Source organism: Phalacrocorax aristotelis, chromosome 9, assembly GCF_949628215.1.
Source record: "Phalacrocorax aristotelis chromosome 9, bGulAri2.1, whole genome shotgun sequence".
Lineage (NCBI taxonomy): Eukaryota > Metazoa > Chordata > Aves > Suliformes > Phalacrocoracidae > Phalacrocorax > Phalacrocorax aristotelis.
The window spans coordinates 3,461,509-3,605,687 of NC_134284.1; the positions used below are offsets into that span (position 1 = coordinate 3,461,509).

At 39.4% G+C, this 144,179-nt stretch overlaps 3 protein-coding genes across 5 annotated transcripts in view; 1 reads left to right on the forward strand and 2 right to left on the reverse strand.

The window, feature by feature from the left end:
• The first annotated feature begins 10,294 nt into the window (after positions 1 to 10,294).
• RASGRP1 (RAS guanyl releasing protein 1) lies at positions 10,295 to 52,651 on the forward strand. 2 transcript variants are annotated; one of them, XM_075103221.1, is made up of 17 exons: positions 10,295 to 10,486; positions 12,868 to 13,037; positions 28,088 to 28,193; positions 29,934 to 29,996; positions 31,883 to 32,014; positions 33,099 to 33,252; positions 36,444 to 36,617; positions 37,274 to 37,390; positions 39,150 to 39,425; positions 41,666 to 41,746; positions 42,367 to 42,471; positions 43,518 to 43,627; positions 44,289 to 44,433; positions 45,153 to 45,189; positions 45,780 to 45,926; positions 47,708 to 48,081; positions 49,457 to 52,651. In XM_075103221.1, exons 1-17 carry the CDS (start codon positions 10,455 to 10,457, stop codon positions 49,589 to 49,591), a joined length of 2,358 nt encoding a protein of 785 aa, XP_074959322.1. In that variant the 5' UTR covers positions 10,295 to 10,454; the 3' UTR covers positions 49,592 to 52,651. The 2 variants fall into 2 exon arrangements, with proteins under 2 accessions (XP_074959322.1, XP_074959321.1); XM_075103220.1 differs by lacking the exon at positions 37,274 to 37,390 and having other exon boundaries at positions 10,345 to 10,486.
• A 957-nt stretch (positions 52,652 to 53,608) lies between these two features.
• On the reverse strand, positions 53,609 to 70,471 carry FAM98B (family with sequence similarity 98 member B). Its single transcript, XM_075103224.1, has 8 exons — positions 70,143 to 70,471; positions 69,189 to 69,334; positions 68,209 to 68,343; positions 67,328 to 67,506; positions 61,446 to 61,526; positions 60,934 to 61,050; positions 58,391 to 58,558; positions 53,609 to 56,915 (listed from the first exon to the last, which is right to left on the reverse strand). The coding sequence occupies exons 1-8, from the start codon at positions 70,205 to 70,207 to the stop codon at positions 56,562 to 56,564; spliced, it is 1,245 nt and encodes a 414-aa protein (XP_074959325.1). The 5' UTR covers positions 70,208 to 70,471; the 3' UTR covers positions 53,609 to 56,561.
• Positions 70,472 to 95,122: 24,651 nt separating this feature from the next.
• SPRED1 (sprouty related EVH1 domain containing 1) overlaps positions 95,123 to 144,179 on the reverse strand; it is a 62,990-nt gene continuing 13,933 nt past the window's right edge. The window contains exons 1-6 of one of the 2 annotated variants that reach the window (XM_075103226.1): positions 123,393 to 123,474; positions 121,515 to 121,611; positions 115,089 to 115,257; positions 113,750 to 113,799; positions 105,156 to 105,314; positions 95,123 to 100,263 (exon numbers count right to left, since the gene is read on the reverse strand). In XM_075103226.1, the coding sequence (XP_074959327.1) occupies positions 99,604 to 100,263; positions 105,156 to 105,314; positions 113,750 to 113,799; positions 115,089 to 115,257; positions 121,515 to 121,529 (1,053 nt within the window). In that variant the 5' untranslated portion in view covers positions 121,530 to 121,611; positions 123,393 to 123,474 and the 3' untranslated portion in view covers positions 95,123 to 99,603. Of the gene's footprint in view, positions 100,264 to 105,155; positions 105,315 to 113,749; positions 113,800 to 115,088; positions 115,258 to 121,514; positions 121,612 to 123,392; positions 123,568 to 144,179 lie in introns of those variants that run through there. The other variant, XM_075103225.1, reaches the window with a different exon arrangement.

Genomic DNA, 144,179 nt, shown 5'->3' on the forward strand with positions numbered 1-144,179 from the left:
AGGTTTATTCCCCGATTTCGGTGACAATAGGACACAAATTTTTTTTAACCTGTGAGTCATCCTGAACAAACATTAACTACTCTTCCTTTCAAAATTCAAAAGAAGTGATAAAATAGGACAAATAGCTAGAAAGATGGAAAACACACCCAAACAACCACTTTTCAGACAGAAAGAGAATCACTAACTTTTATTACCATATTATTTTCAGGTTGTCATAAGACTTCACTGTTCATGTTGATACCACAGGATTTTATAAGTTTTCAAAAGTGTTAAAGAAGGGTACTGCTAAATCTTTTTTACAGATGATCAAAGGGGCAAAATAAAAAAGCTGCAAACTAACAGTTTTGGAAAAAAAACCAAACCCTTCTAGCTGAGGCTACAAAATGTTTTAAATGCTTTACCTAACCCTCTTGTAGCCTGACTACCAGAAATCTTAGCACTAAAGGTGCTCAGCATATCTTGACAATTGTGCATTGCTTTGCAAGTTAGATGTTAACAGACACCACTAAAATTGGAGACTAAGCTCCTCAACCTAACAAAGTACTTCAGCTAGGGCTTTACAAGAACCCCTTAATATTGCCCCTCAAGGAGCTCCTAACAAATAAGAATTTCCTTTAAACCAGATTAATTTTCAGCATATGAATTTTCAAGCTGTCCCTGTTTGGCATTTAAAATAAGAGTAGGTTTAAATATGTTTGCTGAATTGGCGCCTAAATACCTTCAAACAATGTGATTATTGATATGGCACTGAACATTGATTTTGGTATTATTCACAATTACATTCTGTTCAGTACTGCTATAGCTACTCTCCCTGATTAAAACTGAAGCCAGCAATAGATAATGCTTCTGACCCAGAAAAGTGACAGTAATGCTTGACAATGTTGCTATTCCGAGCAGTCCTTTAAAACAGGAAGCAGTACACATTGCGTTAAAGCTGGGAAGGCAAGGAGGTATAAAGCTGGCAGAAGGAAAAGATCCTAGGAGTTCAGGAAAACTTGCATCATTTTAGGTCTAAGTAATTGACATTTCTCTGTATTCATTTTAAATCTAGCCACAACAGACCACAAATGAAGGTGGTCCATTATCTCTCTGCTTACTCAAAATTTTCTTTATTCCATTTATCTGCCTGATCCTGTCCCCAGTATAATTTATTCCAAAATGTCTATTAAATCCAGCAAACTGAGAACAGGTTTTACATTCCTTTCGTGTAAGTAGAAGTCTGATGGTATCAACATAGGAGTGTTAAATATTCTCCTGTAAAGAGTATGAGCACTGTTCTACTGGTATTTCGGTCACCTACCTCTTCAAGGTGTTTTCTCCATTCATTCTTAATAAGCCTAAGAACTATAGAGACTGATGAGTGCATTGACCTATCCTGATGATATTCTTCAGGGACAAAGTAGAAATTCAACAAAGTACTGTTGTGTGTAGCAATTTTTGTAAACAGCTTTGAAAAATACAGGCTAGTTCTTCTAACTAGCTCCAAATATGTTATGGAATATCAGTTCTGCTCAAATGAAAACGTGTCAAATAAATTAGTCGGTCAACCGCCCTTCCTTCTGCAGTTCATGTGGAGCAAATATCCTCCAGGTCAGGCCACAAGTATACAGACTAACTGAGAACAAGAGAGCCAAATGGAGCCCTAGAAAGATGAATCTTTTCGGCCCACAACTAAGACTCTTTTTTTTTTTCCTTTTAAATAATGGTCACCTTACTGTTAATTCTTGTATCAATAACAAGAGAAGACAGAAAGCCCTTGGCAGCCACTGCTGTTATCTGCAGCCAGACTGCCTTTGTCCTTAGCCCTGTTCTGCTTCTTCTGATCCCCAGCACCAAGGGCTCGAGTGAGTCGCTGGAATGGGTTTGAGGGAAGATGCTCTTCCTCCCCTCTCCTCTCACTTCCTCTCTTCCCCAGCTGACTCACGTACTGAGCCTAGGAAGAGAAACAGCAAGAGAGGCAAGCAAAACCTGGTGAGAAGGGAAAAGAGCATTTCCCTTAAGGCGATGCAAAACAAGAGTCCCTCAGCAGAGGAGGAGTATGGGTCTTGTCTATGTGATGTATCACGTCCACTTAGATTTTCAGCACTCAGTCCAGTGTTCAGTTCAAATCAGTGCAACCTTGCACTTCAGGGTGAAATCCCCTTGGAAAAGGTTCCTGCCCTGCAGACGAGATCAGGCAGGGCAGAGGAACACCAGTTCCTGCACACCCGCATCTTGTGAAACCCCTGTGATTACTCCTCGTTTCTCCTCACCTCAACTGTCACTCCTGCTTCTTCACAAAATCCTGACCGCTGACTTTGCCACTGCAAATAACAAGGGCAAAATCATTAATACAGGCCTTGAACCCTGCAGCAGCAAAACTAAATTTTGCCCACTCAGTTTGGAAATTCTGAAGCAGCTCTGTTAGAAACAAACCACATGGAAATCATGTCTACATTTCTTTCCAACTCGAAGGAGCACTGTAATTTTAGCTGCTATTTGATAAACAGAAAATTTTAAAGTAAATATTAAACAAACAAAAAAAACACTCCTGTGAGCCCAACTTTCACTCTGCGACACTTTCAAATGGACTGTTATATCTGCAACAACTTATCTGTGAAACCACTTTAAAAAGGTTAAACCGATACACGTAATAAATTTCTAGTGAGTGGTGTCTTGCCTCTTGCTGCTGACCAAGAGATATCCAGTAAAGGAAGTAGCTAATCACTGTCTCCTTGGAAAATGTTTACAAAAGGACGTTTGGGATGATGTTATCTACATCCTGTCTAAGTAGCTGTTTTGTTCTTTTAAATCAGACAGTGAACCAAAAAGAAGCATTCTTGGTAGTATTGTTAGCTTTTCCTCTCTGTATCTTGAGTCTCACTGTTTCTGTATAGTCGTTATTTCAAGGGTACCGGCTGTTTTTCCCCTTATCTATCCATACTTTATACACATGCGTTTTATGAAAGAAGGTGTTGCGGCATGGTTGGGGTTTTGGGGGGAAAGGGAGGAGGAAGGGAAGGAGATTCGCTTCTGTGCAGTTTTTACCAAATCAGTTGGCAAATAGTATGTACACATAAGCATCCTGATGACCTGAATCAAAACTGATTAAGTACATGAACTCTGAAAGACCATAAAGGAAAGAAAACTATTTTGCTATGGACTACAGTAGGGAAATAGAAGCTCTGATGACAATGCCTTTGGCCTCAGTTGTAGTAAATCAAAGCTTTTAACCTTCCCTGATGCCAGAATGAAATGTGATTTTAGTTATAGTGATACAGAACGCAGATTTCAGTTAGCAATACCATTACCTTTCATTCCATACTGCAGTATTGTAATAGCCCCACTGTGTGCTACTTCTGAAACAACTGGACATTAATGCAAGGTAGGCAGATGACCCTTCTAGGCAGGTGATCAGTGCTTACTGTATGTCAGCATTCTCTGAAATAGGAAAACATCAAAATCTTTAATCAATAGAAAGGTTGAGGTATTACTTGTAGGACTGAGCCTCAAAGCCACAAAAATCAAAATGTGCTTCTACTCAGAAGAATGCCACCAGGTAATAACATTTTCTGACCTACCAGACTTGATGTTTTTATATATTATCAACATATATGTTTGTTGCTTTTCTGACTGGAACAATTAATTTTAGTCTACTGTTATTTCAAGTCTCCCAGATTAAAAACATCAACAAAAAACCCCTAACAGTTTCAGTTACACATAGCTGACAGTGCAAGACTGTTGCCAATAAGCAGCTTGCAAATTATCTGTACAAACAACTAATGATAAACTTAGGCACAGTTCTTAAAGTAAATTTTAGACTCTTCGATGACTTTTAAGTCCTTTGGGGAGTCCAGGGTGAAAATAGAAGGATAAATTAAGTTATTAAAAATTATGAAATTGGTAAATTTTCCTGGACTGGCTCACTTCATCTTGTAAAATTTGTCTGAAAAGAAGAAAAAGGGAAGAGGAATTTGGCCATTTTGGGGGGGGGGGTTTAATCTCTGCTCAGAATCCCAGTCAGGGTACTGATGAAACTCAGGTACTGGTGAACTGTACGCACTGCCTGATGCACATATCCTTCTATCAGTGTCAAATTTCCTGCACTGAAGGCAGAACCTCTAATCTGGGTTGCAAAACCATGCAGTCATGTATACCGTGTATCACTGGAATATATGAGCACTTTCACAAGCAAGAATGCAATTATTTTCAGAGTATTACTAAGTGGTTGGATAAATTCTCACCAACACAGCTGTTAGTCAGGAAAAGACTTTATCAATCATCTTTGTGAAGTACAGCAAGATTGTTTTCCCCATTTAAAAAACAGGGACCAGAGGCACAAGGGAAAGGCCACAGAAGTTGTGGTACTCAAAATGACACAACGAGGACTTTTTTCCCAAAAAACTAAGTAGTAGTACTTAGTACTTTGCATGAACAAAGCACATGTTTTTATTTAATTCTCGTTAGTGAATGCTCAGATTTCTGCAATTTCTCAAACCTGAGGAAAACAGTCAATAGGTACGTAGAAAGCTCTTTTCAGCATCATTACTTGAAGGGCAAGGTATTCTAGGAGAGTCCATAGAAGATGCACAAGCAGTTTTCAATTATCTCAGCCATCAGACCACAATTTTACTTCTACAATCCTCTTTCCCTAGTGACTACAAGCCATCTACCTTCTGTAACCAAAGCAGTTGAAAACGACAACTCCCATCAGTATGCCTCCTCATCTGCTCCAACTACACATCCGTACTACGATCTGAACGGAAGCAGAGGTGCTATGAAAGAAATTGTATCTTGTTTTATAGTTAAAGGCAATATTGACATCCAATGAGACATGAATCTCCTAATTTTGTTTTACACAATTCTTCAGGGGGCATCTTTATATGGTAACATTGTCATCACTGCCATGGCTTAAAGACACAGCCAAGACAAGATCTACAGGTAGAGATAGATCAACTAGTATATTAGATCAACTAGTATATTTATTAGATCAACTAGTATAATACAGGAAGAAGTAGACAGATTTCCAGATGTTGCTGGTTTTTAAGTCTAGCAAAGCTTTCAACATAATTTCCTACAATATTCTTGCATTCAGTTTGAGACATTGAGGTCTGGATGGGTGGACAACTAGATATCTGTCTAGTAAAAGGCTGTTTGAATGGTTAGACTCAGAGGGTATACATTGCACTGTAACTGGAGGCTGGCACTGAGTAGCATAAGGGTCTATCCTGGGACCTGTCCATTTTAACACTGTTTTCAACAGTCTGGGGGAGGTCACGCAGTCCACTCTCCTCAAGTTTGCAGGCAGCAGCATGTTGGGACAGCAATTCAGTACACTTGAGGGCAGGGTTGCCATCCAGAGAGACCCAGACAGGCTGGAGGAATGGACCGACAGGAACTTCTGTGAAATTCAGCAAGGACAAATGCATAGTCCTGCACCTGGGAAGGAAGAGACCTTTGCACCAATGTAGGCAGGGGGCTAACTGGCTGGGGAGCAGCACTGCTGAAGAGGAGGTGGAGGTCTTGCCAGGCAGCAAGCAGCACACGAGCCAGCAGTGTGCCCTGACAGCAGAGAAGGCCAACAGCACCCTGGGCTGTATTCACAGGAGCAGAGCCAGCAGATCGAGGGAAGCGATCACACCACCTCCACCCAGCACTCTGGACTGAGTCCAGTTCTGGGCTCCCCAGTGCAATAAGGACATTGACAAACTGGACTGAGTTCACCGGAGGGCCACCGAGATTGTGAGAGGCTGGATCACTTGCCCTGTGAGGAGGTGCTAAGGAAACTGGGCCTTTTCAGCCTGGAGAAGAGATGGCCTCAGGTGTGGGATGCAATAGCAGACTGACTGTACTCCTGAGAAGGTTATTGAGAAGGAGCCAGGGTCTTCACAGCAGTGCATGGCAGGAATTCGAGAGACAACAAATACACTGAAACAAGTGAAGGTATTGATCGGATATAAGAAAAATTATTTTTTTAAAAAAACACGAGAGCAGTCAAGCATTGCAACAGGCTGCTCAGAGAAGCTGCGCAGTCTTCAGACTTGGAGGCTTTCAAGATCCGACCGGAAAAAGCCTGAGGAAAGAGGTCTAGTTCCACAGCTGGCCATGCTTTGAGCAGGAGGCCGGACCTGCAGTCCCTTCCAAACTCAGTCATTTTGTGATTCTGTGATCCTCTGCAGAAACGCTCTTCAAGTCCACTCAAAACATTGTCTTTTTCTCACTGTGCCAGTTTGTCTTATGAAAGATGTTGCCTTAACCTACAAACTATGTCTTACCTGTAATTTCCAAGACTAAAAACCACAGATGCTCCATCAAGTGGCAGCATGTTTACACCTACATGGCCTCATTCAATCCACACCACAGACCTTTGGCATTTGAACTGACAAAATGACTCACAGTAGCTGTAATGATCAGCCTGAGGGTTCAGTGAGAGTGGTGGGGAACCCATGGCTGGCAAATAACCTAAGAAATGGTCTGGTAAAATCCAAAACCAGTGAGACCTGGGTACTCCATGCTCTACTCTAGGGTCTGACAATTTTCCTAAGCTTTTCCTTTTCCTCTTTTTTGAATTCTAATCTTGTCTCTTTTCCACCTTGTTCAGCTCAAGGCTGCCTGCTGGACATTAAAAGGTTTAACAGAAGCAGCCTCCACAGAAGAAATGTCAGTATAGAGGTAGATTGGATAGGTAGATCTGTTAGTAGCATAGCTATTAACTTTGTAAGATGCCTTGCACATAACGTACACAAACCTATGGTCCTTAAACATAAGGGGGCAGTGGCTACTGTCTGCTATCGATTCCTTCTCTTCTTGCAGAAAAGCTGGAACCTCAGAGGTACCTTACTGACAACCCAAAGCACTCAAATAAGATTAGTCCATCTTCTTCAACCTGACTTAAAATGTTTAAAATGAGGATTCACATTCTTATTTTACTATCCACTCTCTCAATCCTACAGTCTTACACTTCCAGGTCCCATTCTACAATCTTTTATTAAAAGATTATTAAAGATTAAAAGATTATAAAAGATTATTAAAAGCATGGCTTTTATTGCCTCTCACTTATAAATGAAAGCTGTAGTAGTCCAAAAAGTCACCCTAGAACATGCACCATTGAAGGGAGATACTTGTGATGAAGTCACAAAAACTAACACCGTTATAGGTCACACTGATTCACAAAGTGGAACATACCATCCCTGGCCATTGCGGCGAAGGTGAGTCAAGAGAGAAATGGCAAGAAAATTACTGTGGTCTGATAACTTCAATAGGGTTATCAGTCCAAAACCTTCACTAACGCTACAACTTTCTAAAAAGAGAAATGTTTGATAAGTTAGTGAAAGCACCCAAAGCCTAGATAGTCCTGATCAAAAGTTATGACCCAAGCTTGGAACAAGACACTAGAAATGCTCTACTAGCTGAAACAGAAATCGACACTTACACCAACAAAAACTGTTCTAACAGCTACAATCTTTAATTATAATGGGGAAGTACATTCAGACAATGCCTTAAATAGGGCTGCTATTCCTATCAGCTGATCACACAGGATACCCACACCTTTGGTGTATCAAAGCTCAGACGAAATGTGATTTTTCATGTGCAATTGCTAGCAGGCCCTCACTGGCAACAACTTGTTAAACCCAAGGATTCTGATTACTACTTAGTTTGCATAACATACATTGACTTTTCATAGAGTGACTCTTCAGAGCTTGACATTTGCTGTCCTTCTTTCCAGTTATGTCAGCGTTTCTCCTCTTCTAGAATTGCTTCCTGCACTAGATCGTCTGGCTTGCCTTCTAATGTTGTCTGCTGACCCCGCCACCTAGCAGATGTTCTATCAGCGCCGAGGAACCTTCTCATTCATGATCCCACAAGGACACCAAAAAGCTTTCAGAATCAGGCTGTGATTTTACAATGATGGATGTAAAACAGATCTAAGTGAATGCTACTGGAAAAAATGTGTGGTCTTGCTCTCTGACCATTGCTTGGTTGTGGCATCAGTTGAGCTAATTAAAGTGGGTGATTAAATGAATTAAATACTTGATACTGTATGGCAGAACATAGATAATTTTTGGTTGGGTTGGGTTTTTTGCCTTGATTAATTCGTGTATGTAACTCACCTTGTGGTTGTGCAAACATTTACACGTTTACAGTTGGCCCACTGTAAAGAGGAGGAATATGGACCCAGGACAGATGGCAGATTGAATGAGCTTAAAGTAGATATGAAAGAACAGCTTAAGAAAATTATTTTCACTCCGCTCCAAGGCCAAACTAGGTTTGTGGACTTGCACTGACTTGGAGGGAGAAAGGCATATCTTGAAGTACAACAGAACTTCAAAGATCCGCCTTGTGCTGAGGCAGTAAATTGGTGCCTTCACTTTGTTCCAATGGTAAAATCCAATTTAAAAGTTGCTGTTGGTGCAAGATCTTCCAGGAATCTGAGCACAACAGTATAAAAACACCTGGCTGGTCGTGTTCTAGGATGATGGCCCATCCTAGCCATCGTCATCTTGCAACTGTGTTAGCATGGCTCCTTTGGATCATAAGTTACGTTTTAAAGTAATCATCTACTGATTGAAGCTCTGAGAAGAGAAGAAATATCCTGCCTTTCCACGGAGCAAATCTCTGACCCTCTGAGGACACAAAACAGGCATGAATCTACTTTACAGTAGGAGACCATTTCATCTGAAGAACATCACATTCAAGGATCAGTATGTCAGACTGCTGTGTGGGCACGTAAGTTACCGTTGAATTTTTGTATGAGATTGTGTACCGTAAGATTTAAATGTGGATTACCTTCTGACCACAAAGCTAGAGAGCATTCTTTCTGTCAAACCTTCATTTGTGTGTGCATGCCGGCACATGAACTTCTCAAGGAAAGCGTGTTAAAGAAAAAGCAAAGATAGCTGGGATGTACTTCTCTGAAGCAGAATTCAGCCAGGAGATTGGCTTAACAACGTAATTGCTACAGATAATATCACAGAGCATGTGACCTGTGGTCTTGGATATATATTAATGTATTTGTGTTTCTTAAACCACGGTGACCTTCAAGCTCTATACTAGGAATGAGCTTAAATCTTACTTAGAAGACTGTCACCTACTAAATCAGTTATGTGATTTCCGAGAGCATGTAGGGTTTTTCCTTTTACCTGGAGGTCTTCAGCAAAGCAAAAGTCAGGTTTGCAAAGCTCGTGTTGTGATAATGGTAGTTGCCACCGCCTCTGAGAAAATGCTGGTGAGCTGCGTCCTTTGCAAAATTTATCGTTTTGGAGACCTAAGTTCCTAAAGAGGAATTTGCCTTTATTGTTGGCAGAGAATTACTTTCCAATACCTGAACCTTACCAGTTAGCCTTAAATAAAGTTTATGAGAACTGTCTGGATCTCAGTGTGAGGCACGATGGCATTACGGTGCCTAAGGAATTTTTAAGAATGTAAACTGAGCTCTCAAAATAAGCCATTGGCAACGCTGCAGGCGAAGCGCCCTGCAACCCTGTGCTCCTGTACTGCTCCGCTGAGCGCATTTCTCAACAACAGACCATTTGGTCGGACTGTATGTTGCGGGACACGGTGAGTTTGCCCTTTCAGATTTTCTGCCGGTTAATTTCTCCTCGGGAGTGATGAGGGCGTCAACGTGGGGTTGGAAGAGTTCTCAGAAACTCGCAACCACGATACAAGGACCGGGAACACTACCGGGCCCCTCCTTCCTTGCTCTGTGATTAAACTGGCGGGACAGCGTAAGGCGCCACATGAGCACCCAGCCTTCAACATAATAATGGTCCGCGTGGCTCTCCCCGGTGCGGGCCCCTGCCCCGCCGCGCGCAGACGCTCCCGCCCACCCGCGCGTACCGAGGCGCGGCGGAACCACCCGGGCGCCCTCCCGCCGGCCCGGGGAGCGGCGGGGGCTTGGCCCGGCGCTCGGCTGCGCCCGTCCCGCCCCGGCACAGCCTTCCCCGCTGCCCCGGCAGCGCCTGTCCGCGGCGACGTGCCGGCTGCTGCCTGGCACGCGTGGGCGCCGCCGTAGGGAGGGGGCTCGCCCGGAGGGAGGGGAAGGGAGGGGAGGGGAGGGGAAGGGAGGGGAGGGGAGGGGAGGGGAGGGGCAGCCTTGCTCTTGCCCTGCCCGGCCCGGCCAAAGTTCTGCCGTGGGAAAGAGCTGCAGCCGCCTCGGCGCCCGGCGGTGCGAGCAGGAGCGGGTGTCTCGGTACCTGGTAAATCCGGCGGCTTCAGAGAAGAGCAGCCCAGTAGCTCAGTACTTCCTTCTGCCGATAAGATCTTCGCCTGCGCTCGTCACGGGTGGCGGCCGCCGCCGCTGCCCCACTTGAATTGGTTTCAGGCTCCTGCCGAGGCGAGACGGGGAGAGCGGCGAGGCGGGAGGGGGCGATGCGCGGGGCCGCGCCGCGCCCCCCGGCCTCCCCCGCCCCGCTCTGCCCCGCTCCCGGCGCTGCCGGCGGAGCCGCCCGGGCGGCCGAGCCGCGGCTGGCGCCGGCATGGGAACGCTAGGCAAAAGGAGAGAGAACCAGTGAGTCCGCCGTTGGTGTTTTCCCCTCCCGCTGCCGTCCGGCGGGTCTCGGGGGGCGGGCGGTGGGGGGGGTGTGTGTGTGTGTCACACGCCGCCGCGCCCGGGAGCGTGGGGTCCCCACCCGGGGCGGCGGGGCCGGGGTGCGATGTGCTGCCGCTGTGCCGCGCCGCCCCCGCGGAGGGGCTGGCGTGGGCTTCCGTGGTGGGGCGCGGTGGTGGCGGTCGGGGCTCCGCGGGCGCCGGCCGAGGCCCTCCCGGGTGGGAAGGAGAGGGGAAAAGGAGCCTGCGGGGGCAAGTTGTTTCACCCTTTTGCGTGCAAGGGCGCGCCGGGCAGCGGGGGCTGGGGGGAGCCCCACGGTGCCGTCCGAGGGGGGCGGCTCGCCCGGCCCGGCCCTCGCCCGGGCTCCGGTCACCCGCCGCGCCGCCGGGGTCTGCCGCGGGGCGCCGGACCGGGCAGCAAGGCCGGCCCCTCCTCGCCGGGCAAGCGGCACCTGCCCCGGGGCCAGTGCAGGAGCCGAGGGTCCTTTGGTTGTGGTTCCTTTCCCCACCGCCAAACAGCGTGCAGCGGAGGCGCGGGGTGCGCGTCCCGCCGCCCCGCAGCGCAGCTTCCATGTGTTTCATGTCAACTGCTGCAAGGGGATCTCTTCTAAAGGCTGGTTACAGGCGGAGTTTTGCCTGTCCGATGTTGCCAAGTCGGCCACAGTGTTACTGTAAACTTTTTTGGGGGACGTCGATGCTTTCCCCCCCCCCCCCAACTTTGATGCCAAAACCTAAAATCTCTTCTGCCTGACTCCTACTTTATTACTACTGCATTGCTAGGATCCTCTGCCCTGCGTTGAAGAGGCACTGGAATAACATTAGGAGAGAGAGTTAAGCGTGTAAAAAAGAACCCTGAAAGCTGATCAGGCCCTTGCTCTTTTTATATGAGAACAGGAAGTCAGGTCACAAAGCTAAGAGGGAAATTTAGAGAAAGGGGGAAGGGAAGAGAACATTCTTCGCATAGCCGCTGTCAGCTTAGCTACGGAGGGGCAGCGTGAGGGTCCCTGCCTCTGCAGCATCAGGCCTGTATTTTCCTGACTTTGAAACTATGGAGGCCCAGGGCCAGTGTCGGGTTGTAAGTGACATCATGTGCAGTTTTGCGGTCTTCCCTGCATTCAGGTGAGACAGAAACTAAAGATAAGGCTTGAAATTCACGGGGATGAGGTAGGGTCTGGTCTGTCTTCATAAGGCGTGCGTATTTCCAACTTCATCCAGCAGTGCCTATAAGGGGATGTTTGTGCCTTTACCTTCCCTATCTGTGCGTAATACGGATGCATAAATTTCCAAGCCTCTCCTTCCAAAGACTCTCAGTTTTTTAATATAGTCTTGCATAGTGTTCCAAGAAAAGTTTTACGAAAGCTTAACGTGGCATCTTAAAGATGCTGGAGTTACTTGTTTAGGAAGCCTGTGGAGCATCAGTTGTCCCTGAAATAAACCCAAGTTTTGTTGAAACAGCAGTGGTCGTTGCCCTTTTGTGAACTGTATGGTTATCGTCTCAAGTTGGATTTTGAAGTGGTTCCTGTTATCTGCAGGCAAAAATGTTTCAGCACTCGTCATCGACATAATAACGCTCCTATTTACTATTTCATACAGAATTATGAACTTGTATGCAATGAACAACGATGAACAGCTTTAGTATTATCTGTAAACATACACATTCTTGAAATCTAAGATATTACGTGATCAAAATACAAGCCTAAAACTAGATACAAGCTTGATTTTGGTCTCTTACCTTTAATAATAAAGACATTAGTTTAGGCATGTATGCAATGTAAAAATAACTTCGTGGCAAATAATAGTATAGAACAGGTGCAAATTAATTTTTTTAAATTGTGAAATACTCTGCTGTAAAGTTGCACTGATACTTTGTTTATTTCGTAGTGATTTTCCAAATGAAATTAATAAAGCTAGTCTGGCATTTTCCATCGTGTGTAATACTTGATTATAGTTCTAATTTTTTTTCTCCTTTATTTTTGGTGGTCACACAAATACATGATGGTAAATTACTGCATAACAATATTCCTGTTACATAGTCTGAGGGGTTTTAATGCTTGTGCTGAAATCATAATGTAAATATAACTCCCCAGACTTCTGGAAATCTTGACAGATCATTCAAGGAGCTCTATAACCATGTCCTCTACAATCCACATTTAGCAGGGGAAAAAAAAAAAGTCATCACTTACTGAGCAGTGTCTTTGGCGTACCTATTAAGTGGGAGGGTTACGTCTTTCAACACCCTAGCTACAGGGAGTTAATTATCCTTTAAATCTCTCCTCCTTTCCCTTGCAGTGTAAAATTTACCACTTGACCTTGTATTTACTTCACTACTGTGCTTTCTTTTAGGCAACCTGCCCAAGCATGCAGCACCACCCCTGAAACAGCACTTGAGCTGAAGCAGATCAGTCATTGTCCCAGCCTCTCAAATCTTACCCAGGTCACGATGGTGCCGCTGGGGCACTTAGCCAAAGGGGCCACTTTGGAAGATCTTCTTGAAACCTGCATTCAGTCTTTTGGTGAGTGTCTGGAGGTTTTTAGAATGGCGTTAATTTCTTTCTGTCCTGGCTATGTTTAGGTCACTTACTAGTGAATTACAGTGATTTATTAGTGGAGTAGAAAGGTGTAACTGAGAATTTTCTGTACTGTAGGTGACTGCATATTTATTTAGGTTTGTGGATCTGTTTATGCATACGTGTGTAATATATGAAAAGAGATTAGTGTAACTACTACTATGTCCTGAGGGAATAAGACAAACGCCAGTCATCTGTACTTCAGTGTGTTTTTCTGTTGTTCCTTCACGTACCAATATTGGTAAACCTTAGCAAGTAATCATTACATTTTGCATGTTGCCATGATAGTCTCATGATGTGTGTTAAACAATGTGTTTCTATTAAACATTTTGAAATGAGCGGGTCTATTTTGAAACTAGGGTGAAATAACATTGGACTGCTTCTTGCATTATCAGTATAGATTTAAAGTTGCTTCTCTACAGAAGAGAAAGAATCCAAGCAAGAATCACAACTGTATATCTTTTTGAGCCTCTCAGTTACCCATTGGTCTTTTTACAAGAAGAACTGTAATATATGGATAAGCGTGACTGTTGCCTGAGCCCTTTATCCCTAGTTTCCTTTTCCAACTTTTTCATTAGCAACAGTGTTTGTTTTTTACGTTATTGAAATATCTTTGTACTGAAGGCACTCAAAATGATCCTGAATAATTTGCTTGTAAGTAGTGCATCTGTTCGTTAATGCTGCGTCTCTCAGTGCTGTGAGCTATTCCCAAAGCGCGTGGCAGTCTTAGTTGCAGAGTAGTCCTTAGAAAATAAATGTTCTTGAAACCCACTAAGCTCTAAAATAATTAATCTATATAGTTAAATAGTAACACATAGTGCTGATCTAGTGATACAGCACATTAATACTGTATAAACAATGACTAATCTTTCACATTCATTGGAAATGCTTTTTTTTTTTTTTTTTTTTTTAACTGTAAAGCCACGTAATCAGCCTGTACGGAGAAATGTGTGTGTGAGAAAGGTTGATGAAACATGTAATTGTCAGTAATGTTTTGTTTCTTTTTTGGCTTCTTTTCTCCTCCATTTAATTGTTGTAAAGAACATATCCACTGAACTGCTATAAAGCCCTAGTTCGTAAACAAATGTCAATTCATATTTTTATAAGTTTTGATTCACTGGGAGTGAGATAAGACATCTAAAGCCTGTGTAATAACTTCATACAGTTTTAATATTGTGACTACTTGACCGATGTTAATCTGCCCACATCTTTATGAGAAAGGATATTATAAATATAACATTATAAAAATCTAGTAAAATTATTACAGTGATTGATTTCAAGTAGCGTAGGTGAAACCCTGAAGGGGAGGTTACTGGTGGCTTAATTATTTTAATACTTTTTTAATACTCTGTGTATATCAGCATACACATGCTAGCGTTCTCAGATTCCTGGGCATCCGTATGTTATAAGGACTAAGGTGACAAGGAAAAGCAAGTGTACCTGTCCAGTTCAGCCATATACGCATGTGAATCTTCCTAAAGGGTCTCATACTTCCCTTAGAAAATTTACCATAGTCCACTAAATAGGGTTTTCTTGAACTGAGACAAGTGGTACATAGGTCTAACAAAGTGAATTGTAGTGCGTCTACAAACATAATCTTAAACTCACTAAGGACTGCTGGAATTATGGTGTGTGCTGCAGAAATGTAGACTCTTTGTTGGGCAAATTTACAACTTTGTTGCCACAGTGTTGTAAATGGATTCCCGGATGTTTTGCAGAAAGACAAGTTTTGTCCAGAGAGCCAAGTTAATCCAAAGCCTATGCTAAGGAAGTTAGTTAGTAGAGAGTTAGTGGGGGTTTTTTGGGTGTTTTTTTTTTTTTTTTTTTAAAAGACAAAAAGCTTATTTGGTGTAATTAACTTAAACATCTACTTTGGGATGATTAGTGTGTGCTCTTTGACATCTGAAATTTCGTCGTCTTTAGCTTTAACTGATGAATGATAGGCATGTGCTTTAGAGACAGAAAAAATGAGGGTCATATGAGGTAGTGTGAAGTCATGTGAATGATCACTACATCTGAGAGATCAGCAGTACAGTGTTTATTCAATAGCATGAAGAGAAGGACATGCTGAAAGTAGAGGTTTCTTCGAGTCCCATGAAAGGTTGCATCAGGATGAGTAAGGTGAATCATCCTGCAAATGAATTTCCAAAGGGACAGGCAACAGAATAGCCAGGATGTATAGCATGATGGGAGACAGAAGGCAGGAAGTGTTTTAGGAATATTGGTCCTTAGAATAGAAGACTTGTAGAGACTTGAAAATGCTCTCATCAGTTTAAAGAGAAGATATTTGGTTATATACGACAGTGGTTCAAAATGTGTTGTACATGACTTGGAAGATACCTCAACATTCATTATAAGTAGCTACAGGATGCTGTTACTGCTATGATCTGTATTGACAAGAGCTGCAGAGCACGGGTAAAGGCATCACTTGTGATTGCCCTAGAAAAGAGAGAAGTGTAGCATGTAAGTGGAGCTGACAATAACTTTTTAAAGATGAAAAAGTGATTGTGTGGAAAGGAAGCCATAATAAGGAAGTGGAAGAAAAGAGAAATCAAAGAAGGGAGGAAATTGCATAGAGAGAGAAAGATTAGGAGGTAGGGTAAAACAACTGAAAAGACTAGAGAATACAGAGGCTGCAGATAGGTTAGATTCAGTGAACCTCTCCGTCAGAGAGATTAATTCTGAACAGAAAGGTCATAAAGAGCAAATTAAAGGTAGGCGTTCAGTTGGCAACAAGATGGCTGAAGTTGAGAGTTCAGGGAAGAAAAGTAATTAGTCAGTCTTGGCTTGGAATATGACAGCTTCAGGAGGGAGGTGATTTATTCTGGAGGAAATTGTCATCAGTGACTGTGATTCTAGAGTGGAATTGTAAGTAGAACAGTGACTTTAACCATCTTGCATCCCTGTTTTTCCATTATGTAGTATATAAAATTCCTGGAAAAGAATGTACTTTTGGCTGGCAGGCAGTTCTCTGAAAGTCAATATGGCGTTGGCTCCTTCTTTGTTGTTAGCTGTAAAGAAGCTTATTCTATCAGCTTTGTTGTTGAAACCAAGAGTAGGGTCTAGTTTGCTGGTCCACGGCCATATTGACTATTTAATGCTGACAGTCGGTCGAACACAGGAAGCATGTGCTTAGTAGCACAGACCTCCTTTTTGCTAGTTCTTGCTATAGTAATCTTTGTCAGGCTGCATAAATGCATGTTACGTATATTTAGTTACAGAGCCCAGAAAGTGTTACGCATCGGAGACAAAATACATCAGCACTGTTCACTGGATGTCTTAGTTTGTTAACTGCATATCTGCTAGCTATAGAAACAAAATAATTATTGTTCATAACACTTTTCACCCTAGGCTATCCTCATGGTACTGTGAGCTTGATGTTCTGACTATGTATTAGCAAGTCAGTTCCTATTCTAGCAGGTATTTTTTTTTCTATTTGTACCTTCACTATATGTTTGTGCATGGTAAGATGTCCCTGTTTCTTTCCTTTGGCTGTAAGCATCTATTTTTATCTTACAAATGTACCTTTTTTTCCTATCTTGAGTAAGGTTTAAGTATGCTTATTTTTAAAAATAAATACACCTTTCAAAGATTCGATGAACTATTTTAATGTGCGTTCAAGCTTATAGACCATGTAGGGTCAGAGGGCCTTTTCCTTGCCCACACAAAACATTTGTTTAAAATGTTGTTATGAGTGTTTAAAAACTCTGTTGCAATTGGGACAAAATGTATCTTCAGCATAGCCTCAATTTGCTATCTCCCTGCTTTGTCTGCAGTGAAGTCTTGAAACATTGCTTAGAACTAGCTAACAAACAATTCCAAAAGTGCACTTGAAAGTCATCATTTATACAAACACCTGTGTCTTCCTAAAAATCTGAGGGTCATTTCAGAGTGGAGAAAACCCCAAGAGCTCAGAATTTTAATATTATGAAGGTATTTCTGTCCTTAACCTTTGAGGGCAGGATCTTACTCATTCACCTCTTACATTTGAGTACCGTCGGCACGTTTGCTGTTTCCAGCTTCTATGTGCTTCCAGCACACAGAGGACCTATGCTTATCTTATAATTCAGGCTCTTCAGTTACTGCTAGACAAGATGGGAGTGCTCAGTGGAAAAAAGAAATCATGAAACATCATCTTTAAATGCATGTCAGCCATGCAGTGTCCCCATGTCTGTTTATTTTTTTTAAGACAGATGTAAGTAAAGGGCTTCAGGAAAGCAACCAAAATATTTCCCGGAGCATGTAGCATAATTCTGTGTGGAAGCTCAGCCACGATAACTGTTTGCAGTGGAGTTAGTTTATACTGCAATGTCAATCTTCAATATGAAACAAAATTTAAAATAAGATTTAAACACATGGCTACTACTTTTCAAAGTTAAAAATCATCACCTCAAAGATAACAGAATGTATGTGAACCTAGTGCAATTTATAATTTCTAATGGTCATAATACTCTTAGACAGGTAGGTCTAAGAGTAGTTTGTGATATAAGTTGTTCTGCAGTGTCTGATCTGTGCTAAACTCAACGTGTGATGAAGTGAGGTGTTTGTAAACAAACCTTAGAAATTCTGGAAACCACTTCCAGACTGATCTGGATGAAAGATGTCATGGAACTGTTTTGATAGAAATCAGAAATCTGGTAAAGGCGCTGGTTGCCCGTTAGGTGCTAGCTGCCTAAAACTGTACAAGTTAATCATAGTTAACATTTTCTAGAATAAAAATTAACTACATTAGCAGAGTTGTGTAATTCTGTGAACAGAGAATATTTTTATAGCTCACTTTTGTATCAATATCACGCAAAAATATATTGAGTCTTGGGAGTTCTTTGAGAGCCATGTAAGTATTACATCATTTTTACAAAGAATGAAACAGGCAAGTTAGAGTTCACTCATTAGGAGAACTGTAGCCTTCTTCTCTAAAATACAGAACATTTGAAAGTTTTATCCAGTTTTTCCTCTTTCAGTTCATCTAGAAAAACCCACTCTACTCTTAACATAAGTACATTCTTCTGGTCTAGTTAAAGCATGCAATAACTGGTAAAACAATCACAGTTCAAGTACCAAGTTTATCCTTTTACCAAATTTACCATATACCAAATTCTGACGTAGAATTCTGACTGAAAAGCACTTGCATCTTTCAAGGCATATGGACACCCACAGAGGGCAACTTAGGTCATTTACTTTTTTCTGTTAGGTTTGCCTGAACAGTCATTCGGTTTTTATCTCATGCTTCACGAACTTGCAGGGTTCCACCTGCCTCTGAAGCCTAATGTTGGCTAAAATTTAGCTGAAGGCTAAATGTTGAGGTCTCCAGTCCTCCCCAAAGTAGTTAAAGTTTGTCCATGGTAATGATCTGTATTAAAATGTTGTTGATCATTCTGTGTTAAGTAATCTGGCTGTGATTTGGTCAAATACAGTGCAGAAACATTAGTATTGCTTGGCAACAGAAACTATGTTACTGATCAGTTAATGACATTGTGGGAACAGGAGAGTCATTAGTGCTCTGTAGACTGCATGACATTGTGGGAACAGGAGTTACTGCTCTGGGGAATACTAGGTGCTCTTTAGCTAACTATTAAAGTTAATTGTGATTGTACCGAAATGAAAATAGATTTCTTTTTTAACCTGATGTCTGTGGAAAAAATCTTCCCAAAGAAAAGAAACTTTAGACTTCATATGTATTTTAAAGTTTTATTTAGCTAATTGGACTCCAGTCATTTCAATATAATTTTCCAAAGGGAAGAAATATGTAATAAAAGAAAAATGAAGAAAAATTAGACTTCTTGCTGTATAAAGCAGTCTCCCAACTACTTACCTTTACCACAGGGATATGACAGAGAATTCTGTCTTCATACCTCTAAATATGACTTCAGAAAAAAACCAATACAACTTCCATTTAGCAATGCAAAACAGCGTAGATAGCAATAGAAAATATTCTCCTGAGAATGTTGTATGAATTTAATTCTTTCTTCTCCTCAATTTATGTATGAAGTTGAAGGAAGAAATGAGTCACTTGTTTTTTAGGCTTCCCCCTGCATTTTACTTTCTATGTGATTTGGTTTGGTTTGTGTGTGCTTTAGTGTGAAGTCTTTCAGTGTTTTGCTGTATATCCCCAAGTGTGAAGACACATCTTTGCATTGCCTTTTTAGAAGTCTGAAAAAGAAGGGGCTTCCCTTGGATTGTTAGATAGTTCAGTAGGTCCTTCTGTTACACAGGACAGGCTGGAGATGGAAAACTACGATAACTTTCTAAAGACAATACCACTTTTTTCCCCCATTACTGAAGTAAGAAGGTGCGAGTGCAGCAGCTGGCAAAAGGCAAAGATAAGAGAGTACCTGTTGGGAGCTATTAAGATTACACTTGCACTGGAGATGGCTTTAGGAACCCACAAGTAGTGCAGTTTTAATACTCAGATGAGTACAGAGGTCATGTTAAAAAAAAATTCAGTGCCTCGTGCCGCCTATATTGTGATGAAAGATCGTTTGGAGATATGCCATAATACCTTTCTCTCAAAATATGGAACTCCTCTGGCAGAGGACAATAGTGTGAGATGTCAAGATCTTCTTTTCTGTTTCAACCTTTGCATTTTTTTGGAAAAAGATTCACCTTCAAAATGTTCACTTTGGGTGTGGGTGAGATTGTCTTGTCCCCTCCTCCAGGAGAACCAGTCGCGCTTAATGTTGATCTCCAGTACGTGGTATTACTCTTTTTTAAAAGTATACATTAAAAATGTACCTGTTTAGGTTGAATAGCATAGAAAATTATCGGAAACCTTTATTAATAATATAAAGAAATGCCCTGCAACAGTACTTTGCTAGACCAACTGATAAAATGGGGCCAATAAAGCTTTCAGTTGAGCATGTGGGAATGTTTCTCTGATGAAAATTTGGCATACTGCAGCTAGCTTGAATCAGCAATTGGGGAGCCTCTTCTGTATGCAGATATTTGAGCGTGCTACCTGGTGATTAGGTATGTTTTAAGTTTGGAGTGAAGCTGCAGGTTATTTTTTAAAATTTGGTTCTTTTGGTCCGTGGGGAACAAGAGAAGCTTCAGTCTAAGAATGAACTGTTGTGGTTTGACCCCAGCCATCAGGCAAGCACCACACAGCTGCTCAGTGGGATGGGGGAGAGAATTGGAAGGGTAAAAGTGAGAAAACTCATAGGTTGAGATAAAGACAGTTTAAGTTGGGTTTGGTTTTTTTTTTTTAAATCCCCCCCCCAAACCCCCAACAATCAGAAACCCCCCCAAAAAACCCAAGAAAAAACATGTGATATGAAAAACCCTAATTGCTCATTACCAGATGACTGTGCCCAGCCAATGGCCGAGGAACGGCAGCCCTGGCAAACTTCCACCCAGTTTTTATTGCTAAGCATGACATGATACGGTATGGAGCATCCCTTTCGTCAGATGGGGTCCGCGCTCCCGGCTGTGCCCCCTCCCGGCTTCTTGCCCACCCCCAGCCTCCTCGCTGGTGGATTGGTGTAAGAAGGCATACCCCAAATGCTGGTTTAGAAGCTAGTTTGCCAGAGAGTCTGTAAACACTAATAACAGAAATATATCTAGAAGTCAGAGCAAAGACTAGGAAGCTGAGGTGTGTAAGGGAGGCAAACCTGAAACAGCGAGTCAGAAATATTAGATAGGAGCAGAGCTGGAGCATGCCCCGCAGTTAGAGAGAAGCTTTTGTGGGATGAGTAAGTGCTAAGTGTGCAGCTGGGATCAGTGGTCAGATAGTGGTACCAGCCTCAGAAGTTTCTGATTCTGTTCTGGGAGTCTCATTTGTCTTATCCATCAGTGCTTATGCCAGCACAGCTGTGTTGCCAGGCGTTACACTTGAATTATTCAAGAGTTGCCTGCAGCTAAAAAGCTGCACGTGGCTCCACTATCATGATTTAAAGCTTTGAAAAAATCTTGAATGCTGAAATTATGTTTTGTAGGCTTTGGAGAAAAAGACTATTTGATTAAAAAGTTCTCATCTAAATTTGCTAAAATCAATATTTTAAACATGCTGTAGAACAATGTATGGGGGGGAGTGTTAACTTTTTATCTTGTTCTGTGTACTTGATCTGAATTTCCAAGGCTAATGGAATGCTTTCCACCCACATTTCATTCGGTTTCTCCGAAGTACATTTTAATTTCTCAAAATTGTCCTATTTCTCCTTGACAAGAGCTTTTATCTTCTTGTTTTCATTTCAAAGAATTACCCACCCAAAGCTCTTTCTGTAAGATGTAGCTTTCCAAAAGCTGTTTCTGAGAGAGGGTAATGGCTTTCCCTTGAGGTTTTTCTCCCCTAATGTTCCCTACCCTCACACAGAACAGTCTTCTTACCCTTTTTGGATGCATATTAGACTCACTTGTGTCTTGGATATATCTGCATTGTTAATGAGTATTTGGAGGAACAGCAGCGGGTTCCCCCCGGCCCCATTCTGTAGGGAGTTTGAAGGAAGAAGTAGACTTGGACAAACGTCAAGTGTGTAGGGTTTCTTCCAACATCTGTGTTTACATGTCTTGTTTAGGGTTCTGTTGGTACAGGATTGACCGCAAAGTAGTATGATTCTTTCCTCTCTGGAAAATACTGATTTGTCCTCGTTTCAGTTTTGGAGTTTTTCCTCCTAAGACCAATTACTTGTGTAAATAAATTTATATATGACTCACTTAACAGTTACAAGCATGTATGGGCAATAAGCAAACTAAAAAAAAAAAAGCTTTAGAGCAATTCCCTGAGTATTTTGGTACTGTCTGCTAAACATTATAGCATTATTGCTGCATGAGGGGAGCACCACCACCTGTATAGAATTGAATGTAAACTGGAGGGCTCAAGACTCCGCCTCCTTTCTGCTGCAGCTAAAACTAAAACAATAATTCTTTTACCTAATTACTGGGCCATCTTTCTGAGGACCTTGTAATTAAGTTATTTCTGAAAGATATTAAGCACTTAAAAGAACGATCTGAAAGAAAGAAAAAGTCACTAAGGGCAAGTACAAAGTTCTATACTTTGGGTAATAGGTTGTAGAAACAGTATGGTAAAGTCTTTGATATAAAGCATTTCTGCAGAAAAGGATCTGAATGTGAAGAAGGATTTTAGAATTGAAAATGGTTTCATGATATTGTACCACTACAGAAACCCTAAGAAGATAAATGCATGCATAGAGGATGTGTGTGCTTATTTTTGTTTTTTATATGTATACACTTACATATTAAAATGTATATGTATATAAAGGTATTATGCACAGGATATTAAAAATAATATTCTAACTCTGATGCTAGGACCCCCTCTGGAGTACTATATTCAGGTTTGCTTCATAAAGGTGCAAGCTGCAAAGGGTTCAGAAAAGGACATGAAAGTTGTCCAGAGATCTAGAAAACCCAGCATCTGAGGAAAAAAATTGACAAATTTGGTGTTTCCTAGCTCAGAAAAGAGATGAGGGAAGCAATCGTTAAATAGAGAAAATATATTGATAAAGGAAAGAGAATTTTTTTTTTTTCCCTCAGGCATAATGGGCTTCAGCTGCCCAAGTTGCACGAAGTCTTTGATTAGACAGTAACGAGAACTCTTAAGGACGGAGATGCTCAAGTCCTGGAACAAGTCACCTACAGAGGCTGTGAAATCCTCATCACTGTAGAATTTTAACAACAAATTAAACTGTTTCTGGAGCATACTGGCTTTGAGAAAGCTGATTCTGCACTGGAGCAGGGGAATAGAGTGCACTAGCTCCTAGCCCTGATTTCTGCCGTCAATTGAGCTTTCAGCTGTCATTAAAAAGTAAAGGCTATTTCCAACTCAAAAAGTAAACACCCTAGTTTAAATTGGATCTTTTTACTGACCCTCAATGATGGTGCCATAAGTGATGAGCAGAATGGTGGCTTTTTATAAATCTGATTCTGACAAAGTGTGATCAATTTAATGAAGAGAGTTAAATGACTCTCTTACAGGCTACCAGATTCCAACACGTCAATAATAAGTAAGAAAACTACTATGTGTTGCATAAGTTTTAAGCTGAAGGGGAACAAGAGTGCTTCGTATTTGTGACGGGAAGTTTCAGGAAGTATCCATTTAATAGTCGTGAAATGTTTCATGCGATTTTGGTTGCTTCTAGCCATTCTAAGGTTATAGTACTGCACCTTGTATGTGAGGCAGAGACATTATGGCTGTTTCAGTTCAGCCACCCAACCCTGGCATGTACTCCCACATGTACCTCCATATTTCATACACGTCTGTGTGTTTCATCAAGGTCTTTGAGACCTTAAGACCTTAAGAACAGCAGTTCCCCCAGTTTTCAAATCACATGCTGCTTTAATAATCTTTGCAGACATTTATAACACCGTTCCCACACCATCTTCTTTAAGCCACCAGAAAAAAACCAACAAAACACTTTGCAGAGGTCTTAAAGAATTCTGTGTGGCACATCAGTATAGCAACCCACAGCTTTCAGCTTTGCACTTGATAAGACTGCCTGGCAGTTGCTTGGTGCTTTCTTGCATTGCATGGGTTTTGCTGCTGCTTTTTGATAACCAGTGGTAGACTTCAGGGAGTTTACAAGAAGTTATTCATGTTCTTAGTAGCTTAGTCACTGATCATGTGATGTCAGTGCTCTGTGATTCATTTCTGATGCATTTCACATTGTACATTAGGTGATAGAGTTGGAACCTGCTTATGAAATAAAGGCCTCTTAGACCTAGAAAAACTAACTTTTCTTTCTTGCAAAATTCCGTTCAGTTAAGACATCCTTGGCATTCTTCCTGTTGCCCTATCATTGCAGTCATGGGTGGGAAGGTCTCAGTACAATGATCTTGTCTATGGAACATACTCTTTCTGTTAAGTATATTTACCACAGGCTTGGTGAGCATTGGGACCTGGTGAAGAGCAGGCAGTTTCCCCTTAAAGCATATTGGCTTTTGAGTACTTTGATTCTTTCAACTATTCTAGGAACGCGTGATACTTCAGTTATTTCCAGGCCCTGGATTACAGGGAGCCGCCAGCTGGATCTTCCAATAGAGTGGCTGTTCTTACCCGTGTGTGTTCGGAGTCTCACGTATGCAATGGAACTTTTGTGATCGTAGTTTCTAGTGGCATTGTGTTACTACACTGATAATAAGATATTTAGCCCTAAATGTCTCTGTGCTTTCACTCATGCAGTTAAATACTCGAAAAGTATATTAAACTACTGCTTCCTTGTTTGTTTCAGAGAATATTTATTAAAACATCTTAGTACAATAGGGGCATTTACAGGAGGAAAAGCATGTAACCGGTGGGTTATTTGTATTTTGCTGCAGTGAAAAAAAGCTGAGGCTTATGCAGTATTTTGCAGCTTTCTTTAAGGTAAATTGACTAACTGAAACACACCCATTCCACTTTATTTAGTATTCACTTGGTGGTTTTTGCTCAGCAGGGTATGTGGTTAGAAACAGGTATACAAACGGAAATGAAAATGAGTCTCAAAGTTTTAAAACAAACTGCGTGGAGGCTCAGAATACTGCAGAGGCATTCAGAGGCACTCTTGCAACACAGTCAGGAAAGCCCTCTTATTGGCTTTCCCATTTGCACCAAGATAATTTACCATAACTTTTGTTATTTCGTTGCACACAGCAATGTTTAGTAGGTTAGCTCTACAAAAAGAAGTGACTTAGTGGTCAGAAATGCAAAAGACCCAATGACAGTTCTGAAACTGAAACTGAGCTGGAGTCTCTTCTCGCCTCACGCCCTTTTTTTACCAGTTTAACTCCATGAATTTTTTTTGAATTACAAATTTGTGAAATACAAATGGAAGAGGAATCAGACTGAATATTTTTCTTTTTAGTAACACTTGCCGTATCACAGTGTATGCACATAAAAAGTGCTTCCTTTTAAAATTCCTTAAAAAGGAAGGTGACGTTAAATATTTGGTACTGTATGTGTTCATAACATTGTGTGCTGTTACAATTCCATGCAGGCTTGCTGCTCAGTGCTGAACTGTACTGGGAACCTTAGGATTTTTTGCTGCAGACTGCTTATTTTGGTTTTTAGACCTTTGAGGAGGGTGAGGGACTGAAGGAAATGGATAGCGTAAAACTAAGTACTGCTTTAATGTGTGCAAAATAATTACGTGTCATCGTAATGAAGTCTGCCTCTGTTGTGAGATAGTTAGGTCTGGATGTTGTGGAGCGTAAATGTAATTGGTATTATGCAAGGAAATACCATAAATGTGTTGACCTAATCACTAATAGTAGGCAGAAAATATTGGGGTTTTTCTGCATCTTTGTAAAATGGAAAGCAGACCTTCTAGAGGACAGACGTTCAATCTGGCATGTGATGCCAAATGGTACGTGTGTTATGTCATAGCAGAGGATTTTTGGAATATACCCAGAGGAGAAACTGCTCTGAGAGTGAGTTATTTGCTGTCTTTGTCAGCTGGAGATGAGCTATATCGAGAGCTTCTGAAAAGCTGGTGATTTAATTACAGTTGTATATACTTGATAGTATGTGTGCACATAACCGTTTGGCTTCCAAGTTAAGCTATATTGTACTGCTTTTCTGATTAAACAAGAGTTGTTGGGTGGAGGCTATGGCAGAACACCAAGTTTTGTAAGATGGATAAAAATTGATACAGGCCTCCTGTATGCATGGCCTAAAATAATTTTACTCTTCCTGAAGACACTGGAAGAGTACAAAATGCCAAACGATGAAGGCCTGAATAAGTACTGATTCCTGATATCCCAGCCTTCCTCTGCAAATTTCCCACTTCTCTGGTAGAATACTTTGCTGTTTTGCCCTCAGCGCACTTGCTGTAATATCTAGGCAGTTTGTGCCCCAGAAAGGTTCTCTAGGTAGGGACAGAAATTATGTGAGAACACAAACAAGGAATGCATAAACCTCAGGTCATGCTATAAAACTGAGAACTTGTGGTGTAAGTCAAAAGGCAGGTCAAGAACTCTCAGTTTCTGGGGTCTGTAGGACGCACAGACTTTTCCCATGTCTGTATTGCTGTAGGTAGAATTGCTCCTTATAGTTGAGGTGTAACTACAGAACGTAGATTCAGAAAATGGTTTCTTATGTGCAGTGTTGAAGATCACCTGATGCATAAAGTTCTCGTTCTGGGCTTGATAGTGCTGAGTGTGTTGCTGCATGTTCACATATGCTCTGACAGAATTTACTGGTCAGGTTTGTTCTGCTTGTCTTGTCTGAGAGGCTGGCTGTAGTAAGATATTTCAAGACTGTTGTATTGAGTTCCCTCCAAACTGAGCATGCTTTTGCTAGAAGAATGAAGTTGCCCACACCAGGTATATGATACCCAGCATGTCGCCTGTTTTCAGGGCTTCAGACCGTCAGCTAAACCAATAACTTCGCTTCTAAACTACAGATCTAGGCCATTCTGCGTCACCTTCCTACGGAACTACATCTACTCGGCATGAAATACTCAGCCTGTCTGCCAGCTTAAACTAAATTTTGATGGAAAGATAGAAGTCTCAAAAGAACTGCTTGTGTAGGAGAGAGGCGGACGGATCGGTGCCCATATCGGTGTAGGGGATTCAGCACTGGATTGATTTGATTTGCCGTCTGGCCAGTCAGCCTGGATTCAGCCCGTATTGCTTTTGTGTAGCTGGTAGCTTTAAACATGACTGAGGAGTTACGGCATGGCTGTGGGGAAGAGAAACAAAAGACTTTCAGGGGACAGTATAGTGATAAAGGGCACGAATGGGATTATTGCGGAGTGACGAATAGAGCTGGACCTAGAGGAAATCAAGGTTTATTAGTTCTACCAAAGATCCAATGTATTGTTCAAAAGGAAAGGCCTGGGCTCTGGGGTTCTCTCTTCACATTTGGTACCTTCCTCTAGAAGGGCATGGAAACTCTTGCTCAGTGACTGACATGGATTATATTGTTTTGCAAGTGGGCTAAGTTTAATGTTCGGGTTTGGTCTTGTGCAATTTGAAAATGGGGAATTTCCTCCCCCCCCCCCCTTTAGTAATAGATGCCAATTCATATGCTGCAAATCTGCTGTTTCACCTACTTATTCCATTTTGCCTTATTGTGCTTTGCTTCTGTATATTTTTCCTGTTATTGTTATTTTAAGTTATAGCTATGTGTATCCCATAGAGGACGATTTAAAATCATTTAAAAAGGTAAATTTTCTTTTGTGTTTGAAAGGGTGTCTAATTCCAATTCAAGCTACTTAGGTTCTCTCATGGCAGGCTGTAGAAAAAAAACATAATCTGTTAATATTTACAAACACTTTCACTAATGTGTTTGTTACAGAAATGGAAACTTTTTAAAACGTTCTGCTACATTTGATGTCCTTGATCTTTTCTGAATTTGGAAAAAAAAAAACCCACAAGACCCAGACGATAGATGTAGTCTAAAAACCTTCTTGAAGTGACCTCCTTGTAAAGCATACTTCAAGGAGATGTGTTAGGACATTTAGGCCCACCAACAGGAGTACGCCTAGATTAACCTCTGGGCTTCACATGCGTTTTATCTCGTTCCATGCGGATCTAGGTATAGATCTTAACCTGTGCATGGACTTTACTGTTGTGTATGTCAGCTGTACCAAAAAAAAGCCTCACAAACACTTAAGAATATTGCCATTCTGTTTAATAAGGTCAGTGATGGCACTGACTGACTGGTATGTATCAGTAACTGGATTCTTCTGCCCCGCAATTTATTAATTTGTTTCAAAGGTTATACTCATCTCCCTAAAGCTAATCATTTAAGTGCATTGCTGGACTGAGACAGATATGTACAATTAGCTGGGTATTTTGAGTGCTTTTGAGATAAAGCTGCTTTTTTTGCTTGGCTTTTTTTTTTTTTTTTTTGTAAAGGTCTTCAAATCATGGTAATGAAATGCAGTTGTTGTTATGTAGCTCTCATCAGAAAAATGATGCGTTTCCTAAGTTGGTAAGTTATTGCTGTCTTTGAAATAGCATATGTGAACAGGCGTGATTACATTTAGTATTATGAAAAAGCCTCTTGCAAGTTGTTTAGCAAGGTATTCCAAGATTTCAATATGAATACTCCTTTTTTTCAGATTTAGAAGGAAATGCATATCAAAACAACCAGCTGCTAAAGATAATTCTGGCCATGCATCAGTTCATCATCTCCTCTGCAGACATGCTCCAGAAACTCATTGATCTATATCCTTTGTAATATTCACCTGCTGTTAAGGTAATATTAGATAACTTGACAACTTTGAAATGGGTAAGTAGAGGATATTTAATCTATGGGTGTACTACTGTTCCACTAATTAAACAACTTTGCAGTATTTTGTTATATAGCGTGGTTTTGTTTGGTTTAGGTTTGGGGTTTTAGCTTATCCAGAGAGAAAAAGATGAAACTTCCGTTCAGATTTTAAGTAGGATAAATCATCTTCCATTGGCTGTGGAGGGAATATCTAGCAGGTGTTTGATTAATGTAGGCACCTCAGTTAGCTACTGTGAACCTGGGCCTAAGTTTCAGATCGCTTTCTGTCTTCGATACAAGTAGAAGAGGAGCAAAGAGCAAAAGTGTTAATTTTGAAGATATTCTGATTGAAAAATTTTCATCTACGGGTGATACAACAAATATTATTTCTCACTCACACAACTCAAAATTACAGCGCACCGAAATAAATCACAAGCTTTTCCGTCCTATTTGTTCTCATTTTGAGGTGACTGCCTCGACTCATACATGACTGTTTCTGGCTCATTAGATTTCTCACAACAAAGCCACTAGTTCATATTGGCAATACCAGCCTTTCTTAGGAATTTTTAGTTGTGGAATGCATTACCTGACTTCTTATCTTTACTAGCGTTTGCTCCTAATTAGATGAGCACAATACAGGAAGCAGGCCTGACATGCTAAGAATCTCCAGCCAATCTTGGCATGATTTAATTTCAATAAACTTTTCTTCCCCCGAACTCTGTATCTCACTGGCTTTTAAAAGCAGCGTCATTTACAGCAGAGCTTTACTGTAGTGCTAGATTCTGACTGTCCTGCTGCTTCTCTAACCACAAGTGCTAGATCAAGTGTACCAAGCTACAACGCTTAATATGCACTTAATATGAGTGCTTAAATTGTGGATTGTATGTCCCCTCAGTTACGGTGGATTTAGGCTGCAGTTAATTTCAGTCAGATTGTGGGAGGATCCACCAGGCATTCCAATTAAATTATGTTTTGTAGAACTGAAAATATGTGTGTAATCTACAGCAGAAGAGTCGAGATATGCACGATACATTCTCCAAATGGATTTTCCATGTCTTCAAAAGGCATTGGCTACAATATCAAAACATGTTTTATAGAGCTCCTAGACTAATAATACGGGCGTTTCTTTCCAGTTACCACAGTAAGTCAAATGAAATCTGTTGCATGGTTAGAAAGGGGAGGGTAGCAAGGACAGGCGTTTCACGTTTTTCTCTACCATTGTATACAACTGGTTACATTTAAAAGAAAACAGCATCCCTTTTTTTTTTTTTTTTTCTTTTTTTCTTTTTTGGAAAAGCTCCAGTGAATCTTAATTAAATGAAAAGCATTTCTTCATAAAAACATTAATTGATAGGTCTGTATTACCGTTTCACATTTTAGTGAGATGTGCAAGTGCATGTGGTTTATTAGAAGCTGTGAGGCATGTTGCAAATAAACGCACGCAGGATCATTTCACTGCCTAGCACTGCTCCGTGCTTGGGCGGCTACATCAGTATTACTCAGAGTAGTCATATTTACAATAAACTTTTGCTAACAGTCTTGGGATATACTTTTATACACTTGTGTAAGATCCTAATCTGATATTCTATGCCATCAGTAGAATGGTTCCAATAGCTAACGTGTAGGGGGGTATCAGGCGTGTTACATTTCGTATCGTAAGTGAATGGATGTGGTTTTCCTTAACAGTTTTCTACGTATCTTAATGCTTTAGAAAATAAATCTTCCATGCTGGCTGTAAAGATATGCTATTTTGTGAGGTAAGAATATTCTTGCTTGGTAGCTATTAGTCTGCAGCTATCAGTGTGCCATATATAGAGAATGCTTTTGCATATCTTAAGCTGGCATTAAAATGAGAAACAGCTATACTGCCTCAGCTTTTCTAGGTTCAGTTTAGCAGCTTTACACAAAAAGGCCCGAGTGGCTTTGTGCAGATCCATTGAAACCAGCGCATGAATTATTGGGTCACGGTTTTGAACTGAGTCGTTGTGTATCTGTGTCTTAAACATCAGTGAAAATTGGCAGTGCTCGGGAATTGGTAGCGTTGTGCCTAACGTTATATAGATCTGTGAAAAAATGAAGGGGGATATTGCAGCTATTTTTATATTAAGCAAAAGTCTATTGTATTTGGTAGGTAATTCTCCCTAGTAATACCACTCAGTCAGTTGCAGTGATCTTGGATCGCTTTTTTTTTTTTTTTTTTAATTAAGTGTGATATTTCAGTTTAGAGAAAACAAAAGAGAGGAAAAAAAGATGCAACTGTTAATTAGCATATGATATTTCTTTTTTTGCACAAAACGGGAAATAAGTAGTAACAGGAAAGTAAAATTTGTTTTAAATGGCGATGTTCTTATTGTCTCAAAGCAGATTATTGGATGGGTCAGAATGCTTTGGGACTGCATGTGATTCCGGAGCGTTTTTGCTTCTAGGCGAGTTCATACACACATGCATCCATAACAACACGCATTTCCGTTTCTCCCGCAAGCGCAGGTTTCACATGCATGGGGGTACCGAGTCTGGCCGGGGTGGAGTTAGCTTTCTTCATAGCAGCCCGTATGATGCTGGGCTTCGCGTTTGTGACTAAACCAGACCAATGCTGTGGCTGTTGCCGTACGGCGATTGCACGGCGTCGTGACTTTCTGTGCCTCACTCTCCCGCCCAGAGAGTGGGCTGGGGGGGATCGGGAGGCTGGGAGGGGACACAGCTGGGACAGCTGGCCTGAATTGACCAAAAGGGTGTCCCACGCCGTACAGCATCGGGCTGGGCAATAAAAGCCTGGGGAGTAGTCACTCCAAGGTGGCTGTTGCTTGGACGCTGGCTGGGCGTCTTGTGGGAGACGGTGAGCGATTGCCTCTGCATCTGCCTCTGCAAACATGCCTCTGCATCGTTTGTTTGGCGGGTTGGTTGGCTTTTTTTCCTTCATTCAGTTATTAAACTGTCTTTCTTTTGACCCGCACATTTTTCTCACTTTTGCCCTTCCTGTTCTCTTCACTGTCCTGCTGCGGGGCAGGGGGAAGGGAGCGAGTACCTGGGTGGGCACTTGGTTGCTGTCCGGGGTCAACCCACCGCAACGGGAGACAAGTCACGTATAGGAATCAAAATATATGACAGAAAAAATGTGAATGCCCAACGTTGAAAACTGTGATTTTCTGAAAATATTTTGTGCGTGTGAGACCGAATCACCTGAAACTGTTAAATATATTTAATTAGTAATTTTTTCTTCAGTTAGTAATTAAATTCTGGTTGTTTTTTTTTTTTTATGTCCGGACCGAATGATTTTAAGTTTGAAAGGAATATATAAAGTTATCTAGAAGTTCATGAAGAAAAAATCATCATGCATATTATCTAGATTCAATGTGAAAATAGAAATTTTAATATTGAATTTATTGCAAACATATGTGTAGTATAGTTTTATACAGCATTAAGCCAGGCAGTTTCTAATTCATTTTTAGTATTGAAATTTTGATTTTTTTAAAAAATTTTTTTGATAAATTCAAGGTAGCCCAGCAAAAGCATCTAAAAGCAACATTTATCCCCTGAAGTTGGTCAAGAGGAAATACAACTACAATACAATACAAATTTCAGCCTTACTGCTGTTAGAGCAACACCTTTGTTTCTGTGTTTTTGTATTTTCAATGTGCAATAGGTATTGGATTACGGAGTTCTGGGTTATGTTCAAGATGGACTCTAAACTATCTGCAACTATGGAGGAATTTCAAGAACTGGTTAAAGCTAATGGTGAGGAGTTACACTGTCGCCTAATTGACACAACTCAAATGTGAGTGCCGAAGTTTCAATGTGCTCGGGAAACAAATTCAAATATAATGTCTCTCCAGCATAGCAAGATAATGGTTTTATAGTGGGTTTGTTTTAATAAGTCATATGTTATCTATCCTAAAAGAGTTTATATGTCATTATAGATGAAATCTATATTACGTAGAGGAACAAAATGCTTTTCAAGAATGGCTTAGGTTGAATTTAACTGCTCTGTAGACTTTGTGCTGATTCTATATGCTAGATAAATTTTAGTCTATACAGGGAACTTAAAAAATTTGTAGAGACCTAATGATATTGCAAGATCACGTGAAATCAATGAGAAAGGAGAATACGTTTTGATTGGGTAACAGATGAGGTTAAAAACGTGTGTTTGTACTTTTGACATTAAGGGTAAGTGAGAAGACACAGTTTATTACGCTGTCAAACTCTTGATGCTATTTTATGTGATTTTAGTTATAAAATTACTTGTCCTGTCAAGAATAAATCCTACATCTATACATTACATAGCTCTTTCTTGGGAAGAGAACCTTCCTGTTACAGGAGAGTAAGATAGTTCTGTGGATCTGTATAACAGTGTCAATTCATACTTTGGTTGGAAATGCACATGCAAAAGCAGAGCAGAATCTGGCATACATTTTATATCTGGTTATGAAAGAGGTTGTTTAGTTTTTCAGATCCAATTAAATGTCATTACTCCGTGGGTGAGTAGCATGGGGGGACGGTTCATTCTTGGAGGCTGGTCAAGGAAATCTGTAAGAATTATTAAATGGAGCAGCACTGGATGTGTTCAATGAAGGCAAAGTTAGGGCAGCAATTCTGGAAGTGCAGTATATAATCTCATGCTGTTCAGTGATATAGTTGTACTGTATTTACATGCTACATTAATATAACACTTAAAGACTAACAATAATGCTTTGTCATATAATCTCTAATGCATGAAAGGAGCTTGCTGTTTAGAAACTCAGATAGTTCACGTTTTATTGCAGCAAGGCATGAAATCAATGTTACTTTTGTATTAGGGAGAGGAAAAGTTTGCCCTTCAGAAAACAACTCAGGGTAATTCTGTTTTAAAATTTGTCTTAAAGAAATTCTCGGGATTGGTCTAGGAAGCTGACACAGCGCGTAAAGGCCAACACCAGTAAGAAACGGAAAGTCTCACTTCTTTTTGATCACCTTGAGCCAGAGGAGCTGTCAGACCACCTTACCTATCTTGAATTTAAGTCTTTTAGAAGAATATCAGTAAGTGATACTTGTTTGTTTGTTTTAAACAAAGATGGGAAGGATGTAGAAAAGATGGGAGAGGGGAAGAGCTACTTGTTTAACCCTGCATTGCAAGCTGTTGGACAACAGTCTGTGTCCAGACTGTTGGGGTTTTTATTTTCCCCCTAGTGTTGAAGGTGGCCAGTGGTACTTATTTGGAGTACATATATACATCTATTTGCTGCAGTCATTTGAGAGTGGGAGAGCGAGCATTTTAAACAACTGTGGAACAGTTCGGGGAAGGTCAGTTGGAAGGAAGAGGAGTAAACCATTTGATTTTTTTTCCAAATAATCTTGTTGTTAGACCAAGTGGTGTCATTGGGCACGGGAACAAGCAGCCTCCTTTGACTCAAATCAGTAATCAGGCTGAGATGGGATGAAGGAAACTTGGAATATTCTCCTAGAATGCTAACGTGCTGCGGCTGTAGGAAACAGTGCAACATCCTTGTACAGTCACTAATGGACTGTCTGTATAGATGTCCACTGGACTCTGCTTTCCTTTTTGATTGTGTATAACAAAATAAAGACGAGGGATAAGAAAGCACGTGAGAAAGTGCCATGTTTTAATGTACGGGGAGTTCTAAAATATTTTATTATGCAAGTTTTCAAGTACACAAACAATTCTTAAAGATTTCTCTCATTTATGTTTTCTTAGCTACGTTGGTAGCTGATAAGATGCTAACTTCGCTTGCATCCTTGTATGCTACAACATCACTTCTATTCAAACCTGATACAGTTCATGAATGGAAAAGTGAACATTAGAGATGAAAGCCTAAGATGGTTGCTAAGTCGGTGTGATGATAACAGTGAAAGCAAAGTGGGTTTTTGTTTCTTTTGGTTATTTAGTGTTTTTATTTTGGTTTGGAATTTATTTTTTTTTTTAAATACTACAATTTGAAGATGAAGTCTTGCAAGGAAAGGGGCTCGCAATAGATTGTGGAAGCTTTCACAGTTGTGTCTTAGTGTACTTTATTTTGAGCTGATGACATGGCTCGTCATGTTTTGTGTTAAATTCAAAAAGCCACAGAACCGAAGTCATGCACAGATTGCTGCCTGTAGGCAGTAATAATATGCAAAGCATATATAACTCTTAACATTTTCAAGTTCTGTGCAGATATAAAGTAATCAATGATTAATGAGTATAACGAGTATGATTGCAGTCAGAGTGTCAGATATGTCGTAGAGTTCCAACAATTACTACTTGTATGCATTTAATATGCCTGGTGCTTGCATACGTTTTGGTATAAATTGAGTTTACGGAAACCTCAGGTCAGAAAATAACGTGTGGTTAATAAATAGCTATATTCATTAACTCTGCAGAATGTGTTCACGATATGCTGAGCCACAGAATCCTTTTGTTATTCTGACATGCAGCATATACTGGGAGAAAGGCTGCAAATGACCTGCTGTGTTATCAGTCACTGGAATAACTATTCATAGGTTCGGTCGTTTGAAAGTCAGAAAGGAATACTTGATCCCCTGAACATATGCAGCACACAGCAAAATCTTCCGTGAGACACCATGTATCTTGCAGCAAAGAAAAATGCAGGGAGTGGTGTTCACAGAGTAATGACTGCAGGTATGCTGGTGTTTAGAAACCATTTTAATTTATAGTTATACAAGACAAGGAGGCTTCACTCTTTTGTAAGAATCTGGATTCTGCTTCCCTATTGAGGCTCGTAAGTTAGTCATTGCAATACCAGACTCTTGCATTATTTAAGTGCATGGACTTCTTTACCGTACCTGCCACTAACAGTCTTGTTACAGCTGACCTCATTAATAAATTCGTGAACGGAAATTATTTTGAAACTTTAAATAGTATCTTGGATATAAAGTTGTTCAGCATCTTAAAAAAAATTCTTTTCTGAAGGACAGAGCTGCTGAGAACAAAATATAAACTAATCAAACTGATTCATAATTGTACTGAAATTGTTATGAAGTCCGTAATTATGTAGTCAGAAATTGAAAAATTATCTATCTGTATAAAGCAGTTGCTTAAATTTCAAGCCAGATCTGGCTGGGATTCAAAATTCAAACAATAATTGTAAGTAAGTACTCTGTAATCTCAGAGACAGCTCTACTTATTACTTTTAATGTTTTTTCAATTTTTAATTTAATAAGAGGACAAATCCAGAGATGTCGTCTGTCATATCTGCTTTTTAAAGTGTTAATAGTTCTTATTAAATAGGTGGAAAAAAGTTTAAAAGTCGAGAGGAAGTGAGAGAGGGAGAGCAGCAGCCCGACAATTTATGACCTTTTCTTAAGGATCAATGCCATTCAGCATGTTCTTGTGGCCTTAGGAAAGGAATATGTGTCTATTACTGCTATGAATGTTTTTGGTAAGATGTTAGTATTAGTGGTTGTAGTAAAGAATGGATGTAGAAATCCAGTGTCACATTTTCTGATTATTCAAATCCTTATGTACTCTTGTTAATGGATAAATCAAGAGAATGGCTAATCATTGCATTAGAAAACCCCAAATTATTGCTTCTCTTTGATCTTAATGGGAAAATGCTTAAAAATGTCTATTTGTCACATGCAGGTGTCTACTGAACATTTTTAGATTACTTTGGTTAAATAAGAGAATCGCACAATCTGTATTAAAAGTATTAAGGCATCTGTAGCCCTGACTCTCAATGGTCTTATCTCAGTTTTATATTATTCTCATTGAACTTGCTTTTTGTATTAGTATAGCTTGACTCAGGAGTGTGCCCTAGCTAAACGAATGGAACACTTAACTTCCTTAAATTTCCTTAAACTATCACCGAGTTACTAGATTACACTCTAAATTCAGTTTAACCTTCTCTGTAGAGGCCTACATGCAATGAATCTATGGAGCCGCTGAGGCTGGGAGGGAAGCCCCAGTACCATCCATCCTAGGCTTTATAAGAGCCAAGGCTCCTGAGATATACGTGACGCAAATGATGCGATACAAATTATAGCGAAAAGACACTTTCAGCTAATTAAATTAGTTCAAGCCTTCTGCTTTGAACTGAACAGAGCTTTGACAAAGGAGGGATGTCAGTCTTACGGATATTTAAGGTGTAAAATATATCTTGTATTGAAAAGCAGTCCTGTATCTGCACACAGATCATGAGGTATATGAAACTGTAGATGAATTTTCATTTACATCCCCTCCATCCCCCTTGTTGTGTTTTTTTTTTTCTAAGTTCTTGGATTATCAGAACTACATTGTGAATAGTTGTGTGAAGGAGAATCCAACAATGGAAAGATCAATTGCTCTTTGCAATGGTATCTCTCAGTGGGTGCAGCTAATGGTTCTTAGCAGACCAACACCACAGCTTCGGGCCGAAGTGTTCATCAAGTTCATTCATGTTGCACAGGTGAGTTAAATTTTGGCACGTGTGGTCTTTCTCTGATACAGCCCTTTAGTTGCTCTTCCCATGCCACTGCTGCAGGGTCAGCTGGGGTGTTGGCACTGCTCTCCTGATTCGTACGTACAGCATGGGTATTTGTGTGTGCTGTAGTTTCCTACCCAGTATTCCGATATGACAGTGCCACGACACCGTGACTTTCTCATATCCACTCTGAAGAATTTGTTTTCACTGAAGAACTAGACCGACTGCCTTTCCAAAGCACGAACTGCTGTCATGCCTTTGGCCGTAAATAGAAGCATTTTTACCAGATACGCCTTACTGTATAGAAGCAGAGCTATGGTTCTGCTGGTATTCTTTGCATACTAATTCAACTGCAGTCATACCCAAGGTAACAGGCAGAAGAGGGAGAAGTACTGAGGAAGTACTTGGAAGAATACTGTATCTGCAGAATTAATATTTGATTTAATAACAGTAGAATAAGTACACGTTACACCCAGTAAAATCACAACTCATCACCAAAAAGAATGAAGTCAAATGGATAGTGACACAAAACTTGTAAGACCTTAGAGGAAGACAATAGAGGAAATGTAGAATTTGGATGTGTATATTGAATAACTTGAACCTTTAAATAATAAATACTGATTGTTTGTATGTCAACACAGAAGCTCCACCAGCTGCAGAATTTTAATACATTAATGGCAGTGATAGGAGGCCTCTGTCACAGTTCCATTTCGAGACTCAAGGAAACAAGCTCCTGTGTTCCTCATGATGTCACTAAGGTTGGTATTGCTCCTCTAAGTTTTACAAATAAGATAACTTTTAACATTTTTGTCATTGCACACACGAAGCCCAGCCTTACGTCATTAGATAAGAAGGAGAGAAAGACAGAAAAAAAGACAATGACTTCCTTTGGTTTTGGAGAGTTTTTCTTTGTCACTTCATCTCTACAGCACCAGTTACTCCTACGCTTCCAAACCCACCTTTCCTGAGGATTTGCGTAGCATCTCTAAAGTTTCTTTTTTAATACTCGTATGTGACAAGCTCCATTTTCATTTCAGTGCAGTAGTGCAGAATTGCATTCAAACGTGAAAGCAGAGAACTGGATCCTAGAACATTTGAGAACAAAACTATTGTCATCCATAGCAACATGGACCATCCTGAGTCTATGAAATGCTAGCACAGACCTCTGTACTTTGAGTTTAAAACTGAAAGGAACGGTTTTGTTCATCTGATCTTTCCTTATGATGGATTTTATCTAGTTCAGACTTGAACAAACTTAGCCCTAATACACGCACATTATAGTACAGTGGAATGTCAGGAATCAATTGTAAATTCCAATCAAATTTTTGTAAAAAACGGAGATATATATTGCTGAGATTCCAGCTACTAAAACTGTGCAGTAAAGCCTATTTTTTAACAATGAAAAGGTTTCTTAAATGACTTCATCTTAAGAGACTTACATACTTTATTATTTTATCTTGTTTGGGGCCTGAAGGATTTCATATAGATATCTAATGAACCTGTTTTGATCACAGTATATTTAAACAGCTTGAATGAACAGTGCATATGTGGAGTATAGACCAGAAGTATGACCTCCCACTGATAATGGTTGCAGCTCTCGGGATCTATAAAACCAGTTAGCAAGCTTATTTTAGAAGCATGTTGTTATACAAATTTTGTCATTATGAGGCGTGGACTGCCTAGGTGTCCATCACTTTAATCACTTTTGCATCAAGAAATTGTATACAAGCACGAATAAAGCAGGTAAAGGCTGGTAATTAGTGACTTGAGAACATAATTTAATGTTTAACTATAACGAGCACTTTGTGAAGGTTAAAAATCAAGGGGTTAGACAGGAACTTGCACAAGAAAACATTGGCCCACTAATTTTATAACATTAAGACTCAGCTTTGTACCTGTAGAGTTTTAAACAAGGGAAATATTTATACTGCTAGACTTAAGGTTCGTTTGGCCTTTACAATTCCACTGTATTGTTTCTGCTTCACTTCTATGGAAAAAACAGTTTTCTTGAAAGCACAGATGTGCCACGTTGAACTGTAGTATGACTTTTGGTCACGCTGTGAAGGGCCCATAGCACAGCGTAGGGTTTCTTTGCCAGGGCTTTCCAATTCCAGCTGGTGACCTGGAAGCCAGAGAAGCGCACTCCACATTTTAAGGTGAAGATGGTTGCTTTTATGAATGTCAGAGGACTTGTGCTGTGCTTACGTATTAACTGCATACACATCCTCTTGATTTGAGAAAATCCTATTTCTTTTCATTGACTAAATAAGGAATGTAGGATGACTGGCATTATATTTTAGGCTATAGATTAACTGTTAATAATCACACATTCTAGGTAGTTAAATTGGGTCATGAGATGAATACCTAGATATCACTTGAAGCCTAAAGTTTTAAAATCTGTTTCAAGAGTCATTGTGAGTAAACCCCTTAACAATAACGTAGGAAGTTCTTGTGCGGTATGACCAGAACAAAAGCAGTAACCAATTTTGATTTTTTTTGTTTTCTTTTTATTTTTAGGTGTTTAATGAAATGACGGAACTCCTGTCATCCTACAGAAATTATGATAGTTACCGACGTGCCTATAACGAGTGCAGTAACTTTAAGATACCAATCCTTGGGGTCCACCTGAAAGACTTGATATCGCTTTATGAGGGCATGCCAGACTACTTAGAAGACAAAAAAATTAACGTATACAAACTATACTCTCTGTATAACCACATAAATGAGCTGATACTACTCCAGGAAATGCCACTTCCCCTGGAGGCTAATATGGACCTCGTTCATTTGCTTACAGTAAGTCTGTTAGATGAGATAAATACCTCAATTTTAAAAATAATTTCATAAACAACTAAGTAGAGAATTCCATAAATTATAAATTCATACTATTGAAAGATATTATTTTTTTTTCCTTAAGGAAATGTACAACAATCGAAGAAGATATAAAGTTAGCGATACTGATTTATCTGGCAGCAAGGGTAGAGGTGCCAGTTCAGTAAAATGCTTCCAGTTATTTCTGTAAGGGGAGGAAATGCTTATTTCTGCGTCACTATAGTAGTGTGCATTCCCTCTGTACTTTTGCTAAGGAAGCGCTCTGAATCCTCTGCTGATTAAGCCTTAGTAGGGAGAAATGCAGAAAGCTTCCTTAGATGCACCTGGGAAGAAGAATATTGCATACAAAACTTCCTTGTGTTGAACACACAAACTTTCACCTAAAAGTTCAGTTCCTCAAGATGCGTAGGGTTAAGCATACCACATTTCTAGCCAAGTTTCTTCTGGTACTAAAAAAACTGGCATAAACATTAGCCAAATACAGTTGTATTACTCTCCAGTTGTATCTAGTCAGTGTCGTCTTACTAACAAAATTGATACTACCTAAGGCCTACGTCACAACAATAGATTTAGCTTCTCCTAGGAAGTTAAAATACTACCTTTTATTTAAAAGAGTAAGTATACCTTCTTGTTTCTCAGTTTTGTTTGGCCTTAACAAGTATCTCAGCTTGGAAAAACTAGATAGGCTGCTTCCACTTTCTGGTTGCAAGCCCTGTTTCGGCAAAAAGTTAATAGATAAAAATGCTTATGTGCTTGAGGTTATTTGTTCTCTCTGGGAGCACTTGCGTGTGAAATCAAGCACATATGCTCAGGGCCTGAAATAGACCTACATGAAGTGGTGAATTTCTTCCTGCTAAATGTTTTAAATGTTTCGTCTCAAATTATTGTTAAGTCCGTCCCCCCCCTTTTTTTTTTTTTTAAATAATGTTTTATAAAAATGGCTATTACAGATATGTAGTACTTTGGCCACAATTTCATGCAGCTATATATGACAAGGTATAAAATAAAAGAAATACTTCATTTCAGAGCAGGAGCTTCTACTCTGCTAATATTCCAGGGCACATAATTTTCCTGATTGTTCCCTGATTTTTCCGACAGTCTTTCTCCTGCTGTTTCCTTCAGTCATGCTTTGCCATTAGCAGGCAAAGCAGCGTGAAGATGTGTTAGTAATTGCATACAGAAGTTAATAGTTCATAAAGTATTGTAACTTTTGGACTTTTGTTTTTTCAGTGTCAGAAACTACCTCAAGATTACTCCAAGAATCTAGAATTAGTCCCTATTACGAGTACAACAGTAATTCTTGCAGTTGTTCACAGGAAAGTTATTGCGTATCTGCAACTTGAGTAAGGTTATTCATTGGATAAGATAGCATGTTTTGGTTCTTGGTTTATATACAGCTGACTGCTGCGATCTTGACTGTAACAAGCTTTTCTTTGGACTTGCCATAGACTGAGGCTTGTAACACATTTACGTGTGGCTTTTCCTTTCAATCACATGTCTAGTGTGAATAGTGTCATACAAATATTCAAAAAGTGTCATGTTACCCGTCTTCAGTCTTAGCTTGAAATTTGTTTCCAGTCAATAAAATATTGGATACGCTATTTTCCAGGACACATGCAAAAGCAAAGGTACAAATTTTATTATTTTTTGAAATTCCTTTATTTACCCAGGTGTAATGTTTCTTGCCTTACATAACTGTTGTTGGCAGCTAAAGGTTCTCTCTATGCAAGTCCATCTTCTATCCTCATCATATACTTCTTAGCTCAACGTGGTCACAGCTGGATTGGATAAATATAACATGTTTTAACAAGAGTTTTCTGAGAATTTGAGTTGATGGACAGTTTCAGTGGAATGGCGCTTTTGGGCTTAGCGGCACGATAGACTACTTGATTATGATGGGAGTGACAGTTTTTTTCAGGCTACTTATTAACTGACTGCTACTTACGAGTACAGTCACTTGCTGTGCTAATGACTGTAGCTGTGTAATGTTACAGATTTCCAGATAATGGCAATAACAGCCTGGAATTTCAAAATGTACCCATTTCAAATCACTGTGAACACCTGTGCAGCTCAAACGCATTTTTTTCTAGGCGCAACCTAAATTAAAAATTAATCCACCAAAAAAATACTAATGCTTGCTGGGAACAAGTATATCGACTTGTAGTGACTGGTTTGGAATTAACTAACGTTATGTTTGTTTTCAGCTGTCCCTTGATCTTTACTACACAGAAGATGAAATTTATGAGCTGTCATATGCACGAGAGCCACGAAGCCACCGAGCTGCTGTAAGGGCCTTTCCACATTCTTAACAAAAAGATTTTTTTCTAAGTTATGTAACTTTTACCCCTTGCATTCATTTCACTTTAATTTTTTTTTTTATGCTAAATTGAAAACATTCTAGCTTCATAGACTGAGCAAAATCCGTTTAAAGCATAAATTGTTTGTTTGATGATGAAGCCTAAGCTAGAATATATGGGAGGGTTGACACCATATCAGGTTTTATAATATGAAAGCAAACACAAATGAAATGACTTGTGTAGAGACATGACATAAGGCTCAATCTTGGCAATTGATACCGATTCTTTTAAATGAAGAATTCTTACGTGATTCAGATGGTGAAACCCATGAGCGTTATATTGTAGTTTTGTTCCTGTTTTATAAATGTGGAGAAGATGATGAATTTAGAGGTCTGTCAGTGAGCTGCGACAGCTTAAGGAATGTCCGCTGTTTTGGACAGTTCAGGAAAGAGCTTCCTCTGAAGTACCACGTAACTATCAAAAGCGTGACGCTGGGTCCAACAGGCCATTTCTGCAGTCCTTTATCACATAGCCCATTGTCACAAATGAAAGAATGTAATACTGGCAGTCTTTCCATGCGGTGCTGATGAAGTTCCATTCAATTCTAGCCTTTGACGCCTTCCAGACCGCCAGTAGTTGCAGACTGGGCCTCAGGAGTAGCCCCGAAACCTGATCCAAAAACCATCAGCAAACATGTTCAGAGGATGGTAGATGTAAGTATGGTTGGCCCTTTTACCTTACTTACCAGTTGTAGCCTTAATCTCTAGGTTTGAGAAGACACAAAGAAGGGAAGAAATACTGGATACACTCAAACTGTGCTGAGTTTGGAAGCACTTCTCTCCTCACAAGTAGGTATTTCTGCCTAGCTGTAAATAGCAGCAGCCGCCAATGAGGCGTGGAAGGAAATTCTTTAAACGGCTAAGGAGCCTGTGGGGAGGGTGAATGCTGGTTTGTATACTTCCAGAGTCATCCTTCTGAGGAGCCGGGGAGCCCATTTGTACCAGGGACTCTAGCATCATGTTATTGGCAGAGTCTGAAAGTGGGCCCCTCAACGGCTTTGTTACTAGCAGCCATTGCTTTTCCTTTCTCTTTTGGGTGACACACTTTACTGTAAACCATCAAGTAAGCTCAGGTGATTGATTCCAAAACTGTTGGGGGGGGGAGAGAGAGGTAAAGAGCTTATCTTTGCATCCCTGCTTCACCTCCGTTCCTTCTAAACGCTGCTAATATTGCGAGGTGTCCTTTGATACACACTGTTTTGGAACGTATTTCTAAATTTGGCCTAGGTGTGCTCCTTGCCTTAGGGCCAGAAACAGTAATGTCGTTCCACAAGTGGAAATAAGTGTCTACATGACAATTCTGTGTTATAACTATTTTTCACACAATATGGACCTGATGAAATAAGCTAGGCCGCTACATCTATTTGGCTACAGAGATCACTGAGAGCACTAAGAGCGTTAGGACGTGTTGTATAGGTAAGCCTGGACATACTGATCTTAAAGCAAAACTAAGAGAGAGCTGTCATTGTGTAGTGAAGCATTTAGTCAAGCCTATGTTGACTTAACTGCATTTTGCTCCAAATCAAGAAATCATGATGCTTCTTTAGTCTCAAGCAAAAAAAAAAAAGCAGTTAACTGTTGCCCTGTTTAATAGGTACTGGGAGAAAATGGGAGAGGAAATCCATAAATGTTGTGGAGACTTTCTGAAGTGGTAATTCAGCCCATTCTCGTTATAAATACTCTGCTATTATCTTGCACAGTCTGTCTTCAAGAATTATGATCATGATCAGGATGGATACATTTCCCAGGAAGAATTTGAAAAGATAGCTGCCAGTTTTCCATTCTCATTTTGTGTAATGGCCAAGGACTGGTGAGTACATACAAATCTCTTTTAACCTAGTTCTGCTTATCAACTCTGTAGCATGTTTTGGGAGGATTTTTTTTGGTTTTTGTCTTTAAACTTTATTTCTATCATTAGGGTGGTAAAATCATCCTCTTCACCCACAAATAGAAGTGAAAACATAACTGACAAAAGCATCTTGTGAATGACATCTTCATGAGCTTACAGCAGGGGTAACCAGGCTGATGTAGGAGGAAGAAAAGATAATTTAAAAAAAAAAACTTTTTTGAATGATATTCAGTATATACTATTAAAGAACTTTCCTAAGATGAGCCTGTCACTCAGAAATAGAGAATTGACAAATATATATTTTGGTTAAATTAAGAACATTTTTCTTAACAGATTAAAGCATGGAAAAATACAATAGTGGTTAGTCAGAGGCTTTCTGTGAAGTAGTTTTGAGGTTGCATTGCATCTGCAGATAATTTGTTTATCCTTACAGGCTGCATTTTAAATGTGTAGATAAGCTTCTGTAGACTTTGGGAGCAGTTGACAAGGTTACTGAGGTTGCTGTAGTTTTTCACCCATGAAACTATTGCCATTAGAAATTGTGAAGAAAGAGAATTTTAATTCTGCTTATGCTTTTAATAAAATGTATGCCTCACAAACAAATTTTCTTGCTTATTTTCAGGGAAGGTCTGATTAGCAGGGATGAAATAACAGCTTACTTTATGAGGGCTAGCTCAATTTATTCCAAGTTAGGACTTGGCTTTGCTCACAACTTCCAAGAGACCACTTACTTGAGACCTACTTTCTGCGACAACTGTGCTGGATTTGTAAGCTTACTTTTTAGTAAATTATGTTAACGTTGTTTGGAATAGTGCCTTTTTTAATCTCATAACCACCCTGTGTCATATACAGACATGAATCTATATAAAACACCAGTGAAGCTATATAGAACACCAGGCTTCTGCCTATGTAGCTATTTAGGGTACCCTTTACACCCCTCTTGGCAGTACTCTTACCTGTTTAAACACACCTCCTACCTTGTGGTGGTCAGTTGTGTCACCAAACCCAGTCTCAGGCAAGACTTCCAAATCCAGACCCTTTCACTCCATGGGGCTGTTAGAACTCATAGCCTGCTATAGACCTGGCATGTCCCCTGCCTATAGCACAGAAGGATTTAGTAAAACTGACTGTCCTCCCAATCCCCAGGTCAGCTAGGATCAAACAAGGGTGCCAAGATGGAATTCTCCATCTACTCCAGCTCCACAATTTCCCTGGGGGCCTGTCACAGCTGCTGATGTATTCATTAGAGACTAACTCAAGCTATTTTGTTTGTGATTGAGGAATGCACATAAAATACTCTGTTCACCTTATGCTAAAGAGGTAAATAGTTCATATTTGACCTTACCGTTAAATGGTAGAAAAACAAGATATTCTGCAGGTGCTCAGATCTTAGAAGTAAGTGGAGCTTTTAGGGGATTTTTATATCTGGAGGTATTAAATGTGCAGAGAAGTATATTAATACATAGTCTTTCTGTTTGAATTTCAGCTATGGGGAGTCATTAAACAAGGATACAGATGTAAAGGTAAGATACTTTAGACTTTGTTAATTTTAATCTATAATACATGGTGAATGACAATAAAACCTGATCATCCTGAGATCCATTGCTATGTCTGTGGAGCTATTTAAGCTGACCTCTCAGAGAGGAGAAGGCTGGTTCAAAACCAGCATGACAGACAGATGGTCCAGAAGAAAAGCAAAGATGAGGGAACTCATAACTGATAGCTCTAACCTTTTGCGAACATCATGGAACCCAGAGGGTCTGGAACTAGACCCATCTGTTCCGGCACTCTGTGAAAACTGTGCAGTGCATTCACAACGTGTATTTTGCAGTCGTCTTCCTCCTACAGGTATCTGCTTTCTCTGCATCTCCTGCAGTCAGAACGCTGTTGTGACTGAATGTTGCTGTTTTTGTATCTTCACAGTGAAAAGGTGTTTTAGGTGTCTATAGCAAAGGGATGTTGGTCTGCTTACCAGATGTATGTTTTACAGACAATGCATCTAGAGAACACCAAAGAAGCTTTCTTGCTTACTGGGGAGGCGACACAGTGTGAAAGCTGATCTTAGATGCTACAACGGAGCCACCAAATCACGTAGACTTTGTTTTGTTTACAGACTGCGGAATGAACTGTCACAAGCAATGCAAAGACCTGGTTGTGATAGAGTGCAAGAGAAGACCCAAAACGTCAGTTGCAGACAGCAGCCCAACGTCTGCTCTTGCTTCAAGCCTCTGCCCAGTAGGAGTCAAAGAGCAATTCCATGGTGAGAAAAGATCACATTAAAACGATCAAAAGATCTAGATAATCTTTCCTTTGCTCTTTTTTCTTTTAAAGCTGAGTTGTACAGCATCGTTTTAGGTTTTGTTGGTTAACTGCAGTGTTTTATCAACATATAAACTAGAGCCAGGTGTAAATGAGACTGTACCAAGTAACACCAATCCAGTTGTCCGAGTAAGTAAGGATGCCCTTTCTGGGAGATCTCTCGTCACGCTACACAATGCGTGGTGCAAAAATTCTACAGAAACTCAGTAAATCTTCTGCCAGATTCTAATGAGAACTAGATGCCATGAACTGAACAGCTGACAGGTTCCCTTAACTCTCTCACCTTATGACAAGCAGGTCTTGGTACGCTCCAGTTTTTACCACTGTTGTCCCATTAAATGACTACTGCACTGTTACAGTTCTGAGTCAATGCAGAGTTTGTAGTCTGTTTACTTACCTATCTGTGTGCTAGGAAAACCAAGAGCTAATTGTGTTTATTTTTCCTAGTTCAGTAGCTGAATCTACAACTCCTCTTCATCAGTCCATCTTTCATTTAATCAGAAATGAAAAATCTGCACGTCTCTGTTCTTTTCTCCTTATATCAAACAAGCTGTATAAACTTTTCCTATTGTGTATTACCACGTAGGCCTCCAAAGGAGGAAGTGTTGTCCTTGAATAAGGCCTCAGACTACTTTTCTTTTGATTTTGACGTTCCAACTGTCTCCATACTCACTTTTTAAAAATTTCTCTCCTGCTTTTTGCCTGTATCTAATCTTCAAATCTACTTCTTGCCACTTTGATATCAATCCTTTGTGTTGTATTTAATATTCATACTGCTGGATTCCATCTTAGGCTTCCTAGTAGCACTTACGTGGAGCACAATGCAGAGGATCTCTCTTGACAACTGACCATGTGCATCTCAATGATTGCACCTGCAATGGCTGCAGCACTGCGTAATCCCTCGTGGGGTGTCACGCTTATACAGAGGTTGAACTGCAGCATGTTGCCCCATCATCACCCAGCGTGCCAGAATGCGGTACCTCTCAATGCTGTATCATGTTGAAGAATGACAGTTCAGGTCTAGGTTCAAGGTGTAAGCCTCATCTGTTCATCCATATCCTCACTGAATTCTCCAGAGCCTGCAGCAGCTACTGGACTGACTGTTCTTTCCACTCGTCTGTGAACACAAGTCTCATTTTGTTTTTTTCCCAACAACAGAAATTACTTTTATCTGAAACAGGTCTTTTTTCAAATCCTTTAACACATCTTTGGCCCGCTGCTTCTAACATTGTAGGTGTCTCCTGCCCGCCCCGGCCCCAGTTTTAACTGCAAAAGTAAAAGTATTTTAGGATGACCCATACAAAAGCATTGTAAAATTTAGAATGTCATTATGTCACGTTTATAAATTAGGTAAATTGTGTCTTGCAGCTGCAAGTTTTGATAACGCTGAGCTAACACCCAGGTTTAATCTTCCAGCCCAATCACTAAGATCAATGGTCTATGTAAATCTCTTAGCCATCCAGAGGTTTTTCTCTGGCTGACCTTGATGCTACACCTGTTCTCCTCTTACTGACCCATATTTTTGTTTCTGAGACAGGGCAGAGTTGTTAAAAGAGACAGAACATTGAGAAACTTCCAGTGACACCTATTTTGTAGAGCAGTGAGTGTAAAATCAATAAAGAATAAACGTTTATTTATTAAAATTATATTTAAGTACTGTGCCTCCTGTTTATCCTTTCCTGGGTTAAGATCCTGACTCAACTTACCATATATATTCTACAGGACAAGAAGAAGGACCGTTCACATTTCCTAATGGAGAAGTAGTGGAACACAATGAAGACAGCAAGGACCGAACCATTATGCTCATGGGTTCCTCAGCTCAGAAAATCTCAGTGAGACTGAAACCAGCTGTGGTTCATAAAGGTACACAGACTGATCCCGTACTGCTGGCCGGTGACGCATCTCGTAGGCAGACAGAGACAAAAGAACACAGGATGCCAGAAAATCCTTATCTCCAGGCAGCTCCACCGTCCCCATGTCCAAGCCCAATTCTAGGCCGCAAAAAGGGATATGTTAAATGGGAAAACAAGGACTCCAGCCAGAAAATTAAGGAGGAGCATCACAGCTGTAAACCGTCATACCAGGAACTTGAGCAGGTACACACATGGTGACACAAATTGTTTTACGTAACGGTAGTGTGAAGTGGTTGGAGTGTGGGGTGGAGTGTGGGGGAGTGGCTGTGTGGGCAGGTTTCACTTTGCTCCGGTATAATTAATTGCCAGAACAATTCATGAGTGGCACAATGAATTCTTCGCCACCTCAACTCCAGCAATGCTTCACCTCAAGCATAAATTTTAGTACCAGTATTGGGCTTAGGGAATAAATTTTGAAGCCCTTGTTATGAATACACTGATCCCTGAAAGTCTTAAAAGTGACAGGCAAGAACGTGACCATAATCCGATCGTTTAGGACAGGATGTTACTCTATAAAACGAGTAACATAGTCCTGAACTTTTTCCTGCTTTTGGTGGCCTCTGCTCCCCTAAGTGACAGAATATGCGGGGCAGGGAAGTCTGCTTTTGTTCAACTGACAGTGAATCCCTTCTTTTTTTTTTTTTTTTTGATAACTTTAAGTCACCAAGAAATTTTGCTGTGTGACCAGACATGATCCCTCTTGCTAGATTTCACCCACATCAGCCCCGTTGTGGCTTACCTCACAAGCGTTCTGCCAAAGTAGATATTGATAAGACTGTGTCACTTCAGCTTTGGCCCAAATTCAGGATTGCAGAAACACCACCTTTCCAGACAGATTAAAGAGACAATTGCAATGTCAGCAATGTGACCGATGGAGGGATCCAGATATTGTCATGAAGAACAAAGGTGGACTTACTCTTCTACTTGACTTACAGTGTGATCCTTGAACAATCAATGTAACTTTCGAAGTACCCTTTGCTGTTGATAAAGTGAGCTCATCTTTAATGAAAAAATGATTGGTTTAAGACAAAGATTAAGACAATTAGCAAGAATCTTCCAGTACAGACCACTTCTCTTTCAGTCAACAATACGTTCAAGATAGAGAAGGCTGTGAAGTGTGGATGTTGCTTGTAAGAACTTGTTGTCTTAAATGTCCCATTCATGTGAGTCCCACAATTTACACTCGTCCTTGCTTCCTCAGCAGATCCTGAACAGCACCTGATGTTGTAAATTAACATCAATTTCCGCATTAGTAGAGCAGTGAAGTGTGAGCTATGCTCTTGTTTCCCCCCAGATTACTGCTGTTATGAGAGGAACAGTGGAGGGTGGATAAATGCGGGTTGTGGACATGACTCTCACCAGATGCCGGAAAGTTTTAAGAGTATACACAAAGGGTAGACCAGTGACTATGGAAACATTCAGATAAGTTACTGGTTCTGTTCCGCTGATAAGAGCTACACCAACATACGTTTACGCCAGACAATCTGAAGGTACAACAGTCAGTCATGAAACAAATTCAAAATAAAATACCATTCTCTATTTTTTTTTTTTTGTTTAGGAAAGAAATATTCTAAAAGCAGATAATGAAGGTTTAAAGATCCAACTGGAACAGGCACATAAAACAATTGAAACTCTCACAATCCAGAGAAAAAACCACGTAGCTGACAACCTACAACACAGAGACTGCTCCTAGCAGAAAAGAGAGGGAATCTCCTATGGAAGTACACAAGACTGAAGGAGGGGCTGGGACAAAGCTGCTTTACCAAGTGAACCGGGGAGCGAGCCTGAAGGATGTTACTCTCTACTCATTTGTGTATTAAACACACATACACTCCCAAATGTATAAATCCGTACCTTTGACTTAAGGTAACTTAGCATTATCTGTGCAATGAAAATGGTATCTGTCTATCTTCTGGGTTTGCTTTTAAAAGGCGTGACGTTGTTGCTGGGGTTTCTGTTCATGACGGAGACCGTGTGGATTCCCCAGTGACTTGGCTGCCAGCAGCACTTTACCGAGTGTTCTGACAAAGTAGCTAGTCTTAAGACTCTGTCACCTCAGATTTGGCCCAAATTCAGGTTTCTAGAAAAAAAAAATGTTTGATAAACTTGAGTATTTAAGTAAAACTGTAGAAACAGTCCAGAAGAGAAACCGGTCCTTCTCATTGTGGCTGAAACCAATTAAAAGAGGACTGTCATCCTTATTTCCAATGTTTAATGACTTCTTTGAATATTCTTGTTAAGCTAATGATATTTGATTATTTGGCGTTGTTAAAATAAATTGACAACTTTTTAAACCTCTGTCAGAGCTTTAGAAGTAAGCCCTGCTGCTCAAATGCTTACCTTTGTTAAGGTAAAATAGATGAGAGTAGAGCACTTGTGCTGAATACTGCTTCCATTTTTGTGTTCCATGCCACAGCTCGGAACACGTAGCCCTACTTATTTGGCTTATGGGCTAACTTGTCCGCGTATGGTAGATATGTGATAAGGTGGATTAGTTGATGTCAAAGCGGCCACCGCTGTTGAGTAGGACCTCGAGGGCCATAGGATGAGGGAAACTGTACAGTAATGCCAGGGCAACAGTTACTGTGTTCCAGAGCTCCTCGTAGCTTCTGGGTCTAACCAAGGTTTCTCCATTTTCTCGCTCCTAGATTTCACGTGCACTTTAGGTAGAGAGTCAAGATGAGCATGCTCTTACGTGTGTAAGTTTTGTGTAGTAAAAGGTGCTAGGGCGGTAACTTCGTTCTCTTAAAGCTACCACGTGTATATATTGCTAAGAGGCACCAAAACAGTCTTTCGAGTACTGATAAATCTGGCTACTCTGACAAGTAATTTTAAAATTGCATTCGCATTCCAAGAGAATCCGTACACTGACAGCTGTATAAAACTTGCTTGCATTTATCAAACAGGGATTTGTCATCACACATGTAAACATCAGAAACTGATTTTGTTATATTTGACAAAGTCCACTTAATGCTCCTCAAAAACCTGTAACTTACAAATCCATTATAGATTGAAATTTAGTCAACCTATTACAACAGCATGTGTGCTTTGTGTTGAGTGGTATAAATGTACATTCCAGCCACAATTTACAGTCATTATCAAGTGTATGAATGTTTTATTTATAAAAAAAAAGACCATCTGAAACTACTTGCCAGTTTAGTGATTCTAAATTCTTGTTTTGAACTTGGATTGTGCTTGCATCAACATGTGTAAGTAAAAACAAATGGAGGGAAATTATAATAGTAGTAGTAGTAGTAGTAGAAGAATTTATATTACCTTACTGTAAATAACAAACGCATCCGACAAAAACCAGCAGCTGTGAAGGTTCTGCAACTTTTTTTCCTCATACACTAAACCTGAATTATTAACAATTAACACAGAATTGCACTTTGATCGCTGAAGCAATCAGAATGGCTTTCAGGTCATGGCTGCAAACTTGCTTTGCCCATTGTCTGTAAGCTTCTTTTGTCCTCTCTTCAGGGAACTACAGCAAGGCATATTTCTAGCAGGCATTTAGCAAAAAAAAGTCTGTTTCTGTAACCATTAAAACAAACCAGATAAAGTTTAATATATTTTGCATGTATTTTGAAAATACCCCAAAAGAGCAGCTAAGGCTCAAATCTTGTGCAGCTAAGGTAACTGCTCACTGTGGTCTAAACTCTGGATTCTAACAGAATTTGTGTGCATGCATATACTTTCTCTATGCTGGGGGTGGGGTTAGAGATCATGAACAAACTCTTATTTAAAAAGAAAATTCCCTAATATCAGCAGCTGGCTACTGTATTACTAGGTTGAGTATTTAATACTCAAAACTGAGTTATGACCATAGATCTGTACAGTCTTAAATGCTAACTTTGTGCTTCCGTGTTGTCATCTTGTTCCTACAAACAATCTGAATGACTTAAAAGGGATCTGTTTGCCGGAACATTTTACAGACAAGTATGTGGTGCTTCATGTATGCTGAAAATTTCCCGCTTCAAAGAAGTCAGCTGATACCTGGAGAATTTCGGAGCTCCCAAAGTACCTTCACGTTCTCTGTTTGCCCAGAGCCCCCTACAGTTCTCTCTCTTCCCCCCCCCCACCACCCCACCTACCCCCCATGGTGGTAGTCCCCTCCGATTTCTTTTGGGACTTCCTTTTTGCTGCACAAAAGACTAATAGCAGAAACTGACTACAGGGATACTGCTAAAACTGACAAAGCTACTGAACAAAAATCACTCACATCTGTATTAATCTTCAAGCTGCTTTATGCTGGGGAAAAAGCCAGTGCTGTTTAAAAGTCACAGTAGCACTGTTGATATTGAAATTTATCTTGTCATGGCTAATTTAAATGAAAAGCACTCACCTTTATTCGTTCTCCAGGCTCAGCTATGTTTCATGTACATACAGGAAAGAAGAAAAAAAACAAGTGCCCTCCCCCCCGGTACTGTTTAGTTTTTAAGTGTGAATTCTGATCATTTTAAAATAAAAGTTAATAGATAAATATCACAATTTGAATAAAATCGCAAAAAGGGCAGGGCTACTGTTCATATTCAGATTAAACACAACTGCCTTCGAAGTTGCTTACATATGTCTTTGGACATGTTAACAGTAGCAATCTGTTATTTTGTTGTAACAGCTCTGCGGCAACTTGAAAAATTTTCAGTTTAATGCTGTTCGACAAGATTGAAAAAGTGTACAGACTATAAAGATTTTATATGAATTGTAAGATTTTTGTTGAATATTTATAATAAAATATTAAAATTGCACTTCATGCCTTGAGTCTGTATCTTGGAGAAATCTAAACAACCCTCTATTCATCCTCCTTGATTCTGTCATCTGAGACACTTCTGCAGGATTAACCGAGCACCAGAGTCCCTAGTCTGGCTTCACCTTCTGCGAGCCTTGGACCTGAGACCACCGAGACGGTCCCTGAGACCACTTAGGAAGCTAGGTATTTGCAGATTATTCTTGCGGTATTTTAGTGGCTGGCACAGAACGGACATTATTTTGCTACTTACTATTCCAACTGTTACACGGACAATTCTTCCTTAGCACAAGCTCTCGCTTTTGGTAAGAGTGCTAATTCTGAAGAGATTTCACAGCGTGATAGCCAAGATGGAACGAGGCTTCTGTAGCGTCTGCTAATGCTGGCCATTACACGGGCAGCACTGTAGCACCCTAAAGACTTGCTTTGCTTTAGCTTGTAGTAAACCTCAAAATACCTTATCTCAAATATGTTTACATATGGGGTAATGAACAGTCAGTTATTTTCAGTCATCTGAGGGAGGTGACGGAAGAAGACAAGGAGTGCAGACTACTGAAAAGACAGTGCCTATTTATATGCACAAATCTGCTCTACACAAAAGGTCTTGCACACACAAAAAGTGATGTTTTATTTCATAATTGCAGAAATTAAAAGTCAGAACTAATTGGGGGATATTTCCTTAGTTTACATAAAGACAAAAGTAATGCTCATATAACGGAGATTCCTTAGGAACCCCAGCCAATATAACAGGGATGTATTTGTGACATGCCCTGTCTGTTGAAATTTTTCTATATTGTTATCTACAGCCTCCTCCATTTTGGTCAAAACATATATCTGTTATTTTTCATTATCATAAGAAGTAAGTTCCATCATTACTGTAAATCACCAGAAGGAATTCTTCCGTACAACTACAGGAGGAACAGAGGCTAGTGGATCCAAATCACGCTATACAAGCGATGCAAATAACATCAAATATAGTACTTTATTCCTCACTGTTTACAGCTGTTAACAAAAGTATCTCTCAAATCCTGAAAAAAACCACACCCAACCTATTTTTCAATTCTTTATCAAACAAAATATTCAGGTAGATATTCACTAAGTGTGAATAGACACAAAAATGCTCACAAACATATATATGAAAATCTTTTACTTACAACAGAATTTTTGAAAATACTTTCAAGACAAACATACAAAATTTGAGAAGAGGTTTAAATCAATTATTTCCATGGTATTATTGCATCTTTTGATAAATTAAAAGCATACATTCTGACAACAGAGGACAGAAAAGGATACCTCTATGAAATGTGGTGGTGCTTACTTTAGTTTTCAACTACTGGCTTCACATTTTGGAATTACTTAAGAAAAACTGAAATGGCCAGATTAAAACCCAAAATCTCCAACCTATTTAAATTTCTATCTTTTACATGGTCTACGCAAATATACTTGAAGTATGAGATCGAAATAATTTAACTGTTAGCATTACATGTGGGGACATAGCCGGTTCACTTGATGGTTTACTTCATCCAGAACTGTCCTGCCTGCTACCGACAGGATAAACTGATGAGGGTCAAAGCACCAAGGCACATCCATGTACAGTTAGATCAGGTCAACTAAACCAGTGCAACCTCACATATTAAGACTGATGAAATCTTTATGCTTAGGTAAGCCATTTCATTTTCCTAGCATATTTCCTTGGTGAAGCTAAATGCTTGACTGCTGTTCCGAAATTACTTGTAGCAAAAAATAACATTGGGATGAGCAAACAATTCTATATTAAGGCTTTGGTTGTTAAAAACTACTCTCTCCATTCCTTTGCTGACCAACACTTCACCTCCAAGGCCAGCAGTCTCACCTGGTACGTCATCAATCTGTGAGCTATTCCAGAGCATTAGGCAAAAAGCAAGCTCAAAAGCAAAGAAACCAGTACTACGCTCCCATGTGACCCATGAGGGCCTCTTCATAGTGACTGCAGAGGCTGGCAACAGCTTCGGCCAGAAAGGAGCGTAGGAAAAAACTGGCATGGGTACTACATTGCTAGCAGCTGGGTGAAGTTAAGCCATTATTTCAAGAGTTCACATCCAAGCTAACATGTTCAAGCGAGGAAAACTCCTGCCCTTTTTTGTTAGGCACCTGCAGGCACCCTAAAGTATGGTTAAGGCCATATCTACCACATCACAAGCAGCATTCTCAAGCAGACTATGATCAGAGAGGAAACAACAGGAGAGAAACTTTTGAAGTTTATCTGGATTAAGGTTTCAAATGAAAAGGTTGGTGACAGCTAATTAGTAAAACCTGACACAGGCTTTTGAAAGAGATAATAATTTGATTTAGAACAAAGCTTTACATTCATGCCTAAAGCTGCCTACAAAACACGACATGATGCATCTGTTCCTGAAGGTAAAATAACATCTTTAAAGCATACCAAATATGGACACCAATAGAAAATTTGTGCGGAAAGAACTCATGACTGTGGAACATAAAACCAAAATCAAATCCTTAAGTTCAACCTGCAGTTAAGCCTACAGCTACATACTCGATTGAAGTGCTTCGCGGGTTCTGTGCTACGCAATCAGACACCCCCAGGTTTAGCAGATGCCTTCCCAAACCTCCTGTAGTAACCTGAGCCTCATAAATACTGTCATGAGTGTATACTCGGGCATCAGCTCCCTGTTCCACCTCTGTACTCAGGAGTGGCATCACAGCAGGGGGAGAGATCTAAAAGACACTGGACAACTGAAACTGTCTTCTTTAACCGGCAGCTCTAAATTTAACTCTTGTCTATGCGTATTTACAGCCAAAATTGTATTAAAGATAATTCTTTCTAGAGCAACACTGTCTGTGAAGGAGAAGGCACCCTTACCATATCAAGACAGAGTTGACAGAGTTTCTTTTAGGTTATCAGACCAACTGGCTGGCAAAGAGAGAGAGAGAAGTCACTCAGGAAGGGCAACTGCTGTATGAGATGTCTTAGTAGCTGGGCAGTTGGCGATTCCCAAACGTAGAGCAGGCAGGGGAGGGGAAAGAGGAAAAAAAAAAAAAAAGTATGTTCTTTCCGAAGCAGCTCAGCTTCTTCAACCTTTATGTCTCAAGGCTGATTCAGAAGGAATATATAAAAGAACTCTTATCAGACATGATGGTTGCAGACGTTTCCTGCCCAATCTGATCTTAAAATATTTTTATGAAACACCAATAAAATGAAAAGCAGGTAAAATGAAAATAGACACTATCAAAACTCACCATGATTCTCAGTTTACAGTACATGCTCTGACCTTCAAAGAGTCTCTAATATTTTTATGAACACACAGAACAACCTGATTTTCTTAGTTTCTGTGGAGTATTAATTCAGAAGGTTACTTTTACATGAAGTCTGGAAAAATAAGAAACCTAATTAAATAATTTTGACCAAAGCCTTAAGGATTTTAACATTTGACATTAAAATTCATTTACGCGTCCCACATGAAAACTAGACGACAAGAAAAAAACGGAAAGCAGCATTCTAGAGTCTTTTAAAAGTGTTTCCATCTGGTTCTCAGGCCTATTCTGTTTTTCTACACAGCATTTCGGAGCAGGGCAGTGGACATGCAACATGCAATAATTAGACTGGCCTGGACACTAAATATATTTTTTTTTGTTTGTTTAGAAAGGGTTTTATTCAGTTTTCTGAGACTTATTTTAAATAAAATGACATATTAAAAAACACCATATGAGCACTACGGAAAACAAGGACTTAGTCATCACATTTTAGTATAAAAGGTCTGTTCGGTTAACTAAAAGACAACATCAGTTGGTCTAATGCAATGATTCATATGGTCATACTTAATTCTAACCTAAACCCAAGTTAACGTATCTAAATTCCTGATACCAGTAAACACCACCACTATATTTTGCCAGTTATTCCGTCAATATTTACAGTATTTTAGTATCTTCGGTATCCTCCCCCTCCTCTTCCACCATACGGATCACCATAGCCTCCCCTGCCACCATAACCTCCCCTGCCATAATCTCCCCTGCCACCATAATCTCCCCTGCCACCCTGGAAGCCACCTCCACCTCTTCCACCACCTCTGAAACCCCCACCTCCAAACCCCCCCCCACCTCCTCCTCCTCCTCCTCTACCTCCTCCGCCTCCCCAGTTGCCCCTTCCACCCCCTCCTCCCCAGCCACCTCTTCCACCACCTTCTTGTCTTTTTTGCCAAGGAGGCATTTCAGGAGGAGGTGGCTCAATCTCTGTTGGTCTGCCTCCACGGTCAGGTACTCTCCCCATCAGAACCTATATGGAAAAAATAGGTCATTTTTAGTTTAAAAAATAGTAGTAATATCTTGAAGGGACTCAGGGCTCTCCTACGGACAAAGACAGGCTGCCTGCTCTTTACAGGAAGTATGGTCCCCTCAGTGTGGAGCTTGACAGCAGAATCCCTATTTCCTATCCATGTAACTTGCCACAACATAACAGAACTCTGAAAGCGATCCCAGTTTCTCCCTGGAAAATTGAAATAACTGCAGCTTGCTAGCTCATAATACTTCTGTGAAATCTTTGTGAAGAAAACTACATGCATGTGAAGTATCAGTATTAAAAGAAGCAACATACAGAATGAATATATATGAATATATAAATATATATTCATGTAGAAAAGACTCCTTACAACACAGCTCTTCTACTTAAATTTCGAAGTTCAAGTTCAAATCTAATCAGCTGGCAAAAAAAACATAAACTGGTGAACAAATGTGCAACTCTAAAAGAAACACCAGTTTGCCTTAGATTAGAAACTACTGACACTCAGTGGAGAGCTGGAACGGACAAAATACATAACACACTGCAGTAACACTTTCAAGAAAACAAACAAACAAAAGGCATCCTGACTCTGGTGGATGTTACGCAGTGTACAAAAAGGGAGACTGTACTGGACAAAGCAACACAAAACATTAAGTTGAGAGGTATCCAAGTAGGTCTCTCTGCTGTTGTTTTCGTATTTCCTAAACTCCCTCTGTGATGAATGTTAACATACTCTGGTCAGTCCCAGGCACTCCAATTGAAGTCCTCTCAAAAAAAAAAAAAAAAAGCCTTGCTCTGAGATCCTACAATAATTAAGAAATTTCAGAATCTTTGGGATCAAAACATATTAAAGGGTATCTAAATGAGCACAAAACTTTAGAAAAATCTGTAAACAAAGGATTAATCAAACAGGCTTAGTCACCATTTGAATGGTAAAACTGGTGTCATTACTCGCAAGCTTCAGCTTTTATCATATGCAAGAAAGCAGTACAATGTTTATTTATTACTGCAGCCAACCAAATAATTTTACTTCGTAGCAAAATGACGCTTCCACAGAAACTTCTGTGATTTATAACATATTGATAAACTGAAGATGCTCGTTTACAAACTGAACAAGATAATCCCGGCAACAGGTAGTCCAGAAACTGACCTCTTGAGTTCAGTGGAACTGCACACCTCAAATTAAGGATACGTGCAAGTCTTTCTGGTATCATTTACGCGTGCGCGCACATAGACCCCCCACCACTGTTCCTTCTCATCTAGACTACTGTTTCATCCTTTTGCATGACTGACTGTGTAATAAGATAAAAAAAGAAGTTGCTGCAGTATTTACTGGAATGCTGCAAACCTTCCTTTCTTAAAGCACCAGGCATCTTGCAAAAAGAAATGAAACTACTAAGCAGAGTGTAATTCCAGAATTACTTCTGATAACTCCCATGTCCTTTATCATATCCCAGAGAGAAAAAGTATACCTTGTTGATTGCACAGACTGTATTTTCCCGCGTTGATCCACTACTTGTTCTTATGATCTTCGATAAATCTTCTCGAGCAGCAAGAAGGTGAGCTAATGTAATAGTTGACTTCGGAGATAATGCATAGCGCTTGGGCTGATAGATTCGTGCTATGTCATCTGTTTTTACCTACATGATAAAATCAAACACAACTTACTTGCTAGGCATAAAATACACAAACATGCTTACCGTAAACCATGTACCGGTCTCAGTAAGTTTCAGTTTGAACACGTGTTGCAATGTCTGAAAATCTAGGTTATCTTACAAAATACAGTGCCAGCTGTTACCAATTCTCTTCATCCTGATGGAGCTATTGTACAAAAAATGCTGCTGATTATATTTAATTGGTGCTGAAACTTAGCACCATTACAAAATATCCACTGGCATCAAACAGATTCTTTGACGTTTTCCAACATGTCTAAAGACTAAAGTTTAAGACTCCAAACTGCTCTCTCAAGAGCTTTACATAGTCATATTTAACCTTCTAAATGTGATGAAAGCACAGCAGCCTCAAAGTAAGGTCAATTTGTGGAAAAAAAATTAAAATATCTCAATGCAGCAAAACACTTGTGCAAGCCATGAAAAAGTGAGACCGAGAAGGGGAGAAAATAAGGCATTTTGATGTTTCATTTGTTTGACAAAAAAGAAAAATACACACACTTTCTGGAGACATCCAGAATGATGATCTTCAGAGGAAAAAAAAAATTTTAAAAAAATCAATTTTATCTTGGATGGACCAGACAACAGGTGCTGTTCCTTTGCATGACTGTTTTGCTAGGAGATTACTACCCCATTTATGGATCCATTTCAGTCTGCAAACTTACCCCTCTTGGGGACTGAACAAGTTTAAAAAAAATTCTACAAAAAAATGCCACACGATCAAAGCAGAGAAAGGTAATAATACCTATCTAATGCTGGGGAAAAAAAGGCAAGCTAACAATAAATGAAATAAGGACAACAATTTGCCTCTTGGCCTAAAAAAAAAAAAAAAAATCTGAGTTATATTGATGCCAAAACATTTTCATCCCTCAAAACCTTCTTGAAGAAGTTATAAACAAACATGTCTATTCAAAAAATATGGAAAAAAAATTAAAAATCGTATGTAATTTTGAATTAGTATGTAACCTGCTTATTTCTGTAACTGCATAATATTTCACATCAACAGTCCTTATGACAGGAAAACAAACCATCTTACTACTTTATCGTGATTAAAAATCTCTATTTAAACTATTGAGCTATTGTGAAAGCATAGTCACTGTTTTTCACATTGTTTGAATGGAATAATATCAAGTGGCACAAAATTTTAGTCTAAGTTAGTCATCAGTTTACATCAACTACATTTTAGAAGTATACTTTAAATTTGGAAATATATAGTTGTATTGGTACAGCTGTAAGGAAGTTATATGCTTCAGGACATCTCCTGGCTTCTGTGAGCTATATGCCTTCCTCTTCCTTTCCTGCAGCATAAAAGCACTCACAACCCCTGCAGAAATTAAGCGGTGAGCCATTTCAAAGCAGCACAGCAGCATCTAGACTCATGTCTTCCAGTGATACTTAGCGGGCTTCATGAAACCCATTCTGCCTGCATGTGTCAACAACAAATTGTGACACCAGAAAGACTTGTAACAATCTGTACTTTCAGTAAGCTTTCGAAGCTTTACACCTAACCCATCCTCAGCTTTCTACACAAACCTTTGGAAGGAGAGTTGATCTTGCAGCTCATGAGCAACACCATCTGCCTCCAGCTTCCCACATGTATATTCATCAAATTACAAACTTTTTGTATCTTATCTCCCTATTCTCTTGGATAGAAACAATATATACTTCTAGCTCAGAAATATCCGACTGGTTAGATCATGACTATTTTTTAATATACAGAGTTCTAGGAAGTAGAAGAAATGAAATGATCACAATTAAAATGATACTGGCAGAGACAATCCAGAGGATTGGTCTGTAATTTTTAGCCACCTGAAGGATTACAAGTAACTGTGTGCTTTTCTCATACAAGCTGCTATTCAAATAATCTGTTCAACTGGCCATCTGTTTATTCAGTAGCTTTGAATCCAAGATAGGTAGCAGTCACTGTAATCTCACTGGCTTTGTGGGCAGTCACTCTTTGCACCCAATGTATGCTAAGGCCTGGTGTTTCTCTTCCTCTTGCATCTACATAAGAAATGCTGAGATACCCTCCTAGTTTACTTGACTGGAGGGGGCATATATTGGAAAGAAAAAGGGGAGACGTGAACTTATTAAATTGAGAAACTCCAACAGGATGCTAGAATTTATAATTGTGAAGCTATAAACAAAGGATGGACCGCCATCTGGTCATCCGTCCCCTTCCTCAGTATCTAGGACTTGGATGTTACAACCTGGGATGAGAAACTGGTTGGAAAGATGACAATGCTAATGGAAGTGTATTTACATGGTATGTGTATTCGGTAGGACGATCTGGGGAACTGTAGCAGACTCCCACCTACAGGAAGCAAAAAATACAGCAAGCTCACCTTTGCTCTATCAGACCAGCCAAAAGATTGTACTGTCACATCTAGCCTCTTCATTAACATACGTCGTCGACATTCGTACTCACTGCGAAGAGCATCATTGATTTTTTCCAATCTTTCCTGCAGTGTTCCAATAAAAAATCCAAGCATTCAGATCTATAATGTTATAGAAGTCAATTTAAAGTTAACCCCATTCAGTAACTAAGATGTCTATCCCCAGGTGACCACTATAAACCACTTAAAATTAAGGATGTATCTGCGTAGCGCTACAGTAGTCATGTATATACAAAATATTTTGAAACTTAGTAAGTGGATAAATCAACACGAAATCTGGTTTATAACATTAATTCTGGAAGGATCCAATTAGCATTGTTAGTATTTAGCAATTGAATTTTAGTATTAATATTCAGCAATAGAACAGTGACTGTAAAATGGACAAAGTTTGATAAAGCCGTACGCACTAATTTTGACCATCCCATTAAATAGAGAAAAGAAATGGAGAGATTTTTTTTTACCACTTGGTCAGAATTCAGAGGCTTTGTTAGCAGTGATTTCCCGACATGGTTATTTTGAACTTTTGAGAGAATGTCCTTTATCTGAAACAAAACATATACTACCACTCAGAACACAAATGATATTTACATTTATTTCAGCACAATTGCTGAAATCACAGTTCACTACTTGTAAGCTCAAATATAGCACATGTGTTTTAGCAGACTCATAAAAACAGATACCCATCTTCTAGCTTATCATCCATTACAAAAGTTACTGAATACTTCCACTACACGATCAACCTCTATACAAAAATATTTTATGGCACACCACTTCTCCCAATTATAACAGAACAATAACTATACGGCAAATTTATCAAGTGCATATAGGCAGTAGGTCTAGTTCATTTACTCATTTTACTTATTACTAAGTGTTGTAACTACAGCTAAGGAAACGTAACAATTGGAAGCTAGTTCTGTTGCCAAATGCTAGACTTGGCTAGAAAAATCTGGTGATGGGTGCTAGTAAGAAAGGCAGGAGATATGACACGTATGCAGTCATTCTCATTAATTTTCTTCTAACCCTATAATTGGTTCCATTTAACATTATGTTTAAGACTTTTGTATTCACTCCCAATCAGCCTTGCTTATGCTTCTTCCATTAGTTTTTGCCCTCAATAAATCAGGGATGAAGTATGCTTTCTCTTTCTGCATTCCCCTCTCTCATTCCAAGAAACCTCTGCCTTCTCTTCTTGAAGGAACTTCCTTTGGCACAGCTCTTCTAAAACCGTTATCATGAACGCCCACTATGCTCATATATAACATTCTGGCAAACTGATTTTTCAGCTGGAGTAGACCGCACGCATGTATTGTTCCTGCAAGTTTGCACATGGTCTGATGGGGAGAAGAACTACATCTTCATTTGCTTTTGTATATAATTATGGGGAATCAAGTCAAACAAGGCTAAAACTAGAGTTAATTTTCTTTTACATGTCACAAGGAAGGATTAAGGTAGTGCATGATCTACAGCAAAACTGAGAACAGCTAGTAGATACATTTGCAAGGATTATAAGACTTCATGTAGGCACACAGGCATTTACATTAAATTTATCATAAAGGTACGGTTCAAAGCTCACTTTTCCAGTATTGTCTTAGTTTATCTTGTCAGGGTTTTGAGCTCTGCATATTATAGAAATATAATCTCCAGTGATCACTCTGAAAAAAACCTCTAGGAGACAGAAATCAATTCTAGAACACCTAATTAACTGAGTAAAGAAAGCTACTTGAAAAAGAATACTTGATAAATCAAATCTCCTATTTCAGGGTTGTTGTAATTATCTCCTTTTCCTTTTTTTGCATATACCAAGGAAGGAATCTGATCTCAAATTTTGTGTGAAAACAAAGGTGTACATTTTGTTCTTTTTACATCCCCTTCAGGCAGCACTGTGGCAAGTTAAAAACACAATATCCTCAGAAAAAGTCTGAAGTAAAAAAATCTTGTGCAGTGAGCAAATTATAGGAAAACAGTGTTTTGACTCCAGCAGAACAGACAGCCTAGTAGTATCTGAAAAGCGGTTATCTAGTTACTGTAATATCACCTGCTATTATACTCCACCCATATTAAAAAAAGAGGCTGCAATAAGGGGTGAAGTTCCGTTCCACATACGCTACTGATCCCTACATTCCTCTTTCTCTGCTAATTCTTGCTTCCTTGCAACCTTTATTTTCTTTACAAAAAGCCCTCCAGGGTTGTCTGATTTTTCTGCCTTCTAAATGTAGTCAACTTGTTTTGATTTTAGTGAAGTATGTACTTGACGCCTCTCATAATCTATTTCAAAATTCAAATGTACCTAAGCTGAAAATATGCTTGAATTTAAACAAACGTCTGAAGAATCAAAAACCAAAGTTAATAATCAACAATATAATAAGATCAGCATGACAGGAAGAGATGACGAAATCAGTAATTAGTATAGAAGGAGGAATAAACAGCAGATGAATTAAAAGTTCTGTTAGGCAAGAGGTGTCTATCCATATACCACAAAGGTCAGAAATATAACCTCAAAGGTTCTAATGAGTTGAACGGAGGTGAGTCTATCAAAATGAGCATGACTGCTGGGAAAAAACAACACAACAAAACCAAAACAAATCCTCAGTGTAATTTATAGCTATAGAAAGAAAGAAAATTTGGAAACCATTGATGCTGAATACTCTCTAAAGATTAGAATTATTGCAAGTTTGCAGCTGCAAGGGCAGCTAAGAGATAAATACAAAACTAGGCTCCACATACAAAAGCCATGCATTCTGCCATCACAAGTTGATGACAATTAGAAGACCTAACCCAGCATTGCATACTCCTGATTTCCATAAACTGAAAAATGAAAGGAAGTTGAGAGAGAACAATTAAGGAAGAGAATCAGTGAAAATCAGAACTAGGAGAAACTAGAGCAGCTAAATGAAACAATCCTTTATTGACTGGGAAACTTCCCCCAAATTTCTGCAACCTTTTCTTTCCAAGTTAAAGAGAATACCTAGGTAATTTTATCCAGCAACAGGTTTATTAATCAAGTAACATTTAAGGAGGAATCTTTTCACTGATGAAGTGGTCTATGGTCATGTTTGTGACACAATGTAAAGTCACACCCAGACTACTGAATCTCCCCTGTACCCCCTCACTCCCATCAGCAGGACTCTGAGGGCATATCCTACCGCTACAGTGGTCAAATCAGCTAAGCTGCCTTACAGTTGCAGAACACCTCGCCCAGCCTTTGCTGATGACAGGTCTACGACCACAAAAGCTTTGACATGCACCTGTTTGCCAGAGGACAAGAATGCAACTGACGTGAGAATCTACAATATAATCCACATTCCTAAACATGACAGTTGCCCTAGATTAAGAAGGATAAGCAGGAGTTTAAAAAAACAAACACCACTAAAACCCTGAAAGAAGTATGTATGTGTAAGTGGGAACAATACCAAAAGCAGTGCCCAGATAAAAGAGCAGTGAAAACATACTTAGAGAAGTGTAAAACAAATTGTAAAACCCAAATCATCCTAAAGTTCTCAGACAGCTATAAAAGCAAACCAAATTAAAAGCTAGATGGAGACAAATATATCTGACTATTTGACATACTGAGTCTGAGCAAGAGAGACTGGTGGAACCGTGCTCTGGCCTCCTGGAAACCTGAACAGGGACAGCCACCAGAAAAAGCCTGTGATCAAAGGGATCCAGTATCATCCCCCCACCAGGGAACCTATGAGTGGAAACAAGTCCACAAACAGGGCAGCAAGAGAACCCTTCCCTTGCCCACCACGTCCCCCCAGGTGCCTCTGCATAACAGGAATGTTCAGTACTACAGAATAAAATAAAATATATTTAGCGGTAGAAGGCTGTATTACATAAGAAAATGAGAGAGATGAATTGACAGTATGTTGATAACCACAACCCCAGTTTATTACAGGAGATGCAAATTTAAAAGGCACTTCCTATGACTGCATATTCAAAGTTTGAGCTACTATAAAACTCACAGTTTGAATGAAGAAGGCAATCCTGATTTTATACTAGGCTTTTAGGTAAACTGGCAAATTATTAAAAACAATCAATGTTCTAACGTTCCATACCAAAATACAATGTGTGATCTGTCCCTTTGGTAGATTGCTGCTGCACAGCCAAACTATTCTCAGAACTATTCCCACAGCTACTGACAATGCTGAAGATGCTAGATAGAGACAAAGAGTAGACAGGTTGAAATGCTGCAGATACATTTGCAAATTCAATAAAAATACTAGATTAGTATGTAAATTTCTAATACAAATGATACAGCAGAATACTAAAAATCAACAGTGCAAATTTACACAGAACCTAATTAAATCAGAAGCAACAAAATAGTTGCAAAAAGAAATTGGTCATTTCAAGTGAATTTTTGTGAGAATCTGAAAAAAAAAAGTAACAAATGGCACTCTGAAAAAGATGTTCACAAAGCCAATGAATTCCAGTTGGTGGTATCACCATTCTAATGCAGCTACATCCACAAATGTAGGTGTCTAACTCTGTACTGTAGCAAAATAATTCTGAACCTGTTCTATATTAAAGCAAGGGATGAAGGACAAGGAAACATATAGTAGAAATTCTACAAAATCTCCTGAGAGGTAGGAAAAAATCCTTTGTTTGTAAGGGATGAAACACGCAGAGAAATTACAGTATTAATTTGGAGTCACAGAAGATGAACAAACTAATTTTGCCAACTTTCTGCCCTCTGAAGTGAGTAGAAGTGGTATAACCACTGTGGAATTAACAGACCTGAAAACCATCACAAAATAGCTCAGGCAGTATTATTTACAGGGTCAAAAAAAACAAACGCTCTTTAAAGATTCTGCTCACTTTAATAACTGTAACAGTTTTCATAAACTGTAACAGTAACACCCTCCACACCATTCAAGCCATGATCCTACGTGAAAAGCAATCTTGGACTTTGCAAAAGGTGGCAGATACCAGGAGCCTAACAATTCGAAGAAAACTTCTAAGACTCTCTCTGTGTGCATGAATGAGCTGGCCTACCAGGTCTGGTCTTGCTGTCTTGCAACTGTAGAACCAGAGTCCTACCCCTTTAATATGGGATGAAACTAAATCTGTACCCAAGAAATGAAGCAAGGACATCAGGCCACTGCCCGTGGCTGCAGCCTACAAACCCTCATGGATGTAAACACAGCTAACACACACAGAGGGAGATCAACAGCACTAGGCAAATTTCAGTCAGTTATTTACTTGCTGGAACTCTGACATTACAATCCTCATGAAACAGTGCTAAAATTCTTTCTTCATCCTTTCAAAAATATTTAACGGAAAGACTGGATATAAAGATTTCATTAGAACTAAACAGATCAAGCCAGTTAATAGTGCAGGAATAGGCATTTCCACTGTCACCTGGATGCTGCTTTTTATAAATGAGTCTATTAAAGGTTCTGTCTTGTCACACTAAAGACATACAGATGTAAGAAAACCACGCAAGTAACAGGCCCTCTCCCCAAAACCTCCCAATGTTCAACTGCCCACTGGCTGATGAGAAGAGGAAGAGGAGGGAGGAGGAAAAAAAAAAGGGTAATCGTGTAAAATTATGAAATACAACGGCTCAGCAGCAGCAAGAGATTCATTCCATGGATCTCCCATAATTCTTAAAGGGCATCAGTCACCTACTCTCTCCCTAAATACTAGGGAGAAATAAAGAGCAAAACTTTAAAACTTCTAGCTGCCTGGCAGAGAAGGTAAATCCCACCCCAAGAACCTATTTGCATTCTGCAGTGAGGAAGTCAGGTGAAGGATTACATCAGTGAAATGACTTAGAAAAACTGGTGGGACACAACTGAAAGAACCATCCCGTCAAATAACGTTTAAGTTGGCTTATTCACTGGCTATTGGTGATTCAGGCGTTTTCATTCTCTTCTGCAACTAAGGAAACGGCACTAAGAAATCAATACTTGCAATTAAGAACTTCATAAACTAAAAAGCAAAAAAAAAAGTTTTGGACATTAAATCTAAATACATCCCCGAAATTACTACAGGTACATAAATGTCCAATCAGTTGTTACCCAAAGTCTTCTGCTTGCGGCAGCACATTTTAATGGGTAACAGGAAAACTACTTGCTTCAGGGGTTACTTCAACTCCCACCTTAAATTTGCATGGCAAAGTATGCCTCACCAAGTACATCGCATCCTCAAGGAAATGCTGAAATACTTCATCTCCTAACTAAAACAGTTAAACGCTAAACCGGCTTTCAGAATAAAAATTCCATAAAAGCCCTATCTGACAAGTGCAAAGGATTAGACTGTTGGGCCTGTAACTCTAAGATTAATGCTTACAGAGATGATGCTTACAGTTTTAACAACAGACAGAACATATAAAAGTCCATACCTTTTGTTCCACATTGGTTAACAAGGGAGGAGCATCAGAAGACGACGAGTTTGGCAGGCCCAGTGCATCACAAATAGCTTGCACTTCCTGATAAATCTCATTGTGCTTTTCCAAATGAGAGCCTTTAATTTTCTTGCTGTGCAATATCTTCAAAGCCTGAAGTTCTGTACTTAGAAATACTAGAGAGAAAAGTGTCATAATGGCAGATTTAAAGACACTTGAATATTTCTGCATCCATGTTTTCAAATATAAATGCAATATATACATTTACAGTAAGACCATGATAAAAGGGAGACTCTCAGTTCTCTCCTGGACAGGTCAGTATCAGTTTCCCATTCTGTATGAACTAACTCTCACCTGACTTCCCACCTTCAGCCTACACATCGTATTTAACTGCTTAACCCACTTTTGCCACCAGATCCCTAGCTCCTTGCTTAGTTCCATATTATTGCACTGGTTCCTGCTGCTACTCCTTTGTCCTACTCCAGCTTAAACCTAGACTTTGCTTCTCTCAATCCTGCTTTCAGCACCTTCAAATCACTTAGCATTTTCTTTTAAGCTGCCCAGAAACCTCTCAGAAACACAGGAAGCAAGGTCTCAGTTTCAGCTAAGCTGAACTGGATCAAGAGAGGGATCAGGAGGTCTCAGTAGGTTGAGCCATACTTCACAAATAAATTTTATTCTCTACTAAAATAGTTTTCTAATAGTTTTTTATCTTCCACTACTGCACAGGTGAGCTGATGCATGCTTCGCTAGGTTGTAATGATTGTACACACAGACTTAAATACACATAAAGAACTATTTAATGTAAATTGTACAATAACAATAGAGCATGCATGTAAAATACCGTACTATAAACAGGAAAAATGGTTATAACTTACAGAGGAGTTTAAGACAATCTTCTTTCTCTCTTAATCTGTTCTTGATGTCTCCAGATATAAGTGATGAATATGGACAAGCCATTTCTCTCAGAAAGCCACTAATCTCAAGCTGCAAGCTCTCTACATCTTTATCACCTATGGGAATAAATAAATAAATGCAAAGCTAATGGCTTTTTACAGAAACATCAAACCGTAATCCAATTTTCGCAATGAATACATTTAAATTGCAGGTTTCAATAGCCCAGACAAAGATTTACCACCTACCACCCTAGTAACATTTGATTTCTTCTTAAAGAAGTCCTACATACAAGCAGATGAGCCTTTTAATTATCTACAGTGATAGTGTACTCATGCTTTGAATGAGGTGATGCTACAGCAGTCTTTGAAGACATGAATGCAAATGAACGTCACTAGGAACTGAACAGCTTATGTCACAAAACCATGTACCAATGTAATTAATTTTCTGATGAACAAGTTACAGGAGTCATGAGCCCACTATTTTCAATGGTTCTTCTTAGTTTTACCACTTTTTTGTGAAAACATAAGCAATACAAAATCTCATCCAAGTTCCAGCACTCAACAGAAAGAATTAGGTGGTGCTAACGAGCATTGTGCGTATCTACGCGTGGTGCTGAACGGAACTGCATTGGACCAACTAGCTGAAAATACCAGGCACTGGAATTTAAGCCATCAAAATATGATTACATATAACAACCACTCATGGGATGTATGAATGTACTTTTTTTTATTTATGTAGATCTACAGAACTGCCACGGCACCTTTTTTTTTTTCTTTTTAAAGAATCTTCACAAGACCTCAATCTAAGAGCCACATACATTAAAATATCAGCCTCAGTTTGGCTACCTTTCACCTATCTTCCAAACTTTAACACTGTAATTTCACTATTAGCTGAACAATATGGGTCTAAATTCACTGAACAAATACTAAATTTCTTCAATAAATTAACATTGATATACCACCTGTTGAAGTGATGCTTTCTTCCATATTACAGAGTGACTTTATTTGGGAACCTAGCCAAACACAAAGCTCAAAAAATTCTGGCGAAGACAATCCATTTTCTGCTGCTTTGTTCAGGGCTTCCTCCTCCAACAGAGGACCTGTGTACCTGCACAGGGAGATAAACATCAGTGATAAGAAGCAAGTTTAACATAAAATGTGCACATTTTAAAATAATTTTACTAGAAGCTAGGTAGTAACTACACTGAAAGAAATTAATCTTCCTAAGTTACTTTTGTCAAGGAATAATTCAGATTTTTTTTAAAACACGCCAAAGAAAAAAGAATGGTAATTTATAAACAAAATGGTTTGTCAGAAAACAGGAGGCAGGCAGTTTCACGTGTGTACGTTAAAACAGCGTTTTCATGTCTCAATGCACGCTAAACAGACATGAATTGGGGTGTTGACTCAAGCGTTTAGTCAAACAACATCAACAACTCACTGCCCTAGACCACTAGCAATAAGATAGCTGAAAATCAAACCACATTTTCCGCTGTTTCTCCTCTGCCGCACCTGAAGCGCCGTGGCGGGAGGGAGCGAGGGACACAGCGGGCGGCCTAGTGGGAGGCCCGGAGACCCCGCAGAGCTGCGGCCCCGCCGGTTCCCGCCTCCCGGGGGCTTTTGAACACGGCTTTTAAACCCCCTGGCCCCAAGGAAGGCCGGCGCAGCCGCTATCCCCTCGCCTTCCCCCCATTACAATCAAGGCAAGCCCAACGCGGGCACCGAGGCGAGAGGCCCAGCCCTGGCCGCCGCCGGCCCGCGGGGCTCCGACCCCCGCCGCTCCCCGCACCCCGGCTCCCCGTTCCCCGCCGCCACCCGGCCCCGGCCCGGCCTCCCGCCCGCGGCGAGGGAGCCCCGCTCCGCGCCGGGCAGGGCAGTGCGGCGGCGGCGGGGTCCCCTCGGTCCCCCCCGGTTACCCCAAAGCCTCCAGCGCGTCCAAGATGTCGCTCTCCATCTCCAGGCCGGGCGCCAGCTCCCTCATGCCGGCACCGCGGCCGCCCGCCGCGCCGCGCCGTGCCCTCCTCAAACCGGCCCTCCGCAACCGGCGCCCGCCCCTGCGTTCCGCCGCCGGCCCGGGCCCGGCGGGAGGCCCTGAGCTGCCCCCGCGCCCTCTCCCGGCAGCTGCTCGCCCCGCTCGGCGGGGCCGCCCGGGGCCACCGGGTCCCCTGCGGCTGGAGGTGACCTTCCGCTTGGGCCGGCCCCTGCTTCCCTGCCTTAGTGAGGAGCGCCCAAGCTCTCGCACCGCTAACCCGCTCCGGACTTGGCCCCAGGCCGCTGCCCGCCGCAGCCGGCTCGCCCCTCACCTTCCCTCCTCCACCAGGGAGCGGCCACGGGCGACCGTTCGGCCTACGGGCACGGCTCGGGCCTGGGGAGCCGGCTGTGCCCCCCTGCAGACCCTCTGCGCCTCGTTCCGCACGTGGTTAAAAACAGCACGTTTTTAGGGCTGGACCAGTGCGGTATTTTGGGGCTGTCTCTGAATTTTGACCTGTGAAATTCAGCCCGAGGTGGTGCAGACCACGACTGCGGGGCTCCCATAGCCCTGGTTTTCCACTGTGGGGGGGCCTCAGCCCCTGTCCCGGCGCATGGGCCTGGTGGGGACCAGCTCCCGGAGTCTGGCTGAGCTTAAAATCCAGGCTGTTGGTGATATTTTTAATAAATCATGGAGGGTAGGTGGGTTGCGTTGTACCGACACACGCCGTGATAGCGGCTATGAGCATCACCTCGGCTCCCGCCCGAGGAGCTGCACGCGGCCGTTGTGGTGGAGCCCTGGGAAGCGGCTGGCAGCTCTGTGGCCGGTGTGGGATTGCGTATGGCACGTAACGGAGTGGGATGGCCCGCTGTGTCCCTCTGAGCACGTCGCTTTTAGCCCTGCGACCTGCAGGGATTTCCAGTTTCGGTACTGCTAGAAAACTAGAAGGCAGGTCTCCCAAAACACGTGACTTTGTCTGATCTTTGATTTTCTTTTGTCTTCTATTTTGAGATGTCTGGGTTCCCATTTCCAAACTTTTCTTAGCAACAGCAATGTTGAGAGAGAGAGATAAACTAGCACCAGCTTTTTTTGTCTGTTTGGTCCCAAACTATCCCTGTTCTATCCCTCACTCACAGCTACTTCTGGTGAAGCACCCCCTGAATTCCCTCTAAACCAGTATTGCTACATTAGCTCCTCAGAGTTTTTTGTTTCATCTAGCTCAGCTGTAGGCGCCTATCTTTTTTATTAACCAGAAGGAAAATTCTGCTTTTTTTTTTTTGTTTGGTTTTTTTTTTGTTTACCAGTGTTGTCTTATACAGACCTTCAGAAAATCCAGCGGCTGATTCTGTGAGGAAGATTTGTAATGGCGTGCAATCAGATGGCAGTAATTACAACACAGATGTTCTTAATGAGCGAAATCCCCACAATTTTTGAAGCAACTATTTTGCATTATTTCCATTTAGCAGACAATGTGGCTTTACTGAGTACTAAGCCTTAAAAAAAATGGGATCAGGACGGCCATGACATCCTCCCCCATACAGAGACAGAAATCCAGAAATTAAAAACACTATGTATGGCGGTTGGTGGAAAGAAGAGCATCTTAAAGTCTGATAGGCTTATGTTGACCATCTGGTGCACATCAGTGCCAGTAGCTCAGTGGTCCCTTTCGCAGCTTTCAACCGTGTCTTGATCCGTATGCCTGAGCTTTAAGAGGACTGGTGTTTCAAGTGGGTTAACGTAATAATTTCTCTAAATGAAGGAGCATGCATCTGAGAGCAGAGATTCTGAAAATAGGAACTCTTACTCCTGTTTGAACAACATCGATGTCCCATTAATAGAGTGAGAAAACAAGATATGCAGAAACAGACAGAAATAGCCGGTTTTCTTTCCCTTTCTTTTCTAAAGTTGTATCTTTATGCTACCCACAGTGAATCATCACTGTAGAGTTGTTCTGAGAAACCAAGTAGTTATCATATCACCAAACAGTGCAAGCTAAGAAGAAGAACAGGGAACGACTGGAAGTGAAACTAGCATAACATAATCTATCAAAACTAAAAAGTTATCTGGTAATTTAAGAAGTATTGTGTGGTACAAGTAGGTGGCAGCATTATCCCCTGGGTCTATCTGTAAATTTTCCTACATGCCATGAATGTATTTTGTTAATTTAAGTTAAAGGACAAGACATAATCTAGTAATATCTCCTACTGTCTTTTAATAACATTGCATATATATGATGGCCAAGAATGTGCATCAAACACTGTTTTAATTCAACAAGAATTTTTTGAAAAACCCTAACGTTTCTGTACAGTGGAAATACCTCCTCTGTGAGGAAATACAAGTCTGAATTTCACAAATTGTGTCTTGAGACCCACAGATGAAAGGCAGTTTAGGTTCTGATCATGTACTTAGGTTGCCTAACACCTTCTCACAACTTTGCCGTTCATTTGTCCACAACTTTCTCTGTGTCTGTTCCCGAGTTTCCCATCCCTGGAGGAGGAAAAAAAATCGTGATAAAGCTGGCTAAAAAATATTTCGTAGCAGCCTACTCCCACAGGAGCAGACTTTGCCTTTGCCCCATGCCCTTTGTAATACACAGACCAGAACACCAAAGGAAGAGGTCTCAGCATACAGCTGTTGCTTTCACGTGAAAGGCATATGTGGCTTCAGCTAGGTCATCAGCACCCTAGAGCTTTTCAGTTTTTGTCAGGATTTCTTTTTCATTAGTCTGCCAGTTAGCCGTCTCCCTCAGCAGTCAGGTAATTCCTGGTGTAGCATGCACGGCCAAGGTTAGGAAATGAAGATGGCACTAGATCAGCACTGACTTGAAGCAACTTGAACTGATACGAAATGGCATCTTAACTGAGTATGCAGCTGCGGCTGTCTACACCTCTCTTAAATAGATTGGAAAGTACCCTGAGTTGAAAGTAAGGTGAAGATAGGCATTTGTGGGATAGGTGTTCTGCCAATTCATATGAAATATCTGCAATTACCAGTTGCCTGTAATCTTACTAAAAACCAAAATACATATCTCAGTTTTCCATTGATGTTAAACTAAGGTAGATCTCAGTCACTTACAGAACTACTTGTATGAAAATGACATAACACATGACAAGTCACACGTTGTTGTGCTACTCAAAAATGCTCAAGAAGCGTTCCGATGGGCACTGGGCGTTGTCGTACTGCCTGATGGCATGGGTGGGGTGGAAGGGTCCTGCTGCGGCAGAGCGGTCGCCTCCTGGTCTGCACTGCCAACAGAGCAGGCTTGTGGTGGCACATGGTGCACACAATCTATCTGCTCCTAGTAGGGAAAGTCAAACCGCCCACCGATACACCAGCTGCATGTTTCGAAAGGTTTGGTTGCTTTGTCCTTCTCATATGCAGCACAGGAATAAAAAACCCAGATCTCTTGAATTCGAATGAGGAGGAGACAGACTGTTTTAAGAGGTACAAATAATTTGTAGTACTAAGAAACGTTTAGCAGACAATTATTGACCACTAGAGGGGATCATAGGAGTGGAGAAGGAATTGAATATGCTACATAATAAATGCTTTCCTCTAACACAAGCTTGCCTACGTGCAATGTTGTACTTTAAGTGCACAGTTTAAAAACGGTTGAGAAAAAACAGCACTTCATGCATTCTTGAGTTGATACAAGAAACTTATATTGAGTTTGAAACAGATCAATAACAGGTTTAATTGTTAAAATGAAATAATTTCTTTACACAGATTTTTTTCATCAGTTTAAATTAGTACAGTTTAAACCTGTTCAACTTCCCTCTGTAAAAAAGTACTAGCCATTCCTTTAACCTGATAAAAAAACAGGCACTGTTCTTCAGACCTGCAACATTTGAACGAGTGCAGCTTGCTTGTTTAAAAACTAAGTTAAATTGCTTTTAATCCTTCTGTAAACACCTTATCTTTAAGGATGATTTGGGAGTACCCACCCCAGGCAGTATCAACTTAATTACATCATTGTGGAACTGGGCTGCAAGTTAGAATTGGTCTATATGTAAATGGCATCAATCTTGCAAATAAAGTAGATGTGAATGATGGATATACTAATTTCACTGAGCCTGAACAGATTTATAATAGCTACAAGAATCCTGCCCATCAATTTAAGGGCTACCCTACTGAAATTGAAGCTTACCTGCCATCACAAACATTTGATTTAAAAATCACCCTTCTAACATCTCTCTAAATTTTTGTGATTTACTTCAGAAGGAGTAAGTGTGGGGCCTAAATACTTCAGTGAGATGTGCTCATACCTTTTAGCATCACTGATAAAAATAAATAATCTTTTGCAGACCAGGCATCTACATTTATTTGCTTCTGTTTTTTTTTTTTTTCTAGTGGTGCATTACAAAAGAAGTGTTATGACTATTGAAAGAACCTAGATTTCTTTTTGCTTAAGTGGAGTCTCACATTGACTATATTAATACACAACAATAGAGCAAGAAAGTTGTTGACCATAAGCAGCTTTACAAAAGGGAAAGCTGAACGACTCATGGAATTGCCAGCACCTTTCACCTCTGTCAGGGGACTCAATTGAATTGTCTCCTCACTTCCAAGATAGTCATTACACCGTGAGGACTATTTACTTCTGAAGTTTCTCATAGATTTTTTTAAAAGAGAAAGTGAAAAGGTGATTTAGTCTGTAGGTGCCCAGTGAACATTTGTTTGCAGAAGAGGCTGCTCAGTACTGGTTGTAGTTTTTGTGGACATTGTTCCATTATGAATGAGGCTGAAGCCTCAAACTAGTGCAAGATATTAAGTGAGCAAAAAAAGACAGACCTGCAGTAAGTCTGGCCCCTGCTACAGCAAATGTTCAGCCTGGCAGGACAAAGCAATGAATATTCCAAGTTCATATTTCTCATTCTTTTAAAAATAAACTGTGCCCATTTTGCTCTCCAGACCATATGGCATGAATCATTTCAGTGAAGCATTCATCACATCATGATTTACACTGACATTATTTCTTAGAAGTTAAGCGTGGGGCTTCGCTGTGCGGAGATTCAGGTGTTACAGCCATTCGCTGTTCACTTTCACTTGTTTCACTGAAAGGTAACTTAGTTAATCTCAGCTCAGAACTAGAGTTACAGGAGTGAAAACCTAAGTGCTCCCGGTCTTAGGTTTTCCAGATGAAAATTAATCTCATAAATGTACACAAACAAACTTACTTTAAGCTTTTATACTCATGTATGATGTAGTCATAGGTGCCTGTTTGACACTTATTCTGTTTTCATTTTAAGAAAGTACAACAGAGAGAAGTCTTATGATCGTTCTTATGCAAATACCAATTTAATTAAAATATGCTGAATATTTAAATGGCGAAGAAGGTGTGTGACCAGGAGTGTGAGTTGCCTGAGAGGGATCCTCTGAGGTCAGAAACCTGCTACCAAGTCCTCACAACCTATGTCAATAACACCGGAAGGCTGCAGGGTTCTCCAGGAGAGCCTGTGTGCGAGGGCATCACAGGCACTATGCTGCCTCCGTAGGGAAGCCAGGCATATAGATTTGCAAAAGCTCTTTCAGATCACAACTCTTTTTTTTTTTTTTAATCACGGATTTGCCACAGTTAAGTGATTTTTCTCTAGGTTTTGCCCATTATAGCTTCTTTCTGATGAGGAGAATAGGATTCAGAGAAAGAAAGATCTTTTGCATATAGTAAGACAAAATGATTTCTCTGCTAGTCATGTATGCGGCGTGACCTTGGGAAATCACTTAGAACTCTCTGTGCTTCAGGTGTAAAAACCAGCGTTATCTGGGTAGTAAAGGCGGTAGACCAGAGCTGAGTAAATTTAGGAAATAATAATAACCGTCATACTCTCCTCAACTGATAAAATGTAAAGTACCAGAATATCTGCTCTCGTTAAAATAGAAGTCAGGAAACATGGGATATTATTGAATGATGGGAATACTTTACTTCTTAAAAAAAAAAATAATTAAATCAAAACATCATAAAGTGGCAAGTGTTGGGTCTTGAATGTAAAGCTGAGACTTTCAAAGTATGAGACATCCGTTCCACTGGGGCTTGACTCACAAGTCATACTTCACAATTTGTAGCAAAACTGGATTCTTAACATATTGGAATAAAGATTTTTAACAAGCCTCCATCTGTTAAACCAGCAAGTTGGCTTGGTCTGATCATGCTTGCTGTTTTAATAAATAGCCAGCATCATTTTTCAAACCACAGCTTTCAAATGAGCTTGGAGGATTTCAAATTGCACTAGTTGTGGCCGGTCCTGAAAGGTTTACATTGCTTGTACGTTTGGAGGAGCCTCCACCACAAAGAGGGCCCAACCTCACGGCCCGGTGGCGTGGAAGAAAGGCGTACCAGTGCCAGTTAGGAAGGACGGTCTGAGAAGTGACCTCAGGGTAGCCACTTCCTTGGCTAGTGGTATTGCAAATGAGATGTAATTGGTCTCAAACAGGAAGGGAGTGAACCACTAAAGTCCGAAAGCAACTCCCTGTCTGGAAGGTGTGTTTGCCACAGGGAAAAAACCTACTCTGTTAGCATGGGAAAATGGACTGAGGGCATATTTGTCTTTTTGTTGGTTTTTTTTTTTTCAACAGCACAAATGCAAATGTCAATGAAGAAGTGTGCATGAAATGAAATTTTTGCTTTTCCCTCTCTAAAAGAAGACACGCTTCTAACTTAAAGGCTTCAGTAGTGCTACACAAGCAGTTTTCAGGGAGCCTGGTAATGCAGAGGCTTCAACGAGCAAGATTAGAACCTGATGTTTTGCACTCTCTGATAGAAATTCCCTTCTAGGAAGGGAATTAAGTTCCAAATCGAAGTGTGACCCGAATGTAAATCAGTATAAACTTGGGATTCTGAAACTCCAAACAGGCTACTCACCTCTGTAAGTTAATAACGATGTATCAGAAATGGGTACTTGTTGGTAATCATGTTGTGAGGGAAGAACCAACAAACATTCCCCCTAACTTACAGGGCTAACACATTTATCCCAGCACTCACTACTGCCAAATCGCCTTTCCTTTCTAATCACTGTATGTAAGAATAGGGAAACTTAATTCAACATCCAAAATGGTTTTCCCTGGACAACAGACATCAAATTAATAACCTGTTGTACTTACGCTCATTAAAAATGAAAACTGCCAGAGTTTGTGGATAATATGACTGGAAGAATCTGAAGAGGAGAGAGGCAACAGGAGGCTGTAAGAGGGTGGGAGAAGGGACATTTAGGGCATATATAATTTTGATAATTTTATGTATTAGTAGTAAATGTGAAAGCAAAGCATCAGTAAAGTTAAGATGAATGTTTGTTGTCCGGAGTAAAGCATTCAAAAAGCCAACAAAGAAAAATCATAATGGGAGAGGTGATTTAAAATAAAAGAATTTTAAAAATTACAAAATATTAACAGGTAAAAAGATACACTGGCTAGAAAGGCTGAGCGTGCTTGCTTTATGCCCCATGCCTCTCAGGTCCTGAGCACAAGGAGTATCCAAACTGGGAAGTGGTGAGGATTTGGATGCTGGCCTCCAACCCATACCATTAGAGGTTTTCTTATGAGACAACAGAAGAAAATGAATCGTCCAGTCTATTGTCTCGTCTCCATCTTCTCTGTTTCTACATCCAAACTCATCAGTTTCTCATGCATGTTTTCCTGGGGTGTTTGATACAGATTTTTTCTCCTCTCCTTCTCAATCTTATCTTCATCCCAGTTCCCCTCATGAATTTCAAGAGACTCTAAAGCATGGGAAGTGCTAAAGGTTCGGTTCATGGTTGCTTAAATAATCTAATCTGCGCGAAGCAGCTGAGCCGACATGGCTGAAGTAAAAAAAAAAAGAATAAATTAAAGGAGCATGAAGCATTTGAGCCCAAATGGCTGGAGACTGACAACATTAGAAGCAATTAAAAAATATATGACGTGGCCTTTAATGCATACAGTCATCCTCTCATGGAAAATCTAATACAAACACACATACATGCACACATACATACATATATGTATGTATATATAAAAGCAGGTCACTAACTTATAGTTGAGGTTGGCGGTAGGTTTTCATTCTTAGGCTCTCTCTCTCAAATGATTCATTCTCAGGTACTGCTCGTGTAAAAAATTCTTAACCTAATTCTATTGGATTCTCCTAGAAAACGAAAGAAGATATTTTTAGAAAGCTTATTTTGCGTTGTCTTGAATGGTAGGCCTTTTTTTTTTTTTTTTTTTTTTTAAATACTAACTCAGCCTTTTGGTTTTCTTTCACCCTTTTCACCCCCTCTGCCGCTATTCCTTGAGAACTGTGGGTGGCCGATGCAGCAGTGAACATCACATGATGTCACTTAGCAACCTGATGCTCATAAATAGCAACAATCATTTTTCTAATGGCTATTTTTCCCCATCACGGAAAACGCTTAGACCCATTCCACTGTCCGTTCTGACAGTGCCAAATTCTTCCTCTGACCCTCCAGCACATTTATTGCTTATGCTTTCCTTTTTTGGGGTCTGATTCCACATGATAACATCACGGCTGACACTCTTAGAAGGCTCCTAATATATTTATGAGCTTACTGGTAACGTATAATGACAATAATTGTTAGGACCCTTGAAGCTCCTCAGGATTACTCTACGCTCCCTTTCCCCACATGTCTGCGTTGCATAAATCTCAGATGACCTCAGCATACTGCTGGTGAGATGAAATCAGAAGGGTCATCCACAAATTACTTTTTTTTTTTAAAAAATGCCTTTGGGGAATACTCAGGAAGCTCAGAAATTTTTCAGTTCTTTCAGAAAGAATCTGGCAGGATTTTTGTACGTCCTCTTGCTATTAGTATAATCCTTTAAAATATTGTCTATGCTGTGAAGGACTGCCTTTGTTAAATGACACTTTTTTGCCAATAACATACCTTCCATGAGTTATTAAGAAAGAAACCAAAAGATAAGATTATAAACTAAGAAAAGAAGAATTGTGCAATCCTTTGAAAAGGATCTTGCAAAAAAATTGCTTAGGAAATGTAGCAAAGTTATGCAACTACCTAAGCCCTGTTTGTCCCCAAGGAGATCTCTGTCTGAGAGCACAGAAAAAAACCCAAATCCCGTCTGTGCCGCATCAGTTCCCCTCTCCCTAACATATGGCTGCTCCTCGAAGATTTTGGGGCTCTGTAACTGAGAAGAGGGAGTAATGTGGGTGAAACCAAGACACTGTCGTCATGCGTGCGTGACGGCTTCCACAAATCCTCCAGCTACTCTGTAAATACTCTTCTCCCGCTCACTATTTGCATTGCTATTTCATACACCAAGTAACTAGTGGCTAAACTACACAGATAGGGAAAAGCATCTGGATTTCTTGCTCCCTTTGTTGGTTTTTAATTTTATTTATTTTATTTAAAAAAAATTTAATATACTGTGGAACAGAGAAGTAAGGAAGACCCAACTTCCTTTTTATTTCCAAGATATCTTTTGTCATTCATACCTTCTTTCTGTGGAACTGCATTTCATTTATATAAAACTGGAGGGGGGGGGAATGTGCTTTGGAAACGCTTAGCCCACAGAGCGCTATACAGCGCTCACATAGCTGCACTATCTCGTATCAGCAAACTACTATTATCTGAGCCACTTCAGGGACACAGGCTCATATCTGGAGGGTTATAGCAGTAAAACCGCTACGAGCAGTCTTGAAATTTCAACTTCAGCGTCTCTGGTGGAAGCCCAAGGAATAGGAACTGTGAAATACACCACTTCCTCTTGTTTGAGGGAAGTAAGGACAGCAGTACTTAATCAACAGCTCTCAAACAGTCTACTAAAACCTTTAAACTTTTAAACCTTTAACGGGAGAGGCAGATACAGTGATCCCTGTAATCTATTACTTTCTACTGTTGCTTCCCACAAGCAGGCAAAGCCAAGGCTCCTGTCATGAAAGATGAATTCATCCAAGATGGGATTTGGTGTAAATTATGCAGACTGAGAAAATGAATGAGAGATTATGGCCTCTGCAAATGCATGTTTTACTCCCTGCCAATGCAAGACGACTTTTTTTTTTTTTAATTCCCATTTTTATTACTAAATACATGATGTGATTATGCACAGAAATAATGACATTCAGGACATGTGCTGGCTGGAGACATAGGAAGAGCAAGTCCTTAGCCTGATTACTTCCCAACGTATTTTTATTTGCCTCATAGGCCTTTTAGATGTTACAATGTGAATTAGAGTTGGAAGACATAGCTAAATGAAGGAGAGACTGTGGGGTGTAACAAAACTAAAGTCACAAGCAGTTGTGAGCTGCAATGAAGAGGCTTAGGAAGGAAGAATATTTCATGCTCTTCGTATGTCAGTAGATGGTGCTCTGTATACTAGCTACGTACACAGTGTATGTGCACAGAGTGGTTTTATAGACAATGATTATTATGTAGCCTTCCCTCAGTAGAATGGAAACGACTTCCGGGGAGAAAAGGTATGTTAAATTCAAGTTATTTATAATTTTAGTTATATTAACTTAAAATTATACTTTTTGCCCCTTATTTTGTTTCTAACTCCTCTTTCTGCTCAGGTGTGTTCTTAGAGGGATTTTGCTTCAGTGGATCTTCTGGCTTCTACATCAACATATAAGATAGTAAATAAAAACAAACTAGTAAATAAGTTTGCTTCACAACTTAACTGATTTTCATTGTAACCCCCATACACGCAGCTACAGGCAGCTCCGTATGTAGATCCATTTAAGTCCCTATCTAAGAATGATATTCCTTAATAGTCTTTCAAAACCTACATTTTAGTGATAAACTTACTTTTAATACATTTTATGTCAGCTCTTGATGCTGATGTTCACAATTTATCATTCCCCTTAGTTGTTCCACCACTAGGCGACAGCTATATACACGTTACTATTATTTAAGAGTTCTCTTGTAGGAGCTTTTGCTCATCCTTGTTTTATTTCTTACAATATAGACATCCATTCAGACACCAGACTACCTAGAATATTTCCAGTCATAAATACAAATTAAAATATAAGTAGTGTTGAGACATGACCAAACCTTGAGGTATGCTGTTTCCTATTGGTTTTACTAAGATGAAGAGTTCAGCATCTTGCAAGACAGCAAGCTCCTTGATTGGGAGCAGTTACAAATCACAGCATGTACAAAGTACACAAGTTGTCCACGACAATTCTACTCCCACGATGTCAATGGAAAAGCTCCTTTACTCTAAGGCAAATTGAGTAGACCCTGTGGGCACCCATGGATCTTTTCACCACTCCTTTCTCACCCAGGGTTGATGCTCCTCACTGTCTTTCTAAACATAAATATAAAATAAAGCTAGTGAAAAAAAAATATTTTCACATGGAAAAAAATGTTTTTAGCTTGTGATTCCACTGAGACACTGCTGTTTTTCAAGAAGAAAAGTATGGTGGACAGAATGGAGGAATCAGGATAACATGCTGGAGCAGAGTTTCCAGGTCAGTTTTCAGCCTCGTCAGTCTTCTTGCAGACAAGTTAATGGAGGTGCTCAAATCTTCAACTAGGTTTTGCATGCCCTGATGTAAGTGCCCAGCCTATACTCCATAAAGCATGAGAAGACTTAGATGTCGAAGGGTAAAGTTCATAAGACTGAGTGAGCTGAGCAGGAGATAGCTTGGCTATCCAGTAGGACACATCAAGGGGCGAGCAAGGGTCTAAGTGTCACGGTTTGTCTTCTAAGTAACAGTCAAATTATTTTTTTAATCGCTAAGAGAAGAGGGTTGGAGGTGGTACACTTCAACTCACTATTCCAGCATTTTGTGTATTGTGGGAGATCCAAATTCAAACCTCTACTGTGTAGCCAACGGGTCAAGGCTTTCTCAGGCAAGCCCTCTTCCTGAAGAACATCAGTTATGAGTAAATTGGTTTCACAGAGAAATTTCTAGAAGCCAGTCCTCCCCTGCCCAGCTTGAAAGGTATACACCTTGAAAATGCACCTTTTTGGCCTGGCAAATAGGTGTTTTATAGAAAGCAGCCTCCACTGAAGAAATGTGTCAGAGCACCTTCTGGGTGGAGCAGCCACCTAGGAGCAATCACACCATCACTGATGGGGACCAAGCCTGGGACCCACAGGCCAAGGGATTACTCAGACAGGCTGAACTACTGTGATCACCTCATATGCCCATCTCAATGGAGAATTTGTACTCCAGATTTAGGTAGTAAATCAAGAATCATGGATAAAAAAGGACGAGGAACCTCTGGTTTGTGAATCCTGGCAGATTTCTCGAGCTGCCCAGCAGGTAGCTGTTTAGTATCGTTGCAGCTTGATGCACCTGTATGTCTGTCCAACAGGTAATGTAACTTCACACATGAAATCTTAGGTATTGAGTGGCTTTTGTTGCCTTTCCATGTTGAGAAGGTAAGGCAACTTAATGTTGAATGTAAGGGCCTACAAAGACACTTGAGAAAAAAAATCCTTGTTCTGAATTGAGCCCACAATCCCTATGAGACTCAGCTGTCTGTCCATGAAATGGGAATACTATCACATCCTGACTTCCTGGAAGTATTTTAAAGGAAATCACTTGGTAAGATTGAGAAGTGTAAAGGCAGTACAGCTGTACAGAAAGGGAGGGAGGTTAATGCATTTGATAGAATAAAGCACTTTCTTGAGATACACATTTCAGGAGGACAAAACATATTTTCAGCTGAAAATGTTAAATAAATTTCTTCCTAGATACTACAACTGTACTAAACATCTATAAAGAAATTACCAACTCTAGAATCAAAAGGAAGATTAACAGCTTTAGTTTCATATGCTAGCAGCCAAATCCTTTTCTCACTTTGTGGAATTCATCCAGGCTTCTACTCTCTAACTTCAGTGAGTTACTCCAGAATTAAACCAGTGTAAGCAAGGGCAAGTTAAAAATACTTGTGCCACAATTGGCCTTGGAAAATACGTTTCTCCATGATAGACGTTAAAGTGACTGCGGAGGCAGACAGCATGTCTTGCCCATAATAATTTTGTATTTACTTCTTTTCCTCAGTCCTTAAAATGAGTTCATGACTTCATGACTCTAAGAGTAAATACATTATATAATGAATACACTTTTTATTCAGTATTTGGAGGAAATGAAAGTAAATGTTGTATGCAATAATACTGCATGGAAAAAGCAATGATAATTATCTGATGAGAGAGCTAATATGAAGGGCACTCAGTTAATGCTGTGGTCGGAGGTAAATGGCAGACAATCAAGTAAACCTAATTAATGTCATAAAACAAAGACAAACAGCATTGGCCCACCAGCTGTTGGGTAATCTATTATTTTCTTCAAAATACCGCCGCATGAGACGGTTAGGGTGCATATACCCAAATATACCCAATTCCATAAATGAATTGTCACATTATACTGCTGAAAAAATATCAGTAAAGACCTTTTGTTCCATTTATAGAATGTTGCTTATATGGATTTCCTTTTCATTTGGAATAAGAAAGGCGGGTTTTTGTTTGTTTTGGTTTTAAATGAAGCTATCGTGCTTTAGCCAAATTTGACCCAGACTTTCAAGCTGCACCCTTGCAAGCAAGTCCTTATGCAGATAGACCTTTGGAAATGAGTTTTGCCTAATGGCATTTCCTCCCCATTATTCTGGTAGATGAGCATTGCACAGGGAGAGGGGGATTAGTGAGAAAAGAGACAAGCCACAAAACCATTGCAATAATAATGATATCATATTTCACTGCAGACAGTTAAATGAGAGCAACTTTGCTGCTTTAGGTGCACTTCACCATTTGCATCAGTAATCACTGAAGGTGAAGCATCAGCACCTGGGAAAAGCTCCTGAAAACAAGTATATTTTCTGTGGATTACATTTTGGTTGGGGGTGAAGGATTTGTGACATTTTCTTTGGGGTTTTATAAAACAAATACACATAATGCATCATTAAATTCGATTTCTTGTCACCCTGTTGGTTCTTTCTGCTGTTCATTAAAACCTGGAGGATTCTACGTCACTTGTAGATAGTCTTTTCTGTGAATATAGCACTGTGGATAAACATTATGAGAAGTACTTTGACCGTGACAAGGGTCATTTCTTCACACATGTATACACAGAGACTTGGACAGAATATCAGAGGATGGGCAATACAAAACCTTTTTTAAACTGCCTGTTTTCCCAAATTTACATAGAACTGAGTGAATGGGACTCAGAAGGGTTTTTGAAAAGTGAATACTTCTTTTCCTCTGCATGAGCCACCTGAGGTGAAGAGAGTTTCATCTTTTAGATGAGGAGGATTACCACATAAAAATAGCTACCACTATGATGAACTAGCTTGCTTTTCCTAGGGAACAGGGTAATAGAGTATTTTCTTCCCCCCCCCCCCCCCCCCCCCCCTTCATACAGTACAGATATGCTGCTTAAGAATAAGCAGTTCAGTTATTTCCTTACGTTGATTATTAAAGGGTAAAGGTAGTAAAAGAGGGTTCCAGCCCTGAATCCTTGTCCCTCTTCAGTCCTGACCTGGCAGGTGGCCTTTCCCAGGGAGTGTCAGCGGGGTTTTTGCCAAACATGTTCGGAGTGACTGGGAAGGCACATAGATTAGCAACTGTCCATCTGCTAGAAATCTCTGGTACATTATTCTGTAAGCATGCTCAATTTTACCTAGGCTCTTTGTCTACAAAAGGAAGAGGGGGATAGAAGACGACTGGAATAGAGAACAGTTTTTCTACTTTAAACTCAGGGCTTGTGCAAAGTATTGGGTGCTTTGACAACGATTTATGAAGTTCAGTCAGCATTAGCTATAATTTTGTCTTGTTTCGCATAGATGTGACTGTGATGGACTTCGGTTAATCCTTCTATGCATTTTGTGTTGTCACACTTTGTTAACTGTATTGCCCTTTCCCTGCTAATCCTTCGTGCTTTTTTTTTTCTCCTTATGACAAATATTGTCTAATTAGATTTATAGAATATTTATCTAACTATTATTCTTTACTGGGAATTAACAGAGTAGAGAACTCACTATTAAGAAATAAAGCCAGTTAAGAGGGATACGTGCACATAGTAAAGAGGTGGCATGGAATGACAGGAAAAGGGCAGCAGCTTTAAATTAAGAAAGGAAAATGATGTAATAATGATTAAACCACAAAACAGAACTCCAACACAGTGAATGAGCAATGAAAATAAGGTAATAAAAAGGAGTACTGAACTAGCTCATGAGACATGTTATTACAGTGAACATTATGCTAGCACTGTTTATTTTGCTTAGCATTATGGCCACCTTCAAGGTTGCTATGACAAATGTGTGTGAGCGTTTAACGGAAAGTGAACATTTTATTTTTTTTTTTAAGCTAAGGAGGCATCCACCAGCTCTCTGCCTACTCAATTTCCTAAATTACGTGCCACATAAATTTAACTTTATTGGCACTAGACAAATGTCAATGTTAACCACTTATGAGTTAAAACAATTTTGGAAATACTCAGTGTGTTTCTCTGTTGACGTTCCTCAATCCATACATTCAAATCCATGCGGCTGTGCAGATTTACTTGAAATAAATGTTCTCTAAAAATGTGTAACACAATAACAGCACCTAAATAGGACGTTCTACTAGCTAAAGGGCTGATCCAGAAACAAAATGAAAATATACAGCTTCTACTGGATTTAGGGGAAATTTAAGTTGTTTTCATAACTGGCCTTTCAATGGCTTTTTTTTTTCACGGCACTGAAAGAGTCTTATTCATGTGTGACTAAGTGACACTAAAATTTATGCAAGCTTCTTACAGCAGAGGGAGTAAAGGAGGAAAAGCACAACAGGGTTTCTCCATGCGACTTACAAAAACATTATCAATGTGGCTCATTCATTGAGCAATGACAAACTCAGAGGCCTGTTACCAGCTGGAATGGGTATCCTGGACCAGACAAAGAGGGAGATCTGAACTGGGACAACCACAGTCTGCAAGTGAGCTGAAAACAGAGCACAACAAGGCCATCAGAACACAACACACAGGAGGGTCACACATTGACCGTACCGCTTTCCAGGTTGCTACTGAGCCAATTTATAAAGATTAAACTAGGTATCTGGGAGCTTTGGTGGCATAAGAAGCAGGGGAGGGGTTCCCACCTGGCCTGTTAGGACATGTAGGGGGAGCAGTAGAAGGCTAGATCAGCCTTGCAGCATTTGAAGCTGTGCAGGTAGTGGTAAATAATGTATTTAAATAATGAAAACACTAAATGGCAATAGGGTGGGGTCACAATGGAAGTTCGGAGGCAAGAAGAAAAGCTGGTCTTAAGGATATGAGATCAGGGAGCCCATCTAATCAGACCTCATCATTTCAAAAGGATTGGATGAATTTCCTCTGCTGGGACCTCCTGCTGAAGGTACACTTCCCTCTAACGTGATAACTAAAGAGTTTTCTGATATTGTTAGAAACCTCGATATACACTTTCTCTTTCCTGAAATGCTGTTTAGGAAATGCTTTTTTTTGCAAGTGTTTTCTTTTTGTTCCTAGGGGATGATTGGTAGAGAACTCTGTCATGGTCTGTATGTCTTAACACAAGATTGCAATGTCATTGTTGGGGTGCCTGACGAAATGTAACGCTGTCACTGCTAGGCTAAGAAAAAACATCAGGAGGCTTCAAGGCACACCACAGGAGCCTGTAAGACTACAAGTGGTATAATTCGTGCTCTTGTCTGATGTTCGTTGTCAAAGATTCAAGCTCTAACAGACCTCCTAAAGAGCTGGCCGCAACCCTGTCAAAAGGACTTTAAAGCAGCATGCGTATCCAGGAGTCACTTCTACAAACGTTCCCAAAGTTGGTGTCCTCCTAACGCTACAGGTGGCAAATAGCGTCAGAGCCTAACCGTGTACATTTGCTGCTCAGGGAACACTGTACGTAAGCAAACAAGTGGCTGAGAAGAAGAACCAGAAATGCTTTTCTGGGATGTACTTGGTGATGGGTGAGGAGCAGAATCACCGGGCGGTGGAGATCCCGTGTGGGATAGCACATTCTGTTTCCACATGGGAGTGGGTATTTTTGCCATTCCTGCGTTCCTGGGGACATGCGGTGGTTCACTAAGCTCTGCCCCACTGAAAAGAAACTTTTCGTGCCGTGTCCCTGCGGAGCGCTGTGTGAGATACCTGTGTTGGTAGAAGAGCTGGAATGGCTGTGATCAAGTTGAATGCGAGAACAGAACTAATGCAGGGGTTGAGCAAGGTTGAATACAAGCTGCCAAGGCACACCCCGTCTCTGCTTTCTCATTCTAGTCCATTAATGGCTTGAAAAAATGGAAGCAACCTTATACAGTCGATGTTTAGCATCAGCCCTCAATAACTCGTCAGGAGCTATTTCACCTGAAGAAGGCCGTCAGTAAGCCATTTTTGAGACATTGTCTACAATGTTATCTAGGGGGCTGATAAAGTGCTGCTGGCTCACTGACAGACATAAAAGTCTCCACAGCATCACAGAGTGGCGGGGGTTGGAAGGGACCTCTGGGGCTCACCCCGACCCACCCCCTGCGTGAGCAGGCACCCCCAGAGCAGGGGCACAGGGCCGCGTCCAGGCGGGGGGTGAATGTCCCCAGGGAAGGGATCCCACAGCCTCTCTGGGCAGCCTGTGCCCCTGCTCTTCAGCAAGCTAAAGTTTTGGGAAGAAACCAAGACTGTGCACTCAGCAATTCTTTATGTTCACCACATTGTACATGAGCCCAGTTAACTTTTTAAGGAATTTTACACCCTGAGTGCCTTATATCTACGGCCACTCTAAGTTGCTATATTCCAACATATAATTCAACTGGAGGATGCTACCAGAAAAAAAACTATTTGGGGAGAATCTTTGCTTCAGTCCTGATTTGACATCACAAATTACTGTCAACTGTCATCTAACAGTCAGTATCATAAACAAAGAAAGGTAAGACACTGATTTTTTGTATATTGTGATGATACACAATGACATGGCAGGCTTTTGAATACTTCTGCATTCTAGCTGTGTCCACTGACACTAAGAAGCACCCGTTGATACTAGGTAGAGTTGATCTTCCAAGTCAGAGATATAGTTAAGCCCTAACTGCACCATGTAGTGGAAAATAGGGGGGGAAAAAAAAGTCATTGGAAGATGGACTGCGGCTGATGAGGTGCCATCTGATCATCCATGTAAACATGCAAACTGAAATTCCCCTTGGACTGCATCACAGATGTCGAAGTCCCACCAAGTCCTGGCAGCATGTTCACCAAATGCTCTGACAGCCAAGACTTTCATCTCAAGTGATGTTGTGATAGTATGTCAGTTGCCCTGTTTTTGCAGACATGAATCACTCATGATGTCAACCTTTCCTAAATGACCTTTGCAACACATGGGAGCAGTTTCATTTAAATGTTCTTACATCCAGTTACCACACACAGAGTTTTGAACAGGGCACGCTTAAAGATCTTTTCTGCAATATAACCATTAATTAAACAAAGTGAGATTTTTTTCACGCATGGAAAGTTTTCAGAAGGCACGCAATCCCAGCAGAGGTCCACACACATAGCAGGATCTAGTCTGACCATTTACAGATCTGTAACGCTTTGATACCTTGCAAAGGACAGTTCTTTAACCAGCAGCCTGATAAGGAAGCCTACATTTTCTAGAGGTTCATTTGTGGATCAATTATGGTAACACAAATCATCACCGATTTAGTACATGCTACTTGTGAATTGAAGGGCAAGCCCATACAGTGTTCTGTCCAGGTCCATAAAAAGACTCCACTGCATTATCTGAAGATTGCCTGGTCCATAAGGGGGAACGTTTCTGTATCATCCTCAGAAGACTAAAAGTAGATCGCAAGTGCAGGTGCTTAGGAAGAGAGTGAAAAAATATGAATCAAGGGATCAGGGACTTGAAAAAAGCAGTTGCCAAGTGTAGGTAGCTTTGCACATGAGAGGTAACTGAAGCCTAAACCCTGGGGGTACGTTAAAGGTAACTTCTAGATCATGCTTCAGCAGATATATAGCCAGTTAGAAATACCTGCACTAGACGAAGCACATTGTAAATGTTAGTTTGGGATATCTGAAATGACTGTCATCTAGAAATGTAAAGCTTAACCGGTTGAGCCTGTTTTCTAAAATTCTTCTAAATAATAGTAACTGTCCTAACACACTGTTAAAATACAAACCTGCTAGCATTCTCACCCTACTTTTCCCTCTAAATGTAAATGTGTATGTTAAAGAAATTGAAAAGGTAGCAACAGAGAAGCTGAAGAAAAGAGAGAACTGTTGCAGTGAGGGAGGTTCAGTAGATGCGTATGGGCTACACGTTCAGGGTGTGAAATCAGAGCGAGCCTTACAGCTCCAGCGGCTGACAATCATAACTCTGGTGCTGGTGTGACCTCTCCTCCTGCCCAAAGATGTATTACTGCAAGATTCGGGAATGATAGCATGGAAAAGTACAACCAACATATCCACTCACACCTTCCCTCAACTTACTTCCCACCTTGCTGGAAGGAGAGACCAAGTCGCTTTACAGATTTTCTTTGTTGACTTTTGAGCAAAAACCTTCTACTTTACTCACACTAGTGTAAGGCCTCAAGGCAGTGTTTACAAAGAAATGAGATCTGCAGTTGATAAATACAACACTGTCAGTGGTCAGAACAGCCACCACACTCATGAACGCTTGAGTCAGTTCAGGGGTGTCAGGCTGAACAAATGCGGACAGAGAGGAAAGCAAAGAGGTGACAGGTCCAAAGGGAAGAGAGACTTCAGGAAATAATTAAGCATTTTTTTTTTTTTTGAAAGACTGGTAGATCAATGGAGAGAAAAGCTACAGAGAGCCTGAAGTCATCGAGGATAGTGCAGGAAGAACTTGAGTCACGATCAGCGTGTTACCGAGTAAGCTGATGAGCCAGAGCTCCCACTTCAGAACTGGCTGGAGGTAAGCTAGCACGCATCCACGGACAACAAGATACCTGAGAAGCAAACAGTGCAATTCAGGTACTTTTGAATTTTCTAGAAACACAAAAAGGGCCAAGGATTTAGGAATATTTCATTATTCTAAACTTTGTAAGAGAGAAACAGGATTAAGAAATGTGAACTGGCAATTATATAGTTAAAATCTATTCTAGTAACCACTTGAGACAAACGTCTGTCTAAAAACAGGATGGATGTTTGTGTGCAGTAACATTACTTTGATTTTTTTTTAGGAGAGGCATGAAGGGGAATGACTCAGTCTTCTCAAGTCCCCACCCATCCTTTGGCACTGGCTACTAGTAGAGCACAGTATAAATTTTGTAGTAGGTAGAGGGTCCCTGAGCCACAGCCATCACTAGCTGCTCGCTCTCGTGTGTTCGGGCACCCGTGCCCAGTCTCACCCTGCTGCTGCTGCTTCAGTCTGAGCGTGTGTGTGTGCCTTCCAAGCACGCTCTGCTCAGGCATTTTTGCCTGGCTTCACTCAGGAAACTTGCCTCAGATTCCAGCCACGTTTTAGAGATGCTTTTAAGCTAGACGGTAATCTGGAAAAGGTTTGGAAGGCCTGATTTTTTTTTTTTTTAAAACTAAACTATCTTAAAGTTAGTTAGCAACTCTGGGAAAACATTTTCTCTGCCAAAAGAGCATGTGAAGCAGCTGTTGAGTACTTATGCAAACACCTGTGCATATTTTTAAGCTTACTAACAGTTGGAATAGCTTTCCCCCTCACCTCAGTATTATGCTAATACCTATTACTTATATTGAAGCCTTTGTTCATGAACTATGTTAATATTTTAAGAATTCTGTCAGTGAAAAATATTGAGGTATAACGATGACATGACTAAAATGACAATAGTTCTATGGTACTTCAAGTATTGAAGCATTAACAGTAGGATTTGCCTCCAAATCAGAGACCAGATTTACCAGGCACAAAATCACACCACTTTTCTGAGACTTCTCTCTTGCTTCTCCCAAAATCTTCATTTTCTTCATAAACAGGCCACAGAGTCGCTGGTGCTGTCAGTGGCTTCTGGAGGTCACCTAGGCCAACCCCACCTGCTCAAAGCAGGGTCGGTTTGAGCAGGTTGCTCAGGAACATGCCTAGGTGAGTTCTGAGTGTCTCCAAGGATGGAGACTCATCCACCTCTCTGGGCAACCAGCTCCAAATGCACTAAACCCTTCTGGATACTCACAACGATAACTTTAGAAATACAAGCTTACTTTACTAACATAGCTAACGCACAGATGTCTATGCAAATCTGCCCCAAGCTAAAATTATTCAGAAGTCTGAATACCACCACCACTTCAGAACAGGGTGTTAATTGAAATGTCTGGAGAGCAGTCAACCTTCAATATCAGTCAATCAGCTATTCATCTGTGCAAATCCCAGACAAGGGCTATTTACAATGAAAAGTGTTCTGTACTGTGATTTGGTGGATTTCAGAGACAGTGACTATTATGGAAGAGCCATGACCTGGACTGTAGCAGGCAGTTTATTCAGGCTCAAAGGCCCTGGGGAAGCCAGAAGCTGTATAGCTGTATTCAGAAAGTTTGAAATCTCTTGTGAATCCTGTATCGCTTATCAAGTCATCCTGAAGAAGCTGATTTTGTGAAGAGGGCCCAGGCGATGCTCCTCTTCCTCTGCTCTCCCTCTCCATTCCCATTATTCCACGCACACAAAATCTAACCTCTGTCCCACACCGTACCTCCTCAGCTTGGGGATCGCCATGCTCACATCTCATGCCTCCACTGGTTTCCAGGCTTCGAAGAGCTCACTGAAGATCACCAAGCCCAAGGAAGAAGGAATAGCCATTTCATCATTCTCATGACAGAGGTAGCCCTGAAAGAAAAATTGCTCTCTCCTTCATAAGCAGCGTTTTTAACACACAGCTGTAATATCATGGGAAACAAGAACAGTGGGTCCTGCACAGCTGGTGACTCAACAGGATTTCTAGCACTGGTGAAGGCCAACAGCGACAACCCTCCTAAACTAATTTGTTCCACCATGTTGGTTTCAACATAGTTTCAACAACTGTTAAAATTATTGAACTGTATTACTCATGTGATTGTTAGGACAAGAGAGCAAAGCAAGAGTTGTTTAGAGCTTCAGGGTTTGGCTCCCCCCCTCCCCTTGGAAAGAGTTGCCCAATGATGTACTTGGAGGGTTCCTCCCATTATCTAACTTAGAGACAGTCTATATACAAATAGGCAAGGGACAAACGAAAATTTAGGTAAAGCTGTATCAGACTCAGAAACCAATTCTTTGGATTGGTCAGCCTGTGGCCGATACCCACGTAACAGAGAAAACTTCTCAGCATTACCATATTTCAGAGAGATGCAATATTTCGTACTCTTTTGGCCCTTACAATACAACTTTTAAGTACTACTTATAACGGGCATTCAGTAATCAGCAGCTATAGTCACCAGATGCACACACAGCCTATAAAAGCTCTATATGCTGGCAGAGGAAGCTGAAGAAGACTTCAGACAGCATAAAAGGAGCAAATTATGGAAAAAAAAAAACCATAGGCAAGATCAAGTCACTGTAACACTCCCCTCACAGGCAATATAAAGCCACAGCAGAAAAGCACCTAAGCACATTGGCAGGTACGAAGGGTCAGTGATAGCTGCTGACAGCAATGATGTTTTCACAACCCCCTTTTACTTCAGAATTAGCGATAATAGTCTCATATCCTCAGTTTGAAAGCAAGAGTTCACTTCGCTACTTGCTGTTTACATGGGATACAAAATGGCAAGTTACCAACACTGGGGGTAGGAGGTCTTTAATACACGTAAATGGATTTATTTTCTACAAATGTAGTAGTGGAAGGAGAGAGCTCGTCCAGGTATGAGGTTGCGATATTGGAGTAGGGGAGATTAGCCCCTAATATTCAAGGCCAGTTTTGCACGCAACAGGAAGTTTAGTCACCGTAACGGGCTTTCTTACAGCTGACTGTAGCACTGCCTGGAGAAACAGACTTGATCAATCCATACTGGATCTATGCTTAAAAGGATAATTCCTTCTCTTTCAAACATTTATCGTTGATCCCAATTTATATGGTTCCACCATCACAACCCCCCCCAGTAGCTTCCATTGTTGGCAAGCTCATTAACATCTGCACGTTGTCCTGCAACATGAAACCTGTCTTGCCCTGTGAAATCTGAACTATCTCTTTGCAAGTTTGCTCATTATCATGGAAAGCAGCTAAATCTTTCTGTAAAGACTCCATTTTTCGACAGCAGGTCATACCGCAACAGCGTTCACTGAGGAGCTGGCTCACTACCTACCACATAGGCCTGGATAGGAACTAAAAAGAGCTTTCCTGGTCCTGGTTTTTTTTTTTTTCCCTCTCCACCCTTCCTCCCACCAAACACTGAGCTATTTGGTCAACTTCCCCTACCCCTATACGTATTATGTACGGATGCAGAAGAGTTTTTTATTGGTGGTTAAAAAAAAAAAAAAATAAGGACAGTGAATGCCCAACATGAAATAATTGTTCCTGTGCATTACTTTGAACTGACAGAAATAACCATATATTGCTAAAACACCGGATATAATTTGGTGGGTACTGAGATATGCCTGGAGTCTGCCAAATCACCACTTAGCTGAAATCACAATTCATCTGAGAGGCTTATTCTGTCATTGAAAGTTATTATCTTCTCAAGTATTCCCAAAATTCTCAAGTCAGGGCATGGATATCTAGAGCTACATGCTTCTTGAAGGACTGACTTACCTCTTTCATTTCCTTTCAGGTAAAAACAAATATTGCTAGTCATTCACATTATGCAGGACTCAAAGCATAATTTCGTCGGATCCCATCGTGTGTGCGCACACACTCTCCAACCTCACGTTAAAGGTATGAAATGTAGGATTATTCTTTAATCTCATCCATTTACTTGTTATGTCTTTTTCCAAGCTATTAAATTACATTGCATAGCTCAGTGCTCCCAAACGGTGGAAGTGATGATATAACCCTACAGACTGAAGTCGTTCAGTTCTGGTACAGGAGCACATAGTGCTCCATGACAGTGAGCCAAAAGGTTCAAGGAACAGGGATACGGGGGGGGAAAGGGGGGGGGGGAAGGAAGGGGGGGTGGGGGACGAACAACAACTAAAATAAAATAGGGAAAAAAACCCAGAGCCCCATACCTATCCTTTTTGTCTTGTTCAAAACAAGATTTGTTTTGATTGTGCATTATCCATGACATTAAGGTGGATTTGTCCAAGATCTAACACTAGGGTTTTATGAAACCATGTTTAATGCTGAGTCACTTTCTTGTATGTTGGTCTTCACGTAGTCCTGTAATATTCTTTAGTAACTCCTCGACCTTGTTAGTCACTTAATTCATTTGCCTATTCCCTTTCTCTGGTAGAGCTGCATTTTCAAATCATCAGTTAAAAGCTCAAGCATCAACAGTTAATAGCCCGTGTAATGATTACACCCGGCAATAACAAAAATCTTCGAGTTAGAAACTGATCAGATGAACAGTGATAATTCCTTTATCGGTCGTAACCAATAAGAAAACATTTGCAAAAGGTAGAGGCAAACATAATGCAATTCAGAATAATCCATCCTAAAACCTGACCACTGAGTATTTATAGTCTCACAGGCTTCTGCGTGTTCACATCTTCATTTTTCTTCACGGACCGATTAGTTTTCCCTCCTTTTCTGCTGTATGTCTTATTCTTTAACTTGCACAAAGCTTCGAATTATATTCAGAGATAAACATCTTTGTGGTGGGGTTGAGTGGGAACTCAAATAAACATGATTTATATGAAGGAATCTTGACCTCTGTAGCACGATGTCAAGGACAAGTACTGCTGTAGGTACAAAGCAAGCTGGTACAGGCACATTTCTCATGATGAAAGATGCTGGAGCTTGAAGCTAATACAGCGTTTGGTTGTTCAGTCTTAAAATCATAAAATGATCCGATTAACATTTTGTTTAACCAGGAAGTGGAATACTATGGCAAAATGATTACCCGTATTTACATCTTTTTATTCTGTTCTTGAGCTGCAACATTTAATTTCATACGCACTGTTCTGAGTAATCCCGACACAGAATGGAAAAACATGTCAGTCGTTTCATTTGAAGGTAATTTTAATCAGGTAATTACAGGAAAAAAAAACATTTAAACAATTTTTATGGTGTTATCTGCTATGTCAACTTACAAGGATATGATGTAACAAACTAGTTACTAACTTAAATGTATATTTACATTATATACTCGAAGTACCAAGCTATATTCATATTCATAAAGGAAACGCCTATGGGATGAGTTAACTAAATTATACATCATTTAGTAGAAAGAAATAGCAGTTGAGGTTTAATGGAAACAATATACACATGAGGCACTTTGAGGTCATTAGGGTGGAAAGCAAATGGCACCAAGCGAAAGAAGGAAAACTATGCACAGGTTATGCTGCAGCTTTGAACATGAAGGCTGCTTCTTCACCAAATACTTTTCATTTCTTGAACGAACCACAGCTTTTGCAACGGAGAAAGAGAAGCTTTCAGGGAAAACAAGCAAACCAATGAACCCAAACAATGCCCCCAACCCCTCCTTGTATTTTATCAGTGCACCGAAGGAAATGGAAGTTTTATCCACCCAGCTGCTGGACTTAACAGTACCACATAAGGCACCTTTTTAAAGGTATTGTTTTGTTGCCAGCCACCACCCTTGATCTTCATTTTATCAATATGAACGTATCACTGTACTGGCTGCATACTGTGCCATCAGCTCTGAAAAGACTTAAAGTCTAATTTAAACCTGTGCATTATTTACACGGGAGTTCAACATTATCCTCCAGGTACACGAGAACAGATCACTCTGAAGAGAACACATCTGAAACAGGAATGTTGTATTCCAACATGCAAGACAAACATTCTTCAAAACACATTTGTCTCTCTACAGGAAACTGCATTGGTTAAGACGGTTTGGAATGTCCCTTACAGAAGCTCTGGAAAGGCAGCTGAGCTTTGTGCCGTCACTTGCTGCTGTTTGCTGAACAGTTACCAGAGTAATTGTAGATTATCATCAGAATATTGCTTTAAACTTGCACACAGCTGTAGGTATACCCTTCACACCTACTGAAATGCATGTGCAAGCGCACAGACCCCCCCTGTGCGTACTCAAAACTTGACTCGTATCACCAACCGAAAGGCCAGATGCCCTCTGCACGAACATCAAAACTCCACCACTTTGCTGTGGGAAAGAACTTCAGGGGAGAAGAAAAAGAATCTTTCTTTTGAACCCAGTGACAGAATCAAAAGAATTTAAATTTCATTCCTGGATTTGATGCTCTCATGTAACGGGCCATCGTAACTATTTTAAACCTAACAAAATATATGGTTGAAGCATTTTTACCTTCAGTCAATATTCATAGTGAAACTTAAGAAGCACAGCGAGACAGAGAATCACAGTAAGTGTCCAAATGACCTTTTTGTAAATTCGTAACTGAAGCGTAACATCTTTCTGTAGCTTTAGTAGTGCACCAATAGCCAGCTACATTCCTACGTGATCAAAGATTGCGCCTGAACACAGCTGAATGTTTTTCCCCCACTAGATGGTGCACGAGTGCTGCTACCATTTAACTTCCTCCCCCACTTTCAAGGGGAAATACTTAATTTTCATGGTAACTGAGGCTTTCAACAAGCAAGGGACTTAACATTCAGCAATGGTTTCCCAAGGCTCGGGTCTCCCCTCCAAGCAACACAAAGCTCTGCCACTACATGCCTGAGAAACTACAGTTCCGACGCTGAGGGCGAGGGGAGGAGTAAGGATTGGGAAAGAAATCCCTCTTTTCCCAAATGCTTAAGAAAGCATTTCAGAAGAGACAGAATGTTACGTGCCGTCAAAACCAAAAGATGCATGAAGGTAACAACCCGTTCTGGAAGGGGTTTGCTGTACGTCCGCCTTCCACTGCTCATCTCCTGACGGCGACGGTGGGTAAGATCCCTAACAGCAGAAGTAAACGTGCATCCTACTAAACCCAACCCCTACATAACCACGCGTCCTTCCAGTTCTCCAACCGGGCGTGCAGGCCGACGCTTCCAGCAGCAGAAAAAGCGACCGTCCGTCAGTTCGGTAACCCTTTTCAGATGGATTAAGTCTTCAAAGAGGAAAGCAAAAGGTGAAAACATTTTAGCAGCAAAGTGGTTAAATGCAAGGTAAAAACATTAATGCACATATTCAATAAAATATTAAAGCATATATGTTTCATATAAAATAGAGTACAGGACCAGGAGTTTCACTATATATTGTATAGTGCTCAGAGGAAACTGTTAAACTAATTTCTTTCTGAAGTATATACACAATAGGATTCTACAGCATTTTCCTATACAGCCAGCAAGTTCTTTTCTTAGGTTGTTCATACCTCTCTTCACCTTCAATTAGGAACCTAGCACTTACAAGTATTAAATTCTTCTCATTCACTAGAAAAACATCACAATTTTTTTTTTTAGTCAAAGTCGGTTTTAAATTTAACAGTCTATTCTAGGCAACCAAGATTAGCTGAAAGTGTGTGAAGCATGAAAAAATCAACCAGAGCAGCAGCTTTCAAATATATAAACAGTAAAACCCAAGACCGCTGCTACAGTGTCATATTCTTGGACGTAATTAATCCAATCAACTCCTACTACAAAACTAGAAGCTCTTCCGTAACTTCTGCAGTTATCAATATAGCTGTCTTCTTTTCAATGTGAAATAATACTTTGAGATGATCTATGTACACAAGGTGGTCAATTCAAGCTGTAATATAAATATAAATGTTTTCTTTTAAAAAGTATTTTACAGAGGGATAATGTTATATACATTTGCTCATTTTACTTTTAGGCTACAAAGGAAAGTTAAGGGCCCTGATACATGCAGAAAGAAGAATTACACAAATTATACTGAGGAAATGCATAGGAAGTGAGAAAAGTCAGTCATGTGCATCTTTTAAGGTCAATTTGGTTTGTTTAATAACAAGGGTGTACTGAGGACAGCCTGTCCCGCTCCAGCCAGGGTATCAAACAGGCACCTTCGCTATTGAATTATGACTGATTTTAGTGTTTTACGCATCTTTAATGAGAAGTAAATGCTTCTTACTTCATGACAGAGCAAAGCCTGTAACGTTTTAACAAACTTTTGTATGGGTTAATCTGTTAATTCTCATTTGAAAGTGAAACACTTAGTAAGTACCAAGTCAGAACGAATCTCATACACAACATACCACCCTGCACACACGTACGTACACACACTTGCTCGCCCTCTCATGCCCTCCCTCCCCCATCCTCCCTCCAAATTTCCTCAATTAAGAAGTTCACTCCAATTTTGCCTGGGCTGTAATTTATTTCTCAAACTAAGTCTTCTGGTGTTGTTTTTGAACAAGACACACAGTACTTTTGTTCTTGCCCATTCAAGTAAGAGAAAGTTGCAGTTCAAAATAATGAAAACGATTTCACTTTTGTTATTAATCTTTTGTTTTAATCATAGTACTTGATAAACAGCTGAACAGGATCCTAGTTTAACAGAAGGATAAACAAGAACACTGATGACAATTTGTTACAACTGCCTTAATGTACCTTTCGCTTAATGAACATCTGAATATGCAATGAAGTAATTTTGGAGGACACCCCAAAAGAAAACAACTTGCTGGTTGAGCAACAGAAACAACTTCCTTTTTTGCTGTCATGTTGAAATCAAAGTAATTTATATATAAAAATAAATGTTATGTTCTAACAAGAACATTTTAGACAATTACATCTGTGCTTAACAAAAAAATATTGGTCACTCAAGACTAAAATAATTAATATTTTAAAGGATTTTAGATTATCAGAATGTATGGATACAACTCAACACAAACTGTAGCTGAAGGGAAACAGGACTGAAAATACCAATTTGTCCATCTGGAATAAAAATGCGACTAAATTAACTAATTAAATATTTAAAATACTACCATGGAATGTCACAGTAGATATGGTCCATACCTACTATATCAGAGGGAAGGAAAGTTTAACACGTAATAATTCGTACCTTACACATTTAGTTAAATATAAACATTTGTTATTTATACATAAAGTTGCTTCCAAAAAACTATTAATAAGTGATTTAGTTGCACTTAAAATCAGTTTCATTTCTCATTTGCCGAGTATTAACTTTTCTTAATCTTAAATCAACTGTCACTAGTGCACTTTTAGTTAAAATTTCCCCTCAGGTAAGTTTTAATCCTTTTAAAAGAGCCCCCTCACCTAAACCATGAATGTACAAAGTGGCAAAAGTTAATCCCTTTTAGTATAATCATAGTTTATATACTCATTTTATAGCCAATAATAAGAATAGGCTTTCCTTTGCAAAATCTCCTTCACGACTTGCAACAAACGCCACGCGCTCAAAGGAAATAGTTAGGCATGGCTAGCACTTGTAAAATGCCAAGGTCTGACAAGTCCTGTTGCTTCCTCCACATCAAGCATCTCTTACACGAAAGAAGATTCCCTTCAGCTTGCCAAAAAGCTTCCACAAATCCAAGTTAGATGCTTCCTGGAAACAAAGATTTTTCAGCTCTGTTTGGCACAAGGCTGATTCATCCCGCAGCTTTATGCTTTCCTCCACAGCACCCACACACCTCACCACAGTGATGGCATGCTCTCAAGGGGAGGTAGCAGCACATACACGGAGCAATGAACGAGAGCGCCACCAGTGCTAACCAGCGTAAGCAGAACTTGTCATCACTAGTGTCACACGAGCAAGGATCAGAGAAATCTCCTTCAGAGTCTGACATGCAGTGATACAGCATGCTCTCTGCGCAAAGCATGCAACTAACTTGGTAGATACATCTCTTAATAGGATCTGGCGCATCTTGACATTTTCCTCTGCCGTTATCTTCATGATTAAACCTTTCCTGGCAGTATATACAGCGGGAACGCTCACCATCCTCTTTTCTTCTTTTCGAGTTTTTAAATTTTGATGAGGAAGGCTGAGTTTTAAATACCACAGAACTCTTTGAGTCTTTCACGGAATTCAACTTAGTTCCATCCCCACATGGGTATAAATAGTCAGATTTTTTACTGTCTGATTTAGAAAATGGCATATTTGAGTCTGCATCATCCCTCTCCAAGTCGTTCTTCCACATGTCAGGATGCCTGTAGTCTGCATAACGACGTATCAAAATGTCTCGAGGGTTTATTCTAACAATTTCATCTTCATCCTGAAAACTGACGTGTCTGATTGACTTCAGTGGGACCTGAGATGGCAAAGCAAGAGAAGTTTACTACAGTGAAGCCCCAAATGTATGTCCACCTACAATGTAAAACTTCGATTAGAAAAATCAAAAAACAGATTATTTTTTTTTTTTCCTCGCTGCTTGAAGATAAAAATTTAAGCTGATTTTCTTACTAGTACGATTTACAGACTGCCCCACAATGCTCCTTTTGCATGATAGTAGGGCCATGAGCTTCAGTATTCTTTCCTGACTTTTTATTATCTCAGAAGAGCTTTGGGTATTTCGGTATCCACATAGAACTCGATACTGTTCTTGGAATTATGTTCAAGATTCAGGTTTTAACATCTTACAGTGACAACTAATTCCACAGATCAATCACACCTCACGTGAATTTGCTGATTTCATGTCAGTGATGACCCACCGCTTCAGGATTACCTCTCTGATATGTTCGCTCCGAGTTACTCGTGTTACCTAGCAGAAGCTTTCCTTTATTCCTGCTCTAAGTTTTCAAACTCCCTCCACTTTCACAACAAGAGTATTGAATACTGGTTACTTATTCTCAAAGCTGTATTCCAGGTAAGGATTTTGCCATATGAAGAATAATATTCAGTAGCGTGATCAATCAGTAACAGTGGCTTCTAAATGCGTCTCCCCATAGCTAGTATACAGTACTTAAAATGATTAGCTTAGGACACTGGCAAGCAAACACCTAAGTACTTTTTAAGTTCTCAGCTTGTAATGAACTACCCATAATTCAAGACCTTTTACCTCAAAAGGCAAGAAAGAAGGAACGTGCTAAACACACAAAAACCAACCGCGAAGAGGTAAGATAGAGTTCTTGTTTATTCTGCTGTGCGATGAAAGGGCATGGGGGCACGAAAGAGCTGTTGAAGGTGGCAAATTTGAATCATCCGAATCGAAATACTGCAGACACTAGATGTAAGCGTAGGATAGTGGACTGCCACTAAATGTTAACGGAGATGACATTACAAGTGACCTTCAATAAAAAGGTGCAAATAATGACAGGATACAAATTTAACACACGTGCATGGAAGGAGCTCCCCAAAACAGCAGACAGTGCAGCAAAAAAGCTCAAGTCTCAGTATGCCCCAGCATTCCTGCCTTACAGACAGGGATACACTGTAGGGCTGTTATAATCGGAGCCAGAATATAAGCGAGCTTCAAGTCAAATTCTGCCTTCTTCTGTCAAGTGCAGAGCCTGCAAACCATCTCACAGAAAAGACTGGGGGGAAAAAAAAAAATCTCACTCCCTAACCTTACAAATTCTTCCGAGTCATTAATTATTTGGGAATGCATCTTTGGCATCAGCATTGTTGATTTGAGAGCGGTTACCTTATTAGTACTGATCAGATTAATGAGAATTCATGTGTCACCATTCCATAGTCTAGGAAAACAGCTGAACTACATATTGCACACCTCTTGCAGTGTGTAACAACAAACTACTGAGGATGATGTTTTAAGTTAACACACTTCTATTTCACTTATGCTCCTACTACACTGAAGTCTGCATGCCCTGGTTTTGGGGTAGGAGGCAGAGGAGGGAAGCGGGAAGGCAGCTGGGAAAGAGGAAGGAATAGCTTCTTAAAATATGCCAGCTTCTGGCTGTGTAAGAATATCTGTAGCCTGCTCTAACCATCACTTCCCTGCTTGATAATCCTTGTGTGATATATTTTAAGTACGGAACTGTAATCAGAGTTGCTTTGCCCTGGGAGTTTCAACTGGGGTATGCTAACAAGAATTATTTTTTTTTCTTAGCTCCAAGCCATGTAGTTGGACTTCCACAAGGTCTCGAGGATACAGGGTGAAGAATGGCTATATCCTATTCAGCTAACATCACTGCTTTTTCCATACTTCCCCAGGCTCCGATGCAAGCAATCAGGCTTCCCTTTTGCTTATAAAAACAGAGTGCTTCTCAACTCTATTCTGCTTTCAAACAACAGAAAGAGCCTATTGTTTTAGCATCAATAACTAGCTATGGCTAATTGGCTTTTTTCAACAGTTAACAGCATAAATTTTTTTAAGGGAAAAAGCATCAAAAGTGTCATTACAATTCAGTATGTTACAGGCATAAAGGATCTTTACACCACTGTCCACACAGAATATTATGCATGCATTTAAGACATTAAATAAAAACCATTGTTTAAAAGAAAAAAAAAACCCACCCAAAACCTCAAACCAAAAAAGCCACCCGCAAACTCCCATTCCTGAGACAGCTAATAGCCATTAAAGATCACTACAAATACTAACAACTGTAAAATCTGACCTCTCCTCAGTCTCTGAAGGCTTTTTATTTCTTTGAGCAGAACGCACCACATACATAGAACTAATTTCTTTTTTCCAAGTCCCCAGCCAAACACCTACTACAATGCTTACAGCCTGGCATGTTACAGACAAGGCAGCACTACGTTCTTTATGCAACCGCTATTAAGAAATCATTTTTTAAGAAAACAAGTGGGAAATGCAGAAAACAAGCGAACAGGAGAAATGTTGGAAGAGCTTTATAAAGTGCTTACACATTGGGCGTTTAATGGGACCTGTATGAAAGCACGAGGTACATGACACCTTAAGAACAAGACACAATCCAGATTCGGTTAGGTACAAATACCAGCAAAATTCAATGAGAATAAGGCAGATAGTCCTCTAGCCATTCAGAATTATAACTCAGTACAGGTGCCATCTCTGTGTAACAGCTGAAGCAGGAAGGCAGGAAGAGTTTTACAGCAAACAGAAATTCCACAGAGAATCTCATTATGAACATCACGAGCCAACCGGAAATTAGGCAGAAATTTTTTGTTGACACGCCTGAACTCACTAGCATTACACCATACCTGAAGAGGTGCACCTTTAAACAAGGCATGAACACTTGCTTGGCACTGTAGCATTCCCTGTCTCTCCTCAAACTGATACACCTGACTCTGCACAGCTTGCAACTCCACCAGATGAGGACACCAACAGCTGAATGTATCATCACAATATAATAAATTTAAGTTATACACACACAGGTGTATCAGAAGTTGAAGAGCTGAGGTATTTTTTACTTCTTTACCTTTTGGGTATTTTTTAGTAACAGTCAAAGTATTACAGGTAAAAATCTGAACTGTCATTAATCACTTCTTTAGTCTGAGCATGCACTTCTTCAGCTATTCAACTTACAAGCACAGTGGGTGTGTTCAAACTTATTTATATAAAATTGAAACAAAATAGGTATTTACCTCAAGATCTGCTGTGCCACATGGTCACATGCATGGAGTTCAGCAGAGACAGTGCAGCGTGTGCACATACTGAACGTGAGATTTTGTTGACTTGCCTATGTTCTAAATGCGTGCACCACAGGACCATGCAAAAAGCATGAAGTGTCAGATGCAGGTGGTGCTACAATACGAGAAAAATATTTTAAAGAATATCTACTTAAATGTCCAGGGAATCTCCTATAACTTCAGTCCACAAGAAGTGAGTTCTGCATTGTCGTTTCGAAGAAATTCCTATTTAATTCCTACCAGACAGACACTACCCGGTGTACCATGGCTTAAATTATCATTTTCTCATGGGCCAATTCTATATGTACTCTTAAAACATATAAATATTTTAGGCTACTGCACTTTTCCTTACAACTCCATGAAGACTAACAGCACATACATCACTGGTTACTGTAGCTGTTAAGTGTTAGCTGCAATAACTTAATCACCCATCTATTCCAGTGTAAGAAGTTTTAAAATTCTCTTTGCAAGTAAATGCGCCCAGGGAAAGATATGTACCTCTTGATGAACAGAACAAACAAAAATATGAGGTGACTTATACAAAGACATAATTGGAGCAGATCAATTATTAAAAATCAGCAGTTCATAATTTAAAGCTCTTCAGTTAGTTCTCCAGATAACACTGTTTACTTCTTTTGACCAGTAAAGCAGTTAGAAAGCAGCTGATACAAGACTCTAATACAATCCTATCTTTCTTTGCAGGAATGACCAAGGGTATTAAAAAACTTTATTTCAAGGAGCAGAAATATTTTCTGATGAAATGTTCACAACTACTGGAACTTTCATTCTGCTTTGACTTCGGTTATGAAGCTTATTCTAAAAAGCTTCCCATGTGTTTGCTTCTAAGCATAAGACCCTCAAATTAGTTATTATCCAACTCACTATTAAGTCTACTTCTACAGCCTACAAGAACCGTCAGGTCCTTTGAGGCTTTGAAAAAACCCGAAGTGTATTGTTTATGAAAAGCCAGTGTTACAGGTTTTCCTATCTAATGTTCTAGAAGTATGACCTCTTTCAAAATATGTCTGTACATCAACCTTCCTCACGTCGGTGTTTTTTTTTTCCTGTTTTAAGAACCTGTTTACCAATAGCTTAATACTTTCAATGCCTAACGCAGATACTGTTTTCCTTTCTGTACCAAAATAGAATATTTCAGTTTCAATAGGCGGTTAGAAAGCATAAACACTGTTTCACTAAAAATACTTGAAGTGCCCCACTGTGTAATGCATCCAAGATATCAATTTTAAAGATATTTGTCAACATTCCTAATCAAAACAGAATATGTGTAACTGAGATTGAGCTCATGGCCAATTAACACTTTCCAAACAAATTTAAACAGCTTTTCAAGGCTGCAGATACAGAGGTCTGTAATATAGAAATCTGACTTCAAAGAAAGTGAAAGATTTATGTAGTCTGCTGCACTACAAGCACAGGTAAATACCTTCACAAAGCTATACCTCTGCCATAATAATGCTGTAATATTTCAGCTGCAAAGCTTATATTGATCATTTCAAGAAGTTGAGAGTCTGATACTACGTACAGGGGCTCAGAAGGAAAGTGCTTTCTTGTCAGAAACTACATACCGTGCCATTAATGCAGCAAAGAGAGAAGTTCTTCTTTTGTTGGTAGTCTTACCTGGGTCGGTTGGCTAGGAAAACAGGCTCTCCTGGTGTTGAAATCCTCAAATGCTGGCGGCCTTAAATTTGCACTGTTGTAAGGTTCACTGGTTACTACAGTTTCGTGTTGGAAAAGGTGATCTTTCATTAATGAACCCGATGTATTTTCTTGGGTAGTCTAGAATACACAGAACTCCCTTGAAATGATTTTGCATTTATATAAAAACCACACCAAACCCACCAAATTAATACATAAATGCATTAACATTCTACATAACACGTTACAGGCATCTATAAACACAGGTAATTTTAAATACACATTTTTAAAAGTACTTTTAAGTAGGCAAGTATTTTCTTTACTATGAGTCAGCCTTGGAAAAGAAGAGTTCCTTCTCTGCGGAGTGGAATGTACACAACCTGGCATTAGAGATACATGCCTCTGTAACTCAGTTGCCAAATCAGTCTGAGGAATTTCTTTAAGGAAGGAGACATTAGCCCAGACTCTGAGATTATGCTTTCTCTAACTACCCACAAGACTGCCAGTATTTACAAATATAAAATTGGAGGAAAATATTTCTGAGACTAATAAGGCAAAATCTAGTCAGACCTTTTAATAAATTAAAAGCAAGATCAGCTGGAAAGGAACAGGAAGTCAGTTTTAACATATACTAGCTCAGTTAAAATAATTATATCAAGTGTGGAATAAACAACTAATGACTGTCTTTTTGAAATTAAGGTTATATCAGGCAATTTGATACAAAAATGAGACCATGTGGCAACATATAATGAGATATCTGCAGGACGTGTGCCACTCAGAATAAGGAAGAGGAAGTATGTTTGGGTAGAATATCGGCTTGTAAGATGATCCAATTTCTGAAAAGAGTAGAAAAACAAAGAGTTCTCATTCTTTAAGCCTAACTGACTGGGATATACTTAGGACACAGTAAAGCGTATTGATACAAACACCATTGGGCTGCCAAAAAATGCACTGTACAATGTTTTGTTTGTATGGAGACACGCTGTAAAGTTAACTGGCTGTCATCATCTGATAGCACTGAGAACATTCTGGCATCATCCAACTTCCAGCAATGAGGATGTTTCAGCTTTATCGTAAGGATTTGTATATATCAAGAAAACATTAAGGAGGAAACAATAAAAATACTGCAGAGAACTACTGAGGTAGAGGCAAACCTGAAGTTTTGGCTGGTTAAATACTAACACTGAATCATTAGTTTCAATTATCAAAATACTTAAGGAACTTATTCTGGGATTACATTAGCACCTCACATACATAACAGCCTTGCGTATCAAGTTCTAAGACATCTAGATAAAGTGGAAGTAGCCGTTCTGTGGCTGGTCTTTAGGAGAGATAAAATCATCACATCACTAAGAATGTATACATTGTTCAGAAGCACTCTGAGTGGAAAACATTAAAAATAGTAACTAACTAATGATCAGGTTTAATACTAGAGAGCATATACCCCATGAAAGACAATAGCTCAATCAGGTTAAAGTTCTACTGAAAAACTCTGAAGACAAGCAAAACTCCAGAAAGTAGTACTTTTTGCAGATCCTTGAACATGACAACACCACTAAGCAACCGACCCTGTTGTTGCCAAAACTAAATTTTCTGATCAAACACTGTTGGGAAAGGAGTACAAAATAAATGTTGAAATGACTAGCAAGAGTTAGATTTCATGGATGTATACTTATTTTAAGGGCAAAAAGCATCAAATATTAGTGCAATATCAAATATCTTCCTAGCAGGAGGTGCTCCTGCAGGTACATTTCCCAATGACATAAAAAGCTTCCAAAACACTGGTTCAAACCACAGGAGAACTGCATGCAGAATGAGGAAGAAATGCCTACAACTATTTTTGGTTTAAGTGATGTTATAAATGCTTACAAGCAGAAACGATTTAAGCTAGGAACACACTTAACAGCTTGAAGCAATTTTACAGAAACCACAGTGATAAGCACTACCTAAGCCCCTTGCCCCCCCAGCTATTATCAGTTTGAGTGGTCTAGGGAGAAGGATGAGAGGTGCAAGAACTACTACTGCTTCCTTCCCGGGGAAAAAAACACATACTACCCACAAGCCGGTTTTTATCCCTGGGTGAGCTTAGCAACAGCCTGCATCACTTCCTGTCCCTGCAGGTGATTCACCCCATTTTTCTTCAGAGATAAACTACCTACACTAAAAAGGACACATGCACATGCTCACACAGACAGACACACACGCTCTCCTTGGCAGACAAGAAGGGCCCCATCTAATAAAGGGTACAGGCACTGATCTTCTGCTACAGTGCTAACTAGCAGTGCCCCACATTGATCTATGAAACGCAAACCTTAATGTTAAAGCAAGCCTTTGTGCCCTATACACAGCAATTACAAAGGAATGCTTTTATAAAAATTCCAACACAGACACCACGATTTAAGCTAATTGACTTCAAGGACAAATTTGGGGGCAGCAGGAGACAGAGAAAGGCATCTGACCTTTGCAGGGCAAGAACTCATGAGATAGCTGTTCGGAAAGCACAACGCTCAGCCTACGAACCTAGACACCACAGGTAAGCGGACACAGCCATACTTCTGGTATTTATGAAAAATGAAAAGCTATCAGGTCAGTCGTGACCTTATTTAGCCTATAAGTATTCACTATGCAGCTACAGAAATGCCAGATGAGTATCCTGAACCCTGTGTTTTTAATTAAACTAATAGTTTAGATACAGCCAAACCATGTTTGTAAGTATCAAAAAGGCTTTCCTTGGACAACACTTCCTGCTCCAATATGTTGTTTTATGACAAGGTCATAAACACCTGAAAACCCACATTTATAATGGAAACACTGACTACCTGAAGGGAGAAGCCCTAGAAACAAAAATGCTATTGTATTGAAAAATGCATTTAAGTAAAAAGCAAACATGTGAAGTTTTCCACAAGAACTAGGCTTGGTATATTAAATATACAGAATATTACACACAAACACAAATGCACACATTCCCCTTTCTACTGTCCAAAGCAATTACACCGCCCACATTCAATATCCTTTAACCACAGCCTGCAAAGTACAGTACTGGCATAGGTTATTCCGTATCATCTGTAAAGTAACCTACGCCAGTTTTTAATGCACAACGGAAATCTGGTTTGCTCCCAGCTGCTGGTATAATAATTACTGTCCTATGGTTGCTAAGAGATACTCTGAATTTTTTTCCAAGACTACTAAAACATTTCTGTGCGTGCAGGCAAAAGGATGCTGGGTAAAGCAATAAAATGACTCCAGCTGTAGCTCTCCAGCAGAATTCAAAGCCAGATGACAGCTGTAGAGAAAATGAAAACCAGACTGAGCTTCTCCTCTTCTTCAATTTTCTCTCCTTACTTCTCCCAGTTTGCCAGAGTTAAGTCTGGGAGAGAATTCAACATTGTTCTGCAAACATTGTTAAAAATGCTCTGCTTTAAGTAAGTTTAATGATTACACAGAAGGATGGACGAGAGACCACATTTCCGTTGCATCCCAGTTCTTGTATTCACTTCCCACGAGGCCTGAAAATCTGCTCTTTGAAGCTAACCAACACAAGAAGCGTTTAAGTGCTTTTTCCTTAATTTTTAAATTGTGAATAAATGATATAGGTTTCAAGAACATTTGAGTAACTTCCTTCTGCTTTAGCTATTTCTAAGACTGATGGAGCAACTATTTTCACATCTGGCAAAGAAACTATTATAATCAGGTATGTATTTCTGACATGGACTGAAATATTATCTAGATTACTCTGAATTTTTTGTACAGTTTAAAGTGGAAAAAAAAAAAAGGCATTTGAAATCCCTCTTTCTTCCAACACTGTTCTACCTGAATATATAAAAAGCCTACTAGAGGTTTTTAGGGATTCCAAGGGAGGAACTAGTAAATTAAAACAGAAAGCATAACTCCAAGGAAATAAGAGAGAGATGGAGATGTAAAGAAGCTATTAGGGATTCTGGTGAGAGAAAAAAAGCAAGCTTCATCTTTTTTGAATACTACTTCACAAAAAAGAAAGCTTAAGAAAGCCAAATAATTTTAGCACAATATATTATTAGATTTATTTGAAATGGATAATATAAATTAGTGTTACTTTTACTTCCAGGAACTACACATCTAGCCAATTTATTAAGTGCACTAAATATTGCTACTCTTTGCTGTTTTATCATGCAGTAATTTCTTCTCCATAAAAACAATACGGTGTCAAGGGTAAATTATTTCACATTTCCTTACAAGCCACACTGCCAAGTTATTTTTGTAAATTAAAACTTCTGCAAACCTTTTATTACAGACAAAATAAATTGAATGGTCACTAAATAGTGCATTTACAAAGACGCACACAAACCATCTATGTCCTCCTTGCCTGCGCCAAAACCACTTAAGATGCATGTAAGTTGCAGGCCTTTTCTCCTTCGTGTTGACAAAAAGCCCAGTGTACCCATTTCTGAAAGAACTAGCCAAACTTTTTTTCCCTGCTTATAATTTATCCGTCTACAGTTTTCTTCTGCCAATAGTAAGAAACTCAAAAGCCTAAGTGCTCCATTTCTTACTACTTCAAAACTGTTAAAATGTGTTGGTAGCCATCAGTATGGCTGAATCAGCAAAACCTGAAAGAAATCAAGACTCAACTGCTCTATTTTTTAGTTCTCAGAAGCAAGACACATGCATTTCAGTATCCAAAACCCACATAAAAATACTTCTAAATACATAAGCTCTAGATTTCATTTAGTTAGATTTACTTCTAAGGGGGAAAAAAAAAAGTCTGATTTTTAATATTTTTTTCCGTTAAGCTAGATGAGTTTTAGAGCAAGAAGTTTATATTTGGTAGAGGAAACGAAGCTGAGCCAATCTTTGAACAAACAAGCAAACTGACTTAAACAAGCTGCTTGTCTACTGCATTCAAAATGCCTGGTTTTGTACCAAAAAATCCAAACCTACTACCAAAAAAAATTCTCAGTGTATATTTCCATATAAGTATATACACATTCCCAGGAACCATTTACAAACATTACAGGAAGTTAGATAGCTCTGCATTAACTCGTTTGTGTATTGCTATTTGAAATTAATCTCGTAAGACTAAGGCTTATTTAATGAAATAAACAATTTGCATATAATATGTTCATTAAACAACTAACAGTAAGTGTAATCATTTAAGCAACCTTAACAAGCAAGTACGAACACCCTTAAGTGATGGTATTTTTTTAATACTAAGACTTTAATATTATTTGTGAACAACAGAGCATCTAAAGAAGCTATAATGAAGCTATGTCTTCTTAAAATGATAAATTTGATCTTCAGTAAGAAGAACACTTTCTCTGTGAGATTTTATTTGAAGAATGTAAAACAATCTAGTGACCCAAGATACAATATAGCAAGCAAAATGCTAGCCTGAAAAGCACAAGATCAGAGCTCTATTTTTGTATTTGCATTTAAGAGTTGCTCATACAAGTTTTGGACAAACCCTATTTCTGCTAGCTACATCTATAAAATGTGATAATATTTATTACAAGTAGGCATTGAGGTTTAACAGCAGTGCCAGTGACTAGATCAGAAAGCTGTGTGTTTTGATCTTATTTGGATCATTTTATTTGCTCTCTGTAACATTGAATATAACCAGCCAGTAAAATAACTTACAAAGCATGTTTTGCTTTCTTCATCACTCATCTTCATTGTTAAAAAAATGCTATTAATGAAATTTATGTACAAACTACTTAATATAGTCATACTTCAAATATGCACTAAATAAAGGATACCTGCTGTGTAAGACGACTACAGCAGCATAGGCAAAACACCTTGACAGTAGATGATGTAACTGACAAAGGCCTATTAAAATCAGTATTTTTAAATGTACCTTGATAACATCCTGGAGACTTTACCTACCATACTAATTAACAAAGAAAGAAATGAAACTGAAGAACACCAATACACATGATAGTTACTGCAGGTTATAGACAAAAATATAAGTGCATTAACAAACATGCTATGAAAAGTAAGTGTGAAATAACCCTTTTCTCTTTTTGATATTCTGCTGTTTTAGAAACAACTTATGACTACTTAATATTTTTAATTGAATTGAGGATCTCCACTGCTTGATCTTTTGTACTTCATTCCTCAGAGGTTACAAATTACAATTCTGGAAGATTGTTCTGATGAAACAACGAACATCCCATTGCTCTCATAGCCAAGCGCCAATGTGCTCTTTAATAGTCTATCCACACTCTAACATGCCCTTACAAGGATATACTCCAAAACTTACTCAAACATACTGCGAGACACTTGGGAAAACAGCTTATAGAATTATCTGGGGGGTGGGGGGGATCATTAGGCCTTTTAAACTCTGGTGGGGTGGGAAGAAGTGGGGACAAGTCAACATGACTCTTCAAATCCATAATGTGTTATCTTTAAACAAAATGGTCTTAGCCGTCTTTCAAGTTAAAAAAAAAACCCCAAAACCATAAAACAAACCTTGGGGGGTATCAAGTTCCACTTACAACAGTATCAATCTTGGAAGGGGGAAGGAATTAATCATTTGGATAATGAATGCTGTAGCCTTTCCATGCTGACATTCATAATCCTGCAATTACAGCTTTGTAATTGATACATAAACTGATTTAGATGAAGCATCGCTATACCAGGGTGGGTTCAGCCTTCCCTGCATTCCCCCCCTCCCCAGTATTGTTATCGATAGGCAATTCTACTGTTATTTATTTTACTTTGGTATGCAGAGATATGGTAAGAGAGATTGGCTAGCTTTTTTGCCTCTAGAAAACAGGAATTCTTGCCATCTATCCACAGCACAAATCCACCATTAAGCAATGTGTGTTGTGGTGAAGTAATGAAATATGCTTTCCTGTCTGGAATGTAACAGATAATTCTACCAGCAGTTTGCACCAATCAGGATTGTTTGTACCTGTAAGTTTCTATATAGAGAGAGTATTTTTAAAAATATATGTATTTTTAAATGTATATATGAAGTAAATCTATATAGTCTATTTACATACCTAAATGTATCTGTATTTACATCCATATAGAACAGATGATGTAAATGTACTTTTCTCCACTTTCCCAAAAGCAAATATCTGTGATTCTTTATATTTACAATTTTGTCATCCTTATATAGAAATGTAATAGCTAGGCAGCATAATTGAGAGGTAATTAGTTTCCTCTAATCTCATTAGGACTGTAGAAATTGCTCAATTATTAATCCTCGCAACAAAGCATGTTTAAACAAGTCTTTTAAAAGCTGGTTAAGGGTTGCATTAACTTTGGCACACACTTCCTCCACCCTGTCAAAATCTCATGCTTATTTTAAGTCAAAAATATCTAATATTTCTAGCAATTTTACTTTAAGTTGCCTTAAAATAAAGCACTGCAAATAAAGAACAGGTGGTTGCACAGCCAACACTTACACAGACATACATTTCTTCTGCCATAAAATGGAAAGAAATCAGGAGACTCTTCTGCACTGCCACTGCATTGCAGTATCCTTTCTAAATACTTGACACTCAGTCTCCTATCATAATTTGACTCTTACCCATATCTTCAAAGTAGGCTGCTAATTTTCTTGATTTTGTGTTGCAGAGGTTCTACACTACATCTGTCTACACTGATAGAGAATTTAAGATTGCATAAATGACAAAACTCCTTCCCTCAAGAAACCATTTAGGAATACTATCGGTCTTCTGAATAGTCAAAGACCCCTGAGTCAACTTGTTTCTGTATCAGCTTCATATTAATTCAAATATCTGCACTCTGAAAACTGAACATGTGTGTGTGAACAAAGTCAAGACTTTCCCCGAAACTGTCAATGGTAAAGAAGAGATGAAAAGCACACAGAAACGCAAGTAGGTTTTTACTCAGTTATATTACAGCTCTTTACTGTATATATGTATCCATAATATTTGTTTATGCTGGCTTTTTAATTACATGGATTCTTGGATACTACCAGGCAGTGCTACACATCAGTATTACAGCACTTGATAGGCTATTTGCGTGAAGCACTGTAACTCTGAAGCAGAGCAGGAGGCATGTTTTTACCTCTTACGCCATTATGACCTATAGCAATTGAATGAGGCAAATAAGGGTCAATAAAAATTTAATCTCAACAGGTGACTGCTTTATCTTCAAATGTGTGTTTAAAAGTTATCTGAACTTCCACCCTTGTTTGGCCTAAATTCTTTTATCCACTACCTCGACATCTTTTTAACAATAACTATACAACAGTGTAAGTGTCTATCACTGCAGAGTGAAAATCTAGGAAAACAAATCGGATGTGCATGTAAAAGGAGATTCCTGATCCCTCTGTTTTTCTTTCCTAGAAGAATATTTCTTGCTCCCATGAGTTCAGAGAGGACACGTAACCTAGTACAGACATTGTTAACTTAAAAATTAAAAATTCAATCATCCTATTGATTAAATATTGACTACTTAGTTTAGGACAGACAACATTGTAAGTCTTCTAGATAACTGTTCTGGAACTTATTAAACTCAGTTTTGCTATTGCTCTTATTTTGCTTATTCTCACTAATAAAAAAATTGTTCAATGAATTTCTTCAAAAAAACAACTACATAATTAATTCAAAAATATAAATACTCACTTGAAAGCAGTCTTCTGCCACTTCAGTGTCATTTTGGGAGGGTGGATAACCTACAGAAAAAGTAAAAAAAAAAACAAAATAGGCAAGGTTATTTTTATTTCCAGTTTACTGCTTCCAACAGTCCATACCATCCTTCAACATCCAGCTATGACGATATAAATATGCTTGTTTATTTTTTTAATGAGTAGTCACTGTATTTCAAGTTGATTTTAATAAGTACCATTCATGTCTACATTCTGTATTTTATATACTGAATATTCCTAGCCACACTCCTCTCTTGTTCACACCTTTCCTGTAAAAGCATTTTCAAAGTTTCAACAGAAGCCAGAAGCAAGGGAGTATATTCTTGTTCATGTAGCATTTTGAAAATTAAAGGCAGATACATTTGGTTGGCATGAATGCACACTGTGCTGTATTTTGCTATAAATCAGCAGAAACTGGAACTGTGATGCCCTAAGAGACAAAAGGACTCCTATGTTCTCTAATTATTTCTCTCGCAGGGATATGGATGATATCAGCACAATTCAGAAGTCATTCTAGTATGTCAATGCACTTCTCTTCAGAAACACGTTTCTCCCTTTGCTAATAGGATAACACACATTAAATCCCTAAATTTACAGCACATCACATCACAGACTATTTTGTTCCAATTTCTCCCTGAGTTACATTTAAAGTCTGAAAAGAGGTGTTATTTTAATTCAATAGACACCTGTTCTCTTCCCCCGCTCCCTCTCCCCATTTATCATATTTTCAGCTCAGAACTGAGGCTTGATGTTTTTCTTCAGTTTGCCCACTAGTTTCCATGCAGTCAGTGAAGATCTGGAACCAGTTAGCAATATTATTATTAAATTCCTATACCATCCCATATAAACCTGTCCTCAGAACTGCTCTGTCAGCTGTAGTAAACAAACAGAACTATTAACTGAAAGCACATGCAGGTAGAAAGAGAACTCAACAGGTCTCAAATAATTCAACTTCATAGCTTATCCTCTAAGAGCACAGAAGTAACAAGCTTCTGAGAAGATCCAAGTAAGACACTAGAACACTCTAGCTTCCTCCATTTCTTCATCTCTAAATAAAACAGAAGCAATGCTTTATTATATAGGGATGTTTCAGGGAATTACCTTATTAGTGTTTGTGAAACAATTTAAGATGCTTGGATGAACGGCACTTGAGAAATGGCCAGACGTACTATTTAAAAACTGTTAAAATCTCACTGTAGATCAGTCCACATCCTTAAATACTGCCAGCATTAATGTTTGGCAAAGTGCTCTGACTTATCTCATTTACTAAACACTCACCCCCCTCCTCCACCAACCCCATCACCTGAAATATGTACCTTGAGAAATATCCTCTACTGCTCTCCGAATACCTCTGTCAAACGCTCTTGCATCAGCAGGACTCTGAAATGTGAGGCCAAACTTTTTGTCATCAATCTTCCAGTGGTAAAAAGTAGGAGTAACTTTGTTGTAAACGAGGTCCTTCTTTAATGTGCATTCCAAGACCACCTTCCAGAAAGAAGACAGGAGGAAAAGAGATCACTGACTAATTTATCAAATCTGAGAACAAAACACAATCTTTGTGAATTACCTGAAAACATACATCATATGAGCAGATCAAAACCTCTGTTTAAATTTCTTCCTGTTACAAGGAAGCCATTTTAACTTCGTCTCCATTACGGCCAAATCATTCACTAGGAGTTGCTGATAGGTGGTATGGGTTAAGGACACTATTTGTATACTGAGTGAATCTTCCCAGCCTCAAAATACCTATCTAATACTCACAGGCAGCACTTCTCTCCGTACAGACTTGCTAGATGTTCAGCAAATGAAAGAGGCCACACCGCCAAAACACATTACTGTGCTGTACCAAGCATTAATGTATCACTGGGAATTTTATTTGTACACTTACTCTATAAAATTTTTGAGCACTGGACTAACTTTATGCTGCTTTCAGGCCATATCAGTTTTCTCCCAGAAAGGCTACTAGACACAGGAAAATAATACAGAAGAACTGTTTTTAAAACTGACATTTATCAAAACTAAAATATTTTTGAATGTATTACTGCCTGTACCTAGACACAAATGTATTTATGGTTTGTGTTCAACTCTGATGAAAACAGTAATTAGGAATAATTAACATTATTACTTGGCTACAAAACCATTACAGGTATACATGCACATTCAATTATGAAGCAAGTAGCAGTCTTCACATCATTTCCCCTCATCAAATTGGCTGTTTTTAAATATGTATTTGCATATTTCATTTACCTGCAAAAAATTATTTTATGCAATATTTTTACACTGAATGTTTCTTGGCTTAAAAAAAAAAATCAAAAAGTGAACAAGAAAGTATGGAGGGACATGCACTGATTTGCTCCTGTAGCACTAGGTATAAAAAGCACAGCAAGACAACCTGTATTTGTGTATTACTACTAGATTCTGAAAACCTACACTAAGAGGTGAATGAGGAATTTTAATATTCTATCATTCCAACAGTAATGTATTATCAGAATTTTAATTTTTAATTTTGTTACATATGCAGCTTTTTGAGAGAAAAATACAAAATGTCTTACAGAATGTGGAAACATGACTGAGGAAAAAAGTCAGAATTTTAAAAAAGGTCTATCTGTGCTTAGATTGTTCTTACGTATCCTTGTGTTCTTCCTCTCTCTCCCTTGTCCAATTACTACATAGGCAAATAGGGTTTTTTCTCCTGCTCTTCATTATTTATTCCCCCTACCCTACACCCTACCCTAAACCCCACCGCTAATCATCATCTCTTGAGTTTTATTGCCTTTCAGCTCTGCCTCTAGAAGGATGACATACATTCTGCACATAAAAACTCTTTCAGCCTTAAAATTATTTTCGTTACTCCACTCTGAGTTCCCGAAATGGTCAACCATATGTAGGTAAAACTGTCTACATGACAGCATAGGAAGAAATATAACTATTTCCTGAAGATGTGCAGGAAAAGGTGCTGCAGCAAAAAGAAAGTATCATTCTGCAGTTCTAAGGTCTATTGACTTTAATTTGTTCCTTTTGATAATTTTAAATTTGCTTCTCCTAAAGAAAGTTAAAAATGAAGATTTCTCACATCACTGCATTTTCTAGCTCTGTGAGCACTTTTGGGGGCTCTCTACTATACTAAACACCAACTATTTTCACACTATATTTGTGTGCAGCTTCCCTCAAAAAATCAACAAGAAGTACGGCAAGACTGATTTTACAATGAACACCTACTCCCAAAGGGGTTAACCCAGATTACTTTATACTGAAAAGTCACACCTGGATGACAAATATTTTTAAAAGATAGTACCGCTGGAGATAAACTACTGGATTAAAATGTTACTGAGTAGAACCTATGATTTTCAAAGAAACCCAAACCAAACCAGAAAACCACCAATCCAAACCCCAACCAAAAAAGCAACACTGCTACCACCCACCCCCTACCTCCAATCCTCACCACATTTCATAAGACAAGCCACCATTAACAAAACAAGCAAACATCCTATCCAACACCGTAATTGTTTTCAGCTTGATTTAAGGAAACAACACATTTGACTGGACAACACTAATTTTTTCAGATCTAAAGCAGTATGAAAACAGACCAGTTAACACAATGGGTATAAGTGGTTAAAAGGGCATTGAAAGGGGAAAAATCAGTTGCATTAAAATTGTATGTGTTAGACGTAAGACTCCATATAGGCGAGACTTTACGCCTGCCCCACCTGAGAGAAAACTCAAAAAAACTGGAGGTCAGAATTAGCAGTGGGACACAAATCTATAAACACCCAGCCTTCAATAGTTTTTATTGCATCCAGAAATACTAAAGACCCAAACCAAATGAAAAACATACCAACCATCCCCTAATGCGTTCTTTTCCTCCCCAAAACACTTCCATGCTTTGCAGCAACACGTTATTTTTTCCCCTGTTAAATGTAATGCTGTCAAAGGCTTCTTTATGCTGAAGCATGCAAACTATGATTGGGACTGGGGAGGAAGTATGCCAATACACATACCTCCAGAGCCTGGAAACGGAAACCAAGGTTTTAGCAATACAGATTTTTTTTTGAGTCTTCAAACATCCAAAACTCCAACTATTTTTACGGCACTTTGCTATGGTTTGGAACTCTTCGCATCATCTGTGAAGATGGTATCATACTCTCCCACACGGTTACCAAAAATCTGCCTTCCCAAACCTTTTTAAGTAGGCTTTCCTTAAGCTCTCCAGTGACAACCACAACACACACCTGCAAAATTGTAAATTAAGTGACTACGGCTTAACAAAATTGTGTTTTTTAATAAACATGGGTTTTCTGTTCTGAAGGTTTTCTTCATTTGGGGGCTGAATATAAGACTTCCATGCCAATATGAAGCAGCCACCTTAGAATGTAATGGGAAATGTTATAGTTATCAGACTCAAGACAGAAGAGCTCTGGATCCATATGATCAAGATCGAAATTCTCAGAGCATAATAGGGCTGTACGTCTACTTAGTACTACTTAATGAAAAAAAATCCCTTTCATATCCAGATGTCCTTAAGTGCAACACTAATGAGTTCACAACTACTCCAAAATACTTGCTTGCTATGTGTTTCTTTTCTCACCTCTACAAGCTACATTCTTTAAAGATGTTAGAAATTATTTGGCTTGTGTAGACAGATGAACCTCTAAAGTGAGAACTTTTAAACTTCAACACTTTGAAACCAAATATTTTTAAACAACACTAAGGTGAGTATTTAAGATATTAGCATCATTATCTAGGGCTTGTTTTGGAAACAAATACGAAAACCACCTTACTGCATTTGATATAATTTTTTTATTTTGATAACAGACCCCATAATTTAATATTTCTAAATAGTGGATACTGTTTTACTGATCTCTAGCTGTACTTTCAACAGCGTACAACATTACGTGTAGACAGATAGTTTCACAATTTCTTATTCCCAGCCCAAATCTACAAACACATAAGCATACAGTTTTTGATGAAACTTCTGAACGCCTTTTCTGCCAAACAGAATCAAAGGCTTTTCTCTAGTCTTGGGACCAAGCAGCATGACCTGAGTATGTTTACGCTACTGAGCATGTGGCCCCTCTGCCACCATGACCTTGTGGCATGATTAATGTTCTGTGCATGCTTTTTTTTCCAGTTCAAAAAGTAAGATTATATAAGGACTGTACTACAGCCCATCAGCATCAATCTTTTCTCAAACGTTAAAGCCAATTTAAAGAGTAAATGATAGTTTTTTTCGACAACAGATTTTTAGAAGAGAGCAGTATTTATATTCAGTTTCAGCTTTGTATCTCTTCCTTTATGCAATTACCTGTTCTTCAAAAGAAAGGTTTTAAACTTTGATTTGTCACTCCTGAATCCTGATCCAAAAGACACTAGTCACTTTTTTTTTTTCCTCCTTCAGTAAAAACTTGCATGGTAAAGGACTGGAGAAGAAAATAGAACAGAACAGAGAAGCCTACTAGAGTTTTCATTCAAGAACATATAATTCACCGAGGCCTAAAACCCCCTAAGCTTGAGCCTAATGTGTGTTTAACGCTAGTGCTATTAAGATAGGAGAGTGCTACTGTAAACACAGTAAAAGAGAGCAGCAGACCTGACCAGGTTAGGAGGGAGTACAATTGTTCCAAGCAGACTGGCTGGAGCCAGATCTATGAAGGTGAGTATAGTAAAGAAGGAAATGTGTAATTATGTCAAAGTCTTCATGAAATACCCTTACATTCCAACACAGATCTAAACAACCTGAGCGAACTAGTGGGGAACATTTCCTCTCCTAAATTAATTCAATGGTGCCACCACTTTGATTTTCTACTCAGATAACTAGGGGTGCTTTTTGTGAACCCCAGGATAGGTTTAAATAGCTTGGTACTGCACAAGAATTTTGGAAATTCTACATGTAGCCTGAAGCTGAGCCATAAAAGGGCTGATAGCAACCTAACTCTCAAGTAAAGAATGACGAGAAACCCCCCCAACAAGGAACTTCAATATTTGATGTTCAGTCCCAAAGTATTTAATTTATACAGCTGACTTACAAACTGAGATCTATAGTCCTAATTAAATGCCTGCATATCCTATAAAATATATGGAGAGAACTGGCAATTGCAATATAGTGTCAGAAGCAGTAATTGGAAAAGCAGCAACTAAAGCCAGTTTATAAGAAACAATAAGAGAAGAGAAAATATCTCTCAATCTTTTTGAGTATAACCATTTAAGAGGCATCTAGAAGATACCTCATCAAATACCTCACCTATGGATTTCAAGTTGCCTTGGAATAAATGCCACCTTTCTACTGATGCATAGGTTGAACAGCAATACTGGCATTATGATTCCCATCTATCTTAGGTAAAAGCCATAGATCTGAATTCCATTTGCTCTCTTCAAAACCCATGCTCCCCCGTGTCTCAGAAAATTGCTCCAAGTTCCATACTATAGGTTTTCCAGGCTAAGGGAATTTCTGCACCCTTTCTGGAAGCTGAGCCATTTCACAAAAGAAAGACTTACTGACCAGAGGAAATAAAAATATAATCTAGTTATAAAGGTGTTTTAACAGTGTGTAATGTGACTGGAGGTGGGGGAAAGGCTCCATTTGTAAAGATTACTTTCTTTTTTAATCCACAGAAGTATTTTCAGGATGGCTGGGTGTACTTTGCAAAAAAAGTGAGTGAACTGGAAATCGCAGTCCAGCTGACCAGGCTGTAATGACTTCTAGATACTACAATAGATCAAACAGTCCTGAAGTCACATGTGCTCAAAGTCAGAATAACTGAAATGTTCAAAATTGTTTAGGAAGCTATTTTAAAAACAATATTGTTACTTTCTCTTTGCAAAGGCAGAGCAACCAACTAGACAGCATACAACTAACTCCGAAGGTTATTCAGGTATACAGATTTACACACAGAGGCCATTCTAAATTGAGGTTGGAGCAATGCTGGAGCACAAAACCAGCATGTTCAGTACAACTCTTACTCAAAATCAGAGTATGATAAAAATATTTGGTCCCCACGCAACAGCAAACATGACGAATCCATAACAACTTCCACTTTTACTTTATTTTTAAAGAAAAAAAATTAAAAACCAGAATTTTATGCCACTGAAGTGATCTTCAACAGTCCTTTCTAGGGTTGCCTCTTTGAGGACATAGCCTTTTCTACTCTTTCAGTTGGAAGAGACAATTACATTTCCATTTCTTGGTGGTGTTTTTCTTGGTCTTTCCTTTGTATTATGAAATATAATGTTCACCTGTCAATTCTATTTGGACTAAAAAACCCAATTGTTTGGCTTCATTAAAGAAAAGGTTAAAAGTTGTTCTTGAACAGTAAATCCACAGGAATATCCTAAGAACAAATGTAAACCCATTAACTGTATTGAAAGCACAAGGATTGGAGCAGTTTTAGAATCACTGACCTAATCCCTCTCCAACAGAATTTCTCTTCCAGTCCCTGCTACGGTCCTTCTGAAGAAGTGTCATGACCTAACAATGTCCTGACATACCTTGGTGTAGGATCTTGTTTCTTTTATGCCAACAGGGGTCTTATTGCATTCTGTGCAACTTTGTTGTTAATTCATTACAGATTAGGTGTTGGTTTTAAGTGCGTTATTTGAAGTCTGAGGAAATACATGCATACATAGCTTTCTTTTACTCTGTTACCAATGCATCGCTGGCTCCACAGTATTCTTCTGTAGAGCCTACATCTGTATTTGTTAGTTCCCTGAGCTTTATTCAACAGGCACTGGATAGATGTTCCTCCTACCTGCATTTCTTCCATCTTTTATCCTGTGCTTTTGAGGGGCTGACTTCCAACAGCAACTTCCTAAAACTGCAGTAAGATCCAAATCTGCCTTGACAGACTAGTAGGTCACATTTGGGGGTGGCAGCAGGGGGACAGACAGACACAGGGTGGGACACATACAAAAAAAAACTAAAAAAATGAAAACCAAAACACCTGTTCAGGACAATAAAGGTTTGGAGAACATATTCATACTAACATGAGCTCAATTTTGGACAGGAAGAGGAGTAGAGACATTTAAAGCCTTCTACTAAAAGTGGAAACGAAAAAAGGCCTGCCCAGGGGAAGCATGAGAGAGCACGCAGACAGATCAGGACACTGATGGCTGTGACATTTTTATATGCATGTGGGAGAAACATTAAGCCAGCCTTCAGTTCCGAGCATTTTATTACCCTCAGATTCTGAAGGCAAGCTGTGAATGTCGAAAGTATTAAGAATTAAGAGACAACTGTGAAGTATCTCTAAATGCAATTATGCTCCTCAAAAACAGCCTCAATAAGACTAAAAAAAGTTCTAAAGGGAACTCTGCAAAGTGAGGAAGGAACTGCAGGTGCACATAGCTGTGCGGGAACACAGGGTACTCTGCTAATAGCACTACGCCTCGCTGAAACAACTGAGTCAGCAGAATTTCTATTTATATGCTCTCTTCCTACAACAGTCACAGTCAAGGCAGAAAACTCAGCAGCAGTCCTGCTTCAAGGGAGAAACTGGTATGCTTGAGAAAGAATCAGCAGTATGGTACGAGAAGCAATTCTACCTTTTAAGCTTACACAGGAGTCATGAATTTTTGGCAGAAAAGAGTAAGTTTTTGGTAAAAGTCATTAAGATGGAGGTTTTGTGCTTTCCCCACCTCTTTTTGTTTCCACTGTAAGACACCCCCTCCCACCCCTTCAGAAACCTATTTGGCATGCAAGTGACCAAGCAAGCCTTAGTAAGCCAATTTTGTCTTCTGTAGGTCTGCATGTGGAAATGGCTGAGATCCTACACCAGTTTTCCTTCTGTGAGACTGACTTTTGTCACGGTATTTAAGACAAGTTTGTTACTGGTATTTATATAGCTGATATATGAATACTGTCTATGTGTTCATCAAACCAGATAAATTTTCCACCTGAACGTGAGAAAAAACTTCTTCCCTGTGCGGGTGCCAGAGCAGGGGCACGGGCTGCCCAGGGAGGCTGTGGGGTCCCTTCCCTGGAGACATTCACACCCCGCCTGGACGCGGCCCTGTGCCCCTGCTCTGGGGGTGCCTGCTCACGCAGGGGTGGGACGGGATGAGCCCCAGAGGTCCCTTCCAACCCCTGCCATTCTGTGATTCCAAAATTCTTGGACCTGTCGGCTTCACGCTTTCTTCCAATACTGAAGTTGTTTTCATGTAAAATGGCTACTTTTTGTCATAGCCAAATTCCACAATTAACTGAATCATTAGTGAGGAATTCAGTCAGATTTTCTGTTTTTAACAAGCTATCTCATTTTCCAGCACTTCTATTAAACACAGTATCACTGGTGTATAAACAGGTTAACAAGAAGATTTAACTTTAACCCTCCATTGGAAAAAAACTAAGTAGCAAAATGTTTACCAAAATGGATGGAAATGTGCAATGAAAACATGTTTTAAAGTTCCTAAAAGATCAACATGCTTAATTCTAGAAAAGCGTGGTATCACACCTAAAACAATTAATTGGCTATTTAGGTATATAGTATTTGATATGGATAAAAGTTTGGCAACAGCATCAGACTGAGACTGTAAATTTACTTTCTAGTCTACAAGCAACAATAAGCAAACATCTATTCTTAGGTCCTATGCAGTTTTAATAGGAACATTAGATGGATGTAAATTATTACCGTTTTATCCCTGAGTCGTTCTCCATGGATAAGAAAATCAGCACAGCTATTCTCTTCCTGGGGAATGACTTTGAAGACTGTGACACAGCTTAGTCCACCCCCTCCAAGTGGTAACCATCCACCACTTGAGTCATCCCGGGTCATCACCACAGCTCGCACTCGTGCATAACTATTACTGGAAGAGATGCAAAAGAAGGAATTAGTTTTCCAGCAATGCAAACCAGATAAGAGTAGTTAAAAAAGAAAACAACAAACCAAACCAAACAAACCCACAACCAAGATCATTATAATTAACACTGTGGAGGTTCAGTCCTTCCGTAACAAGTCACTTAGAAGAAACCAGCCTAAGAAGAGCCTCTAAAAAAAAAAAAAAAAAACAAAAAACTTTCTCTGTACTTTTACACCTCTATTAGGACTTCTTGGAGCCTACGTGTGATTCCTGTAAAGAAACTTAACCAGACAATATAGTTCCTCAGAGTCAAAACTGATGTTCTTTTAAAAACTTTAGTCAGTGATCTAGCTAGAGAGGGCCAGGAATGGGAAGAGAGTTAAGAATCAACTCCCAATTTATTTTAGACTAATCATGAAGCCAGTCAGCCACCATGAAATTGCACAGAAAAGAGGACAAGAAAGCAGAAAGCGGTCAGGCCTTCTGCCACTGAAATCTAAACAAGAACAGGCTTCTAGCCAGAAACCCCACTTCCCTTTGCGTGTCTGCCCCCCCCCCCCCCCCATCCCCATGCACATAACCTGTCCTTTGCAAGGTCAGGACACACGCACACACGCTGTGGGGTTTGACAACAGACCAGTTACAGCTACTTAAAACCCAGTATTTGCAGTGTCTACTAGCTGGTTCTCTCCTGTATTCGCAGCGTGTGGAAAATTACTTGCATTTTACAATTTAACAGCTTTTTCTATCATTTAGCATTTTATAAAATAAACAAAGGGTTATGACTTCATTACTTAAAAGCCAAATTCCTTTTTCGGAGCCTCAGAAAAGGAGTTTTTGGTGGTCATCTCCCTCTCTCAGCTTTTATTTATTTCTTTTAAATTAAATGACACATTTGAGTTTTGGTTATGAGTTCGCTGCTACATCAATTGGAAAACTCCGTGGTTTACCAAGGATGTTACCGGATCCTACATTCAAAGTATGGTTTGCTGCATGAATGTTAACAGTCTATGAATGAACATTCCAGCACTTTCAAAGAAATAAACTTCATGATATCATTTGCAACATATTTCTGACTGAGGGTTTAAGTGCTTATGCCAGTTAGCATTAGCAATGTCAAATTAAAGGACTAAACAGGAAATATTAGAAATGGACAAAGTTGTCCCCTCCGTACAAAATTACATGTGATTTAACCATTCACTAAGCTGTTGTATTTTAAAATGATTGCTGCTTCATTTTTTTTCCCCCCCCCAAATGTCCCAGAATAACTGAAGGTAGGCTTTTGTGCGTAATTAATGTATTACATTCTCACACACACACATGATTCACACATATGATTCACTTATATATAAATATATATATATAAATAATTATGCTGCAAGCATCTAAAGCTTAAATACCTAACAGTTTGCAAAACGGGAAATAAAACAAGACCGTCCAATTTTAGCTTACAGGCAAGTGAATTTGTTTATAGAGACTTTGTTTGCCCCCTCCAAGCAAAAAACCAGCCTCCTCCTCCCCCTAAACTTCATAGTTAAAATGACAGCTCAGTCAATGTTTCTCATCATTTCTGTACCAACATCTTTTTAGCAACTCCTCCCACACAGCAGACAAATATAATCAAGAAAAATCCAATTCTTCATTGTATCCATCTATCAATCCTAGTATCTGCAATTAAAAAACGGCTGTATCTTGATGCCTAATAATATTACTGAAAGTTGAATTATTCATTGGTCTCTATGACTGTATTTCACTCGGGAATCAGTTCAGATTGAGGCTGTACACTTCAGACACAGGTAGTCTTTTGTCTCATTTCTCTCAGGTGAAGAGCCTCTTCTGACAGAAGCTGAGGACACCGGGTCTTTCCTCTGAAAGAGTAAGGAGTAGGATGCACAAACTGGTTAAACCTACACACCCTCTTTCTATTCTCCACTCAAGCAAACCACAAATTCAGCTTTAAAGTTATTAATTCCAAAAATTTGGCTGTAAATCTGAATATTAGAGCTTTCTTTTGCATACCAACAGACTGCAACAAGAGTTCAGTTAAGCATCATTTAGGAATATCACAAAACTTCACTTAGGCTACATGAGAAAACTTCAACTACAACAGATTCATTCATTCAAAAAAAATTTGAAGTTTACACTCCACATCCATTTTCTTTTCAATAATTGCTGAGAAGAAGAAAGATGGAGGATACATATCCCCACTTCAATGGCTTAACTACTTCCATTTGCCAGAAGTTTTCTGTCAGCATTGGTTTTTCCCCCCCTCTTTCCCTATATGGTACACCTAGTCTGGTCTAATTAACAATCTTGTGTTTTGCTTCCATATCTTCTAAACTGTTTCAAACAATATTTATCCTTTCAAATATTTTATAAACTACTGTCAAATCCACTGCATTAGTGCCAGAGCCAAAATAAAATTCCCCAACAGGTAACATTTAATGAATAATCTCTTAAATTGAAACAAAACAGTTCTTCCAGACAACTACCCTGTAAATTAACCAAGCAAATTCATTACTGTACTTGCAACAATGCCAAAGACTATGAAGACATTGCTTAGTTTTGTGGTTTTGTTGTTGTTTTTTAATATTATTTTTTATATTTTAAAGGAACTCACAATCAGTAACAACAGCTATTTTTAGTAACAATACAAGCTGGTTTGCAATTAGCCACAAAGCAGCAGCAGGACTTAGAGTGACTTCCATTTCCAGAATCCTCTGCAAACAAAACAGCATCTGCCTGTCACACTACTGGTGCTGCAGCAACCACCCAGACGTCTTGTATCTCTAAGCGTTATAACCCCATCTACTTTGGGGAACTTTGGAACAAATTGCTAAACTGTGGGTGTAGCTTAGCTGGGGGGAAAAAGGGCAGACGAGGCTCCAGCGTTTTCCAGCACCACCCCTACAGTCTGTTTTTACCTACTCTTGTATGTTTACCATCTCTATCAGGAATAACCAAACAAAATTAAAACCAGACAAACAGGGCAATCAGTTGAGCATTGCTCTTATGAAACCTTTTACTAGAGCTACCACAAGCATGTGAAATGTAGCATGAAGAACAGCACTGCAACAGCAGGCCCAAACCTATTGTATCACATCCAGCCTTTCCTGAGACCCCCCCGATTCTGTTTGTGGCCACTGGAAAAACTGTGGAGGCATAGCAAAGCTTACAGGAAAAGCCAAAAGGGATCCTGTCCACAGGAGCATGCTGCTTCCTAAGAGTCAGTGCTGAGCACCGGTGAAGACCGGGGACAACCACACCGGAATCCAAGATCCAGTTCCTAACAACTATGGAAACAGACCTTCCCTCTAACAGCACAGTGCCTCAGGTGGAGAAATGAGAGTACAGTATTCTTATGTGATTACAGTAAGTTATAAATTGTGATGAAGCAGGAAGAATAGTTTTTAAAAAACCCTGGAAAAAAAGTTATCTACAGCGTTATTTTCCCCTAGTAAAGAACTACTGAAGAGTATAGCATGTGTCTGAATAGTATACCTCTTAAACTTGAAAAGAAGCTGCTGTCTTGCTGCATTACATTTAACCCAATTTCAACAGTATGCAAATCTTCCCTCTCCCAGATTCATACTTAGCATTACCATTCTTTTATTTGTATTGCATCTTGCACATTTCTCTTTTAATATAGGACTGAAAAATAATAACAGTGATCTCAGAAATGGTTAAGACAATTGAACTGCAACTGCAAATTGTTTTTTAGTACTATAAAGCTACTACCATCACCATCAAGAAACCTGGATTTAAGTGGAGTTATAAACTGAACCACACAAGAAACTCACCCTCCTAACTGGTAAAAATATTTACCATTATGGTTTCTTTCAAAGCTGGAAAGCAGATTTGCAGAAAAGGACCTCGGTTTTCTGGTAGACATCAATCTGAACAAAAGCCATCATTGTTGCCTTGAGACAAAAGCGTCCAACATTGTCCTGGCCCGCATTAGGAGAAGCACTGCCAGCAGGTCAAGGGAGGTGATCCTTCCCCTCTACTGAGCACCAGTGAGGGCACACCTGGAGTGCTGGGTCCAGTGCTGGGCTCCCCAGTACGAGAGCGATATGGAGCTACTGGAGGGAGTCCAGCAAAGGCCTCTAAGATGATTATGGGACTGAAGCATGTGTCACATGAGGGAAGGCTGAAAAAGCCACGGCTGTTTAGCCTGGAGAAGAAAAGACCTAGGGGTATCTTAACATATATAAATATCTGAAGGGAGGGTGCAAAGAGGATGGAGCCACGCTTTCTTCAGTGGTGCCCAGTGACAGGATCAGAGGCTACGAGCACTCACTGAAACACAGGAGGGTCCACTTGAATGTCAGGAAACACTTTTTCACTGTAAGGGTGGCTGTGAGGTTGCCCATGGAACTGGTGGAGTCTCCATCCTTTGAGATATTCAAAAGCTGCTTGGACATTAGTCCCGAGTAACCTGCTTTAGGTGGCCCTCCTTGAGCAGGACAGTGGACAAGATGACCTCCAGAGGTCCCTTCCAACCCCAATTATTCAGTGATTCTTTTATTTAGTATTATATTTCAAACCACAGCAATTCCAATAAAATACATTCTGAATGTAACTAATATGGGTTAATTTATGAGAATTCACGATACTTTGAAGTAAGAGTTGTCACTGTGCACAACTGCTATTTAAACACTTCTGACAAGGCTAACGCAAAAAAAAGGCATTCTGAAAAATCGTGACACACTCTGCTATGAAATTACACTACCTTTGCTGGCACGCAAGTAACAGCTCCAGGCTGATCGCCAATTGTGAACTTGTCATGGATCAAGGCTCTTCACCTTTGATTGGCACTTTACACACATACTTTAACCCCTCCAACTTCTGCTGCAATATACTCATGTGTTTGTAGCCTCACCCAAAGAACATACATGGACCACATTTGGCTTTTTATGGTTCTTATAATCCAAACATCTTAGCTGAAGATTTTACAATTCCCAGCTAGAGAAGTCCTCAGGAGTATGTGCATGCCCAGAGTACCAAAAGGTAATAACCAGACCACTGAGCTAAAGTCTGTTTTGCTTGCAGATAGCATTAGTTGATTACTGACTCAATTTAGAAAAAATAATTTCACCAGTGTCACATGAACATATTGGTACACTGCTGATGACACAAAGCCCTTTGTTACTAAAGGTTTAGAGAATGACTGCCACTGGCACAAAACACTAATGACTTATCTACAACAGAAGGAGATGCAAAATTAGCATGAATACTAAAGACGAGAATTGATATCGTGAAAACGTATGACACCATATCCTAATTAATTTTTATGAGAAGGAAACTGTTGTATATGTATTTTTTGCCATAACAACTACTCTACAAGGCTTTGCCTGACATGACTGTTACCCTCTCCTCTCAAAATTATACCATCAAGGCAAAACTCTGCGGATTTTCTCCTTTAAGAGAGAGGCAAAACGTATTCTTCACAGTAAAGACAGGAGGTACAGCAACCATGCATGGATACTATGCCTAGTAAATTTATTTTTGTGAGGAGCTTAACAAGACAAGACATGGATTTCCAAGGTACTGGTACCCACACTGATTTACTGACGAGCTTTGGACTTTGCCAGAAAACCTGAATAGGACATTCCCCCTCAAACAACAACAACAAAATCTATTTACAGAAACCTGAACTACCAAGCAAAATGGCAGAAGGAAAAAGCTACATGGGAAACTATGTTGCATAAGGAAGGGACAACTGGTATCCTGAAAGAGCCAAAAGTACTTAATTACACAGTTGTTATTTAGCAGGAGAGGTTTGTAAAACAAGGTGTTTGACAGTGCATCTACAGTTCAAAAGGGGAAATGAGACACAAATGAACAAGTGTCCAGAACAGGAAACTGTCAAAACAGTAGACTTCTGTTATGAAGTGTTCTCTCGGACACAACATCAGAAAAGAAAATTAAAAAATACCAGCACCGAACCACATCCCTGTTTGAATACAGACAACTTAACATTTGTGACTGTGTAAAGTAACGCATGCTGCAAGGAAGAAGGGCTACTACCGCAGGAGCTCTTGCAAAGCACAAGAGCACATGAAGAATGGAGAAGCTGTTAAAAAGATTTTAAACCCATGACAATTGTACACAAAGGTATTTGATATCTCCATGAATAACATTTCAGCCCTCCTCCCCAGCACCTCCTCTTGTTTAATGTAGCTAGTTTCTAATACGTCATCCATGAAGATTGCTTAAATGAAGTAATACTTCAGTAGATTAAAGGAGATCATGACACATACTAGGGTTCTACCTCTTAAAGAAATTGCCTTCTGAAGTCCTAAGTTTTCAGAATAGTATGGATTCAGTAACACCACCCAGTCAAGGCATATTACTGAGGAAATTGCAACTGATGTCAAATACACAAGCAAATAAAAAACCCAAAGAAACATTTTTCTTTCTACCCATCCCCACAGAAGTTAAGAACCACCAAAGTAACATTCAAAGCTGAGTCCACACGTTTTGGACACATGTAGCAGGAACTGAAGGAACTGTATGTAGTTCCCCTGCGTAAGAGTTGGTGAGATAGGATGGACATGGAGGATGCTTTTTAATGACTTTCACAGCTGCCTACTTAACAACAGAGGACTACTGGTACCAGGAACTTCTGGATTAAACTCCATCCTATTTCAGGCAGATGAGCTAACAGAACTTGAGTGGTCAGATCCTGCTACTCATATGCCCCCAAGTTTAATGGGCTTCCTCCAGAAAACTGTAAATTTGCCTTATTTTTACAAGCTGACAGAAATGAACTCCAAAATATCCATTCTTTATCCCAGCCCAGGTTCTCCTCTTCTATATATTCTCAAAGTTTTTTCTTCCTTCTTATGCCAGAATCAGATATCTAGATCCAGAGGAATCTAGATATATTCAGAAATATATATAGCACAGAATTGTCTGCACCTCTTCTAATTTTGTGAAATCACTACTTGTTTTTTATCAAGTAGCAATCGAGCTATTGGGTGCTAATGCCATGTATTAATTTTTACGTGCTTACCATGGAAACATGTAGGTAAAGATGAAAAAGCCCACAAACAGAACAAGAGAAAGAGTTAATTTTTTAGGTAAGAAAAGTTACTATTTCTTTCCAACCTTGCAAAAACGGAGTAACATCTAAAGAAACCATGGAAGACAAGCTTTTCATTTTCTCCAGCACTTCAGCAAACTTTGGACAAGCACAAGTTTGTAGCCTAAGGCAGATTCCACTGAAACTAAGACAACTTGACACTTCCAGTAAATGTCGTCAGACAACACCCATCCAGTCCAAAAGGAATTTTGGTTTGGTTTTTTTTTTTTTAAATGAAGCTTGCAGATTCAGTCGTGTCTTTTATTTGCCTTGGAATAGCAATGATTACTACAGTTCATAATACATAATTTAAGGAAAGTTCTTCTTGTAATAGTTGTATCTGAACAAGTCAGAATTGTCTCTTCTTTCAGGGCCACTTTCCTCTAGTATTATATACTCACAAAGTCCCTGAGCTTCACTAAAGTATGCAAGGACAATTAGATCACACTTATAGTCAAAGTTATTAGTCATCTGGCCATCAAGATTAAGGGTGGCAGGACTCTGGAGACCCTGTTAACAGGAGATGTGAATGCATTAATCAACAAGTCATTTTGTAATAAAGTTCTTGACCATTACAATAAGATTAAGGTAACTAATACATTGACAGAAGACCACAGCAAGATTCCTTATGAACAATTTTAGCTGCTCTAAGAAGGTACGACAGGCTGTACTTAATATGTTATTTTCAAACAAGCACCCATTTAATTTTTATTCCACTGCTCCTTGCATTTAAGAATAGTGCTCCACAAATGTCCAAAAAGCTACTATTCTCCTCCTAACACACCTAAGAACTTATTTAGCCAAAAAAAAAAAAAAAAAGGACAAACCAACTTGACCCTGCTATACTTTCTCTAACACACCAAAAAAATATTGTCCCAGATTTTATGTTTACCATGTCTGAATTTCTTTCAGCTTGTCCTGGGCTATACACTCTTTGGGACTGGAACCGTCTGTAATGAGCATAATTCAATAAAGAATTATGCACGTTGTTATACAGTATACAGAGCTTAGCTGGTGAGCTGCTACATACTCTCCATCTTTTGTCAATACATTTACAGAATAAAAAATCACCACTGATTTTACTCACCTCAAGCAACATTTGGTATTAGGTAGGCAACCACAGAATTCAGATTTTAATCTTGTCACATTAAAACAAATTTATAAAAGGTCCAGATCATTCCTGGCATACATTTCCCACTCAGCCTGCACAGAAAAGGAACAGAACCTGAAACCAAATAAAGCATATCCACACTTATAAAAATAATCTTCCTTTAACTGTCTTGCTGAGCTGCGAGATTGCTAATGAATGTTGTATAAGAAATAGTGTTTTAAAACTATGTGAATTAAAACTGTAGTATTATTTGTTGTTGCTGTTAAATCTAAAGCTTGCCTCAACATTTACTTTGACATGGCTTTTCAGGGACGTTAACCCGCACATGTGAAAGTGATCTTGCAAAGTAAATTATATTCTAGGAAAATCCCTAATGCTAAATGCTCTTTTTAACATAAGAAAACAAACATCCAAAAGGATGTTTCAAACACACACAAATGGACAAACCCTAAACGTCCACACTAACAAAACAGAAAGACTACAAGTCGAACTGCAAAATGCTGAACAAATAGGACAAAAATCAGAGTAAAAAAGGAAATCTGAACAAGCCTGAAAGAAGATAGCTTGTGAACATACAGATCTGTTTTAAAGGACTATGTGCAGTGGCCAAAAGGAAGCTACCATTCCCTCGCTATGTAGCACCACACTTTGTGATCTGAATCAGTCTTTTTGTAGTTCTAACAAACCATGAATATTTGGGATAGAGGAAATAAACCAAGACAGACAAGTAAAAGACAAGTGCAGACTTCTATTAAATAATCCAACAAAGGAGAAGGAACAAAAGATTATTAAGATTATACAAAGTGTTTTAATGATGTGCCCCTCATATTTGCAGTATGCCAGCATGAATAGTGTGACATAACCAATATATAACTGTATGAGCTGGTTATGGTAAGCTCAGTAATAATTAGCATATAGGCAGCAGTCTCAAGCATAGAAATAAGTGATTCACAAGTCTTAAGGTCAGAGAACATAGGAATGTCAACAGTGCATCAAAAAAGTGTAACTAAGCCCCGTGTGACTATATTCCCTGCTCCAACTACTGCTAAAATAATACTTTTCACACATTTCTACAAAAAGCTCTATGTAATGAATACTTGGGTCATGCATGAACATAACACAGAGCAAAAGAGCACACTGAAAGGCCTTTCAGTTCAAAAGGAAGATTAAGTTGTATTATTTGCTGCTGTTCCAGAAGAAAAGTTTAGAAACTTGTAACCAACTGCACAGAAAATGAATAAAAAGTATATATGCGTTCCCTTCAAAAACATACGTAACAAACCAAAATAAGAATACATTCACACTTCATAAATGATAGCGAGTCATGATAAATCCTACAATAATCACTGGATCTCTCAGTCTGCTCTGCCACTGAAAAAGGATCCACTAGCTACATTTCCCTTGTTTTGGAAATGGCTAAACCCTAAACAAAAGGTTACAACACTGAGATCATGGGATGATTTAGCATTATGATTACATCTCATTGCTTCCTCTTTGGACTTTTCAAAACCATTAATACCATTACAAGTTATGGGTCTGAGGTGGAACTTCACCATAAGGAGGAAGTTCTGAAAAGGCTGCTGGAGATAACCAAGTCAAACTGAACAAAATATATGATTGAAGTATCAAGAAAGAAAGTGCAACATGACACAATGCAAGCTCAAAACAGTTTTTAGACAGTAGAAACCAAGCAAGGAGTAAAAGAAAGACCTTATGGCTCCAGTCAATCTATGAGACAAAAATATCACGGAGGAACAACTAGGCAGATTTTTTTTTTGTGCTGCTCTGACACCTATGTTGCACAGTTTTACTAGACAAACCAGATTGCTATCCACCCTAAAAACGTTTATGTTGCTATTTGCCACTTCTATTACACAGAATACAGGATAATAAAATAGTTTATCAAATATAGTATGAAGTACAAAATTGAAAAATCTAAGTCAATGAAATATACATTAAGCCATTCCACAAATATTTTTGTTCTTGTATTTAACAGCACTGAAAATGACTACTGACTGCATAATTGAAGAAATACAAATAGAAAGTTGAATATCTCTGCTTAGAGACACAGAAGACATTATATATTCAATAACTATAGAGAGAAATTAAACTGGTGGAAAGCACAAATAGGTAGAGATGGTGAAGACCAAACTCGAGAAACAGGAATTTAATTTGGCCATTTCGTTTGTACCCATGTGCTTTGTTATGGACTTTTGCTCTTATTCCAGCAACAGAAAGACCTTCCTTTTTCGTATCCTAAGAACCGGGTCTACTATTTAAATAGTAAGAATTTCAGATTATTTTCCCTTATTATAAGTAACAATGAATTTTGAGTACTTTTATCTGCACTGAGACTGTCCAAATAATCCCAATAAACCAGAAGTCATTAACTGTTTTACTAGCTAAAGAAAAGCAGTCAGCACTTTATTATGCACCCCGAAAAGCGAGGTCAAAAGACTAATAACGTATTACAAGTAACTTCTTTAGCGATGCTAACAAATAATCTCTAATTTTTGAGCCAAAAATTTCACTATTTAGGAATTTAAGCCTAAAGTACTGGCTGTATTGTAAAAGTTCATCTGACAGAATTCTGTACTTTGTTCACAGCCCAACACTGGGAATGCATTCATCACATATGAGCTTTACATACAGGATGTACAATAGTGTTTCTGAGGGCTCTACTTGTTGAATTCGGTTGCTCTGACATCAAAAAATTATTGTGTTTTAAGGGGAGAAAATAGTATTCCCTAGTCATGCAGTAATTCCTGGACAGAATTCATTTAACTAATTTTTATCCATTTTTACAAACTTGTCGACTAAAACAAAAATCAGAAGAGAAGTGGTTGTTTGAGTCAAAGGACTCTAGAACTGTTACTCTGCAATTTTAACTACCTGACCACTAAAGTAGCTCATCCTTGTGTTCTTCACCCATATGTTGACCGGGAAGTGTTGTGAGATCGGTACTCAACAACCATGACTTGAAGCATTTTCACAAAAGACTGAGTAAAAAAAAAAATATTGACTATTCCACATAAAAAGCTGATGTTTAAAGAAAAACAGCTGACACAGTTGTTTCTTTAGGAAGCACAAAAAAGAAAAGATTGCCCAAGAGTTATTTAAGGGGAAGAAAGGGGAGATAAAAATGCCAGAACTCAAGTAACAAAAATGAAGTAATAGATGTTTCAAAAGTCAGTGACATGAAAAGATCGGGGCGGGAAGGAGGGGAGGGGAAGAGGGGGAAAGGAAGAATACAGCTTGCATAAATTCTTCCCTACTAAGTAAATAACATTTTAAAAAAAAGGGTAGTGGGTAAGATGAATAGGGGAGAGAGAGGAAACAGCATCTCCTTTTCCCAAACCAGAAGCAGACACAGGAAAAACTGGGTGCCCTTCTTCAGTGTGTGCAGCACAAAGTATTTGGTTTTAACTGTATGAGAGAAGCATAATCGCAAAACATATCACTGTTCATCATGCAATTCTTATCCTATGGCTTTCTATAATACACTGATTTTTTTTTTCTGCATTGGAAGGGAAGTATAAAATCTTATAGCTAAAACTAAACTAGTAAAAATTTTATTAGATTGGTTCCAATTTAAAAAACCCACAGTAAAATACTGAAATTTTTAATTTTTAACTGTATATGGATTAATTTCCAGCAAATACAAGTTATTGTATTATAATCTATATCATATTATAGTTTTAAATAACCCAGGTGGAAAACTGCTAGGGATCACGAGGGAGTGGAAAGAAAGGTTCCAAGCAGCTTTTCCGGAGTGAGTAAGCAGACAGGTGAAAACGCACAGCGATCAGATTTCTTCTTATCTTTCCTGTAACCACTTTCTGCAGCCTGATTTCAGGAGACTCTTTTAACAAGGACTGGTGAGAGAATACAAAACTACTGACAGTTCTACACTATCTTCTACTAACAAGTCCAGGGCAACTTTCATACCTGCACTACCATTATCATTATAAGCACTTCAAAGTAATGCGATTTGGCACTGTTGCCAGAAGCACTCTCCCCATCCTTCTCTTGCCCTGATCATTTATTCCTGCCATGCACTTTCTCCACTACTTCTGCAACTTCGCAGTGATCAACACTGGGAAGCTGAGGTGAATCAAGAGTAATCCAGAAGAAAGGTTAATTTCAATCCAGAACAATTATCCAACCTTAATCAGTAAATGACTGGTGACAAGACTCTCTCGTAACTGCTCAAAGCGGTTCTGTAGGCCTAATACTTCAACACAAGTTCCAGAGCAGTGTGCAAAAGGGTTTGCATCACCGTCAGCAGCTGTTGCCAAACTCTCATTCACATAAGTCTGTGTGGATCAGGAAAAGAAAGGGTTCAGTCATTTTATAGCCCAGTTGGAGCTTGACTGCTTCACTATGTTATTTATATATTTTGAGATTAAGCCACAACTAGCAATATGAGCATCTAGGATTTATGTCACAAAGTCTGGCACATTTGATCTCCTTCTGCAGTTTCACCATAACTAAAGTCTTCAATTTTCCTTTTTTTTTTTTTTTTTGGGTGGGGGGTGGGGTGTGTGTCATGCATGTGGAACAACGAGCACCAAACTTGTACTAAAGTTATGAGTAGTTTTCCTCCTTCCAAGAAATGTATATTTTCTTTCTCTAAATTCTTACTGCAAGAGATTTTGGTCCTCTTCGTATTTAATAAAGCCCCGTTTACATGCTAACAAACCAAACTGAATTTCCTTTATGTAATGACTGAATACACAAAGCAAAAGCCCTCTTGATTGCAGAAGATGCACGGGTATTAACTCTGGTAGCACAGAAAACACATATTCTGAACACTGCAAAAAGTTTATCCCACAATGTGGTGAAAACTGAGATGCAGAGAAACCACAGTTTTCATGAAATACAACTGAAAATACATCACAATACAAGAATCAGTTAGAAGCACGGGTAACCTGCATGTAGCTTTTAATTTTAGTATCATTAAGCCACGTAAAACCTCGTATTTTCAACACGGAGATAAATGAGAACTATCTTGCTGCAGATTAAAACATTGATACAGCATATCTGGCCAAACTTTTACACTCATAAAACAATAATTTTACAGTAAAGTAACACTAAGATTGTAGTCTGACTGTATGAATTTAGAAGTCTGCAAACTGTAATAAAACTCAGTCTGGATCTTTTTACTGGAACGGAGTTATAACAAACTGTTTGGAAGAAGTTTATTATATACTACACAAATGTGTTTTGTCTGAAGTGATTCATCAGCTCATCTTCATTGATGCACAGTCACCAATATTCCAGGCAATATGATCCAAAAGAAGTTTTAGAATAGAAAAGTAGCCTTTAAGAACAACCTAGAAAAAAATCATTTGACAACTGAACTTCTGCTAGAAAACATTTATTCATTTTAAGAAATAACAAAAATCGATGAAGTGACTATACTGTTAACTAACTACTTGTAATGGAAAGGCTTTAAATTTTCATTGAGGCTAGCCAGTTTACTGGTACAGTACACTTTCCAAACTGCAGTACTATTGGCATCATGAAACACTGTTGCTTGTTACCACTTTTTTTTTTTTTGCTCCAGCAAAAAATTTGTGCTCCAGCATTATTATGCCAAGCACATAAGAGAGAGGAAATACCAATCTGCCCTCTTCAAAAGATGAAGAAGAAGGAAAAAAAACCATGAAAACCATCCAAGTTTTACAGCTATTCATCCTTTAATAAGGATCATTATTTACAGAAGGTTATTTGCTATTTGTTGAGAATGCAAGGAAATAGAAAATCCAATAATTTCAAGCTTTAAACACTAGGTTCTAGTACACCGGCACTCAGAAGAAAAACAGCTTCCAGATTACACCCATGCAACCATTCCGACACCGACAGATGATGCATCTCCACGAGACAAATTAAAGGGCGATCCTCCATTGAACAGTTATACGATAAGAGTACAGTATACTATGCATAGCACATAAATGCTACACAGATCTCTCATTTTGTGAGCTCTTTACTAATTGCAAGATTTTATTCACAGGAGATGTCTAAACATCACACATGTAGAGTTCTACCAGTGATTCAGCATCTGTAGGTCTCCAGCAAGAATTAATCAATTTTGTGGGATAATGGGAAGGCAACTAAACCTGCTCACCTAAACCCAGCCCGAATCCCTTCCCCTTTGTTCTCCTCCAGACTTGGGGCACAATTCTGCTGCTTCCTTTGTGTTAACTCAAACCAGTATGCGACTGAAGTGAGCTGGCTGTGCAACCAAAACAGAAAATCCACCACCCCAAAAAGATCATTCTGATGGATCAGTGCCCCAGACCACCTGCAGCCATGTGCCCCCTAGATCTAAGGCCAAATTACACAGTTACTTGAATTGAATTACAATTACGCAAATTTTTGAAGACTTATCTAAACTATGTATTTGGGGGGGGTGGGGACACATTTATATATAAATTAATCTTTAATCCAGAGAAAAGCCATAAAAGTTGTTCTCTAGTGATACACAAATTTTAATTCTAAATAGATTACTATATTCTAAATAATTCTTTTTTGTTTGTTTGTATTGTTTACTGCTTTAACTCTGGTTTAAATCAGTCTGAAACTGATGACCAATAACATAGCCATTTGTCCAACATAAAAATCCATTTGTTCCTCCTGTACAGTATGGGAACAAATAGACAAGACTACCCCTTTGCTTCAAGGGACCCAGAAACCATGAAAAAATTTCTGTTGCATTTGACATATTTCCATCACTGTAGATCTATTATACACACACTTCCCCCACCACCAGATGTGAGCCTTAGGAAAGCCTCATTCAGGCAGGATACTGTACAGTAGCGTCTTCCAGATATAGCCAGTAGTGCTTACATTCAATTGTACATAAAGTTTGGAAAAAAAACCAAACCAGTAATTAAAAAAAATCAAGCCATAATTAACTTCACACAACTAGAGGCTGAGAGCATCACAGCCTTATTTCACACCCAAAATAAATACTTTTATCATTTTAATTTGAAATTAGGCCTGCAAGTCTATTTACGCATTTACTCTTGATCCTCATGTTCCAGCTTCCCAAGCAGCAGCTACATGGTTAAAACCTGATGCCTATTAGAATAAACTTCTGGTGGGAAGTGCTAAGAATTCACCCTGCTGCCTACCAATCTATCCAGAAATCTGTTCTCACTCCTACTTCCTCCTGTCTGTTCCTTTCTGAAACAGCAGTAGGGGGGGTTGGGAGTTTGCCTTTCCTCTACTGGATCACAGTTGTGTACATGAACTACACTGGACCATATGGCAATCTCTTTCAATCCGTAAGAGGCAAAACAAGCTCCCTACCAACCCAATCCAACAAGATCCAGGTAAGAGACAAAGCCTGCCGATACCAGTGTTCACATCTCTGTGTTCGCGGAGACCAGTTACTAAATCCTGCCAATATATTAAAGTAACAAGTAGGAACTATAGAAAATGGTGCTTCGAGGATAAGAGCAGCCCTGCCCATCGTCACACAAGCATTAGCATGCTCCTGCTTCTCTCCACCATACACAAAACTAACCAGGCTGCCTACGTGCAACTTGGAGAAGTCCAAAGAAAAAGCAAAGATGCCTTATTCAGCATGCAGGAAGGCTTTGACAAAGAAAATTACAGTATTGAAGGAAAAAACAGTGCCTGTTTAATGAGCAACACATGCAGAGGATACACCTACTTGCAGGAGAGTGGAACTGAAGAGGAGAAAGGTTGAAAGCTGAAAAGAAACCTCCATAGCTGCCTGGAGGCTGCCAGGCGGAGGCAGGCCAACCAGAAACGTAGTGGAGATGGATTTTCCTTTAGCGAGGGGAAAACATTAAAGTTTTATTGAACACCAAAGTGCAAAAATCCAATAGGAAAATAACCCCAGACACAGCACCTCAGGAGAAATTCCACTACTCGCTCTCAGCAAAGAGCGGGTAAGTTTCTCACAAGGGCCCAACCTTTGGATACATGAAGTTGCATTCAGCTCTTTGGTACAACTAGGTAGGATTGCCTGATCAGACACACTGGAATAGGATCTTGCTTATTTCCTTTTCTGGAGAGTTGAGACAGATTTTTACAGAGACTTTGTTTTCAATCTTACAAAACAATAATTGTATTTTACAACAGCTTTTATCCCAGCAACCAAGTTCTTGTGTAAAATAGTATGGAAAGGTAGACAAATTTTGTACTAAGTTTTAGGGAACACAACTTACATGAACATGCAAGGAACTGACTTGACAGAAAATAGGTCCCTCAGCTGGAGCTGCATAATTTTTAATTTTTAGTTTAATTCAACTAGTAGAGTCATTAAAGTATGTAACTAAATTATATTTGTATAACAACACAGTAAACTAATTTTCCTATTTTAACTTTACTGTTCACCACTATGGTCTGAAATTCTTTACTGCCACACAGATAGATTCTTGAGAATAACAAGAAGCAACTACATCAGAGGGAGAAGGGAGCAAACGAAAGCTGCTTAAGGCATTGCCCGTTACCTGCCCTAAAGAAACACGAAAAACACCAGAGACATAAAACTGCCAACTAGCTGGAGGTATCTCCAGGATCTGCCTATATTAAAACATAACTACCATAAAAATCAAAACCAGACTACAGTTTGCCATTGCATCATTTCTTCAACTTCAGCATTGCACACAATGTGGAGACAGACACAGGCCATACTGGATAAGATTTAATAATATTCTGCCTTTAATTTATAAGCATTAATGAACCTGTAATCTGCAATCACAGATCCATGACATTTGATATACTAATACCAGAAGTGTTACTGTAAAGAACCATTCACTCCTCATGTTACGGTTAAATATTCATCCCTCTCAGTTTAAGAGACTGGAATATTTCTCTGTCCATACTTCATTTTAAAAAGTTACATAAGCAACGAAAGAAATAAGGAATTAAGTGGCCAATAGATTTTAACAAAGTCTCTATGCCCTAAACTAAGAGGAAGCCTGACCACATCTATATTTGCTTTAAAGAGAAGTCATCCTTTACTGAAACACTGCCCTAGACATGACTAAAAATTGCCACTTCAAGAATAACAAAGAAAACCAATTTTCTTTTCATTGATAAGCAGCTATGAAAAGAAGGCACCTTTGTATTTTCTTTGTTCTGCTTTACGTCATAATTGCGTGTTATGCAGATTAAATATCCAAAAACCTTAAGGGTTCAAATGTTAGCCTTAAAAAATTGAAGCGTTATAACTCTCCCTCACTTAAGCCTTACAATGAACACCAGCAAGTGGATGTCAAAGATGCCACTAGCCTATGGCATTTTCAACTTTCAGAAGACAGCTGTAAAAAAAAAAAAAAAAAACAAACCACAAAACCCCAAACAAACCCACCTTTGAAAGAAACTTCAAAATCCATGTTTACAGCAATGAGTTAAAATACTCAATAGTCTAAATGTTAAAATACTAACTCTTGAAAGTCCTACAGGTGATACAGATTTCAGAAAGCTCACGGAACCTCTTTAGGAACAAGATTCTAATTCACGCCACAATAATTTAAGGTTCAGTTAGTGTCAAGCAGCATTATTTCTTAAGGGCTTTTCTCAGACAGATTATATGTCAAATAGGTTTAACCCCAGAGATGTAACGTGATCTTATAATAGTTATGACTAAATTACAAGTTTTAAAGTAGACAGCCATCAAAGTAAGGAGAACAGGCAATCGTGGATTCAGGAAATGTACATTCCCCCATAGTCAGCTAATGGCAACTTTAATAGGATGTGATGGATTTTTCTCCACCAGGAGAAAATACTGCCTGCATTTCTGCTTCAACAACCCACGCCAGCTGACTAATGGAGTTATATTTTTGTCTCGTATGAGGATGGTTACTTGCCCATCCTCTAGCAGTTGCAGAATGAAACATTAACAGCAGCTGTGGGGTGAACAGAAAAGCTGCTCTATTTGGTAGCCAAGATCCAAAGTACAGGCCTTTCCCCTTGAACAGTGGAGCTCATTTTCTGTCACAGAGTGACGAAAAGACACAGCACAGAACAAGGCCACTTTTAGGGCTTAAAGTAGCTAACCGAAGACACTTTTAAGGAGTAATAAATCTTCATGGGGCAGAAAAGTAAAGGATTCACAGAAATTAAAAATAGGGTTCTTGGACAGATAAGAGCCTTTGTAAGCTTAGAAGTTGTTGCTGGAAAGAAATACTGGTGGATCAAAACAGGTTTCTTAAAACAACTCATATCAAATACTATTAAATGTTAAAAGTCTTTACCTTGGCATAACAACAATCCTAATTGTAGCAGGCCAATCCCAAAGAAACCCTTCTGCCACACTACTGAATAATCAGCATATGCCTGCAACGAGAAACGTCTTTTTACGCAAGCACTTGGGCTTCAGTCCTGCAAAAATTTAAATATATCACTCTGAGTAGACCTACAGATCTCTGTGGAAGTCTGTAAAGTTTATCACACACATAAAAGCTAACACATATTTATAAGTCTTGCAGGATAATTGCTTTTGGCAGAATATAAATAACGTTGCTCTAATGTGTTTCAGCATCATGGTCTCCAGCCTTCAGAACCAGGCATTCTGGTGAAGCCTGTCATTCTTCATATAAAGAGTGGCAGCTGCATAGCCCACAGAGACATTTAAACTTCTCTTTGCATTTTCTTTAAAGTTTCAGAATAGTGTATGGACATTCTTTAGAAGTAGCAAGAAAGCTAACAACTGAAGCCGATAAAAATTGCCTAGAAATGCTGTCTTACTAGTGCCATGGATACCACTGGTAGGACTGGAAGCAATTCTTAGACAAACTATCTATAGCTTCCAACACTTCCAAACAGTACAGCAATTAGGCTGTAGAGTTTACTAGGTATTTTTCCAGAACCCAATGCACTGGGTGACAGGGCAATAACTCAATATGAGAAGCAATCTTAATAAAGGACTCTAATGCTCACTGTACTAGACTTCCATGAAAAAAAGCTTAAAATTCTGCTACAAGAGCAGCTTTCAAATAGCAAGACAGGCACCTGAAATAATTTTAGAAACTTAATGCCACTAGTTTGCCTAATTGACTTTTAAATGCATACCTAAAACTAGGCCTTAGATTTCTCCCCTTGTCAGTCGTCTTTATCTTTTCAGGATTGTCTTACTGTCTCTATTGCCTTTCATTTTAACTTCTAAAGGATAAACTTAAGCAAAGAAAGGGAACTTTGGTAACTGTCAACGCCATTGAGAATTAAAAGAATGGTATATATCACCTCCTGCAGTCAGTACTGCTTCTGTGAGCCCCAGCTGGAACAGCCAATCTGTCTTGGCAGAAGGCCCAGCTCTAATAAGGGGAAAGGAATTAATGTATTTTGTAGACTATAGGTAGCTCTTACAGCAGGTTTCCTTTTGCCCTTCCGTTCCTCTCCCCCTTTATTTGCATCTGATACATTCATCTCTCTAATCCCACCTTGAAACAGCAAGACAGTTTCACTCATGGTACATCACCAAGATTTTACAGCTGAGAAAGCGTTGCATGTGACAAGAACAGCTCTGCTGTAAACAATTTCTTAGAAGTAAATTATAAGAAGTCCAACAACACTAACAGCAGTGAGGGGGAAAAAAGTAATTTAAAATACTCAGCAGCTCTCTCAAATCTGTATGATTTCACATTTACAGTTCATATTGCCTTGGTCCAAATAACCCGTTAGAAATTCCTTGCATTAATCAATTTCTGTTAAGCACATTTTTTTTATGTACAAAAATGACAGACAGACCTACAGGTAAATGGAACACAGATATTTTGAAGTGTTTACCTAACTTTTACTGAAGAAATCCTTTGTTTGCACCTCAGAAGTATCTACTATAAAGCAGCATCTTAAAAAAGAAAAGCAGTTTCCAAGTATTAATGAGCCAGCTCTGACTGAATGGAGACTGAAGGCAGGCAACACAGGCAATCCCCTCCCTGCCTCATGAGGTCCTTGTTCAAGAGCACCAGCACCTCGCAATCCCCTTTCTCCTTCCCCTAAAACGCTATTTTAGCATCAGAAAGCAAGCAGTTGACACCGACATGACCATAAATTCAATGCGTTTCCTAACAAAACTGAATTGCTAAATTCTGCCCTAGAACACTATGTTTACCATTTTATCACCTTATTCACATGGTTCTTGTGAGGCAGTTTCAAGAAAAGAAATACCCATGCAGTACACAATGCTCTGAAATACTCCATTTAGATATTAAGACTAATTTCAAGTTCTAACGTGCAAACATGAACAGCAAACTATACCAAAAGATTAAAACTGAATAATCTGGAATAGCAATTTCAGTTCAGTTCAACTTCTGAATGCCTGAACACACAATACTTGTATTAAGAACAGATAAGCCATCCAAAACTAAATTGCTGCTGAAGTAAAATGAAGTCCTACCAAACAACCACATGGTAAAGTCTTCCACCAAAAAAAAAAAT

Excerpts from the sequence above, each read along its gene's own strand:
- RASGRP1 (XM_075103221.1), top strand. The coding sequence starts at position 10,455 with ATGGGAACGCTAGGCAAAAGGAGAGAGAACCA. Across the intron at positions 29,997-31,882 it reads AAGATATGCTATTTTGTGAG|GTATTGGATTACGGAGTTCT; the intron begins GTAAGAATATTC and ends AATGTGCAATAG. Across the intron at positions 39,426-41,665 it reads ACCTCGTTCATTTGCTTACA|CTGTCCCTTGATCTTTACTA; the intron begins GTAAGTCTGTTA and ends GTTTGTTTTCAG.
- FAM98B (XM_075103224.1), bottom strand. The coding sequence starts at position 70,207 with ATGAGGGAGCTGGCGCCCGGCCTGGAGATGGAGAGCGACATCTTGGAC. Across the intron at positions 69,335-70,142 it reads GACGCGCTGGAGGCTTTGGG|GTACACAGGTCCTCTGTTGG; the intron begins GTAACCGGGGGG and ends CTCCCTGTGCAG. Across the intron at positions 61,051-61,445 it reads CTCTGAATTCTGACCAAGTG|GAAAGATTGGAAAAAATCAA; the intron begins GTAAAAAAAAAT and ends GGAACACTGCAG.